General features: G+C 52.3%; 2 protein-coding genes and 1 long non-coding RNA gene across 6 annotated transcripts in view; 2 read left to right on the forward strand and 1 right to left on the reverse strand.

Annotated features, from left to right (window-relative positions):
• Positions 1 to 9,475: 9,475 nt before the first annotated feature.
• LOC120380840 (arf-GAP with SH3 domain, ANK repeat and PH domain-containing protein 2-like) lies at positions 9,476 to 119,414 on the reverse strand. Of its 4 annotated transcripts, XM_039498732.1 has the most exons (28): positions 119,213 to 119,414; positions 102,121 to 102,193; positions 99,988 to 100,133; positions 81,904 to 81,978; positions 76,563 to 76,612; positions 76,327 to 76,456; positions 69,046 to 69,131; positions 68,498 to 68,573; positions 66,916 to 67,002; positions 65,336 to 65,436; positions 58,930 to 58,999; positions 58,076 to 58,163; positions 57,173 to 57,221; positions 56,045 to 56,208; positions 53,355 to 53,488; positions 52,262 to 52,353; positions 47,509 to 47,695; positions 30,732 to 30,817; positions 28,927 to 29,042; positions 23,145 to 23,212; positions 21,855 to 21,962; positions 21,046 to 21,268; positions 20,260 to 20,436; positions 19,486 to 19,549; positions 18,507 to 18,562; positions 16,703 to 16,848; positions 14,820 to 14,942; positions 9,476 to 10,987 (listed from the first exon to the last, which is right to left on the reverse strand). In XM_039498732.1, exons 1-28 carry the CDS (start codon positions 119,348 to 119,350, stop codon positions 10,913 to 10,915), a joined length of 2,988 nt encoding a protein of 995 aa, XP_039354666.1. In that variant the 5' UTR covers positions 119,351 to 119,414; the 3' UTR covers positions 9,476 to 10,912. The 4 variants fall into 4 exon arrangements, with proteins under 4 accessions (XP_039354666.1, XP_039354667.1, XP_039354668.1 ...); XM_039498733.1 differs by lacking the exons at positions 99,988 to 100,133; positions 102,121 to 102,193; positions 119,213 to 119,414 and adding an exon at positions 98,579 to 98,659; XM_039498734.1 differs by lacking the exons at positions 99,988 to 100,133; positions 102,121 to 102,193; positions 119,213 to 119,414 and adding an exon at positions 83,138 to 83,219.
• On the forward strand, positions 51,492 to 58,830 carry LOC120380841. The gene is made up of 2 exons (XR_005587862.1): positions 51,492 to 51,541; positions 57,737 to 58,830. It is a non-coding gene; the product is annotated as an uncharacterized LOC120380841 (long non-coding RNA).
• A 19,969-nt stretch (positions 119,415 to 139,383) lies between the features above and the next one.
• GDF5 (growth differentiation factor 5) overlaps positions 139,384 to 141,737 on the forward strand; it is a 4,651-nt gene continuing 2,297 nt past the window's right edge. Inside the window, exons 1-3 of the mRNA XM_039497653.1 lie at positions 139,384 to 139,487; positions 139,653 to 139,694; positions 141,340 to 141,437. Of these exons, the coding sequence (XP_039353587.1) occupies positions 139,384 to 139,487; positions 139,653 to 139,694; positions 141,340 to 141,437 (244 nt within the window). The remainder of the gene's footprint in view (positions 139,488 to 139,652; positions 139,695 to 141,339; positions 141,438 to 141,737) is intronic.

Below are 141,737 nucleotides of genomic sequence, written 5' to 3' on the forward strand. Positions count from 1 at the left end.
TGCTTTGAGCAGGGGCCTGGACTAGATGACCTCCTGAGGTCTCTTCCAATCCTAATCTTCTATGATTCTATGATCCTGGTACTTCTGATTTGAGCCCCAAGACTTGAACTAGATCAAAGCATTTCAGTCCTCAGGAGGCTAAGCTCTTGCGTGCAAAAGGCAGCGAATGGGAGCAGCCGAGGGGGCGAGAACTCTAAAGGCCTCGCCCTCCCTCCATCTGCCCGGCGCACTGGGAGCCGACCCTTCCCCAGCTGGACTTGGCCACGCCATGGGCCTGGGTGAAGACCAAGCAAACTCTGCTCCTCTGAGGAAAGACGCAGTCAGTGGAGAGCCAACATGGGGTGGCCGCCTCATGCAGCCCTGGTGGCTGGTTTAAAACAACAAAGAGCAGACCCAGGCTGGAGGCGCCGCATCCAGGACCCTGCTCCCCGCCTGAGTGAGTGGGACAGTCTCCCTGCCCCTCCCCTCAGCCTGCCACGATGCTGGGCATGCAGGTAGGGCCCGTGTGCTGGCACATGGCCCTGTGGACTGCGTTACAAAGATGCTGCTGTGCCAGAGCAGAATGTAGCCCCCGTACTTGCGCTGCTGCACACTCACCTGGGGGTGCCTCACCCGGCGGCACTGAGATGTGACGATGACAAGTGAGCGTCCTAGCATGCGCCTTGCAGCCCCCAGCACTCTCCCTGCTCGCTCACTGCGCTGGGCGGGGAGCACACATCCGTTCTCTGAACAGGAACTATCTGTGTAGCGCACAGAGGAAATTTGCAGCCCACAAGCCTGATAACAACTCAGCCCTGTGGAAACAACTCAGCCTGAGGAGCATGCGCATTGAGGGCTGACTGACAGCACCCCAGGGCTACCAGAGCAGGGCTCAGGAGAGCTTGTGCTGGGCTGAGTGACTCACTGGGGGTTTGGGGAGCCATTACTACAGGTGCTTTCCTAGCCACCCCTCAGAGTGGGTTCTGGGACTGCCACACAGCTCCCATGGAGCAACCCTGCACAGGCCTGGCCTCCCCTGGCACCCTCAGGGGGGGAGAAACCAGAAGACCTTGCAAAGCCACATGGCTCTCAGCCCCTTGGCTGCATGGACCCATGCAGCAGGGCTCCCCAGACAGTCCCATAGGGCCCTCTGTGCCAGGAGGCAGACACAAACCTGCTGCCCCTCCCCCACTGGTGATCCAGATCCCACAGGATCCCAGAGAGCAGTGCATGCCAGGGAGGTGCTGTCCCCTCCCCACAACCCTCTGCAGGGGTGCCAGGGTGATGGCCCCCACAGCTCAGTGTCCAGGCCAGCATATGCCTCCTAGGGCACTGCAGGCCTCAGTCCCACAGGGATAAAGGTCAGTATGCTCAAAATCTAATGGCTAGGTTTGGGCTCCAGCCTTCTCCTTGGGATGCGCACACGCGCCCCTCCTCCACCCCCGTCTCTCCTGCTACCTCCCCGACTCCACTTCCAGCAGCTGGTCCAGCATGGAGCTGCTCTGAGTTTTCCCCGCCCCTGCTGCTGTCACAGGCACATGCTCGCTGCTACCCAGCCTGAGGAAGTCAGGGAACGGGGTCCTGCTGGGCAGGTTCCCAGTCCAGGGAGGAGGCCCATGGGGCTGCTGATGGGGGAGGGGGAAGGAATCCCATGCTGAGCAGCCTCCCAGTAAGTGCCTCTCCTCCAGCCCCGTGCAGGCAGCTGCCCCGGCCCTTGGGCATGGGTGGAGAGTGACTCCAGCAGTGGCTTAGGTCTGGCACACCAGACCTGGCACACAGCTCTTCTCCCAGCCATTCTCACTCCCCCAGGCAGGCAGGGCAGGGCCATTGCTGGTTCTGGAGGAAGAGATGGGGAAAGACCCTAGGGACAGCTCTTTCAGGCCACAAAGTAGTTCCCAATGGGTGGCAGAAGGATAATTGTCTCCAGCAGCTCCATTGACCTTTTACTGAGCCAGCGGTTCTCAAACTGGGTTGGGACCCCAAAAGTGGGTCACGACCCTGTTTTAATGGGCTCACCAGCGATGGTGTTAGACTTGCTGGGGCCGAAGCCACCACCTGAGGCTGAAACCTGAGTCCCACCTCTCAGGGCCGAAGCCAAAGCCTGAGCCCCACTGCCTGTGGCCCACGCCCGAGCCCCACCACCTGGGGCTTCAGCCCTTGGCGATGGTGGTGATGGGGGCTCAGGCTTCGGCTTCAGCCCGGGGTGGCGGGGCTCAGGTTACAGGCCCCCCCACCTGGGGCTTAAACCCTTCGGCTTTAGCTTTGGCTCCCCCACTTGGGGTGGCAGGGCTCAGGTGGACTCAGGCTTTGGTCCCCCCTCCTGGGGTTGTGAGTAACTTTTGTTGTCAGAAGGGAGTCATGGTGCAATGAAATTTGAGAACTGCTGATAGGCTGCCCCTCCCACTGGCCAGAGTTCAGTCTTATCACCTGTGCTCACACTGGGGCCTGCATTGCTCTCCTGCCAGAGCCATCACCCCTCTGAGCCACAGCCTGCATTCCGGCACAGTTCTCAGATTCTCCCCCAGCTCCTGGGAGGCTGCCTCTGGCCTGCTGCATCTGCTCACACATAGCCTCTGGCTTGCTCCTTGGGCCTGATCCCAGACTGAGCCCTATCCCACAGGGCATCCTGGGAAGGGCAGGGAGCCACATCAGCTTTCATGCTCTTGGGGACACCAGAAGAACGGCACAGCAGCCTTGGAGGTCTCATCCCCCAGAGAAGTGCAGTGCTCCAGATGCATACACAATGGTGAAGGCACATATTTCCTGTAACTCAGGCTTACTGGTCGCATAAGAAGGTATAGATAGAGGTGGCAGTGTATGGTGTACTGGTATTATGGTGGCACAGTAGTAAACCCATTGTTAGGCATTTCTTTTTAACAGGAGTGAATGTCACAATTTGTTTTTAGAAGTGTTGCAAAAATAGAAATAAACAAAATGTAGTCATTAAAATAGTATATTTGACTTTTCTGTGGTGGACTGGTGCAGGTCAGATTGATACAAACAGAATACTAAGATTTCAAAAGTGGCCACTTGCAAACTACGTGAATGGGGCATCTCACCATTACTCAGATCCTCTTTTGCAAAATCAGTAACATTCTGGGATGCACTTGTGTCTTACACAATAGTTACATGTGCTAGTTGGGACCGTGCCATCAAGAAAGATGTCACATCCTGCCCTTTATGGGTTTTCACAATTTAATTATTTCCTAACAACCCCACGAAGCCAGGGTATTTGTTGCTCTTTCCAGCAGGGCAGCAGAGGTGACACAATGCTGCAGGGACAGGACTTGCTCAAGTAGAAGATAAGCTGCCCTGTTTCCTGTGTGGGCATTATTCTATTCAGGGCTCGTAATACAAATAACCCTGAGCATGCTAATTGGATTTTCCAAGGTGTAGTAAATAAAGGCACAAGGGGCATATGAAGGGCCACTGAGACTGGTGGAAAATGTGCTGACAAAACTGTTTTCTGCGGAAAATTGGATTTTCAACAAAACATTTTTTTGGAAAGTATCTGAATCCTCTGGAAAATTTAGATATTTTCATTAAAAAACACCACCCCACAAACTGAAAATTGAGAGATGCTGTTGCAGTGCCTCTTAGTTGTAGTTTGGTGCCTTGTCCACATTTTCCTCTGTGGTCCAGGCTCACCCAGCTAAACTACATCTCCCATGCTGCACCATGGCCAGGGATTACCATGATTCACTGCCTCCCCTTCCCAAGAGGAAGACCACAGTGCATCATGGGAGACATAGTCAAACCCAAGAGTCCAACCTACAAAGGTGAATGGGAGCACAAGCCACCCGAACCCCAGCTCCTATGAGGCATCGCAACAGCATTCCCAAGTCAAATATTTTGGTTTTCAGCTGAATTCTTTCCATTTTTGACTGGGTTTTTTTGTATTTCCATTTCCACTGAAAAATCAAAATTTTCCAAAGAAAATTTAGAGAAAAATGATTGTTTCCTCCATTTTCATTACATTTTCCACATCAAGACCCATTTTTCATCCGAGTGACAGCTCCAGCCTGAATGCCACCTGTGCAGTCCCTGCTGCCTTCCCTTGTGGGGCTGTTCACGAAGGCTCAGGCAGCACAACTGCACCGTTGCCTTTGGTCACTGTGCAGCAGAGCCAGCAAAACAGGCGGGAAGAACAAGATGCATAGATCCACCCTTCCCAGGCACTGACTGCCAGCAAAGCTCACACCCGGCCTTGTCCCAGCCCTGTGTGCGCTGGGCCCTGAGGCTGTCCACAGCCCTGTACATCCCTGTACTACACCTTGGAAAATCCAATTAGCATGCTCAGGGTTATTTGCATTACGAGCCCTGAATAGAATGATGCCCACACAGGAAACAGGGCAGCTTATCTTCTACTTGAGCAAGTCCTGTCCCTGCAGCATTGTGTCACCTCTACTGCCCTGCTGGAAAGAGCAACAAATACACTGGCTTCGTGTGGTTGTTAGGAAATAATTAAATTGTGAAAACCCATAAAGGGCAGGATGTGACATCTTTCCTGATGGCACGGTCCCAACTAGCACATGTAACTATTGAGTAAGACACAAGTGCATCCCAGAATGTTACTGATGCTGGGCACTTGTCAGGAACAGAGGAGGGCAGAGGAGAAGCAGAACTCAGTGGGAAGGGGGCTGTTATTGGGGATTCATAGTTGGGGGGCACCCATGGAAGCTACTTCCCAAAACCCCATCCTGCAACTGCAGTGCAAGAAAGGGTAGCAGCAGCCAGTGCTGGGTGAAACTGCCAGTTCCTGGCACACACCCCAGCTCAAAGGAGAGAGGCATGGAGGCTGACTGTGGTTATGACCCACCCCCCTCAGACCAACGGCACAGAGGTGTGCACTTGGCTTTGGCCTTCACAGCTTCCCCATCCAGCTCACAGCAGCACGTGTGCACGCCCCCCTCCCCCGCCCCGCAGGGTGGCAGTTGCTAGCGAGTATGTGAATGGCTTTGGGGCTCATTAGGCAGGGGTGGCTACAGGTGCTTGGTGAGTCCCTTGGATGGCGCAAGGTGCTTTGGAGACAGGGTTTCCCCAGCTGAGTACCGGGATTGTGATAGACAGTGGGAAGAGGTGGCATGTGACTCAGGTGTATCCAATGCCAGATACTTAGGGGAGTGGCATGGCCACTTGGCCTCTGTGGCGCCGTTTGCTGTGGGAAAGGATGTAGTGCAGGCTTGCGCCTGCAAACCGGAGCAGGATGGGATGTGTATGTGTGTGGGGGGTCTCTTTTCCTTCTCTCACATGTTTTAGCAGTTGAATGAAGAGTGTGTGAGACTGAGCAGGTTGCAGCTTCTCTTGGAGGGCTAGGAGAGAGGTCCTTTCTGGCAGTGCCTCCTCTACAATCTGTGTGCAGCAGCAGGGCCCCCAGCATCTCTTCTTCACGCATGTGCAGCTGAACTCAGCTGTCTACAGGTCTTTGAGGGGTGTAAACACCAAGCCAGGAGGGGAGCTAGGAGCAGAACTAGGCACAGAGGGGGGATGTTAAGATAGGAAACTCTTAGGTTCAGACTCCGGTAATCTCCCTGGCAATGAGATGTACTCAGCTGGGGAATGGGCTCTCTGGGAAATGGAGGAAGATGGAGCCACTTCTTTCCTGTGGCTCATTGTACTGGGACACTTCAACAGCTGTGCAAATAACTCCTCTGACACAATGGGCAAACCCTTCTCTCCACCCTGGTCCCACACCGCTGGTTTCTGGAACAGTAAACACAGTCATACCCTAGACTGGACCCTGGGCCTAGAATACATGAGGAATGTGCCATTACTTGGCACATTTAAGACTAGACTGGAAAAAGCTGGCAGTGACTATTGTACCCTAACCCTCAATGGCTGGACTAGATGGGATCCTAGGGGCCTTTTCCACACCAGTTCCCAGGAGATGTGGTTTGATGACCAGGTAGGGGTGGGCTTGGAAAGAAGGCTGGAGAAAGAAACTGGAACACTCCTTCCTTCTGTGAGACCAAGTAGTGGACAGTCAGTATTTACTGGTGACTGGGTCACTTCCCAGAAGCTATCAGAGGGGTAGCCGTGTTAGTCTGGATCTGTAAAAGCAGCAAAGAGTCTTGTGGCATCTTATAGACTAACAGACGTTTTGGAGCATGAGCTTTCGTGGGTGAATGTCCACTTCGTCGGATGCATATAGTGGAAATTTCCAGGGGCAGGTATATATAAGCAAGCAAGAAGCAGGTTAGTTCAATCAGGGAGGATGAGGCCCTCTTCTAGCAGCTGAGGTGTGAAAACCAAAAGAGGAGAAACTAGTTCTGTAGTTGGCAAGCCATTCACAGTCTTTGTTTAATCCTGAGCTGATGGTGTCAAATTTGCAGATGAACTGAAGCTCAGCAGTTTCTCTCTGAAATTTGGTCCTGAAGTTTTTTTGCTGCAGGATGGCTACCTTAAGATCTGCTATTGTGTGGCCAGGGAGGTTGAAGTGTTCTCCTACAGGTTTTTGTAGATTGCCATTCCTAATATCTGATTTGTGTCCATTTATCCTTTTCCGTAGAGACTGTCCAGTTTGGCCAATGTACATAGCAGAGGGGCATTGCTGGCATATTATGGCATATATTACATTGGTGGACGTGCATGTGAATGAACCGGTGATGGTGTGGCTGATCTGGTTAGGTCCTGTGATGGTGTCTCTGGTGTAGATATGTGGGCAGAGTTGGCATCGAGGTTTGTTGCATGGATTGGTTCCTGAGTTAGAGATACTATCCCAGAAGCTCACGGCCTCAGCACTGTTCCAGGGCTTCTAGCAAAGGACAGAGCAATTATCTGAATCTTCTCCAGTTCAGAGAGCGCCAGCCCTGCAAGAGAGGCTGGCTAGTGGTGCCGAGTGAGTGCGGGCTATACTCTTGGAGGAGAGGGAGCTGAATCCAGGATGATCCTCAGTTTGGATGCACTTGTTCCCATGGATCCCAGGGCACCCACTTCAACTTCCAAACAGTAGAGTTGGAATACAGGTAGTGAAGGTTGTTGGCAATGGCGTAAAGGTGGTGAAGGTTGTTGTGACTGGAGTACAGGTAGTGAAGGGTACGTGCTGTTTAGGAAAAACAGAACTAAAGGCAAAGGAGGTGGAGTAGCATTGTATGTTAATGGTGAGGTAGACTGTAAAGAAATTAGAAGTGATGGAATGGATGAGTCAGTTTGGGTCAAAATCACTTTGGGGGAAGAAAGATAACAAAGGCTCCACTGGGACAGTGCTTCGGGTCTGCTACAGACCCCAGGATACAATTTGAATATGGATAGAGACCTCTTTAATATTTTTAATGAAATAAATACCACTGGGAATTGTGTGATTATGGGAGACTTTAATTTTCCAGATATACACTAGAGGATGAGTGGTAGGCCTAGATTTTCCTGGATGTGACAGATGAAAGATTTCTTCACCAACTGAATCAACAAGAAGGGATGTCATTTTAAATTGCCTATTGGTGAGTAGTGAGGACCTTGCAGAAGAACAAGCTGTAGAGGACAGTCTTGGTTTGAGTCATGAGCTAATTCAGTTTAAACTGAATGGAAGGATCAACAAATATAGGTCTGCAACTGGGATTCTTGATTTCAAAAGAGCTAAATTTAAAAAGTTAAGGGAAGTAGTTACGGAAGTGGACTGGACTGAAGAACACAAGGATCTGAATGTGGAGGAAGCTTGGAATTAATTTAAATCAAAGTTGCAGAACCTATTTGAAGCCTGAATCCCAAGCAAGGGGAAAAAATTTGTAGGGAAGGTTGCAGACCAAACAGGACGAACAAGCATCTCAAACAGGTTAAAAGAAAGCAGAAAGCCTACAGGGAATGGAAGATGGGATGGATCAGCAAGGAAAGCTACCTCTTGGAGGTCAGAAAGTGTAAGGTAAAAATGAGAACTGCAAAAATCCAAGCAGAGTTGGACCTTGCAAAGGAAATTAACACCAACTATAAAAGGTTCTATAGCCATATAAATGAAAGAAATAAAACAAGGAAAGAAGAAGTGGGACCACTGAGCACTGAGGAAGGAATGGAGATTAAAGATAATCTAGGCATGGCCCAACACCTAAACAAATACTTTGCCTCCGTTTTTAATAAGGGTAATGAAGAGTTAGGGGTAGTGGCACGGTGGCTAATGGGAATGAGGAGACAGAAGTAGAAATCACCACATCCAAGGTGTAAGTCAAATTCAAACAGTTTAATGGGACCAAATTGTAGGGCCTAGACAATCTCCACCCAAGAATATTAAAGGCACCGGTGCATGAATTTGCAAGCCCAATAGTAACAATTGTAAAGGAATCCCTAAACTCAGGAGCTGTACCCTATGACTAGAGAATTGCTAATATAGTACCTATTTTTTTAAAAGGGAAAAACGTGATCCAGGAAACTACAGGCCTGTTAGTTTTACCTAAATTGTATGGAAGGTCTTGGAACAAACTTTGAAAGAGAAAGTAGTTAAGAACATAGAGGTGAACGGTAATTCGGATAAAATACAACATGGTTTTACAAAAGGTAGATCGCGCCAGACCAACCTGATCTCCTTCTTTGAGAAGATAATTGATATTTTAGACAAAATAAATGCATCTAATCTACCTTGATTTCAGTAAGGCATTTGATACAGTTTCACATGGGAAATTATTAGTTAAATTGGAGAAGACAGGATTAATATGAGAATTGAACGGTAAGTGTCTGGTTAAAGGGGAGAGTACAATGGGTCATACTAAAAGGTGAACTGTCAGGCCGGAAGGAGGTTACTAGTGGAGTGATCAGTGGGACCAATCTTATTTAACATTTTCATTAATGACCCTGGCACAAAAAGTGGGAGGGCACTAATACAACTAGCAGCTGACACAAAGTTGGGATGTATTGCCAATATGGAGGAGGACCAGAATATCATATAAGAAGATCTGGATAACCTTGAAAACTGGAGTAATAAAAATGGGATGAAATATAATAGTGCAAACTCATGCATTTAGGGACTAACAAGAAGAATTTTTGCTATAAGCTGAGGACATATCAGTTAGAAGTGACAGAGGAAGAGAAAGAGCTGGGTGTATTGGTTGATCACAGGATGACTATGAGCTGCCAAAGTGATGTGGCTGTAAAAAAGGCCAATGCAGTCCCATAACGCATCAGGTGAGGTATTTCCAGTAGAGACAGGGAAGTGTTAGCACTGTTATACAAGGCACTGGTGAAAATTCCTCTGGAATAGCGTGTGCAATTCTGGTCTCCCATGTTTAAGAAAGATGAATTCAAACTGGAACAGGTGCAAAGAAGTGCTACTAGCAGGATCAGAGGATTGATGCCTTATGAGAGGAGACTCAAAGAGCTTGGCTTGTTTAGCCTAACCAACAGGAGGCTGAGGGGAGATATGTTTGCGCTCTATAAATACATCAGATGGACAAATACCAGGGAGGGAGAGGAATTATTTAAGCTCAGTACCAATGTGGACACAAGAACAAATGACTATAAACTGGCCATCAAGAAGTTTAGGCTTCAAGTTAGACAAAGGTTTCTAACCAACAGAGGAGTGAAGTTCTGGAACAGCCTTCCAAGGGGAGCAGTGCGGGCAAAAAACCTAACTGGTTTTAAAACTGAGCTTGATAAGTTTATGGAAGGGATGGGATGATGGGACTGCCTATAATGGCATGTCACCGAGCTGCGACTGCTAGCAGCAAATAGCTCCAATGGCTGGTGATGGGACACTATATGATGAGGTTTCTGAGTTACTTCAGAGAATTCTTTCCCAGGTGCCTGGCTGGTGGGTCTTGCCCACATGCTCAGGGTCTAACTGATCGCCATATTTAGGGGTTGGGAACTAATTTTTCCCCCAGGTCAGATTGGCAGAGACCCTGGGTTTTTTTGCCTTCCTCTGTAATGTGGGGTATGGGTCACTTGCAGATTTAAACTAGTGTAAATGGTGCATTCTCTGTACCTTTAAGTCTTCAAAACATGATTTGAGGAAGTCAGTAACTCAGCCAGAGAGGTCTATTATTGGAGTGGGTGGGTGAGGGTCTGTGGCCTGCAATGTACAGGAGGTCAGACTAGCTGATCACAATGGTCCCTTCTGGTCTTAAAGTCTATGAGCTCTCTCCTGTCACATGCCCCTGTCCACTGGGTGTTTTTCGGTCCCAGCACAGCTCTGCTGGTGATTCCAGTGGTGGCAGCTTTAGTGGAAAGAGGGCTCTGAACAGGGCTGGTAAAAATGCCTCAGCCTTAGCTATACTCCCAGCTCACACTACTAGTAGCACTGGAGCAGAAAAACACTGTGAAGTGTTGCCAGCACAGACAGGAACTGGTGCAGTTTCTTTGGGTTCAGGTGTCAAAGTGGCTGCTCAGGTGAATGACTGGTTCAAATGGGAGAGTGGAAAGGAGCCTGTTTCGGGCAGCTCCCTGGCTGGGATAGTGGAAGGGTTTGACTGGAATGGGGCTTGGGACCTGTTTGAACCTGAGTTAATTCACGTTAATTGGGAGGAGAGTGGATGTTAATCTGGACACTAGGGCTGAGTGTGGAACAGACATCTGTGGCGTGTCTAGAGTGGCACTGACTATCCAGTTAATTAGCAGTCAGTTATCCCATGTTAAAACAGGCCCCAAACTCTGGTGTCCCTAAACTGGCATTCTCCCAGCTTTGGCCACTCCCAGCCAGCACCATGCAGGAGTGAGTGCTGCACTGCTGTGTGGGAGGCTGCACACTGAACAGCTGGAGCTGAAAGCAGGACACCCGATAGGATACTTGATTGCAACTCAGGGGACAGGCTCTGACCCCTCCAAGCCCCGCTCTGGGCCCCGTGGGCCGAACCACATACTGCAGGCCTGAAGGTGAGAGTGACAAGGTACAAGAGATGAGACAGCACAAGCTCGCCAATGTGTTCTCTGCAGGAAGCCTGCTGAAAACAGGGAGTCGGGGGGATCTGCACTTCGAGCAGCGGAGATGTTCGTTCCTCTGTCAGCCATCCAGGTCCTATTCACTCAGCACATGAACAAATGATGCTGGGAAGACGCCTTTCCTGTGGGGCTGCCCTTCAATCCAGCCGCTCTGTGAAGAGAAAAGCCAGCAAAGGCTTAGTCAGCTATGGCTCGTCCATGGGGTTGGGTAGCCAGTGGAAAGGCACTGACTACAGTAATGACTGCAAGCCATTCCCAAACCAGCCTGGGCAGTGCCCAGCCACTCCAGTCTCCACACTAGCCAGCTGCCCTGAGAACAAGGCCAGGTTCTGGGCAGGTCCCGAGGTTCTCAGCAAGCTTGCATTAGTTCTTCTCTTCTTTCCTGAATCACTGAAGGCACAATGGTATTGTGAGTGGATTTCGAATCTGGGCCCCTGGATCCTCCGTCCACAGCCACTACCCAGCAGCTCACCTGAGCCACTGTAGAAGGGAACCAATGAAGCTCTAGCTCACAAAGGGCTCTGCCTCCGAAGCTCCTGATTGGGGGCAATGTCCAGCACCATGGACCGGCTGGGGAGCTCTGTTTAGACCAGAAAGGGACAGGAAGTTGTCTGAGCAACTAGAGGAATCCCTGGCTGGCTGCTGCTACTACTGCTATGGACCCTGCCTGCTTGCATGACTCCTGGTTCCTGCCTTCCTCTCTGTTGCTGTCATCCTTATCCTAGACCCCCGTCTGTTCCCAGTTCCTGCTTTCCTGCCTTACTCCGCATCCCTGGTCCTACGCTCGACCCCGATGCTGACTCCAGCTTTGACCCGCGGCCTGGTGCCTGAATCTAGCCATGAGACCTGACCACCCAAGCCCCAGTCATTACAGGAACCAGGGCACTGCCATCCAGGGTTCCAGCTAGGGTTTCCAACGGTCTAATAACACAAACCCAAACACCCTTGTCCTGCCCCCTTCCCCGAGGCCCCACCGCTGCCCCGCCCCTTCACCAAGGCCCCGCTCCGCTCACTCCATTCCCCCCTCCCTCCATCGCTTGCTCTCCCCCACCCTCACTCACTTTCACTGGGCTGGGGCAGGGGATTGGAGTGTGGGAGGAGGTGTGGGCTCTGGGCTTGGGCCAAGGGTTTTGGAGTATGGGAGGGGGCTCTGGGCTGAGCCTTGGACAGAGGGTTGGGGTGTAGGAGAGGGTACGGGGTGCAAGCTCTGGGAGGGAGTTTGGGTACTGGAGGGGGCTCAGGGTTGGGGTGCTGGAGGAGGTGTGGGCTGGGGCAGGGAATTGGGGTGCAGGACAGGGTGCGGACTCTAGGAGGGAGTTTGGGTGCAGGAGGGGTCTCAGGGCTGGGGCAGGGGATTGGGGTGTGGGAGGGGGTGAGGGGTGTCAGTTCCAGCTGGGGGGTGCTTACCTTGGGCGACTCCTGGTTGGCAGTGCAGCCAGGCTAAGGCAGGCTCCCTGCCTGCCCTGGCCCCACACTGCTCCCAGAAGCAGCCAGCATGTCCCGGTGGCCCTTGCTGGGGCAGGGGTCAGTGTGTGCTGCATGTGCCCGGAGCCCTGACTCTGCAGCTCCCATTGGCTGGGAACTGCAGCCAATGAGAACTGCGGGGATAGAGCCTGCCTTAGCAGAAGCCACTCGAGGTAAGTGGGGCCAGGGGGCTCCTCACGCTTCCCCATCTGCACACTGCTCCTGGAAGCAGCCAGCATACCCCCAGGGGGACAGGGGGCTCCGTGCACTGCCCCTGCCTGCAGGTACCACACCCACAGCTCCCATTGGCCGCAGTTCCTGGTGGGTGCTGGGGAGGGGGTGCAGGTGCTCGGGTGGGGGGAGTCATGGCCTGGGGGGGGGGCATGGGTACTGGGCAGGGGTTGGTGGGGCTGGACCAGGCTCCCTACCCAGATCCTGGGAAGTGGTGGTCCCAGCTCCCTAGCTCCACATGCTTCCTCTGCTCCACCCCAAGACCCGGTTCTGCAGCTCCCATTGGCTGGGAACCATGGCCAATGGGAGCTGCTGGGGCGGTGCCTGTGGGCAGAGGCAGCATGTGGAGCTAGGATCTCAGGGAGAGGAGCCCCCACCCCAGTAATCACTGGCCTCAATCCCAAGCCCTGAGCCGCCCCACACCCAAACTCCTTCTGCTGGGGGGCAGAGGGGCCCTGAGACTGCCCCAGCAGCAGCCAGTGGTATCTGAAGTTAGGAATGTGTCTATGCATCTATTACAAATGTGTTTACACCTGGGGAATGCAATCACTCTAGATGGCTGGCTGGGAAGGGCCATTAGGGAGAACAAAAGATCTTAGAAGATGCTAATCTTCCACCGGGGAGCCTTCCTGGGAAGCCTTCTTGAGGACGCTGCAAACAGCCTCTGAGTCATGGCTGCGGTGGCCCTACAGGGATATGTGACCAAGTCATCTGGTACTGGACTCCATGATAATACTAGTGTTTTTCCACTGAGCAGGTGTGGGAATCAAACTGGGAGACAAAGGATTCCCACCTTATGCAAAAACTATTTAAGGTAGGGGAGTGACATCATTGTGGTTCGTTCTTCACTGACTCCCTGCCCAAGAAAGAGGACTGAACTAGGGGAGAAGGGCTTAATCCAGGCTAGAGGGTTGTCTAGCCTGTGAAAGGAATAACTGGAGTTTTAAACTTGCCTTCAAGAATCTCTGCAATCTGCCTAAAATAACATTTAGGGTGAGAATTTGCTGCACATATCCAATTTCTTTAGAATATTAAGATTAGATTATGCTTTTGTTTTATTTGCTAGGTAATCTGCTTTGATCTGTTTGCTATCCCTTATAATCACTTAAAATCTATCTTTTGTAGTTAATAAACTTGTTTTATCTAAAGCCAGTGTGTGGAAATCATAACCGTGGGGCAGAAAGCTGTGTATATTCCTCTCCACATTGAGGGTGAATTTCATGACCTTATGTTGCACAGATCTCTGTGTAGCGCAAGACGGCATAATTTTGGATTTACCCTCTAGAGGGCGGTGTGCACTTGAGTACTGGGCTGTACCTTAGCTGAGCCTTCCCATGCAGAGCTGATCTCAGCATCTGTGTGAATCTGTAGCTGGGTACAGATCTGTAGCTGGATCCCTGCCTGTATGTGTGCTGGTAAAGTGCAGTCTGAAGCCTGAGGGAGGGCTTGGCAGGCTGCAGACCAGTACAGTGTTAAGAGAACCCAGGCTGGTGGGTCAGGTGGGCTCAGTGGTACCCCAGGCCCAGGTGGCACCCCGGTGAGGGGGGAGAGGGGACCCGTCATAATAATTATTTTTTAATAAAATGGTGACATCTGTATTGTTTGTCTTGGAAGAGCCAGCCATAAGTTAGATTTCTAGATGTCCAGTAGAGATGGGACAGGCACAACTGGTTCCCAATATTCTAACATTTGCATTTCAAGTCTGTAGCTGGTTAGCACAACAGCAGAACCTGAAGTGCTGAAGGAGAGTAGGGTGTGACAGGAGCAAGCGGATTAACCGGTCTCAGTGCAAGAGGCAGAGGGAAGAGAGAGCCAATGAGGGTTTGGGCGAGCACATCAGAGTGGAGAGTCCCGAGGGCTGGGTGTAGAGCTCTGGAGATCAGCAAGACAGGAGTGGGATGGCTCAGCACTGAACAGGAGACCAGGACAGCGCTCCAGGGGAGGCAAGGGAGGAAGGCAGCTTGGCTAAGATTCTGGGAGCTGTGGCTAGAGAGGGGCTTGGTGTGCAGGTCAAGGGGACATCAGCATGTGTAACCCACACACCTCCTGGGTGTGGTGTTCTGTCCCATCTAGTGGCACTGAGACCACTTAGAGAGAGACGGAAAATGAGTCTGCTCTACAGCCTTAGCTAAGAGTCAGTTGGCTTTTAGCTCATGAAGTAGAGGCTCCTGCACTAAGCTCCAGAGGTCCCCGGTTAGATCCTGTCCGCCGGCAACCGGGGGTCTGTCAGCACTACACACGTACACTGGAGCCTGCAGTGCCGTACTACAGCATAGGCTGATACTTACCCACCAATTGCTGTCCTCCTCTTCAGCCACAATGATGATCTCTCCTACGCGGAAGGTCAGCTCATCCTCCCGGTCAGCCTGACAGTCGTACAGGGCTCGGACCCGGAAGAGACGCGTTTTACTCTGCAAATAAGGAGGGGAGAACACCATCAAGCCTGGATCCCTTTGTCCTGCACCATGCTCTTTGGTAGACACAAACACCTGCAGCCTGAGCGCAGGGGCATTTTGGTCCCCAAGCCCCTGTACACTCAGGGCAGGAGAGAATCCCCTCCAGGCTCATGGGTGGGGGGCACCAACCAGCATGGGAGCAGGTGAGTGAGGGATCAGGCTGGGAGAGTGCTGGGGGGAGAGGGGAGGTGAGTGCTGGGTGGCTGTGGGTGCTTTGGGAGCTCTGGAGGGGGTGGCGAAGGGCTGCAGGGGTCCAGAGGTGGGAGACTGTGTAGTGTGGCTCTGGCAGCTCCCTAACTGCAGTGTTCTTCCAGAGAGCTGCTAACTTTTGAATTTCTGAAAACTGGCCCTCTTGCCCGGCCTCTTCCCCTCCCCCCCCCCAAGGCCCCGGCCCTGCCCGGCCTCTTCCCCCCAAGGCCCCGGCCCTGCCCGACCTCTTCCCCCCCAAGGCCCCGGCCCTGCCCGGCCTCTTCCCCGCCAAGGCCCCGGCCCTGCCCGGCCTCTTCCCCCCCAAGGCCCCGGCCCTCCCAAGGCCCGGCCCTGGCCGGCCTCTTCCCCACAAGGCCCTGGCCCTGGCCGTCCTCTTCCCCGCAAGGCCCCTGCCCGGCCTCTTCCCCAAGGCCCCAGCCCCGCCTCTTCCCCCTCCAAGGCCCCAGCCCTGGCCCTGCCTCTTCCCCCAAGGCCCCGGCCCTGCCCGGCCTCTTCCATTGAAGCCCCACCCCTGCTGGCTCCTCTCCCGCACCTTCACTCACTGCTCTACCCCCCCCCTCCCCTCATTGCTTGATCCTCTCTCCCCCTGCCCCCCACAGCTGGGCTCCCTCTGCTTCTCCCTGGCTGGGGCAGGAGCTGCAGCCTCATGCGGAGCCTCATCCCTGCCTGCCCATGAGATGCAGTAGGAGGCGGCCCCGGCTGAGCAGGGGCTGGTGTGGGTTGATGGCCCAGCGCCTCTCTCCCTCCTGCGGTAACCGGACTTAGCTAGGTCCCCTTTTTGACTGGACTTTACAGTCGAAAACCGGACACCTGGAAACCCTATAATCTTCCTGGAGACAGCAAGTCCTGTGTCCTTGATTATTTGCTGCCCTGTGGGCTTTTGGGAGAGAGGGGGGCTTGTGTGGAGCTCTCCTGGGGGCAGGGAGCCTGGGGGAAGGGTTGGTGGGAGAGTGAGGCAGAGGATCTGGCCTCCACAGGGCCCCAGCGACAGGGCTGAGGGCCTGATCTGCAGCATGCAGCCTTCACCATGCACTGTGTGTACCTCCCCCCCACGCACACGCCTGCGTCTGCCCGGGCAGAGGTGCTGACACGTCCCCAGGGACACACGCTCACCCACTCTGCACGTGCTCTCAGGGGAAGGGAGCAGGCAAGATGTACAGGGACCCCAGTCCCTCCCTTCAGAAATCAGGCCCTGTGGAACTGCTGGCCGCAGGCAGCCTGCTCGGGCTGTGTGGGGATGAGAGGGACTGCGCACCTAGGGACTCGGGCTAGCCCTCTGCTCCCCAGGGTGTTCTGTGAATGCCCCCGCAGGGGGAGGGCTCCATGCCTGCAATCAGCTCCTGCCATTTCCACGTGGCGCTCTGCCGCCCTCCGAGCCCTGTCCATGGCCAGGGTGCCAGCGGGGCAGCACTGGAGTTAGAAGGGGGGCACGTTTGCCAGCATAACAACCAAATATGGAGAGAAAAGGGGGATCTGAGCGCGACATCCCAGACCAGACAACCTACCAGGACGTCCCTCCTTGGGATCGGGGGCGGCACGTCCTGTGCTGGGCCAGGGCCTCCACCTGGGTCTTGTGAGGGCCATGGCAGCCCGCGGCTTCTTCCTTTGCTGGGGCCGGCCTCACAGAGCGTCTCCACTGTCCCCAGGGCAGCTAGGACACCAGCAGAACAGTCACCAACTCCCTCTCTTCACAGGGCGCTCAGCACCACCCGCAGGGCAACACAGGGCGCTCAGCACCACCGCCAGGGCAGCACAGGGTGCTCAGCACCACCCGCAGGGCAGCACAGGGCGCTCAGCACCACCCGCAGGGCAGCACAGGGCGCTCAGCACCACCCGCAGGGCAACACAGGGCGCTCAGCACCACCCCCAGGGCAGCACAGGGCGCTCAGCACCACCCGCAGGGCAGCACAGGGCGCTCAGCACCACCCGCAGGGCAGCACAGGGCGCTCAACACCACCCCCAGGGCAGCACAGGACGCTCAGCACCAACCGCAGGGCAGCACAGGGCGCTCAGCACCACACTGTACCAGCCAGGCCTCCTCTGGCAGCTGGCTGGGCAAAGGAGGGAGACAGGAGAACCGCTCGGCTGGGGCAAGATGGCAGAGGGCAGTGGGGCTGGGATTAGACAGCACAGTGCTGGGTGAGGGGAGGGATGGCAGAGGGGCTGGGGGAGAGGTACGGTCATGGAGGGGCGGAGCAGTGGAGGTGGCAGTGCTGGCGTGGGGAGGGATGGCAGAGGGGCTGGGGGAGAGGTACGGTGGCGGAGGGGGGGGGCAGTGGAGGGTGGCAGTGCTGGGCTCAGCACCAGGTGGGATGACAGAGGGGCTGGGGGAGAGGTACAGTGGCGGAGGGGTGGGGCAGTGGAGGCCTCCTCTGGCAGCTGGCTGGGTGAGGGGAGGGAGGCAGAGAACGCTGGCTGGGGCAAGATGGCAGAGGGCAGTGGGGCTGGGATTAGACAGCACAGTGCTGGGTGAGGGGAGGGATGGCAGAGGGGCTGTGGGAGAGGTACGGTTGCGTAGGGGTGGGGCAGTGGAGGGTGGCAATGCTGGGCGAGAGGAGGGATGGCAGAGGGGCTGGGGGAGAGGTACGGTCATGGAGGGGCGGAGCAGTGGAGGTGGCAGTGCTGGCGTGGGGAGGGATGGCAGAGGGGCTGGGGGAGAGGTACGGTGGCGGAGGAGTGGGGCAGTGGAGGGTGGCAGTGCTGGGCAAGGGGTGGGATGACAGAGGGGCTGGGGGAGAGGTACAGTGGGGGAGGGGTGGGGCAGTGGAGGTGGCAGTGCTGGGTGAAGGGGTGGGATGGCAGAGGGGCTGGGGAGAGGTGCGGTGGCGGAGGGTGGGGCAGTGGAGGTGGCAGTGCTGGGTGAAGGGAGGGATGGCAGAGGGGCTGGGGAGAGGGATGGTCATGGAGGGGTGGGGCAGTGGAGGTGGCAGTGCTGGGTGAGGGGAGGGATGGCAGAGGGGCTGGGGGAGAGGTACGGTGGCGGAGGGGCGGAGCAGGGGAGGTGGCAGTGCTGGGCGAGGGGGGGGCTGACAGAGGGGCTGGGGGAGAGGTACGGTCATGGAGGGTGGGGCATTGGAGGGTGGCAGTGCTGGGCGAGGGGAGGGATGGTGGAGGGGCTGGGGGAGGGTGTTGGGGGAGGGGTGAGATGACAGAGGGTGTTGGAGGGGTTGGAGGGGGGGGATGGTGGCGGGCAGCTGGGCTAGTTGGGCAGTGCCTGCAAAGTGAGGGGCGCTAGGGTTGGGAGCTGGGCCCGATGTGGCAGGCCGCGGGTAGGTACTGGTAGCCAAGCAGGGCTCAGGTCGTCCTTACCAGGCTGTGTCGTGTCCTTGGTGGCAGAGTGGCTGGTGCCCTGGCGGGATCCGGTGCTGAGGGAAGCCGCAGAGAAGGGCTGGTCACTCAGAGAGGACGAGGATGGGTGGGGCCCCCGGTACCCTGCGCTCCTGAAGCGCGTATCGGTGGGCAGCAGATCTCAGGTGGGCCCCATGGGGTTCCCTTGCTGGCTGTTGACTGCCAGCCAGCCCCACTGCCAGCCCCACTGGCAGGCAGAGTCACAGAGGAGTATGACACTAGCTGGGTGATGGGCTTGGCCTGGGGTCTTTCTCCAGTGGTGGAGGCAGCCCCTCCAGGAGCCCTGCCGCATCCAGCAAGCCACAAGGCACTCCAGAGGGCCAGCCATGCTGCAGCCTCCATGGAGGGCAGCCTGGGGCTCCTGCCATGGGGAAGGAGACGGGAGGTGAGAGGGCAAAGTCTCACCCACACCTCGCCATAGTGCCACAGCCACCACCCCTCCCGCGAGAAGGGGCCATCGCACAGGGCAGCTGGCCAGACACACCCATGCCAGGGCGCTGGGACATGGTATTTAGCAACAGCAGCACGTGGCACCCAGAGCCATCACCAAGGCTCCCAGTCTTGGGACAGTGGCACTGGGAGACAATGGCTGCAGACGTCAGCGTCCCCCTGCCCTCCCCCCTCAGCCTGTTTCAGGACCTCCTGTTGGGTGTGAGGCACAATCAGGACACTCATCTTCCCCGAACTCTGACAACCCCCCAGCTGTGCAGGAAGCTCCCTCCAGAGAGCCCCAGGTTACCCTGCCCCACAGAGAAGCCTTCTGCCCAGGGAGCTCTCCCCTGTGATCCCCAGAGGCCCTGCATAGCTCGTCCCAGGTTCATGGGGCTTGTAGCCAAGTGACATGACTAGGCTCCAGCTCTCTCAGCTTCATGTGAACTCAGGCCGAGGCTAAGGGGTGCCAGGGCCTTGCCCCTCAGTGAGCTCAGCCATGGGGAGTTACCTCAGTCTCCTGGGAGGGGCTCCTGCTGCAGAATGGCCTTTGGGAGGTGAGGAGGATCCAGAATCTGACCGGGAGAAGAGAAATGGCCAGAGCAATGGAGAAACAAGTGGTGTGTTGCCCGCGGGTGGTGCCTTCTCGGCAGCTGCTGACCCACTGTGGATGGGCAATGCGCACATCCAAGCCATGCCCCACCCCCACCCAGCACCAGGGACCCCGTCCCGGGCACGGGGCAAACGTTCAGCTACTGCCGTAGCATCTCTAAGAGCTGAGCCAGGCAGGGGAACAGGCCTGGCCCAGAGCTGGGAGCGATGTACTATGCCAGCCAGGACGGCCAGGGATTCCCAGATACAGATGCTTTGCACTCGGATCACATGCGGCTCCGAGGTTCAGTACGTTCCCCCATGCCCCAGAGGCCTGGCCAAGGAGCCCCAGAGCCCCAGGGAAGGGAACAATCCGGGGTGAAGGGCTGGCGCAGGGTTAGTCCCTGGCAGCTGCACGGTTCAGTCCGCTGCCATCTGGGGATCCTCTCCATCCCTGTGCTCTCTGGCCTTCGGGGGGGGGGGGGGAGGTGTGTGTGTGCATCTCCCAGGATTCAACTGGAAGGGTCAGACCCTGCAATCCCAGGGAGCTGGACACGCCCAGCAGGCCAGGACTGACAGGAACGGTGTCTACCTCGGGCAGGGATGGAGCCAAGGGCAACGGAGACAGAGCGAGTGTCCTCAGCTCCCCAAGCGTCTTCCCCACAGAGCCCCATCCTGCTGGCCAGTCCCTTACCTGGAGCCAGGCTGCTGTGGCTGGGCTGCGTGGGGCTGAGCGGCACCCAGGGCACAGGCTCCGATGAGGTTCGTTTGTGCTTGATGCTCAGAGGTAGCGACAGGATTCTCCTGACTCCAGGGTCCACAGCACTGGCCAGTTGGCTGGCAGGAGGAGCGGGCGGGGGCAGGTTGGGAGCTACACAAAACCAACAGCAAGTCTGGCAGTGAGAGGAGAGCAGAGGGAGAGGGAGGGGGACACAGGGCGGGACTACTGACAGCTTTGGTGGACAGGGCCTCAGCTGGTGCACATCAGAGAAGCTACATGGACATTAACATAGCAAGGCTGATTTACACCCGCTGAGAATCTGGCCTGCGGTGGACAAAAACTTAGAGGGGCTGATACTGAATTGCTTGGATAGCTACTAATGCTGCCCCTTGTACCTGGGGGGCTGCCCCGCCTCAGCCCCTGAGAGGTCACCACCCCCTGTACATGGAGAATAACTGAAGACATTTCCTCACAGACATTTGCTGCAGGCGGATTGGTCTGGGCCTGGCTGCTTTGACAACGCTTGCTCTGGGACTTGGCCCAGTGGTGGTCAGGCCCCGGGGCTGGGGCAGGGAGCTGCAGGGATGGGGCATTGTCAGTGGGGCCAACAGGACAATTAACTGCCAATTTTGCCTAGGATAAGAAGGAAGGGCATCACTATTGTTTGAAATCTGTCCAGCCGGACTCCCCTGCTCTGGGGCTGGCCCTACCCCACAAACCCCACTGCTGCAGCAGGGCGACCATGAAGGAAAGTCTCACCTCGGATTACACTGCGTGGTGGAAGAGGTGGCACACATGGAGCAGAGGCAGGGGCCGCTGGTATGTGGGAGTGAGGGTGTGCATAGATGTCATGCAATTTCCCCTGGGGGGCTGGAATTGCACCCTTTGAAAGCCCTGCTGCATTTCCCCATGGCTGGGAGGCAGTGGCAGGTGAATGGTAGCAGCTCTGAGGGCGGAGAATGCGCTCCTTCGGGGAACCCAACTGAAAAGAAGAGACAGGCATGTTGTTTATCTGGAGCTGTGAAGTGATGGAGACTTTTGGTCACTGCAACCTGGGCTGGATTCAATCCAGCAAGCTTCAGCTGAAAAGCTCTTTCACCCTCAACTGCCGAGTTCCCTGAGCACATGATACATGCACGTGTCATGCCAATTTCTAAGCAGGCAGACGGATGGACGAAAGAGTTCCCCGCCCGGTAAATTACTGTAACAATAATAAGGCAGGTGATAAACAGCAAGCAGCATGGCTGCAACAAATCCCATTCCAGCCCAGTTTCAGCTCCTGCGTTGATGGCACAACATGGAAGAGAAAATGGGTGCCGTATTTTTGCTCATCTTCAGTGAAGCATCCAATACAGTTTCACATGATAACCTTGAAGGGAAATGAGGCAGGATCAGAGGCAGCTGCAATAGGGGGACAGGCAAGATCTGCACATGCAGTCCCGGTTAATGGCTCAGTGATGGGAAGAAGTGCTGAGCCAGGTCTGTGCTGCATCCATACCAGTCAATATATATGTGGGCAAGAACCTTGGCTTGTAGCTGGGGACAGCTGTAGTGTGCTGGGACCTCACCTTCTCATCCAGATCATCGTCGCTCTCATACATGTCATCCTGGCCCAGCCGCCACTCATATTCCACGTGAACACGCATGTTGAACTGATTGTTTTGAGCCTGCAGCAGCTGGAACACAAAGGAATCGGGCTCAGGTCAAACTCTCTCCTATACCCACCTATAGTGCTCTGCATCAAGGCTGAAAGTGGAGTGGGCAGCCCAGGGTCACAGAGACAGGTCCTGGGGGAAGACACGCCTCAGTCTGAAGCAGTGGTTTCCAGCTGGTAAGCATGGCACCCAGGCTGCCCCACCTCTACCTGGGGACTTTCCTACAAACTTCCTCCTCTTTCCAGGACACTGCTGTTTGCATTGGAGCCCTAACACATGGCCCTGGGCAGCACAAAAGCAAGATTTCTGGGTGGTTTCTGGGCTCTGGGTGTGGGATCCTCCATATGCCAGCGGGAGATCATCCCACAGCAGACCGCGCTGAGCCCAGCAGCGATAGCCACAGAGACCTCTCAACCTGGCAAATCCAGACCATGTCCCACCAGTTCTGACTCTGATTTTGTTAGCTGGGAGAAGAAACACCTCTCTAACCCCAAAGCCTGCACTACCACTAGAAATGTCTCCAAACTGGCTGTCCCATCCCCCAAGTGGGGTCTGAACGAATCCCATTCTCTGTCAGCAACAGCAGACCAGGCATCTGCCTGAGGTCACTTTATGTCCTGCTCTGCATCCCTCATGGGTACCAGCAGAGCCCTAGCAACTCAGACAAGGCCTTGCATCAGGGCACCAGCTGTCAGCCAGGACCAGCAGAAGCAGCATGCACTGCCTGCAGCACTCCTAGGCCATCCTGGATGAGCTGGGGGAGGGGCAACTCCCATCTCTCCCCCCACCCCTAAGCTCAGAACCCCCTACCAATCAGGCAAAGTTCAGGTCAGATTCCAGACCAAGAAGAGACCAACCTCACAGAATTCAGCCAAGTCATCACATGGAGCCCGGTGCAGCCTGGGCCAGAAGCTTAGGTGTCTTGTTGGCACTGTGCAACTATGGGCAGTAAAGCTGAGTGCTATGGACCTCTACTAAACAAGAGGCACGACCTTAGAAGGGAGCTCTTTGCCCAGCACACTGCTAGATCTATGCTGGAGGGAGTGCGATGTGAGCTCGGGGAAGCACCATGCAGAAGCAGTGTGGTGGGGCTGCCACCTTCCCCTTCTAATGAGGTCCAATCCCTGGCTTGCTACTGAGCGTCCCACCTGCTGCGTGGAGCTCACACCTCAAGGGTGGAGACTGTAAGGTGCCATTTCTTACCAGTTCTTCACACAGGGAATGTCTCATGCGCCTGGCCACATCCAGGGCCGTCTCTTCAGCTTCATTGGCTGTGGGGGAAAAGCAGCTGCCATGAGCCCTGTGAGCGCGAAGGCAGCGACTCTCCATGGGGCTGCCCTGGGAGTTCCATGTTAACCCCCATCTCCTCTAGCTCTTGCTCTGAGTGAGTGAGTTGTTTGGGTGCTTCCATGTGGGATGCAGGATTTCAGAGCTCCTGGTGCGGTGCTGGCACAGGGGAGTTTAACATTTGGCTGCCAAGCCTTGGGAGTTTTGGCTTCCCTCAGGTCAGGACATGCTTTTAGCCCCCTGACTGGCCCCTGCAGAATTTGCTCTGCACATGAGCACAGATGTGTGTACAGCCAGGGACTGTAAAGAGGAGAGAACAACCAAATAGCCCTTACTACTAAATGGTTCCTGGGCAGCCTTTAAAGGTAAATGTGTGACACCACTGACAAATGCGTGACAAAGATACAGACACTAATTAGTTCTCATGATTTGACTGCCACCCTGAACTTTAAAGTGGAATTCTTTATAAATCTCAAAGGTCAAACACAGGTACATTTTTCATACCCTCATGCACAGCAGATTATTAGCTCTTTGGTCAGGGCTCAAAAACAGCCGGCATATGCCCATACACCATACCAGTACTGCTCCACGCCTGCTCTTTTGTTCTCCGGAATCTCAGCCCTCATTCTTTAAGAAAGGAAGTCCCTAGCTGTTCTGTGTGTAGAAAACCTCAAAAGTGTGAGCAAAGTATCACTTGTGCAGACATGTCTGCCTGAATCTGGAATGGCAGCTCTGAAAGGTGTGCCCTGCCTCATTCATCTCAGGGAGGCGATTGCTCAGAGGCCTAGGGATGAACATTCAGGTGTCACCATGGGGAGCTATTCCGCCCCCCGCCCGTACCCCGGAAGAGAGGAAAGGGAGGGCCACACACCTGCCATTTACTGAGTAACGGCTCATGTTGGTGCTGCAGGTGGGTGGCACTGGGCAGATGCCACAATTCATTTCTTCCCCAGTCTAAAAGGTGCTGAGCCCAGCAGAGCCCAAAGGCTTGTTCAGGCCCTGCCAAGGCAGAACCAAGCTCAAGGAGCCCAGCTGGCACACGATCATATTCTGAACATCAACATAATCTACTGTGTCTCGTGTCTTGTGTTGGCAATGCACCAGGGTGGAGCTTATTTTGTGGGCAGATTCCACCACCTCCCTAGGTATCCCATTCCAGTGTTTCACCACCCTCTTAGTGAAATAGTGCTTCCTAATATCCAACCTAGACCTCCCCCACTGCAACCTGAGGCCATTGCTCCTTGTTCTGTCATCTGCCACCACTGAGAACAGCCGAGATCCATCCTCTTTGGAGGTAGTTGAAGGCTGCTATCAAATCCCCCCTCACTCTTCTCTTCTGCAGAATAAATAACCCCAGTTCCCAGAGCCTCTCCTCATAAATCATGTGCCTCAGACCTCTAATCATTTTCATTGCTTTCCGCTGGACTCTCTCCAATTTGTCCACATCCTTTCTGTAGTGGGGGCAAATATTCCACTGGACGCAATACTCCAGATGTGGCCTCACCAGTGCTGAATAGAGGGGAATAATCACCTCCCTCGATCTGCTGGCAATGCTCCTACTAATGCAGCCCAATATGCCGCTAGCTTTCTTGGCAATAAGGGCACACTGGTGACTCATATCCAGCTTCTCATCCACTGTAATCCCCAGGTCCTTTTCTGCAGAACTGCCGCTTAGCCAGTTGGTCCCCAGCCTCTAGTACTGCATGGGATTCTTCTGTCCTAAGTGCAGGACTCTGCACTTGTCCTTGTTGAACCTCATCAGATTTCTTTTGGCCCAATCCTCCAATTTGTCTAGGTCACTCTTAACCCTATCCCTACCCTCCAGCGTATCTACCTCTCTGCCCAGCTTAGTGTCACCCGTGAACTTGCTGAGGGTGCAATTTATCCCATCATCCAGATCATTAATGAAGATGTTGAACAAATGTCCTGGGGCAGATGCTCAGCTGGGGTAAACTCTCATAGCTCTCTCCAAGTCAATGGTCCCCTTCATCGGGAGCACTAGAGCCACCATTGGAGGGAGCAGGCCGAGCTGAGAGGTTGTAGGGAGGGAACTACTGGTGGGGCCCTGGGGGGGGGGGGGCGCTGGAAAGAGACAGAAAGAGGAGGCTCTGATGTGCAGCCCAGTGTCTAATGGAGGGGAGCCCTGCTCTGGCAGACTTTATATAGGTCCAGCTGCATGGGGCTCCCCTTCTACAGACCTCAGTGGAGAGAGGAGAGTGCATGGCGGTACAGCAGGAGCCAAAGGGAGGAGCTGACTGAGGGCTGCAGGACTGGACATGAGGAGCCGGCACTGCCTGAGGTTTGGAGCTTGCAAACAGGGCTGGCTAGAGGACCTGAGGTGTTTCTGGTCCATGGAACAGGCCTGGGGATGGGGCTAGTGAGCACAGCTGCAGCTAGAAAGCAAGGACTGATTGGGAGTTGGAAGAGGACAGTGAGATCTGGCTGAGTGAGGATGACTGGCTGGTGATTGGCTGAGGGGCTGGGAGCTGGCCTAGCGGAAGGGCTGTGAACCATGGAGATGGTTAAACAACCAAAGCTGCTCTGAGGATACCCCTGCACATCTGGCCAAGAAAGCATTAAGTAATATTACACTGATATGCACAGAGCTCTCCAGGGAGAAGTCTGGCCTTGGATTCCAGCTGAGACTTACCAAAACAGGGATTCCAACCCAAAGACTTTGTCAATTTGCAGTTAAAGTAGCACATGATAGTCCAGAGAAGAAGCCACATTGGACACACAAAAGCAACCCCACTCAGCATTAACAGGTATGGATAGAAATTGATACCTAAACAATTTAGACATCAGCAACAACTTTCTCAATGCCCAGCACTCAAACAACTTTAACTGTGCCGCCAAGAGAAAGCGCACTCCATGAACGACATGTTCCATCCATCACAGAGCTTTCTCTCAGAACTGCACCTAAACGCATGGGCACATTACTTTTATATAGAAAGCTTGTGTCACCATTTCAGGGTAACTGCACCTTTGACCCCCTCCATGGTCTGCTCAAGGGCACCCCTTGAGATCTCAGGCCTCCAGCCATCTCCCCTCTCCCTTCAGACTGGGGGTTTAAAGGCTGCAGTCCCTGTGCAACTCACGGTCATTATTCCAGTAGCTCTGACCTCGCTCAGCACCTGCGTTTTACTTTGATCCTCCAAGATCCGTGAGTTACCTGGAACCAGACAGGGGTTACCTGGTACCAGACAGATTTCACAGAGCACAGAACATTGATGTTATGAGAAAAGTATTACAGAGGAAATATATCATACAACAAAGAAAGGTCTAAACACATGTTAGCTTATCAGAGGTCGCCTATCATCCACGTGGGGGATCTGGTAGATCATAGTCCTTCAAGCCTTTGGGTAGGGTTTGCCCCTTTGGTCAAAGGATCATGTCAATTTGTTGGATCAAAAGCAGGACCTCCTCAGCCAATTCAGGCTGGGCCTTTACAAGCTCTTCTTTGTCTCCTGTGCCTCTTGAATGGTCTGAATTAGTCTGTGCAATTTCCCCTGGGGATGGTACTTCTCCGAAGTTGTCTACCTGTCCCAGGTCTGCAGTAATTAATCTCACTGATTGTAGCTCCTGGAGCGATTGGAGCTCTCCACCAGCCAGCACACACTGCCTGGCTTACAGCGATTGAGATAACATTTATAAAATCCCAAGACTAGTCTAAGATATGCCTCTGTTTATCACATCTGGTACCCCTTGTCATCAATCAGGCTTTTTGTAAAGCTAAAATCCAATCCACCAAACTAAAGGCACTTTAGGAATCCCTGAATTCATATGTGTAACAGAGTCCTTGGTGGTTCCTCCCTCGGGGGTGGGGGGAGGGCAGGAACCTGACAATGCCCAGTTATCTGCACTGGGGGGTCTCAGCCCAGGCCCCACTTCCTTACTATTTGAGGGTGGGGGGCTCTGCCCTTTGTGGGCCCTTTTAAGTCTCTCCAGAGGGGGGGGAGGGTATCAAAAATGAAAGTCACAAACCCCAACGCATTCAGGGATACTCCCTCCCACTGGCCCAGCAAAAGGGGAGGGGCACCAAGTCTACAGTGCACCAAGGTACTGGTTTGGGGGAAATTGCTCTGGCCGGGCCTCTGGGTCAGGCTCAGCCTGTCCTTCTTACTCTGGGAGTCTGTTGTTCAAGGTGAAGGTCTCCTGGCTAGGAGTCACTCCTGCAGTCTGCAGCTTAGGGCAATCCTGCTCCTCTCCCACCCTGCAGTGTCCTCCCTTTAAAAGACCTCCTCCCTATCATACATGATTCACAGGGCCCCCCTTTGGTGGGGCTAGCCCTTCCTTGTCTGCATGGGGTCTATACACCCTGTCACAATATGCATCTAAAGCAGTGGGTCTCAAACTTTTTTACTGGCGACCCCTTTCACATCGCAAGCCTCTGAGTGTGACCCCCCCTAATAAATTAAACACATGTTTTAATATATTTAACACCATTTTAAATGCTGGAGGCAAGCGGGGTTTGGGGTGGAGGTTGACAGCTCGGGACCCCTCATGTAATAACCTTGCAACCCCCTGAGGGGTCCCAACCCCCAGTTTGAGAACCCCTGATCTAAAGTTTGTTACAGGGCCCATCGGCACAGCATGCAAACCCATCCAAAAAGTGATTTTTTTCCTACTACTAATACCATGCATCCCTAATTAAAGACATATTGTTAGAGACAACGCTACTATATGAACTAACCAGAATTGCTACACCAGCTGAGAAAGATCCACATTCATTATATTAACACAGGAACTGTGCACATCATCACAAATCAGACACAGAATTACACACTAGAGGAAGGACACATATAAGATTATGTAACAGGAGCACAAGGGACCAAGGGAGCTCCCAATAAAGTAAAAGCAAAGACTGCTGTTGTCTCTAGCAGAGGTCAGGTCAGGGCCTAACATATTAACACAAATACAGGGGCAGAGTTAAGGTTGTTTGAGCGGTGGTCATTGAGCATTTTTCTCTTTAATGGTAAGTGTGTGTGTGTGCACATGCTCAAGTATAGGTAGTTGTCCAAACTGCTAATGTCTGAGGGGTTTAAGATGGGTTTATTGTAAGATGGCTCTTGACTTGCACGTAACCTTAACTGTAACAAGGTTTTTTTTGGGGATTCTCTACATCTGCTTAATAGACATTAGTGACACCTCAAACATGCTCAGAGCTGCTTCAAAACCACTGGTCAATAAGATACAAGTAACTCCAAGCCAATGGGTCAGCAATATCTGCCTTCCTGTGGCCTGGAATAGTCACTCCTGTATAAAACCCATGGTTGTCACATTCCCAGTCACAGCCTCTCCTGTCCAGGTATCTCCTGAAGGAATCAGGATTCTTACAGCCCACTGAGTCATCAAGGATCAGCATCTGACTTCTCTAACCAGCGCTAAGCCATAATCCCTGTTACACACCATGTACTGCCGACCCTGTCAGGGGCACCTCCGCGCTGCTCCTGAGACACATTGCCCTGTGGATTTACAATGCTACACACTCTGTGTATAAAAGCCACTTGGTTCTTCATGCTTCTTCTATTGCATTTGGCCTAGTACCTGGTGCAAAGGGCTCCTATTCTGTTCCCAGTAAGACATGCAAGGTGCAGAGAGCAGACACAGGCCCTGCGAGTGAGACAGTAAAAAATAAGGAACTCAACTCCAACACCTGCTTCCCTGTTTGGAGAACAGAGCCCGTGCAGTCACTTACTGATGGCGATGCTGGCTTTGGCTCTCACAAAGAGCTTGAGGCACTCGGGTTTATTGTGGAGGCAGCAGTAATGAAGCGGTGTGTTTCCCTTCACTGTCTGCTTCACAAGGCTCCCACTGGGGCAAAGGACAGTCAGTATCAGTATGCTTGAGAAAGAGCAGTTCTCATCTATAACAATAACTGTGGGACATTCAACCCCACCCCCTTCTCCCTGGCTCACAGGAATGTAGATCAGAACGGACACTGCCCAGCATTCGGGCTTTTAGCCAAGGCATGTGAACGTAGGGCTGCCAAACGTCTGGCAGATTGTGCAGCTCCGGTGCACTGGTCAGCCCTGCCACCCCCGCTGACAGCTCACCTGGAACCTCACACATTTGACCGAGGTAGCAACTGCAGTTCATCCTATGACCACAAGAGGCTGTTGTGGCACATGGCTTAGGGCAGGAAGAGACAGCTTGTTGTGGGGGTGGGGATGTGACACACGCTGAATGGAAGGGACTGACTGGGGCCCAGATTAAACCAGGGTCTGAAAAGGGTCAGGGAAGGCTGTCTCATCCCAAGCTGCCAGATGCTGCCTCCAGTAATAAATCACACAGCGTTTATTAAAATAATTAGGATTGTATGCAAATTATGTGAGCATATGCAACTCTTCTCATTGAATACTCTACCCATGGAATTTCCCCAATCTTGGCAGCTGTGTGCATGTCCCCCAGCAATGGGCAGTGCTGTGTGGCTGGTACAATACCCGCTCTACCGCAGCAGCAGCCGAACTCAGAACACAGTCCTGCACTTGCGAAGCAGATCACACAGGACAGCACATCCGTGAAGACACAGCTATGCATCACTGAGTGATGCCAGCATGGAATTTTGCATGGAGTGAGCACACAGTTTTATCAGCTTTCAAGTTTTACAACCATATATGGCTGCGGAGGAAGTGGGGGTTAGAGATAAAGAGAAGAGTTCACAGTACAGGAGGTGATGCAGAAGATAAGGGTTTAGAAGGATCATCTAAGAGGAAGGATGGTTTTGTATGGGCTGGAACCCAGGAGAGCTGAATTCCATTCCCAGCTCCAACAGACTTCTTGTGTGACCTTGCATAAGTCACTTCCTCCCTTTAAGTCTCCATTCCCCCTTCTGTAAACCGGAGATGATGATAACGGAGCCTGAGCTCACAAGGGTGCTGGGAAGATAAATCCATAAACACTTGGGAGGTACCCAAACACCATGGGGCAGCCCTTAGGGAGACAGACTTTAACACTGGTTCCACCCCAATCAATGGTGCACTGGGCTTGAATGCAGAAGGAACATAAATGTCCCTCCTCTTGTTCAGGAAGAACCAGACTCACTCAGAAAACCAAGAGCCGGCCCTTGGGAAGCCCATCTTCGAGCCTGGCTGGCCCGGAGTAGTGGCTAATGGGATATGGAGCCTGTCACCAGTGGACTGCAATCAGGGTGGGCGTGCCCACCGGAGAGCTGTTCAGTGGCGGGGTGGGAGGAGGGGCATGGGCTGAACCATCCAGGGGGACATGTGTCCATCTCCATTGGCACTCATTGCTCCCCTCAGCAGAGAGTCCAGGGAAGGGCCATGGCCATGAATTCCCCTCTAACCCTAAAGATAGTTTCTCCAAGTCAAAACTGAGGCACTTCCACAGGGAAATGCCCTGATGCTGCCCCCTGGTAGTACTTCAGGGGATATCCAGAGGCACTTGGTCTCCAAGGCTATCCAGCACTAACTCCGCTGATGACCTTATGTGTCTTATCCTGAGCAGACAGTCCTACCCCTGCAAGTGCTGCAGTCAGCTTACCTGTTCTGCACCAGAAAATCTACAATGTGTAGAGAGGTTCGGTCAGCTAACAACACTGCCAGGTGGAGAACAGTTTCCCCGGGTTCCTGTAAACGGGACACAAACAGCAAGTGAATGGATGCATCTGAGTTTCTCAGTTTCTCCATGCAAAACAAGCATGTTCTACCCCTCCTTAACTTCCAGGACTTGAAGAATTGCCACCATGGATCAGGGATGGGGCCTGTCTAGCCCCATACCCTATCTCGACTGTGGCCCGTACCAGCTGCTTCCGAGAAAGGCACAAGAATCCCCAGAGTGGACAAGTTTGGAATAATCCATCCATAGGGGAAGTGTCTTCCTCACACCCATCAGTTAGAGGCTTGCTCATACCCTGAAGCGGGGCAGGGGAGGGTTCATATCCCGATTCTTTATGTAATATAACTGCAGATGAAGTCATCAGTAATTAAGAGCAGCAGTACTGCTTAGATCAGGGCCCCATTATGCAATCATCAAATGGTAAGAGACAATGGTGACGTAGTTTCCTTACTAGGACACAGACCTGCAAGGGACCTCCTGGGACACTGGGTCCATCCCTACTATCACCGGCAGCCCTTTCAAATTATCATCATTACAATAATAGTAGTGCAGTAACCCACCCCGTGGCACTGGCCCCTGCCCCAGCTGCGATGCAGCAGCACACAATACTGTCCTGGGGAGGGGACGGCCAATGGGAGAGCAGCTCGAACTGGGGAGGTGGCTCTGAATCCACCCAAAGGGGCAGTTGTTAGAGAAGGAGAAGAATCGAGATGCTGAGCTAGCGGGTGAACCGGAGCCCAGGGGAGGTGATAAAATAAACGAAGAACAGGAAAATAAAAGTAGGGGACTGGGATGTGAGAAGGAGGAAAGAAGGAAAATAACAAGGTGTCAGGTCAAGAGAAGCAGAAAAATAAACAGACTTGGCAGGTGTGAGCAGGCACTAATAGAGAAGGGAAGTAGACTGACCCGAGACAGAGCACCAAGGGAAAAACTGGAAGGAAACAGAACTGGTGAAAAAGGGACTTGATCAGAAAGCTGTGTTAGATGAAAGCAGATCCTGAAAATGGTAAACGAGAAGGCCGCCCACAAGGGACCTGAAGCACGTGAGCAGGGAGAGTGACTGTGACCATCTAGTGATGGGATACAGTTCAAAGGGGCCTAATGCACAAATGAGGGCCCACTAGGTGAAGAAACCCCATTTGTAGATAAATTCTGTGAAAAGAGATACAGCCACAGGGACAGCAAATCTAAGGAGCCCTTCAAGCCAAAGAGAAGCAAAGAACAGGCCAGCAAGAGTGGAACTTGGCTTGCAGCCAAGGAGAAGAAAAGTTGACTCTTTTGTGAAGTGACATAGTCTATTGTTAAGGAATCTCTTTATTCTTCTTAATAAGAATCCGTTTGGTACTAACTGCCCAGGGTGTACAAGCCCCAGAGGTTAACAAGTTGGTAACCTATAGTTTAGTACTATGAACAGTAGCTCTTTGGCAATGTTCTACAAGATTTAAGCTCCTGGTACAATTTGGGGGTTTTCCCTTATAAAGTTCTAAAAATTTCAAATGACCCATTTGTCTTGGTTTGCCTTTGCCTCTCCTCCCAGTTTGCCTTGCCTGCCTGGCCGGGTCACCACACTATAATCATACAGTATTAGTGGGGCACCCAGAGGCCACAATTATAATTAGGATCTCATTGTTTCACAGACACCTGAGCTAAACCAACTGGCCCCTCTTCACCCATTTGTACTGACATGTACAAAACATTGCAATGTATCAGCAAGGTGTGATTTTCCTTTGCAGAAGCCATGCTGGTTTCTCCCTTATACCCAGGTCATCGTGGTGGTGTATAATTCTAACGATTACTTTAGTGAATTTTCCTAGTGGTGAAGACTCAGTGATCTGTAATTCCCCACATCACCCCGGGCATTGTTTTTACACTTGATACCCACTGGCTGACCAGTTACTGTAGCTGATTTTAACAAGTGACTACATATTTTATAAGCAGCTCAGCCATTTTATTTCTCAATCCCGCATATTGCACTTTTCAACTGTATATCTCAAGGAGCTTTATAGTAAATACCCCATTTTTCAGATGAAGAAACTGAGGCACAGACTTGTCTAAGGTTACACTTCAGGTCAACAGCAGAACTGCCCTACTCTCCTGAGTTCAGATCCAGTGCCCTATCCAAAGGGACCACAATGCCTCCCATTGGATTCCTTTTAGATGTGTGCCATGTGATCCTGGAGACTCAGTCTTTCAATGATCAGTTTGCTCTAATACTTCCTATATTGACACCACAATTTCTTGCAGTGCCTCGTCTTTATTACAAAAATCACTTCCTTACCCTCCTTAATTGTTCCCTTTATCCTGCAGCAGGCAACAGACTCCTGAGTTCTCTCACAGGACAGGTGTCCTGCTTTCGATATACTTCAAACATGGCTTGTGATTTGTTTTTATGCCGTTAGTTATTTGCTCTTTGGATTCCCTCTTATGCCTCCTGATTTCCTTCAGACATTTTGCCTGACATAGTCTACATGTTCGTTTACAGGCTTCACTAACGTTGGCTTTCCAGTTTTGGAAGGATACCTGTTCAGTTTATAGCCCTTGAACCTGCCATTTAGCCAGGCAGGTTTACTTCCTGTCTTTCTGCTTCCCTTTCCAATTGAGGGTACATATGTTCTGGGGACTGTTAGGGTTGCTTAAACAGTCTCCATGCTGAATTCAAGGATTTTAATTTCCTCATTTCTTAATTTTATGGTTTTTTACTTGTTTCCTTCTTTTCTTGAAGTTTAGTGTCACCGTGCTCATTACTGCAATCTTTCCTCCTCCTGGCAGCCTGCACCTAAGGGTATGTCCACACTGCAATGAGACACCTGTAGCTGGCCTGTGCCAGCTGACTTGGGCTCGCAGGGCTGGTTAATTGCAGTGTAGACTTCTGGGTTCGGGCAGCAGCCCAAGTCTGGGACCCTCCCACCTCGCAGGGTCCCAGTTCTTGGACTCCAGGCCAAGCGCGAACATTTACACTGCAACTGACCAGCTCCTTAGCCCGAGCGAAGTGAGCCCGAGTCAACTGACACAGGCCAGAGGCGGGTTTTTAATTGCAGAGTAGACACATCCATAGTGGCTCAGCTATTCTTACTTCTTGATTTAACTCCTGTGTAAGGGCCTGTCTACACTAAAAGCTTAAGTTGACCTATATTAGCTCGACTTACAGCCACCGCAGTAATTAGTCCACACTACCTCCTTGGGTCAGTGGTGTGCATCCTCATCCGCATCCTCATTGGGAGCACCGACCTAAGGGGGGCAGCCCATCTCTGCTGGCGGCTCCCTGCCGGAAGCCCAGCTGCCCCACAGGCTCCCGGCCTCCCTGCAGGCGGCCCCCTGTCGGCTCCCCATTACCCATCAGGAGTATGGGGCAAGCCGCCCGGGGCTTCTCGCCTCCCCATTCCCTGCCGGGAGTAGGGTCCAGCTGCCCAGGCTTTTTGCCCTAGCTCCCAGCTGGGAGTGGGGTCCAGGCACCCAGCTCTCCAGGGGAGCAGGGAGCAACTGGGTTCCAGCTGCCTGGCTTTCTTGTCAATTTCTCAGCTAAGAGCCATTGTAAGTAAGGCAGTGTCTACACAAACACTGTCGCCCTAACTACACCGACATAAGCCCTGCACCTTTCATGGAAGTAGAGTTATTATTTCAGTGTAGTAGGGCACTTAACGTCGGTGGGACAAGGCTGTCGTGTAGACACTGACATAATTAGGTTGACGTAAGACAGCTAGCTGTGCAGTGCAGACCAGGCCTTACTTAGGAAGTTGAGAACAGCCTCTCGTCTTGTGTGCTCTAGAGCTAGCTGTTCCAAGAAGCAACCAATGAGCTGTTTGCCCCGCTGAAGTCACTCATTTCATCATTTTGTTAGGCTGAGTTCCTTCTCTCATTTCTCTCTACAGGAATCCCTTTCCTGAGGTAACCATACTATTTATAGAGCAGTGGCAGTGACTTCTGACTTAAGGTTGTGTTTTATTATTTCACTTGAAGCACGTATTATCTTTCAGACTTTGGTCTGAAAACCTAATGTATCTGTCCCAATTGTTCAGCCCATAATCTGAGTAATGTGTGAACTTTCTGAGGATTTCAATAAATCTGTTAATTTCTGAGTTTTAATCAGTTAAAAATTGGCCTTAAAAAGTTCTAACTCAAAAAGATTGAGTTTTATGATTGTTCAAGCCTCTCTAGCTTAAAAACTATGGCATACAGAAATGCATGTAGGGAGAGTGTGGCATCTCTCTTCGGATGTGACTAGTTTGCAAGTTAACAAAAAGAAGAGAATGTATTAGTGTTATTTACCATAATTAAATCTGTATGCACTGTGCTTAGCTTATGGAAAGCATGATTTAAATTGGCCACCTCCGTTCTCTGATGCAGTGTGGGGAAGTCTTTCTGAAAAGTGTGAGAAAGGATTACAATACTGCCTTTTGTCAGATAACCCCAGGAACCTTTCTTGTGTCTGAAATTGGGGCTACCATGGTGTAAGGGGAGTGGGCAGTGCTTGTCCAAGGGCATTGGTGTTGGGCTAGAGAAGATCACGGACAAAGGAATGGATGCTTTGCTGAGATCAGGATCTCGTTGAAACTGAGATACCAAGACAGCTGGACAGTTTTACAAAGAGCAAGATCTTCGGCACAGTAGCAGCTGCTTTGACCATGACCTGGATGCAGGGTGGGCTGATATAAATCAAGGTGATTTAAATCACCAAGTGGGAAAACCTCAATTTAAATCATCAATTTTAATCAACTTTTCCATTTGTATTTATTATTTTCTAAAGAAAGGTGCATTCTCATTGGCTAATATAACTATTAAAACATGTTGATTTACAACTAAATAGAGCTTTTACACTAGATTTGCTACATCTTTTTGCTGCCTTGGAGGGTACATTATAACTATATACACTTATTTAATCATTATATAGCTTAATATTTTCACATTCTTATTAACTGTACATTTTAGTACGTTAGAAAATGGTGAATGATATATTGCTTATTTACTAGATAATTAACCTCATGACTTATATCAAGCTACATTAGGATGGTAACAGGAACTTAATTAAACACACCATATATAATTTATTTTTATTAAACAAAACAACCTTAAATATTTTGGATACATAACTTCTCTGAACAAAATGGGTTTCACATTTACCACAAACAATTTATTACAGGAACAAAGGGATTCACTGTAGTCAGTGAATGAAACTGATTATTTCAGGTCAGCCTGGAAAAAATTTCAAATATACCTGAAAGTGACTGGAGCTTAAGTCCCTACTCACCTAAGTCTCCTGAAAATGAGACAACAGTCTCCTAAGAGACTTAGGCTGTCCTTCCCTTCTCGTTTTTATTCATAGATTGGAAGAGAAGCAAGTTTTCCTGCTTTTTCAACTCCCAGTTGATTTCCTAACTTGGAATGAATTAGTCCAAATGAAGAATATACTCTTTCTGTCCCTGCAGAAGATGCTACTGCTGTCAAAAGCTGGTTTAACATTTCAACAAACTCTGGTTCCAGGTGCTTAGTTTGTGACTGCCACCAGTTCAGTGGTATGACTTTCTTTAAAACATCATCAGCAAACATGTCCTGTGTGAATGGTTCACCTCCAGCCCTGAAATTCATTATGGTTGACATGATTAAGGGATGATTATTAAATGCCCACATCATAGCAGCATCTTCTTCAGCAGTTCGACATCTACCCTGGTACTTTGGGTTGAGGATATTAGCAAGAAAGTGAGGTGGAATAAGTGCTTGATCCATCTGTTTATTTACTGCCTACACTTCTTTCTTTAATGTCTCTTGAAGTTCTTTCCAAACGTTAAGAGGATCAGCAATGCAACAGCAATCTTTCTGCGGTTTGTCCAAGGCCATGGAAACTGGTTCCAGTATATCCAGCATATCTTTTATGTTTCTCTTTAGTCCAACGGTGGCTACTTTGGCTGTGATACTTTCATCTGTTTTGTCATGATTTTCTTCACAAATTGTCATCAGTCTAGGCCAGCTCTTAATAAATAGCTCTGTGATGGGATGTATAAACCCCACACTGGGACTGAGATGGTTAAAGAGCAGCTCTGGGCCCAGGTGACCCCGTCCAGCCGCACCTACAGAGCATGCGCCAGCTGGAGGTGGAGCTTGAAAGGGAGCCAGACAGCTCAGAAGGGGCCTGATAGGGCAGGCAGAGAGCACCTGGAGAGAGGTGCAGGAGTATATCCAGCATATCTTTTATGTTTCTGTCCCTGGGAGGCAGAGCCTGTCTGCTGCACTCAGAGGGGCTGCCGGTCAGTTACTTTCCTTTTCTTTACTGCTTTGTGTCACTCTGTGAGACTTGGGCTGGAGCCAGGGATGTAGGAAGTGGCCCAGGGATGCAGTCTTAAGGCACTCCTGGGTGCTGGACATTGTTGCCTCTTACAGGGTCTTGGGCCAGAGCCCAGTGGAGTAGGAAGGTCTGGGCTCTCTTACCAACCACCTTTGTTACAGAGAGCACAAGGCTCCTCACTTCCAAACTCCCCCTTGAGGAAGCCAGGGGAGGGTAAAGACTGAAAATTCAGTGGTTAGGACTGGACACCTGGAGGAGTCCACAGATGGATGAATTCCTACCCCAGTCATGAGGGCATGAGACCCAGTATCTTTCTTGGAACTCTGTTACTCCAGAGAGGGATAAAGCTAACTGGTGACCTGACTAGAGGATCAAGTCAACAACCAGCAAAAGACAGACTGCCATGGAGCAACAGTGCCCTGGTGAAACATTGGAGGTGAAGTGAGTAGAGACACAGTGCCCTAACCATTAGATGACTCCACCAGTGAGCACCATCCATTACAAGCTCAAAATAGTCAACCACTAAATTCCATTGTATATCTTGGGGGAAAATTAGTTTGGTTGTCCCCCAGGGGTCTGTACTGGGACCAGTGCCATTCAACATGTTCATACATGATCTGGAAAAAGGGGTAAACAGTGAGGTGACAAAATTTGCAGATGATACAAAAGTACTCAAGACAGTTAAGTCCAAAGCAGACTGTGAAGAGCTACAAATGGATCTCACAAAACTGGGTGACTGGGCAACAAAAGGGCAGATGAAATTCAATGTTGATAAATGCAAAGTAATGCACATTGGAAAACATAATCCCAACTATACATACAAAATGATGGGGATCTAAATTAGCTGTTACCAGTCAAGGAAGAGATCTTGGAGTCATTGTGGATAGTTCTCTGAAAACATTCCCTCAATGTGCAGCAGCAGTCAAAAAAGTGAACAGAATCATTAAGAAAGGGATAGATAATAAGACAGAAAATATCATATTGCCTCTATATAAATCCATGGTATGTCCACATCTTGAATACTGCATGCAGATGTGGTCACCCCATCTCAAAAAAGACATATTGGAATTGGAAAAGGTTCAGAAAAGGACAACAAAAATGATTAGGACTATGGAACAGCTTCCATGAGAAGAGATTAATAAGATTGGGACTTTTTATTTTGTTAAAGAGATGACTAAGGGGGGATATGATAGAGGTCTATAAAATCATGACTGGTGTGGAGAAAGTAAATAAGGAAGTATTATTTACTCCTTCTCATAAGAACTAGGGGTCACCAAATGAAATTAATAGGCAGCAGGTTTAAAACGAACAAAACAAAATGAACAAAAGGAAGTATTTCTTCACACAACGCACAGACAACCTGTGGAACTCCTTGCCACAGGATGTTGTGAAGGCTAAGACTATAACAGGGTTCAAAAAAGAACTAGATAAATTCATGGAGGATAGGTACATCAACGGCTATTAACAAGGATGGGCAGGGATTGTGTTCCTAGCCACTGTTTGCCAGAAGTTGGGAATGGGTGACAGGGGATGGATCACTTGATGATTACCTATTCTGTTCATTCCCTCTGAACCACCTGGCACTGGTTATTGTGAGAAGAAAAGATAATGGGCTAGATGGACCTTTGGCCTAACCCAGTATGGCCATTCTTATGTTCTGCTTTCTTTAGTGAAGCTGAAGCAAAGTGGTTGCTAAAGAAGTATTTTGAAATTTCAACATTTTCCTTTTTCCTGCAGTTATACTTAAGTCGGTGGCTACAAGATGCATCAAATTAGCACTGCATCCATATGTTGTACGTTTCAAATTCCCTTTTGAAACACTCGGAGGAGAGGAAGGTGATCAGGAACAGTCAACATGGATTCACCAAGGGCAAGTCATGCCTGACCAACCTGATTGCCTTCTATGATGAGATAACTGGCTCTGTGGATATAGGGAAAGCTGTGGACGTGATATACCTTGAATTTAGCAAAGCTTTTGATACGGTGTCCCATAGTGTTCTTGTCAGCAAGTTAAAGAAGTATGGATTGGATGAATGGACTATAAGGTGGACAGAAAGCGGACTAGATCATTAGGCTCAAGGGGTAGTGATCAAAAAGCTCAATGTTTAGTTGGCAGCCGGTATCAAGCAGAGTGCCCCAGGAGTCAGTCCTGGGGCTGGTTTTGTTCAACATCTTCATTAATGATCTGGATGATAGGATGGATTGCACCCTCAGCAAGTTCGCGGATGACACTAAGATGGGGGGAGAGGTAGATATGCTGGAGAGTAGTGATAGGGTCCAGAGTGACCTAGACAAATTGGAGGATTGGGCCAAAAGAAATCTGATGAGGTTCAACAAGGACAAGTGCAGAGTCCTGCACTTAGGACAGAAGAATCCCAGGCATTGCTACAGGCTGGGGACTGACTGGCTAAGTGGCAGTTCTGAGGAAAAGGACCTGGGAATTACAGTGAATGAGAAGCTGGATGTGAGTCCGCAGTGTGCCCTTGTTGCCAAGAAGGCTAATGGCAGATTGGGCTGCATTAGTAGGAGCATTGCCAGCAGGTTGAGGGAAGTGATTATTCCCCTCTATTCGGCACTGGTGAGACCACATCTGGAGTATTGCATCCAGTTTTGGGCCCCCCACTACAGAAAGGATGTGGACAAATTCGAGAGAGTCCAGCAGAGGACAATAAAAATGATTAGGGGGTTGGGGCACATGACTTATGAGGAGAGGCTGAGGGAACGGGCTTGTTTAATCTGCAGAAGAGAAGAGTATGGGGGGGGGGGGTTGATAGCAGCCTTCAACTGCCTGAAGCTCAGCTGTTCTCAGTTGTGGCAGATGACAGAACAAGGAGAAATAGTCTCAAGTTGCAATGGGGGAGGTCTAGGTTGGATATTAGGAAAATCTATTTCACTAGGAGGGTGGTGAAGCACTGGAATGGGTTACCTAGGGAGGTGGTGGAATCTCCTTCCTTAGAGGTTTTTAAGGCCCGGCTTGACAAAGCCCTGGCTGGGATGATTTAGTTGGGTTTGGTCCTGCTTTGAGCAGGGGGCTGGACTAGATGACCTCCTGAGGTCTCTTCCAACCCTAATTTTCTATGATTCTATGATTCATTATCTTCTTTTAGATTTCTTCTCATTTTTGCTATTGTGACGCTGAGCCAGTGAGGGTTAAGCAACCAGCCGGTTGGTTGAAGTAAAAGCAACCTTTAAGGACATATTAGAAGAATATTGAAATGGTAAATAGGGCCATTCTGTATAGATAGTTAGCAAAGCCATGTTAAATAGAATCATAGAACTGGAAGGGACCTCAAGAGGTCATCTAGTTCAGTCCCCTGCACTCATGGCAGGACTAAGTATTATCTAGACCATTCCTGACAGGTGCTTGTCTAATCTGCTCTTAAAAATCTCCCTAGGCAATTTTTTCCAGTGCTTAACCACCCTGACAGGAAGTTTTTCCTACTGTCCAAGCTAAACCTCCCTTGCTACAATTTAAGCCCATTGCTTCTTGTCCTATCCTCAGAAGTTAAGAAGAATAATTTTTCTTCCTTCTCCTTGTAACAACCTTTTACATACTTGAAAAAACTGTTATCATGTCCCCGTCAGTCTTCTCTTTTCCAGACTAAACAAACCCAATTTTTTCAATCTTCCTTCATAGGTCATGTTTTCTAGACCTTTAATAATTTTTGTTGCTCTTCTCTGAACTCTCTCCAATTTGTCCACATCCTTCCTGAAATGTGGCACCCAGAACTGGACACAATACTCCAGTTGAGGCCTAATCAGCGCGGAGTAGAGTGGAAGAATTACTTCTTGTGTCTTGCTTACAACACTCTTGCTAATACATCCCAGAAGGATTTTTGCTTTTTTTGCAGCAGCATTACACTGTTGACTCATATATAGCTTCTGGTCCACTATCACCCCCAGATCCCTTTCCACAGTATAGAAGACTAGAGGTCCTCTATATTAACTATAGACTAGAAGTCTTGAAATGTAGGCCTGTATTGTTAGAGAATCAGAAGTAGATACTAATTCTATTTGTCTATGTTTACCGATATCTTATTAGAAGTTCAACACTGTGATCTAATTAGCTTGTAGATGCTAAACATTGGTTCCTGTCTGTAATGTTTCATTACTATATTCTATTGATTCAGCAATCAAAAGGGGATATTAATATTTAGATGAAACTTGTGGTTTAATAATATAATTGTCTTTATTTCTCTTTGAAGTTTGTAGTAAACTACCTATGAACTGTTTGGATGGTTAATTGCCTTTTGCTAATCAATGCAATTAGATATTGCTGTATGCCTAGGAAATAGAGAATTACTTCAAAGCAACAATGTACATTACCTATTCTTCGCCTAAGGAATGCCTCCTATGACCACTTGTTGCCCACAGTATTCTTGCTGGCAAGTTAAAGAAGTATGGGCTGGATGAATGGACTATAAGGTGGATAGAAAGCAGGCTAGATTGTCGGGCTCAACGGGTAGTGATCAATGGCTCCATGTCTAGTTGGCAGCCGGTTTCAAGCGCAGTGCCCCAAGGGTCGATCCTGGGGCCGGTTTTGTTCAATATCTTCATTAATGATCTGGAGGATGGCATGGACTGCACTCTCAGCAAGTTTGCAGATGACACTAAACTGGGAGGAGTGGTAGATACGCTGGAGGGTAGGGATAGGATACAGAAGGACCTAGACAAATTAGAGGATTGGGCCAAAAGAAACCTGATGAGGTTCAACAAGGACAAGTGCAGAGTCCTGCACTTAGGATGGAAGAATCCCATTCAGTCTTACAGACTAGGAACCGAATGGCTAGGAAGCAGTTCTGCAGAAAAGGACCTAGGAGTTACAGTGGACGAGAAGCTGGATATGAGTCAACAGTGTGCCCTTGTTGCCAAGAAGGCTAATGGCATTTTGGGCTGTATAATTAGGGGCATTGCCAGTAGATCGAGGGACGTGATCATTCCCCTCTATTCGACATTGGTGAGGCCTCATCTGGAGTACTGTGTCCAGTTTTGGGCCCCACACTACAAGAAGGATGTGGAAAAATTGGAAAGAGTCCAGTGGAGGGCAACAAAAATGATTAGGGGGCTGAAGCACATGACTTATGAGGAGAGGCTGAGGGAACTGGGATTGTTTAGTCTGCAGAAGAGAAGAATGAGGGGGGATTTGATAGCTGCTTTCAACTACCTGAAAGGGGGTTCCAAAGAGGATGGATCTGGACTGTTCTCAGTGGTACCTGATGTCAGAACAAGGAGTAATGGTCTCAAGTTGCAGTGGGGGAGGTTTAGGTTGGATATTAGGAAAAACTTTTTCACTAGGAGGGTGGTGAAGCACTGGAATGGGTTACCTAGGGAGGTGGTGGACTGTCCTTCCTTAGAGGTTTTTAAGGTCAGGCTTGACAAAGCCCTGGCTGAGATGATTTAGTTGGGAATTGGTCCTGCTTTGAGCAGGGGGTTGGACTAGATGACCTCCTGAGGTCCTTTCCAACCCTGATATTCTATTCTATGATTCTAAGAGGCTTATCAGCTGCACTTCAGCTATAACGGAATTTTTGAGCCTGATTCTTACCATTTCATTTCTGCTTAAACTTGGTCAGGGGAAGTTCAAGTTGCAAAACTGAGGTCTCCATGTCTATTCTGGGTTAGCCCTGCAATTCTTATGGAAGATTTGAACAAACTCTGCATATGCACTGCCTATTGTACTATATCTTTTAAAATTAATTTCAGAAAGATTTCTACTAGGGCTATCGATTAATCACAGCTAACTCATGCGATTAACTGAAAAAAAAATAATCATGATTAAAAAAGTTAATTGTGATTAAACACAGTTTTATATAAATTGAATATGTATTAACTATTTTTGGATGTTTTTATACATTTCAAATATATTGATTTGAATTACAACACAGAATACAAAGTGTACAATATTTTACAAATATTTGCACTGTAAAAATGATAAACAAAAGAAATAGTATTTTTCAATTAACCTCATACAAATACCATAATGCAATCTCTTTATTGTGAAAGTGCAACTTATTTTACATAACTGCACTCAAAAACAAAACAATGTAAAACTTGAGAGCCTACAAGTCCACTCAGTCCTATTTCTTATTCAGCCAATCGCTAAGAGAAACAAGTGTGTTTATTTACAGGAGATAATGCTGCCAGCTTCTTATTTACAATGTCACCTGAAAGTGAGAACAGGAGTTTGCATGGTACTTTTGTAGCCAGCATTGCAAAGTATTTATGTGACAGATATGCTAAACATTCGTATGCCCCTTCATGCTTCAGCCACCATTCCAGAGGACATGCTTCCATGCTGATGATGCTCATTAAAAAAATTATGCGTTAATGAAATTTTGACTGAACTCCTTGGGGGAGACTAGTATGTCTCCTGCTCTATTTTACCCACATTCTGCCACCTATTTCATATTATAGCAGGCTATAACAGTGCCATGTGAACATCTGTTCTCACTTTCAGGTGACGTAAACAAGAAGCGAGCAGCATTATCGCCTGCAAATGTAAACAAACTTGTTTGTCTGAGTGACTGGCTGAACATGAAGTAGGACTGAGTGGACTTGTTGACTCTAAAGTTTTATATTGTTTTATTTTTGAATGCAGTTATTTTTTGTACATAATTCTACATTTGTAAGTTCAGTTTCATGATAAAGAGATTGCATTATAGTACTTGTATGAGGTGAATTGAAAAATACTATTTCTTTTGTTTTTTTACAGCACAAATATTTGTAATAAAAATAAGTATAAAATGAGCACTGTACACTTTGTATTCTGTGTTGTAATTGAAATCAATATATTTTCTACATTTTCAAACATCCAAATATATTTAAATAAATGGTATTCTATTATTGTTTCACAGTGCGATTAATCGCACAATTAATGTTTTTAATTATGCAATTAATCACAATTTTTTTAAATCGTTTGACAGCCCTAATTTCTACAAATCAGCAGCCTCACCATCTCTTCTATGAAACTGTCCTAAGAACTTTATTCATATCTGTATGTATAATAATCTTTTAACCAAAATAACTCTATTTTCTTTTTAAGTAATAAATATTAGATTAGCTAATAAAAACTCGCTGTAAATATGTATTTGAGTGAGATCTGAAATATTCATTGATCTGATGGGTAATGTGGCTGATCTTTTGTGATTGGTAGAACTTTCTATATGGTGAATAAGGTCTTAAATATCCCTCACTATATAGACTTGGCTGTCTGGTGAGACCCAAGGGCTGGATTGCTTAAAAGGAACCGTATTTTGGCTTCTTAGTAGCCAGTAAGGTATTACAGAAGCTGTTTTGTTGCTTGCTTGGTGAATCTAATTATAAGAATAAACCACAGGTTTGAGGGATCATCTACCTTATTCTTTGCAGTTTGCTCTGGTTGAGTATTGTCAGTATAGCCCCTCCAGTGACCACAGTCACAGCTATATTTGCAGCACCGTTTGTGACAAACCTACACACGACTTTTTCTTCAGTTTGTTACAGCTTGTATTGCTACTTCTTAAGTATTCTGCTGTATATGCATTTCCTGATGTATCAATTGTTTGAGAGACACAACCTTATTGTCTGTTGCCACACAAGCACATATTACTGGATCGTTGTGTACATTGCTCATCAAGACTCAGATTAACGAATTTCCCATCAATGTTTTTGCACACTCTTCCATTTCCTTCTCATATACTGTAACCAGCATCCTTCCTGCAATGTCTGCTCTGCCAGGAGGAGCACAGCCTGGTTGTAATGACTGAATAATGTCAATGCAATGTTTGTTCTGAACAAGACAAAAGGAAAAATGTATTGCATAAATGAACTGAGCAACCATTTCGTCTATGGAGCTTTGCTGGAATGTGCTGGTCCTGATTACAAATGGAGCCATGCTTTTACTGGAGGATGAAGAAAGTCTTTTTTGTTTTTTTGATACTGGTAATTTACTGTCTGACACATGAATAGTTGTAGCACTGCCGATGGTACCAGCCGATGACTCTAAAGTTGTAGACATTGTAAATGATGGACATTTATAACCCCTCCTGTCTAAGCTGGACCCTGAAACAAAAGGATCAAAAACCTTTACCTCTAGTAACATACCAAACAGCTTGGAAAAAATGTAATACCAAAATTCATAAATGCCTAATAAAACTTTACTTTTAAACGGGTAAATTTCACCTAGGATGCTTGATTATACTGAGCAATAAAAGATCACTTCAGAAGTCCAGCAGTAACAGTAAAAATGTATTTGATAAATACTCCCACAACATACCAATTATATTCTGAACACAAATATATTGAAATTCGTAAGCAATTAATCCACTCAAAACATAAATGTATGACAATAATCTAAGTAAGCCTTTACTAGCATAGTAAACCATGGCAGGCAGTCTAAGAATGCAAAAATAAGTTTACTAACCAGCTGATTCAGATTGGTCAGACAAGTCCACATCAGCTTCAAAGTCATTGCCTTCTGAGTGGCCCTTTCTTAATGTTGTTTCCTTTTGACAACCAGGCCTTGCGTTTCCTTGTTGCACTGTTTACATTTGACTCCTGTTCCCTTTTTACCCAGAGGTAAAGGAATTTCCTGAAAATATTCCCAGATAGTTTTTTTTTAAATGAGCTGAAGCCATGGCAGTTTTTTCCCCTCCAGTTTCCAGGTGTTGAAATCAACCCAAGAGGCTGCACTCAGATGAATATTGTCCCTTAGTAAGTTTCCATGGTGGGTGGAGTTGTAAATCTTCATAATCTGAGAACTGAGCCCAGCAGAACTCAGGGAGGGAGAGGCTATAAAACAGGAGTATGAGACCCCCGAGGTGGGTTCAGTGGATGATCCTGGTGAGATATATGATGGTGTCTCCTGGAGTCACAGGCTGGGTCTCAGCACCTGTGATGACTTTGTCTGTCTCTTAAACCCAGTAGCACAGCCCCAGGTCCACCACAAGATCAGGCCCTTACCACAGCACATGACCTACTGTGCCATATTCATAAAGCTTGACCTCCAAAATTCGATGTTTATCCCCCGATTTTTTCTTGATATAGAAAAGCAGTGGCTCATGGAATCAGCATATTTTTTTTTATTTTTAAGAAGAGATTATAATAAGTTTAGGCCTTAACATATTTTGTATTAAATTCAGATTTCATTGGAAAAGAAAAAATATTATAATTTAAACAACAAAATAAAAAAATTCAATTTTAAATTTAAAAAGTCTGATTTTTTTGTAAACCAGTTTTTTATCCACCCTGGCAGGACACCCGCCACACTGCTGAGCGGATTCAGGAGTAGAGTATGAGCCAGTAGAACAGCTTTTCGAAGAGCTTTTTGGTGAATACCAGGATCTTGATGAAAGTGCTGAGAGCGAGCTCTGAGCCCGCTGGATGCTCTGACAAAGGGCCTGCCCATCATGAAAGGCATCGTCACTGGGTTGGAGACCCTATCCAAGTCTCCAGAGACCAGGGAAATCATACTTCAAAACACTATACTGGGGATCAGTTAAAATTGCTCTACAGAAAATCTAAAGATGACAGAAATGCAAAGTGAAGCCATTCAACGGAACTTTCCATCTGCTCAGCCCAGAGCTGTCACCTCCCCACTAGCACAACCACACACCCCAGAGAATCAACCCCAACCCTAGCTCTGCCTCTGCTTTCCAGAGCTCTCACCACCTCAAAGCCAGCAGCCCTCTGCTCTTTCCACCCCTTCTGCACATTTTTGGAGCCAGACTCTCAGGAGGAGACGGGCGTGCCAAGGGATGCTATCTGCAGTGCAATCTTACCTGAAACAAAGCACAGTGCTTTCATGCACTAATAGTACAGCCAGTGTGGCCAACTCTCCCAAATTTATCACAGTCACAGGATTCTAGACCCTGCTGGAGCAAGTCTCACGATGACAGGAGAAGCTGCAGCCTTAACACATTTTAGCCGGCCTGGAGGAAATCCCCCTCTGAATGGCTGCTTCCCACTTCTCCACCTCCTGGGGAAGAACAGCCAATCGTAGCTGCTGCAGGAGGCAGGAAAGGAAGAAAAACAGATGGCAAAGCAACTGCACATCTACCAAGAGCCTGTGATTCCTGACAGGGCCAGATGGGGGCACTGCCTGTGAAAAGCCAACACAGGTGCCAAAAGCAGCAGGAGCAAGAAGAAAGAGCTGAAACCTCTGACCTAAGGTAAGAAAAACTGGGGCAGTGTAGCAGCAGCAGCCACTGGAGACAGAGAACCCAGACCCCTTTTTGACCCTGCCCCCTACCAGAGGGGTGGGGCCCCTTACCCCATGCCTGCGTGTCAGCCCCTTATCGCAGGCCTGGTGCCTCAGCACGGTGCCCCATGCCTGTCCCTGACGGTCAGTGACATGGTCCCACTGCCCCAGTCTGCACTGTCCCTGCCTGGGCTGCTCCTTTCCATCTACACTGTCTCTTGGGGCACCCAGCACAGGGGCATCCTCACCTGCACAGGCTCCAGAACAAGCTCACTTAAATCCACCTTTTCGGCATAGGCCTGGAGCAATGCAAATAAGTCCTTCCACCTGATGGCTTCCTGTAGCTCCTGGCGCTGGGCAGCTGGGCTCCTAGAGCTCCTCTTGGCGTATTTCCTCTCGACATACTTGGAGATGATGAAATCTTTCCGAAGGGCCCTGGGGTGGTGCCAGCATGGGAAGAGAGTTAGAATTCACCTGGGAATGCACAGGCCCTGTGCTCCTGCTCCCGATCGCTCCTGCTCCACTCTGGGCAAGGCAGGCATAGGCTTGAGGCTGCCACAAGGTGGGCAGCCATCAGAGAGGCGGTGATTCCCCTCCTCTCCTGCTGCTGGTTCCTTCTTACCTCTGTCCCTCCTTTCCTCTTGCCTGGCCCCCACCCTCCTGCACCGCTCCCCAGATCATGATCCAGAAGCACTGCCAACTCTTGAGATATTTGGTTCTGTCTTAAACTGCAGCTGCTGCAGTCAGGTGATTATGTGAGAATTGCGGTTTCTATCCTTCAAAAGTCAGTTTCTGGTCACTGGAAGCAATGTCCCACATGTAAGCAAAAGGCCCACAAATCAGAAGGCAAAGGACATCATCATGATTGATATGGAGAAAGTAAATAAGGAAGTGTTATTTACTCCTTATAACACAAGAACCCAATGAAATTAACAGGGAGCAGGTTTAAAACAAACAAAAGGAAGTATTTCTTCACACAACACAGAGTCAGTCTGTGGAACTTTTTGCCAGAGGATGTTGTGAAGGCCAAGATAATAACAGTGTTCAAAAAAAGAACTAGATAAGTTCATGGAGGATAGGTCCATCAATGGCTATTAGCCAGCATGGGCAGGGAGGGTGTCCCTGGCCTCTGTTTGCCAGAAGCTGGGAATGGGCGACAGGGGATGGATCACTTGATGATTCCCTGTTCTGTTCATTCCCTCTGGGGCACCTGGCATTGGCCACTGTCAGAAGCCAGGATACTCGGCTTGATGGACCTTTAGTCCGACCCAGTATGGCCGCTCTTATGATCTTATCAAATGTTATCATCTCATGATATCTGGGCTTGACACATGATTTTGATGTGTCAAGTTAGCAATGCCGCCCTGCCTCAGGGGCACTCCGTAGATTTCTCCATATGGATTGCAATGCGCTACACTAAGGCATGGTGCTGTGAGGTGAAGGATGGGCAGGGCAGGAGTTGAGGGGGGAGCAGAGCACCAGCATGGTGCACAAGAGCACATCAACCCCTGCTGCTGCCCTCTGAATAGGAGGGCTTCAGGGGCTTTCACCAGTGGCAAGCATTGCAGGTCACAGAATGCTGGAAGCTAGCGATGGAGACACCTGCTGGCCCTTCCAGCCTATCCTGGCCAGGGCAGGATTGTTCCCCAGGGCTTATTTTCTAGCATTTTGTCCCATCTAGTTTTAAATATCCAAATCATGGGATTCCTGCCCTGTCCCCTGGGAGGCGCTTGCATCACCTCATATAGCTCAGGGGTCACTTCCTGAGATGCAGCATCTCTTTTCTCTCTCTCAGTCTCCACCCATTTCCCCAGGTTCTAGCCCCACAGATCACACTTAGACCACCCCACGCCTAGTTGTGTGTGCCCCCCAGACAGTCTTGCTTTAGCCACATCCTGCAGATTGAGCTCTCTATTCTTTCCTTATAAAGCAGAGCCTCTCACTTCATGGCTGGTTCCATTGCTCTCAGGCCTTTGTCTATATCTTTCTGACAAGGCAATGCCCAGAGCTGGATGCAGTGTTTAGAGATTCATAGATGTTAAGGCCAGAGGGCCCATTAGCATCACCTAGTCTGACCTCCTGCAAACACAGGCCAGAGAACCCACCCAGGAATTCCCAGATTCAGCCCAGAACTTGTGGTTGAGCTAGAGCAGAACTTAGAAGTAGACCACCAGCCTTGACTTCAATGTGCCAGTGCAGTTGCCTCCCCGGTCTGTGATTGACACTATGACACTCTACACCCCAGGGGAACACCCTGTAACCCCCATATTTGTCATTTGTATATAGTTGTGATATTGCATATAAAGCAGGCCATGTAAGATATCACGGGAAAGGTTATGATCTGCTGAAACCCACTGTTCCATCTAAATGTGTGTATCATTAATGCATATGAAGTTATGAGAACTGTGTTGCATGGTTGTCACTTAAATATGCTGTGGGTTTAGGAAGTGCCCAGATACTAGCTACCCAAAGACAATAACCGGGGGATGACCAACACCCAGGCAGGTGTCAAACAGACAAGGGAGCTACAATACAATGACTCACTTACACAAGGCCACACCAGGGGAATTGCTCAACCTTGCCTGATGACTCAGCAATGCCCACCAGACATGCCTGGACTTGTGTTCTCCAAGCACATGGGACTAAGGGTATAAAACAGAACACAGTGGCCCCATGCTCAGTCTTTTCTCCTCCCCTCACCTATGCTGCAAGCAACAAGGATGCTCAGAAGACAGAAGATTTCAATAGAGGAGTCTGGCCCAGGGTTACGGGACAAACCTGTATATTGAGAACTGTAAGATTCAGTGGGGGTGAGAACATTGCTTGAGCTAAATACTGTCTAGTGTGATAAGAGTTAAGGTTGAGACTGAGTGTTTATATTTTCTTTTCCTTTGATAACCACTCTGGCTTTTTGCCCATCACTTCTAATCACTTACAATCTATCTTTCGTAGTCAATAAATTTGTTTAACTGTTTATCTTTACCAGTGAGTTTGCCTGAAGTGTTTGGTAAATGTGCTCAGGTTTACAAAGGCTGCTGTATATCCACTTTCCATTCATGAAGTGGTGAACCAATTAATAAATTTGCATTGCTCAAGAAAGGGTCTTCAGCAGTGCAAGATGGTATATTCCTGAGGTACTAGGCTGGGAGCTGAGGGAATCTGGCTGGTACCTTTCTCGCTGTGATTCGTGAGTGGCTCTGGGGGCATTCATGCAATCTAGCTGGGTGTGGGGCTCCACATGCAGTTGTACTGAGTGATGATAGCACCTGGAGGGGTTTGCTGCTTGTCACCAGTAAGGCATTGTGAGAGACAACCCAGATTAGTCAGTTAAGGGGGCACAGCAGTCCCACAGTCCTAGGTTGCACCTCGGGGATACTGTCACAGACACCTTTATCCAGGCAGTCCAGATTCCCTTGGAGCACCTCAGTGTGCTGGAAGCACAGTGGAATTTGCTGACTACTCTCCAGCAGCTGTTCCTGTTCCCACCTGCTGTGGGCTTATTTGGTGTTATTTCTCCCTAGAAGTACAGTCTTGTATTTTTCCAAAATGAATCTCGCCTTGTTATTTCTACTGTGTGCTTCCACTTCCTTTGTTGGATTTCTGCCCTCACTCACGCTGGATCTGATCCCCCTTTGGCTACACCTGGCACTGGCATTTACACCTGTGCACAGTGGCTGTAAAATTCTGCCATTTCAACTCAGTAGCATCCACTGCTCACCATGCCCTGGGGCACACGACTACTGTGCCCTGGGGCAATGGGGGGCTGGGCCCACAGTCTTATCTGAAATGTAACTGATATGAAGGTCGTTACTGAAGAGTTGGCACCCAAGGGTATGCCCCTGCCCATGACACCTTCCCACGCTGAGGAGTGTTTTCCAATGCACTCAGCATTGGTCTAACTGCTCTCATTGACACCCAGGGAAATCTGCCAGTAACATTAAAGGGAACTGGGCGCCCACGCTCCAGGCAGCTTTGGAAATCTCAGCCCTGAAGTCACATCCCCCCTGCTTGAACTGCCTCTCTGCTGTGTCTGTCCTTGTGAAATGCCCAGAGCAGTCTGGGGACTTGTAGCAGGGTGGTTTGAAGGGGTTTAAAAGCGGCCTGGCAGGGTTTGAGAGCTGCTGCTCTCAAGCTGGGCTGATTGGGGGAAGTGGCTGCAGCTGGGCCACACCCCAATCAGGCCACGGCTGGCCCTTATAAAGGCTGTAAGCCAGAAGCCCAGACACACTCTCTTTCTGTTTCTAGAGGAAGATGGGCCTGGCTGCAGGGAACTGAGACAAGGTACCTAGGGTGAAGCAGGGCTGGGGAAAGGCTGAGGAGCTGGGGAAGCTCCAGCCTAGAAAGTCCCAGGCTGTAGCCTAGCATAGGGCAAAAGGTACTGAGGGTTGCAGGGGGCAACCTAGTGGTAGGCCAAGGCAGCAGGTCCAAACCCCCTTTGCCGATGATGAGTGCTGGCTACTGCAGTCTGCCCCAGCGAACAGGGGCTAGATAGAGACTGGGCAGTAGCCACTACTGAGGCGAAGTGGGGATAGTAGGGTGGGGGTTCCCCTGGGAAGGGGCAACTCAGTTAAAGGTTAAAGGGGCGCTGGGGTCCTGGGAGGGACATGGGGGTCAGGAGAAGACAGGGGGATCACCGGCCTGCAGAGGGCGCTCCGAATGCTGGAAAGAGCTAATTCCCCAGAGTCACCAGCAGGAGGCACCGCAGGGGTGAGTCCAGCCCGTCTACAGGACTCCTCCAGAAAGAAATGCCATCCGGCTCCCTCATTCCATGACTGAGCATTGCTGAGGAGTGGGGCGTGGGTGGGTGTGTACGCTGACCCTCCTACCCCGGAGGAACCCAGGCATCTGTTCCAAGAAAATTGGGAGGGCGATTGGGAATATACAGTGCATTCCAAATAGGTGCAGGAGATAGGCTAAGCAACCCAATGTTCCTCAGCTAATACCCCAAAGCCCTATCTGGAGATGTTTGTCTTGGCTCCAGGCTCCTGAGAAACTACTTACATATCACTGCCAGCTGTGGGCTTCAGCAAAGGGCTGGGGAGGTTGGCTTCCAGAATGTCATTAAAGCCAGAATTGCCAATGTTCTTAGCCAGCTGCAAAACAAACAAGCACGAAACAAGTTGGCGCAACAGCAATATGCAGCACCATGCTGGGAGGGCATGCCAGCCAGTGTACCGGGCGGGGGGGGGAGGGTGCTAGACAGTAGAGCCTAAGGGCAGGGGCCAGGCAGGAATGTAAGCTTGCTTTGAGGCTCCGGCCCATTTTGTAACTAGCTCCTGTCTGTGCAATGCGCTATCCAAGGTGCAGGCAACAGCAGAGCAAGGGGACGCCCTCAGGGCACGCCCATGGGTGGCAGTGGAGTGGGTGACGCCCTGAGGGAGTGCAGGCGGTGGCAGAACAGGGAGAGGCACCCTGAGGGATCACAGGTGGCAGCAGCAGAGCAGGGACGGGTACCCTGAGGGAGCGCATGTGGGCAGCAGACAGGGCCGGCTCCAGACCCCAGCGCGCTAAGCGCGCGCTTGGGGCGGCGTCCCGTGGGAGGGCGGCAGGCGGCTCCGGTGGACCTCCCGCAGGCGTGCCTGTGGAGGGTCCGCTGGTCCCGCGGCTTTGGCACGTCTGCAAGAGGTCCACCGGCGCCACGGGACCGGCGACCGGCAGAGCGCCCCCCGCGGCGTGCCGCCCTGCTTGGGGTGGCGGAAATCCTAGAGCTGCCCCTGGCAGCAGAGGAGCGGGGGGACACCCTGAGGGAGCATGCGCGTGGGCAGCAGCAGGGCGGGGGAGTGCCCTGAAGGAGCGCAGGGGGCAGTGGCAGAGCGGGGGGACACTCTGAGGGCGCACGTGTGGGCAGTAGCAGAGCGCAGGGGTTGCCCTGAGGTAGCGCAGGAGGCAGCGGGGGGGAACTCTGAGGGAGCACACGTGGGTAGTGGCAGAGTGGGGGGGTTGCCCTGAGGGAGCGCAGGAGGCAGCAGCAGAGTGGGGCGGGCACTCTGAGGGAGCACACGTGGTCAGCAGCAGAGTGGGGGGGTTGCCTTGAGGAGTGCAGGAGGCAGTGGGGGGGGGTGCTCTGAGGGAGCATGCGTGGGCAGTTCCCTACCAAGAGCTCGGAGGTTGCAAGCTTGTCCAGAGACAGCGACTGGATGCGGGAGTGGTGCACGCCCATCTCCCGGTGAATCCCGGAGCACTCGATGCAGATCAGGATGCCCAGGTTAATGGAGAGCCAGGCTGGGTCTGTTGGGGAGACAGTGCATTGCTCTGGTTAGCACCACCATCCTGCCAGAGGTGCTGGGCAGTCACAGGCACAGGGTGGGGTGGGCAAGGCACCTCGTCAACCACTCAGTCTCACCCCCCCATGCCTACAGTGGGGCACCTGAGTAGGTGGTGGAAATGTAGAAGGGAGAGGAGGAGCAGGCGAGATGGACTGGGACAGAGACAGGAAAGGAAGGAGAGTGGAAGAGAAGCTAAACTGGGAATGAAGGTACATGGACAGTGAGAGCCAGATTCCCCTTCCCAGACCAGGTGCGCTTTACTGAGAGAGTCCTTGCTGGGCCTAGAACTGTCAGCTCCTCTGCTTTCCTCCATGCAGCCTCAGGTGCCTCTGAGGGACTGGCTAGAGCACAATGCTCTCTGGCAGGCTCAAGCTGGTGGATGGTCCCTCAGGGAGCACAGCACAGCCTGTCCCTCAGGGTGCAGATCAGAGCAGCCCCCAGGATGCTTTAGTCTGTGCCAGGGGCCAGGCAGAGAATCAGGGAGGCATAACTGGACAGAATAGAGAATCTGGGCTGTAGAAAAAAATGTGAGAACAGGAAGGGGAAGTGCCATGGGGTCCAAGGAGCCACTGGCCACTTGACTTTACATGATCGACTCAGTGGGGGATGGCAAAGGGGGCTGTTTATGGCAAACATAAAAATAATTTGAAAATGTCCCAGCTTTGGATGGGGGTGGGAGGAGAGTGGGGAGCCCCTTTCCCCCACTTGGATGCTGTCATCCCCCTGGAGTTTGTGGATGGGAGCTGACAGGTCTGCTGGCTGCCTTGCCATGCTGTTGCTGTGGGTTGTGCATGCTGCACGCAGTGGCACTCTTAGCAGGTCTACACTTAAAATGGCACATCTGCACTGGTGCAGCTGCGCTGCTGTAGCAATTTGGTGAAGATGCTCTTTCCCTGACGGCCCATGGAAATGCGCTCTCCATCGCTGCTGATAGTGATGGGGCTGCCCATGGGGGACTGGGAAGGGGAGCATAAATTCACTGATTTTAAAGGTATCTCTAGAAGGAGTTTCCAGGCCACTGCTTCTTCCTCCAGCTCCCTCTCTGGAGCGAGAGGTTGGTGTCTTGTCCTCGCAGGTCCACGTCCGAGTGCTAGTGCTCCAGCTTAGGTGCAACTCACACAAATGCTTGGTCTGGACGTTGCTTTGGGCAGGGACCTGCCTTGCTATTTGCTCTGACTGTAAAGGGCCCTGCCCCCTCTGGAGCTAGCTCCCTAGCAACAAAACTCGAAGAAAGAACCTGACTTAGTAAGTCACACACGGACATGCCAGCTGCCAGTGCCTGGACATGTCTGAGCTCCCAGGCCCGGGGGGCAGTGAGCAGTGTGGGCTAGTGACTAGAGCACAGGACTTGACTTTATGCCAGACTCTAACACTAACTGGCTGGATGACCTTGACCAAGTCATTCCCCTCCCTGTGCCTCCATTCCCCCTGGGTAAGAGGCAAATGCTGATGGAGTTTGTAGGCTGCTGCCAGAGCAGAGGTGATCGTGCTGCCAGTGCTCCAGTACAAGGCAGTTCCTGGGGTTTCTTGCCCGACATCCCACCTTTAATACTCACAGATTCCAAGGCCTCATCTAATCTATCCTCTTGCATACACAGGCCAGCGAACTCCAAATAATCCCCGTCTTCATTCAAAACTTGCCAGGGATGGAGAAGTCACCACTGTGTCTAGCTTCAACTTCCAGCCACTGTGTTAGGCCTTCTCTGCTAGACTGAGGAACCCACTGGCAAATATTTGTTCCCCACATAGGTACTTCTAGACTAATCACATCCCCCCTTACCTTAACCTTCTCTTTGTTAAGCTAAATAGAGTGAGCTCCTTGAGTCTATCACTATGAGGCAGGTTTCTAATCCTTTAATCATTTGCGTGGCTCATCTCTGAACCCTCACCAATTTATCAGCATCCTTCTTGGACTGTGGGCACCAGAACCAGACCTAGGATTCCAGCAGCAGAGGGCAGGAGTGACTGAGTGGGAGGAACCAAAGGGCGGGAGGGAGGGGAACTAGAGACACTGATTTGTGAGGTGCAAAGGGCTCAGCTAAGTTGATGGCTGAGGGGACACAGTCTCCTCTCACCGAGCAGTTTCACAGCAGGATCCTTCCATTGATTCTGGGGGGGTCCAAGAACTTGAGGGCAGATCCATGGTCCCCCTCCCTCAAGGCTGTAATTCAGGGAATATGTGAGGCTCCTGCTAAACTGGGTACTTCTGCAGGAGGGAGGAGTGCAGGGCATTTTCCCAGGGAGTTGTGGAAATCCCCTGAACGGTGCTGGCGAGGGGGATGGGAGCAGTGGTGTGCTGGCTGAGGTGGGAGTAAGGTGTCCAGATGCTCCCTACCACCCATGGCTCCAGCAGCCCCATCCTGTGAGTGGAGTACAGGGCTGCAGAGGGGCTAGCGGCTGCGTTTGGGATGGCTGCTGGCTTGGCTGGAGTGTGGTCACTGCATCACTGTGCTGGGTGCTGACTGTGCAGCGGCTCTAGGGTGCCTGTCCCTGTCCCATCCCCCATGACTACGCTCACCTGGTGCTGAGCAGTCACAGCACACACTGTTCCCTGGCATGCACTTGATTTCCTCGATGATGGCCCTGGTCAGCCCCTCCATGCTGCTCTCTTGACTGCCATGCACCCTGCTGAATGCCACGTTCAGAGCCTCCTCCTTACTGTTGCTGAGAACAGAAATCCAGCTGCAAGGAGGAGGAAGTTGCTGTCAGAGGGGCTCCTGTTCCATGTCAGCAAGGGGGTACAGGCTCTGTACTCTGGTGCATGGGGGAGCAGAGGCGAGGGCTAGGCATGAGCCATTGCTTCCATGCTGTGCTGTTGCCCCTGCATGCTCAAGGCTAACATGGGGAGGGTGATGGGGCAGTGGAGACCTCGAGTTCTGCACATGCACGGTGCTCTGAAGAGGGACTCTACCCCATGGCCTCACCCTGGCACTTGGCAGGAGCCCCGGCGTGGCTGCAGAGCAGCATCTCAGGGCTGCGGGGGTGGGCACTGTGCTTCCAGACCTGCCCAGCACCTTTTGCCTTGCACCAACACTTGCCTGGGGCTGGCCAAAGCATTGGCAGGCCTGTGCAGGCTCAGAGAAGGAAGTAGGGTGGGCTCACAGCAGGCGCCTCCCCACACCTCATTACTGGCAGGAACTTGGTAGTGAGGGCCAGTGAACTCACACAGGCCACTGTTGCCTTCTTTCCGCTGCGTCTCCCTGTAGGGCAGACAGAGGCAGCCCAACAGAGAAGGCCACTTTTCAGCCTCCATGTCCACAGCTGGGGATGGGCAAGAGCAGGAGGCTCGAGGCAGTAGAGCTTTGCAGGCAAGTCCCACTGCACCGGCTGGTGCTAGGGCCAGGCAACATGGAGGCTGCTGGCTCTCCTGCTCCACACACAGGCCTGGGAGCCAGGGGCCGTTGAATTCCAGCCATGGCCTTGGGCAAATCAGGCATCAGCAGCCTCTGCCTCAGCCTGGCTATGCTGCTGCCCTCCCTCCTGCAGGGGCGAGGAGGACACAGAGCTCCAGCCTGAGGCAGAGGAGTGAGATGGCCCAACGAGGTGGCTTCCATTCAGCAGCTCTCAGGGCTGGTACTTGTCCCCCTCCCAAGGAGCCATTCTGCTCCCAACTCAGCGCAGTCCGTGCTCCTGCCCCAGTACTTACGCGCTGCATTCCTGCTCGTCCTCTGCCAGGAAGTGGTATGTGCGGTTATCTGAGATACACAGAACCATTTTGTGTTTAGACCTGAAACAAACCAGTACCCAGAGGGCACCAACGCCACCCAGAGCCAGCTGTCTGCACTCCCAGGTGAGGGGTGTGTGGCACAGTCCAGCACACAGAGAGGGCCCTCTCCTACGCCATTCACTTGCTTAGCCTCTGCAGCCAATGTGCATGGGTTAGCACCCGGCCTGCCCCACCCGAAGGTGGTGCCAGTGGGGCCAGGTGCAAGAGCTCTGGACCTCATGCCATAAGCCGCAAGCATCTGAAGCTGTGAAGGTGCTGCATCACTGAGCTGTACCGCTTTTGCTCTGTCAATCTTTCCTCAGCCCCAAGTCCTTTCAGGAAGCCAACCAGGGTGTTGTGTTTCACTGAGTTGCACTTACAGCACCCAGCAGAATGGGGCCCTGACTCGGAGTCGCAATACCAATACCTAGGAACCCCTGTGGTTGGCTAAGCTGCCTGCATTACAATGTGCTTGTTACTGAACCTCTGCTTTCCTCCTGCTAGTGCCACCCACCCAGGCTGACATCCAGCATGGACGTACTCCGGCGAATCCCACCATAGAGATTCCCTTTCATCACAACAGCCCAGCTCGGTGTTTGTCAAGCAGCTTGAAAGCTCAGAACTGCAAACGGCCTCGCAAACATGCTCTGTATCCCCATGCCCTGGGCCTGGCCTATAGCTCCCCATTGGAACCACACAATCAGTGCCCCTGCCCTGCACTTTGCTGCCTGCTTGCATTGGTTCTCTGACATGTCGCCTTCTCGGGGCCCTGAGTCAGAAATCCAGCATGCGGCTGCCCATTGGGCCTTCCCCAGACATTACGAAACAAACAATGGGACTCACGTGAAATGAGGTCGAAGCACTTCCTATCATCCGGGTTCGGCTTCACTTGGCAAGTCAGCAAATTCAGCTTGGCTGGTGGGCGGTTTAGCTAGTGGATGGAAGATGGATCCTTAGTACTTGCAGCATTGCTAGGACAGCAACCCCTGGGGGCAGGTCCCTGCCATGCTCCCAAGCAATTAGGGCCATTGAGGCAGGGAACAGGGAGGAAGAACTTCCCAGCGGTTAGGGACAAACCTGAACTTGGCAGACTCAAGTTCAAGACCCTGCTCTGTAAGAGCCTGCCGATGTGAGCCTGGGGAAGTCACTTAGTCTCTCCAGCCTCAGTTCCCCTCTGTCCACGGGGATAACAGCCCTGCCCTGCCTCCCATGGGAGCTGTGAGGGGAAATCCATTGAAGCCTGTGAGCACTCAGCTAGGCCAGTGACAGGGGCCAGACAGAACGCAGTGGGCCTTTCCAGTAACCCAGGCACATTGTTCTTGCTGGTGCTGTCATCAATAACAATAAAAGAAATCACAGCAATGCTCCCCCTTTCCCCTGCTCCTGGATGCTTGGTGCACTCTCCATGCAGGCTCTCAGGCTGGGCAAGACCCTAGTGCCTTTGCCTGTGGTCCACTGAGGGCACAGGGACTCCAGCCTCAATGGAAAGACTCCAGTGGGCACTGGGTCAGGCCAGCAGCATGGGGCTGGAGAAGATCACACTCCAGGGTTTCTAGTCAGGCTCAGGAAAAGCCACTAGACTCACTGTGGGTAACAATGTTAATCATCTGCACAACCCCCTGGAAGGGACTGAATCCCACAGGTCTTTTCAGCCCACCGCTTCTGAGCATGGGCCATGATGGAGGCACCGGCCCTACCGTGCTGTGAAAGATGGTCAGGTAGCCATTCTGGATCGTGCACTTCCTCTTCTGCCAGACCTTCCTCAGCCTGAAAATGAACCGGGAATTCTCTCATTTCAAAGGAGTTGCTCAAAGCCCTACTGCCCAGGGGGCTGGAGACCCCTTCAGCCAGGGACCAGCCTGTCAAAGGAGCGTGCAGAGCAGCACCACCACAGGCAGCAATGCAGAGAGGAGAGGAGGGCACAGCTAAGGCCACAGCTTCTGCTCCTGACAAACTGCCTGGCTTGTGCAGGCATGGGGATGTAGCAAGAGCAGGGGGGCGGGGGGCAGCCCTTGGCCTGCTGTGAGCTGAGCGAGGTGGCCTGTGGCACGCCGCAAGAGGCGTGATGGACGGGCAGCACAGCCTCTTACTGGAGACGAGGTATACAGCATTTTCCCCAAGCAATGGGCTGCCACTGCTGCCAGTCCCAGCCTGGCAGATCTCACTGCTAGGATGCGCTCCAGGCCTCTCAGTTCATGTGCTCCCTTCCACTTCTAGCTGTAGCCCTTGTCATGTCCTAGATTCCAATCCTGCCTTGATATTTATACCCCACAGGGGTTTGTAAACTGCCTTGTCCTCTCCCCACCTGCAGGCACTGCTCAGCCAAGCTGGACATGTTACGCCCTTCCAGTCTCCTTCGCACATCAATCCCTTTGGCCCCTGATCATTTCCAGGGTTTACCTGGCCTCTTTGCTGCCATATTGTACTGCAAACTCATGACAGATTTGGAAGTGTCTGTAATAATCTATGCGTGAGACAAGGTGGGCAAGGTAACGTCTTTTATTGGCCCAGCTTCTGTTGGTGGAAGGGATAACCTTTCAAGCTTACACAGAGCTCTTCCTCAGGTCTGGAGAAGGTAATCAGTGTCTCCAAGCTGGAGGTTTTTAAGAACAGGTTAGATAAACACCTGTCAGGGATGGAGTACAGCAGGGTTTCTCAACCCGTGGGTCAGGACCCAGCATTGGGTCACCAGAATGTTTCAAAAGGTCGCATGGCAGCTCCTGTGACTCCTGTCCCACGGGACAGGCTGGACTCGCCTGCCTGCTCCAGGCACTGCAACCTCTGACGTCCTGTGCCATTCAGATTTGGCACAGCTGTCATCATGACAGGAGTCCCAGTACGCCAAATGGGAGTGAGTGGCACTGCAGCCTCAGAAGCCAGGTCACAATTCCACTCTCACAAAGTCAAGGGAGCAGTCAGGGAGCAGGGCCAAACCTGAGCAGCGCTGCAGCCCCTGAGATTGCAATGCCTAGAGCGGAGAGCCAAGTCCAGCCAACCCTACAGCACTGGAGCTGCAGGAGCCACCACTCTGGGGTGAGTGCTGAGCACGATCCAGGCCCCCCGGGGGCAGGATCCAATTGAAACCACCCGAGGGCCTCTACCCCCAAACTATTTACTGGGTTGCGACAGGCCATAAACATTTACAAATGGGCCCTGGGTCCACAAAGGTTGAGAACCACTGGTCTAGATAATACTTAGCCCTGCCTCAGTTCAGGGGGCTGAACTAGATGACCTCTTGAGGTCCCTTCCAGTCCTAAATTTCTACAATTCTAAGGTGGAACAGATTGTTAAGCAAAAGGGGTTCACATGTTGTAGGAGACCACTTAAAATGAAGTGAGCAATTAGCACCTTTGCAGTGGATGACAATGGAGGGTTAGTAGGTAGCAGGGTGTGTTACAAATTGTTGTAATAGACCATAAATCCAGAGTCTCTGTTAAGTCCATGATTTTTAATGTCAAGCAGAGAGTTATGAATTTAAGGCCATGTCTACACATATATCGCTGCTGCAGTGCGTGTGGTGAAGACACTCTATGCCAATGGGAGAGAGCTCCCCCATCAGCATAATAAAACCAGCATCTGCCATTTGCAGAGATATGTCAGAGGGAGAAGCTCTCCTGCCGACATAGCGCTTTCCACACCAGTGATTATGTCGGTGTAATTTATGTTGCTCAGGGGGGTGGTTTATTCACACCCCTGAGCGACATATGTTTTGCCAACATAGGCGGTAATGTAGATATAGCCTAAGTTCCCAGGCTCATCTTTTGAAGGTTTTGTCCAGGTTTCCTTTGAGAGCGAGGACTGAGAGGTCAGATGTGGAGTGAGCATTTTGTGAAAAAGTGTTTGCCTGCATGTGATCTGGTGTTTTTGTCTTTTTTCATTTTTTTGTCAGAGTTAATTTGAGAGCATAGTGATTGTCTGGCTTCAGCCACATACTTGGGGGATTTAATGCAGTGGATGAGATACACCTCATGTTGGGATAGGCATGTGTAGGTCCCGTGGAACTTGAAAAGTGTGTTGTGGAGAGTATTAATCATCATAGCAATGGAGACATGTCTGCAGGCTTTGCATCTGTTGTTCTGGCAGGGTCTGGTGCCGCTTTGAGTTGTGTCATGATCCGTGGGGAGCCTGCTTCTGATGATGAGCTTAGTGAGGTTTGAAGGCCAGAAAAGGGGTTCAAGAAAGATTTCTTTCAGGATGTAGTCCCCATCAAATATGGGTTGTATCTGTTTGATGATACCTCATATGGATTCCAATGTGGGGTGATAGGTGACAACTAGGGGTGTGCAGTCAGAGGCTCTTTCTTTTTCTGTATTGAAGCAGGTTGTCCCCAGGTATTTGGGTGGCCAGTTCCAAGATGCAATCTACTTCTCTGGTGGATTGTCCTTGCTTTGTGAAGGCAGTTTTAAATGTGTTAAGGTGTGTATCACTGATTTTCTTCTCGGAGCATAGTCTGTGATATCTGAGTGCCTGGCTGTAGATAACACTCTAGGTTGGATATTAGGAAAAACTTTTTCACTAGTAGGGTGGTGAAGCACTGGAATGGGTTACCTAGGGAGGTAGTGGAATCTCCTTCCTTAGAGGTTTTTAAGGTCAGGCTCGACAAAGCCCTGGCTAGGATGATTTAGTTGGGTTTGGTCCTGCTTTGAGCAGGGGGTTGGACTAGATGACCTCCTGAGGTCCCTTCCAACCCTGAGATTCTATGATTCTATGATAACAGATTTCTTGGTGTGTTTGGGGTGGTTACAGGATCTGTGAAGGTAGGGGTGGTAATCCATGGATTTCTTGTATGTGGTTGTCTGTGGTGTTTCTCTTCATGGACTGTTCTGGAAAAATGCCCCACAAAATCAATGATATACTTGAGATACATCAATGATATTTCCATCCTCTGGACAGATGACTTAGACTCCCTCAAAGATTTCCACCACAACTTTAACAACCACCATCCATCCATTGAACTCTCTCTAGAGCACTCCCACACCAGCATCAACTTCCTGGACACCACAATCAGCTTCAGCAATGGAACCCTACAGACAGTTATGCACAAGAAACACATGGATCACCACATCTACCTTCAGAGATCCAGTAACAGTCCCAGACATGCAAAGAAATGTTATCTACAGCCAAGCATCAGATACCACAGAATATGTTCCCGTGAGAAAGTCCAGGATACACACCTAAACACACTTAAAATCGCCTTCACTAAACAAGGACACTCCATCAGAGAAGCATATTGCATCATTGAATGAGCCACCCAAATACCCCAGAAGAATCTATTTCAGTAGAGGGAAAAAAAACCCTCTGACTGCACACCCCTAGTTGTCATCTGCCATCCCATACTAGATACATCGTATCATCAAACAATAACACCTGATGCAGACTACATCCTGAAAGAAATCGGTTCCAGGCAGCTGAGTGTGTGGGGGACTGTGCATGGCAGACTGGAGGATCCCGGCAGTGCAAGCGGCGGGTGCAGTGACAATGCTGCTGGAGCGGTGACTGCAGTTGGAGGCGGCACAGGTGAATGCAGCAGTGTTTCTCTTTGTTCTCAGTCCTGGACTACTTGGGAGCTGCAGCAGCCAAGTCGACATGTGACTTCTCAACCAACTGGACCTGGCTCAGGGAGGCAATGCTGCATTTAGGGGCAGTCCCAGACTGGGATCTGTCTGTATGCCCATGGCTGTGCTTCTTATGGTCAGAGCAGGGCTTGTCAGGCAGCGGCAGTATCGACAGATACATGGGCACATAGCCTCTTCCACGAGGAGCTTACAGAGACAAAGTTCCCTGGCTTCCTGTGTTCGGGTTGGGAACAAACGGCAGATGGTGCAGTGGGCCGCAGCATGGGCTTTGCCAAGGCAGTAGAGGCACTGTTGGTGCTTGTCGCTCTCAGAGAAGGAGCGCGGGCACAAAGCGCAGTTTTTGAAGCTGACTTGCCAGGGCATAGTCCCCAGGTGGGGAAGTTCCCCCAACGGGAGAAGAAGTCTGAAAGGAAACCTAACTAATTACAATACATTATAAAAACAAGAAAAATACAATCTGTAACTATGTACGCAAAGGCAGAACAGACTATCAACTCTCTTAGCTAGGCTAAGAACGCAGAGGAACAGGGGTTCCGACTCTGCCCATGTGGCGGTAAGAGGGAATTGAAGTGGAGTCGATGCACACAAACTCTTATAACCTTGGCTATGGATACAAGGACAATGCATGATGCACATCTGGGTCAACAGACACTGCTACAGAATTGTTCCCGCTCTGGCACATGATGCACATGTGCACACACCTTTGGAATCCATATAGGGGCCATCACTTGAAGAAGAAAGAGGTCTCTATAGTAGCAGGAGTCATGTGTAGGCCTACTGTTGTTTTGAAATCCTTTTCTCTCATTAAGCTGTTACTGCTGTTCACAATAGACAACAGGAACAGTTTGGGTCACTGTATTCATCACAGCTCCCCAAGGGAAGAAACACAGGTTCCTACTGCAGTCAAATGTGATTGGAAAACAAGCACCCGGTCTGAGTGGGGGAAATCACAGGACTCCACTCACAGAAGTGAAAGCTAGAGGCCTCAGATCTGGCGGGGATGCATTCAGAGAGACCCAAGGTGGGGACAGGTGCAGCCAGCCCTGATCTGGAACACCACTGTCTTACGCGTCTCTTAGCATCCCAGCTGCCCTGTGTTCCCTCCCATTGCGTATAAGGCACAGGAGACTTGGCTTCTATTCCTGGTTCTGCCATCCACCAGCTGTGGCCCCTTCACTGCCCTGTGTCTTCCCTGGCCTCTCTGTCCAGGGCCGGCTCTGGCTTTTTTGCCACCCCAAGCACAAAACAAAACAAACCAACCAACCTGCACGGGGGCCGGAGCAGCAAAGGGGGGGGGAACAAACCTGCCACTCGGCCGGAGCAGCGAAGGTGGGGGGGGGAGGAAACCTGCTGGCCGGTCGGAGCGACAAGGGGGAGGGGGGGAGTGAAAGGGAGGAGGTGTGAAACAAACCTGCCGGCCGGAGCAGCAAAGGGAGGGGTGGGAAACCTGCCGGCCGGTCGGAGCAACGAATGGGCTGGGGCATGAAACAAACCTGCCGGCCGGCTGGAGCAGTGAAAGGAAGAAAAAAACAAAAACCAAAAAGAAAAAAAATACCTGCGGGGCGGGGGGTGCAGGGGACTCCCAGCCCTGCAGACCCCAGGCAGCGGTGTGCACCCCCCAGCTAGCAGGGGGCGGGGGGGGAGAGAAGGGGGCACCAGGGCTCCCTTAAGCGGGGCGCTCACCATGCGGCCCCTCCCGCCGCGCCGCCTGCTGGGAGGGCTCCGCGCCGCTCTGGTGGGCAGGCAGGGAAGGATGCGGGCTGCTGTGCCGGGCTTGCTGCAGACCTGACACCGCTCCCAGCAGCTCCTCTCCTCTGCGCCGCCGCTCCCCCCCCCCACAGGGCAGCAGGAGCAGCAAACCAAAAAGAAAAAACCTGTAGGGGCGGCGGAAGCAGCGAAGCGCAAAAAAAAAAAAAAAGGATTGGGCGGGAAGCCGCCCCTTGGAATCTGCCACCCCAAGCACCAGCTTGCTCGGCTGGTGCCTGGAGCCGGCCCTGTCTCTGTCACAGTGGGATCATGGTACTGAGCTCCTGTGAATGGCTTTGAGATCTGTGCAGGAAGATCACTGTTCCATCATTTAATATCTTCCTTAATGTTGCGGGGGAGCGACATTAGTGAAGTGTGCAGGGGAGGCTAACCCAGGCAGAGTGTCATGCCACTGAGCATGGGGAGGATAGGAAAGGGACCTGGAAAGACTTGGAACTGGTAGAAAAAAACCAAAGGAGGTTCAGCTTGGGAGTCTGCAGTGAATGCTCCTGGGAACACGGTGCTGCCATCCCTAAGCCCAGCCCCCATGCAGATTGTCACTAGAACCCCCCCCCCGCCATGTTATTTCTCATTCTCCTTTGTTTATTCTACTGCCTATAATTTTCATTGCACACAGCATTGTTCCCGTCTGATCCAAAATGAACTCATTGTGAGGGAAACACAGTATCAAGAACAGCCTAGTAACTCAGCTGAGGGGGCTGCGGGGCTGCAGTGGAGATCCTTAATGTCTACGCTACAGACTAGTGAGATCTGCACTTACCCGTCACTTTTCTTAAAGAGGTTCCCCGATTTCTCGGTCCCATACTGCTTGTTCCCCTGCAGCTGGTGCATGTTGTACCGTAGCTGCTTGTTAGCAGAGTCCTAGTAGACAGAAAGAGATAGCTGTTAGCCCACGCCCATCTCTCCCTAGGGTGACTCCTCCTGATGGGATATTCCAGACTGGCATCTTAGAAAGGTCCCATCCAGGGAGGAGATGTGATGTTAATACAGAGTGCAGCGAATGTTGCAAGAACCAAACTCAGAGAGCAGTGCCCTGCCCAGGGAGCAATCACAGACCAAACCGAGTGGTACAAAAAGCCACAAATCGCTCAGTCCGCTCCACAGCACTGCCCCGTTCCCAAGCTGGGCACAGAAAGGAGAGGGAGCCTGGCCCTGGTTCCAAACCACTGCAGGGCAGTAGTGACGGAAGTCGTTTCTGCCTAGCCGCTCTCCGTGGCCGTGGGGTGTGTGGGAGGGGACATGGCCACATCACACAGACACCACCAGAACAGGCCCCTTGCGGCTGCGGCAGCAGAGAGGCCAGTGACAGAGTGAGCCCTGGGGAGGCTGCCAGCGTGCTGGGTACGCGAGTGGTCAGGTTTGGAGCTCCTGTCATTGGGGGGGTGCTTAATGCTAAAGGGAGTAGGTGGGAGTCTTACCAGAGGGGTGTTGGAGGGCTCCTTCCCCAATTCCAGTCTCCCTGGGCCCCCTCATCTCCTTGTCTTCCCACAGCCTCTGGCAGGGGATCCTGCTGCTCCCTCTGGGCTCGTGCCCTCTCTCTGGAGTCCCCACTTCCCACAGCTAGGGCAGTCTGGCATGGCCCAGCCTGGGGATGCTGCATGCCCCAGACTGCGCTGCCCATTGGCATGTGCACAATCCCCAGGGAGCCTGCAAAGGGGGCACTGCCAGGGCTGCAGGAGAGGCCATCAGGATGGGCTGCCCTGGGTGAGGCTGTCAGGACGGGCTGCCTTGGAGAGGGAGGCAGTCAGCAAGCTCAACAGGGAGAAACCACGACAACACCTCAGCCTCAACCTACTCCCCTGGGACAACCAGGCATCTCCAGCTGCTGGGTCTGTGTGGAACAGGAGGAGCGTGTTGCCGGGACAGCAGGAGGGGTGAGGGAGACATGCCCTCCACTTCCCATTCCCCAGCTGCTCTGGGAAGAGTGGGCTCCAGTCCCCAGGGCTGCAACTCCAGCACCTTCCAGGCACATGGAATTCACTCACAACATCCAATCCACGTCCCCAAAGGAGAACTCTGCAGGGCCATGGATAGAGCAGAGGCCTCACCATCCCCCTGGCCCCTCCGGATTTGAGCAAGGAGAGCTGCTTCCCTTTGGCCCCATAGCTTCCTGGAGGGGTGGGGGGGGGGGCAGAGCCCACCTCACAGGGTTTAGCCAGGTCATAGCCAGGAACGAGATGGACTTGCCACCCTGCACATGTATCGTTCCCTGCATGGGCTCCAGGGATGCTGTGCAACGCACAGTATTGGACCGGAGTGACTGCTCTGATTGGTTGCTCCCCATGAATACTCCACCAGGCAGCCATAATGGCAGCGGCTAGGAAGGGGGACACACTTTACCTCTTTCTGCTCCAGTTGTAATGCTGTTTTCAGGTGATCTCGGAGGGAGAACAGCTGCTGCTTCTCCTCGTCCTGCCTGACCTTCATCTGAAAGGCATCACACCACAGTGATTCACTCAAGCAGGGGAGCTGGATTGTACTTTGCTTCTGTTTGTACATCCCACTCATTCTCTTAGGCAAGACAGGCATTTCTCTCCCACACTACATAACAAATGAGTTCCCATTCCTGTGGGAAGCACCATATTGAAAACACAGGCCAGGCTGAGGTCGTCTCACCCCGTGCAGCACCACAGCACAGGGCATGTACTATTGTAATACAAGCTTCTCCAAAATCCCATCTCCTCCAAAGCAGCTTGGACAGAGCTATCTGCAGGTGGAGGGAACAGCAGTGTTTCCTCAGTGCTCCTCAGCCAGGACAAATGGAGCCTGGTGGGTGCATAGTGGCTATGGTTTGGCTGCATTATATAAAGAATGTTTGCTCAGGACAGGTCATCATTACAACAGCAGTTTATGTTTCTGAACCAGGCATTGACTATCCAGAAGTCTGAAGCTCAATATGGTCACCTCTTGAGATGAGTCAGTAATGAAAGCAGTGAACGGGATCAAAAGTTCAGTTTGCCAGAAAATGAGAGTTAATTTTCAATGTGCCTGTAGGACAGACGCATAGCTGAAGTGTTTGTGTGTTTATAGCATTAAGGGACACTGCAAGTGCTGTGTATTATGCCTTGTTCTCCATTCCTCAAGTTACTGATTGTGAATAGATTGTATTGAGACAATGTATTGGAGGTTTTTTTTAAAATGTTGTTTGTATTAATGTGCTACAAAGAGACCAAGAGTGTTAAAAGAACTGGCACTGAGCCGTTTCTGGAGAACCCACCTTGGGCTGGTGAAGTCAGTCTCCGTGCAAAATATTAAAACCAGCCAGCTGTATATCTATTAAACTCAAAACTACTGCGAGGGAAGCATGTAAGGAAGGCTCCAGAATTACCTGCAGTGTTACTGAGGGCTCAGCACTAGAGATCAGTACTGCACCCAAATGAGGATTGCAACCTCATCCTCATAAGAGAGCTATAACAAAAGCAGCGCTTTAAAAAGATGATAGGACCATGGAGTATATAGTAGCATTCTCAAATCTTTTCATGAGCTGTATGTACTTATCCTAGCTATCAAGCCCTGGGAACTTTCCACTTCACCTTTAAACCTTCTCTACTTCCTTAGGGGTAGGACTAACGTATTTCAGGTTCCCGAAAAGAGGATATTGTTGGAGAGGGGAGGAGGGGGTGCTGGGGGGAGAGGGAGGGGGAAAGGGGTTGGGGTATTTGGCAGGGAGGCTGCAGCCCCAGCTGTCAGCCCCCCACGTGGGGGTGAGGGGGAGAAATCTTGGACAATTACTAATATTTTAAAAATCTCCTCGAACAGAGATTGGCAGACCAAAACTGAGGTCATGACCCAGAAAAGCTGGACATACGGGAAGCCTCCTTAGGGGTAAAAAGAGACTTTAGGGGGCAGACATTCTTCCTGCAGGGCCCATGCCCCCTCTTGCCTTGGTCCCTGGTGAGCTGGCGTTATGATGCATACTCACGCTCTGTAGCTCAGGGGTGAGCTTCTCTATAAACTGCTTAAGCGTCTCGGTTGCCCTTAAACATTCCTGAAAAAAACTAACAGGAGAAGTGAATGTGAGAGAATGGTTTGAACTAAAGCTCCTAGCATTGGCAGTGCTGCATGTGAACAACGTGCCGCTGTGCATTGCAGTCCTTAGACCTTTGCTTTGCTGTGTCATTATTAACCCTTTGATCTCACACACCTTATCATTATCAGGACCCCCAGATTCCCATAATAACCAGTGAGAACAAACGGAGGAGTGGGAAGCCAGCACTCTAACTGCCTTGTATTGTACTGTCAAACGCAAGTACCATGTCCTGTAACTTGCAGGACAGACACAACCGTAGAGCCCTACGGCTACACCATCTCCAGAGGGAGAGGAAGCTGAGCATGTTACCACACCGGTGGAGGGTGACTGCAGGATATTTGTTCACTGCAAAATAAATCAATGCCTAGGTCTCCTCAGTTAAACTGGGGACTCGGCAAACACAGGGAGGACAGGGAATAAAGACGACCGATCACTCTTACTTGAACTGAGCATTGCAATGCTTGATGTGGTTCTGCAGCAAGTCCACTCCTTTCTTGGTTTGAATCTCATTCACTTTGATCAGATACTGAGGGGAAAACACACCCAGGAGTTGGTTCTTGTTACCTGCTGAGTTCTGCATTGTTTACTTATCACCCTCCGTGTTGCCATGACTTATGAATAACATGATTTTGGCTCCCACTACTGCAGTCTTGCCATTCTGTGCTAGCTATAGACTTCCGGGGAAGCGAGCCAGAGACCAGCAAAGACTGCCTAACACAGTGTTGTGTAGCCTAGTAGCTGGTGCACTGATCTGTAAGCCTGGAGATTAGCCCCAGCTATTCCACTAGCTCCTATTAACACTTCTGTGCTCTTCACAGCTCTTATTGTGAGTCAAGCTTTCACACAGATTCACTGAACAGGAGTGAGGTCATTTAATGCTAACCCAGGGCTCATACTAGAAGGCCAAGTCTCACTTTGCCACACACCTCAGAATATGCATGTCAAACTAGGCTCTTGTGTATCCCACGCTAACACACTGTGGCTCGGTTACTCTCTAGAAGCTAGACCACATACAGAATGTTATGACTCTGCAACACTTCCGTACTGGACAGGTCTGGTTCTTAAGGTCTGGTGTCAGTGACTCAGGTGTTTATATCCAGAGGTTTTGGGTTCAAACCCCAGAGATGCCCCAAACAGGTGGTGTTACATTTAGCTACCCAGTCTGTAAGCACTACACCACAATCTATTTTCAGAGCCAGAAATAGAAACCAGGAATCCTGATGCCCAGTGTTCCACTGTCTCACAAATATGTGTGTAACCCACTGCCTGTGTGTGTGTTGTGGCTCCCTATCGGACGGTCCAGCATAGAGAACAACAACATACAGGCCCCAGTTACTCCTGTAGTTAATGTGGAAGTGGTCTGTGTTGAAGGCTTAAATATGTATGTATAACAATTAGTGGAAGGACTCAGAAGTAACTACTGGAATGACTTTACATTGCAGAACCTTGTAATTAGAAGTGAATGTGGATGCTGTGCTAGTTTCTTTTACTGTTGCATTTTACTGTTGCATGCATTTGGCTAATGGGAGCTGGCCTTTTAAGAAGAGAGTGTGGCTGACAGTGTGGTTGAGATTAGGAGTGCATGGGAGATTTTGCCTGTGTGCAGAGAAGGGAGACCCAGCCTGTATGGGCTCCAAAGTGGCTGGAACGTGAGTTAATAAACTCATCTTTCCAGAAAGCAGCCTCCCCCTCTCTCTCCCCCTCACTCTTATGAGGGAATGGATGATTGAGGGTGTTGCTACAGACCTGTTTGCCTCTGTCTGGCTGGTTTGAATCCCACCCAGTCCAGCAGGGATACAAGCTTGCTCCTTTCTAATGGTAGCAACTACTGTATGGAAGTTACCTAACACGTCCTGGGTTTAGTTGCTTATAACGATGCCAAACTTGAACAAGTTGGGCTGAATTTATTCATGCCGAATATATGCCTCAGGCTCAATAATTTTGGAAAGTTTCAGCAGAAACGGTGTTTCCAGGGATGAGGTCAATGACAGCAAAATAATTTTAACAATACTGACCAACTTTCCAGCCTTTTGAATGCATTGTATTTCTTATGATGTGCACTGTGGCAGCAGGAGACAGGCCCAGCCATGGGGAGCATCCAGCCCACACCAAAAAAGAGAGTCACTGAGTTTAAGGCCAGAAGGAACCAGCCAGATCATCAAGTCTGACCTCCAGTATTGCACAGGTCACCGCCTCCACCCAGCGCTCACCCCTGAATCCCAACACTTGAAATGAAATCAGGAAGAGAGACAGACCCAGCCCAGGAGGGGCAGGGCTAGAAGACAGGAGCAGAGTGCTGGGCAGCAAACAGCATGGCAGGGCTGGGGTTTCTCTTCCCTTCTGGGTGACGGGTTTTTTTCAGTTCAGTTCTTTTCTTTTTCAATTTTTTTTGTGGGGGAAGGGGAGAAAGGGTTGGCTTAGTTTATTGCTGTTTCTCTTACAAGTATTATAGGGGAGAGGAAGGGAGGGGAGAAAAGAGCAGGGGGCGGGAGAGAAGGAAAGGAGCCTGGGGGCCACTTGGGAGTCAGACTGTGTCATGGGAGTCAGACTGAATGAGGAGGGGGTAGGAGGGAGCTGGGGCAGGCAGCCAAATCAGCACAGGAAAAGAGTGCTCATAGCAATGCTGCAGATAGCCATCTGGGGTCCTGGGCAGGGCTGGTGCAAGGAAGTTTTGCGTTCTAGGCGAAACATCCACCTTGCACCCACCCCCAGCCCTGCAGCAGCTCCCCGCCTGCCCCCACCCTGAGCCCCCCCCCCCAGCAGCTCTCCCCCCCGGGGAGCCATGCAGCACCTCCCCACCCCAACTCACCTCTGCTCCGCGTCCTCCCCGAGCATGTCGCCCCCACTCTAATTCTCCTCCCAGGCTTGCGGCGCCAAACAGCTGATTGGCGCCACAAGCCTAAGAGGTGGGAGAAGTGGAGCAGGGACCACGCGCCCGGGGAGGAACTGCAGTAAAAAAAAATTGGGGGCACCGCTTTTTGGCGCCCCCAAATCTTGGCGCCCTAGGCAACCGCCTAGTTCGCTTTAATGGTAGCACCGGCCCTGGTCCTGGGACATGTACTACCCGCTGGATCGGCGGGTCGTGTTCGATGTATCGGGGATCGATTTATTGCATCTCGTCTAGATGTGATCAATCGATCCCCAAATCGACACCTGTACTCCACCTCGGCAGGAGGAGTAAGCAGAGTCGATGCGGGAGCCGTAGCGGTCGACTCGCCGCCATGAGGACGGCCAGGTAAGCCGAACTAAGAAACTTTGACTTCAGCTATGCGAATAGCGTAGCTGAAGTTGCGTATCTTAGTTTGAACCACCCCACTAGTAGCCCAGGCCTTAGGGCCCCAGTAGGGTTGCCAGATGTCTGTTTTTTGACCAGAACACCAGGTTGAAAAGGGATCCTGGTGGCTCTGGTCAGTACCGCTGACCAGGACATTAAAAGTCCGATTGGCGGCACAGCAGGGCTGGCAGGCTCCTTGCTCTGCTCTGCAGCACAGCTCCCAGGAAGCAGCCTGCATGTCCCACCAGCTTGGGCCCCCGAGCGCCAGCTCCACAGCTCCCATTGGCCGGGAACCACAGCCAATGGGAGCTGTGGGGGTGGTGCCTGCTGGCAGGGGTGGCCTACAGAGCCACTTGGCTGCTCCTGAGCTGGAGGAACATGCCAGTCGCTTCCTGGGAGCCACCTGAGGTAAGTGCCGCCCGGACCCTGCGCCCTGTCTTGCACCCCAACCCGTTGCTCCAGCCCTGAGCCCCCTCCCACACCCAAACACCCTCCCGTGCCCCACACTCCCTGCCCTAGCCCTAAGCTCCCTTCTACACCCAAACACCCTCCTGTGCCCCAAACCCCTGCTCCAGCCCTGAGCCTCCTCCCACACCCAAACACCCTCCTGCACCCCACACCCCCTGCTCCAGCCCTAAGCTCCCTTCCACACCCAAACACCCTCCCGCGCCCCAAACCCCTGCTCCAGCCCTGAGCCTCCTCCCACACCCAAACACCCTCCTGCACCCCACACCCCCTGCCCTAGCCCTAAGCTCCCTTCCACACCCAAACACCCTCCCGTGCCCCACACCCCCTGCTCCAGCCCTAAGCTCCCTTCCACACCCAAACACCCTCCCGTGCCCCACACCCCCTGCTCCAGCCCTAAGCTCCCTTCCACACCCAAACACTCTCCCGTGCCCCACACCCCCTGCTCCAGCCCTAAGGTCCCTTCCACAGCCAAACACCCTCCCGTGCCCCAAACCCCTGCTCCAGCCCTAAGCTCCCTTCCACACCCAAACACCCTCCCGCACCCCACACCCCCTGCTGCAGCCCTAAGCTTCCTTCCACACCCAAACACCCTCCTGCACCCCACACCCCCTGCCCTAGCCCTAAGATCCCTTCCACACCCAAACACCCTCCTGTGCCCCAAACCCCTGCTCCAGCCCTAAGCTCCCTTCCACACCCAAACACCCTCCCGCGCCCCACACCCCCTGCCCTAGCCCTAAGCTCCCTTCCACACCCAAACACCCTCCCGTGCCCCACACCCCCTGCTCCAGCCCTAAGCTCCCTTCCACACCCAAACACCCTCCCGCGCCCCACACCCCCTGCTCCAGCCCTAAGCTCCCTTCCACACCCAAACACCCTCCCGTGCCCCACACCCCCTGCTCCAGCCCTAAGTCCCCTTCCACACCCAAACACCCTCCCTCGCCCCACACCCCCTGCTCCAGCCCTGTGCCTCCTCCCACACCCAAACACCCTCCCGCGCCCCACACCCCCTGCCCTAGCCCTAAGCTCCCTCCCCCATCCAAACTCCCTCCCAGAGTCTGCATCCCACACCCGCTCCCATACCCCAACCTCCTGCCCCAGCCCGTAGCCCCCTCCCACAACCTGAACCCCTCCTTTCTGGCCCCAGCCCAGAGTCCATACCCCCTCCCATACCCCAACCCGTTGACCAGCCTGGAGCCCCCTCCTTCACCCAAATCCCTCATTCCTGGCTCCACCCCAGAGCCCACACACCCAGCCAGAACCCTCACCCCTCCCACTCCCAGAACCCCTCATCCCCAGCCCCATCCCGGAGCCATTGCCCCCTCCCGCACCCCAACCTCCTGCCCCACAAATGAGTGAGGGTGGGGGGAGCGCAAGCGACGGAGGGAGGGGGGATGCAGTGAGCTGGGCGGGGCTCAGAGAAGTGGTGGGGCCTCGGAGAAGGGGTGGGGCAAGGGTATTTGTTTTTCTGAAGTTAGAATATTGGCAACCCTGGGACCCAGAGAGGCCATGCCCTGTGCCTGTTCCTGTTGATGGAGTTTCTCTGACCCCGGGGCTGGGATTTCCTCCCTGGGATTTCTTTCTTTCTCAAGGGAGTGAGGACACCACATGATCCTTGGTACCCTGCCCGGGGGTCCCTGCATAGTTCTGGATCCAGGAGTGCTGGGTGAGCAGTAGTCCCAGCTGTGCACCAGCCAATGGTGCCAGAATGGGGGGGGGCAGGGAGCAGTCTTCAAGGTTTGTGTGTACCATGGATTCATATCGTGGCATATGTTCTGTTTTCTTATCTATCCCTTTCCTCATGGTTTCTAACATCTGGTTAGCTTTTTTGACTGTCATTGAGCAGATGTTTTCAGAGAACTATCCACAGTGACTCCAAGATCTCTTTCTTGAGTGGCAACAGCTAATTTAGACCTCATCATTTTGTGTGAATGGTTGGGATTATGTTTTCCAATGTGCATTACTTTGCATTTATCAATACTGAATTTCATGTGCAATTTTGTTGCCCTGTCACCCAGTTTTGTGAGATCCTTTTGTAACTCTTACACTCTGCTTTGAATTTAACAATCCTGAGTAGTTTTGTATCATCTACAAATTTTGCCACCTCACTGTTTACCCCTCTCCATTCTGAAAACTGACCATTTATTCCCAGCAGAGATCCCTGGGGGACACCACTATTTACCTCTCTCCATTCTGAAAACTGACCATTTATTCCTACCCTTTGTTTCCTATTTTTAACCAGTTACTGATCCATGAGAGGAGCTTCTCTACTTGCTTGTAAATTCACTGAATGTTCCATTGCACCGAGCATGCTCCCTGACCCCTCCACGCTACATTTAGATGGCTAGGACAAAGGCTATACCCAGGGCCCCATGGGGGCTTTCTCTGGATGCTTCCAGTTCCCCATGCAGGGTCAGCCAGACTGGGAACTCCAGGGACTCAGTGGGGAAGGAGGAGAGCATTTAACAAGGAGGGGGTTACATTTATGAGGCAGCAGGGAGCATTAAGGGGAAGGGACAGGCTGTAGCTACAGTGGAACCTGGCTGCTGCTCAGAAAGGACTAGAGGTTTGGGGGTGTTTAATGAGGCGCTGGGCAAAGCTGACAAGGTCTGAGGAGCACACGAGTCAGACAAAGCAGCTGTTTGGAGGTCAGGAATAGCAAGGGCTTTGTACCCAGTGAAGGGCGGGACACAGCACATGGCCTGGGCGTGGGCAGCACACGACTCCCACATTTGGGAGGCTGGGCGTGAGCGCTGGAAGCTCCCAAGAAGTGTGGGGGGAGCCACTGGTGTCCAGACCGCGGCCCTGCCCCCTGCTCTGCCTCGAGGCTTGGCCCCCTCCCCCGAGGCCACTCCACCCCTCTCTGCCCCTTCCACCCCTCACACTTCTTCTCCCCCTCCCCCAAGACTCCCACCAACTGCTCGCACCTCTCCGCCCCCCTACCTGCCCACCACTTGGCGGGTGGAGAGGCATGAGTGGCAGGCGGGGCCACGGGGAAAGAGGACGAGCACAACGGGGCCTTGGGGCAGAACATGGGCCAGACGATGGGACCTTTTTGGTGGCAGGGCTCCAAAGACACGGGCTGGCAGCACCCGCCTGTTTGGGGAGGCTTAGCATCTCCTAGCCTCTTCTACCCACTGCCCACAGGGAAGGGAGAGGGGATGGGCACAGTTGTAATTTCTGTAAATTCAACAAGGTGTCAGACTACAGGAAACAAGGCATCTGGTCAAAAATGAACACGAGAAACATCTCTGTGCCACGCAAGAAGCTGAAAAGCAGCCACCAGGAGCAGGGGCGGCTCTACGTTTTTGGCCGCCCCAAGCAGTCATGCGCGGGAGGCGCCCCGGAGCCGCGGGAGCAGTGGACCTCCCGCGGGCATGACTGCAGAGGGACCGCTGGTCCCGCGTGGCTCGGCTGGACCTCCCGCGGCTGCGGACGGTTCGCGAGTCCGGCGGCTCCGCTTCAGCTGCCGCAGTCATGCCTGCGGGAGGTCCAGCCGAGCCGCGGGACGAGCGCCCCCTCCGCAGTCATGCCTGCGGCAGGTCCAGTCGTCCCGGGGCTCCGGTGGACCTCCCGCAGGCATGACTGCGGCAGGTCCGCCGGCCCAGCCTGCCACCCCCCCCGGCCGCAGGGGACGCCCCCTAGATTTTGCCGCCCTAGGCACCAGCTTGTTTTGCTGGTGCCTAGAGCCGCCCCTGACCAGGAGCCAGGCTGGCTGGCAATGGAAGGGGCCTTGATTCAATCCCCACAAAGACATTCAATTGGAGTTAAAAAACCCCACAACAATGTGAGAATTAGGGGTCTTCCTCTTCAAGAGTTTCCCCTCCCCACCCCCGAGCCACTCTGCACCTTTCCTCCCATGGCTGTGACTTCCAAGTTCACAGCTGGTGGGAGCTGCGGAGAAGAGGCCAGTGCTGCTCAGTGGAAAGGGTCATTGCTCTAGGTGCTTGTGATGCTGGTGCTCCCTCCCACCCCCCCTTACCTCACACATGTTTAACTGGAACATCCTGCGCTCCTTCTCCATCTCTTCTGCGATCTCCCCTCCCACCACCTCGCTCCGCACCAGCCCGTGCTGCTTCGCCAGCTCCCGCTTCTCCTTCTCAATCTTTGTTCTTGAAGAAAGGAAAAAACACCCTGAAAGGCTCCCTCCGGCCAGGCTTTATTAGACTCAGCTCCCGGTGAGCCTGAGTAAACAGGACAGGGGGCAGGTCAACTTACAGTTTATTCTCATAGTCTTTCCAGGCTTTGTCAAAAGGCTTTTTGAAGTCCTGGTAAGAGACGGGTAAGTGCTTAGTGACAATCGCCCTGTGCAATACGCCCCCTGTTCCTTACCCCTGGCATGGCAGAGCTTTCTACGCACACTGCTAGCCTGCCTAGTCAGGGCCCAAATGTGCACTCTAGCCTGTTTGTTAAGGCCACGTCAGCTGCCCAGCTAGTAAGTCAGCTTGGTCTGTGTGTCCCAGGTAGTGGTATCCTATGGACGTGTCATTCTGAACCTGCAGGGGCTGGAAGCTGTGCAGGGGACACCAGAGTGCTCTCTACAGCTACCCACTCTCCGCCATGCTGCTGGAGTGAAACTGTCGCACTCACCAGCTGGAGAATCTGTGTCATCTCACTCTGCACATCGCTGAGAGTGAGTTCCCCTATTGCTCATGCAGCGTGCACGAAAGCTAAAACAGGAACACCCCCCAAACACGCACACACACACAGACCCACACGTGTGTATACACAGACCCAGAGCCACACAGACATATGTTCACACACATGTGCACACAAGGATACACAGGCATGTAGATTTTATAGCCAGACGGGACCATTGGATCATCTAAGCTGACCTCCTGGCTAGCACGGGATATTCAGTTTCACCCCATTACCTCTGCATTGAGCCAAGTAATTCGTGTTTGGTTAAAGAATGTTCCAGAAATGCAGCCAGTCTGGATCTGAAGACACCAAGAGATGGAGAATTCACCTCTTCCCTTCGGAGTTTGTTCCAATGGTTAATCACTCTCATGCTTACAAATTGGGCTCGTTTGGCTTCAGCGTGTAGCTGTTGGTTCTTGTTCTGCCTTTCTTCCCTAGGTTAAAGAGCCCTGTTATACCTGGTATTTTCTCCCCGGGAAGGTGTCACAGATCCTAGCTAGCTCCCCTTCCTGACTGCCCACTAGGATTGCTGTGAGGGAATCCAAGCTGTGCTGTGGGTTTCCAGGGGGTTTCAAGCTCCTGGAGCCTGAATGGAGCCCAGCCACTGCCCGAATCTTCGGGTCCCTAAGCACACTCTCAGGCCACAGACTTTCTAGCTGGCAACCCCCAAACGTTGGAACCTGCTGTCCAGCCATGTAGCTCCTCTGGGTGCAGTGCTGAGCCTTCAGACTCACCTGTACTCGGACACCTCTGCCAGAACTCCACCCAACAGCAGGAAGCTTCTGCTTTACACTTCAGCTCTTTCAGGGGCAGACAGCAGTTGTGAAGCAGTCAACACACGCACATGCACACACACATTTTATTCAATATATCAACTCTACGCTCTTTATACTTAAGCCCAGTCTACACTACAGAGTTAGGTCAACGTAAGGCAGCATCCACACTGCAGTGCAGTGGTGCTCCCACTGATGTAAGTCACCCACTACTTCCACTTAACTCCACCTCCATGAAAGGCACAGTGTTTAGGTTGATGTAGTTAGGGTGACAGTGTCCACACAGACACTGCGTTACTTACATCGCCTGTTGGCACGCAGCTGGGTGCGGGGCTGACATCTGGAACCCCCCTCATACCCTGGCAGGGCTGTCAGCGCCAGGGCAGCACGCCCAAATCATCACTTTTCTCCCCCTTTCAAAAGGGAACAGAGCAGAGGTACATGACAAGTACTCCAAGGATGTTCTGCCCACCCTCCCCCATTTTGACAGCACATCTGCTTTACTACTTATTAATTTAAACTTCATACAGTCAGTCAGTCAATAAACAGATAAACAGTTCCAATCACCACACCAAAACACAGTTTCAAGACAACATTATAGGTCAGTTCCCAATTCCCCCCCACCCCCTTGGGGTGAGGTGAAGAAGTGTGTTTGCTTCCCCCATCCCCCTCAGGTTTAATTCCATCTCCACTGACCAATGTGAAACCACAGATTATGGGGTAACTTTCTCCCTCCTTAACCTCAAGACTCCACCCAGTGGTTGCTTCACACCTGTCTAGGGCTTTTCCCACATTCTGCCAAGCATCATTATTTGGCAGCACTCTTTATTATCCAGAGTCACCCTCATTCCAGGGGAGCTCTGACACATCACCTTCCAGCTATGCCTCAGTTTCCCTGCAGAGTTTTGAAACCTACTACCTATTAGCAGTGCCTAGTTTCCTTGCTCTCAGTGGAGTCCTGGGCCACAATGTTGCTTAGCTGTCCCAGTATCCCACAGCTAGAATCATAGAATATCAGAATTGGAAGGGACCTCAGGAAGCCACCTAGTCCAACCCCCTGCTCAAAGCAGGACCAATCCCCAGACAGATTTTTATCCCAGTTCCCTAAATGACCCCCTTGCGGATTGAACTCACAACCCTGGGTTTAGCAAGCCAATGCTCAAACCACTGAGCTATTCCTCCCCCCAGCTATTAACATTCTGTTCCAGATCCTAGCAAATGCCTCTTCCTGGCCTCCCCCTGGGATTGCTGTGAGGGCAATCTCAGCCTCTGTGCTCAGGATTCCCAGAGGTGTATCAAGATCCGGGAGCCTAAACAAAATTCAGTCACGGCCCCTGTCAGAGAAGGTATTTATATACACAAGACTTATTAAAAATTAACATCAGTGAGCCAGAGAGCTCCTCAGTCAACACTTTTAGGCCTTTTGGGGGCAATATTTATCCCTAGCTGCTGCTGCTAACATCCTCCTCAGTTACTAGTGGACTTGGAAGATATTTCTTCATCCTCATGTGACACAAGCACATCATCCTGCTTCTTTCCAAACCCAGAACAGAAATATTTATTGAACACTTCTACCTCTTCTGCATCGTTAACAATTTTACCATCTTCATCTAATAATGGGCATGTGCAAACACAGATATCAATACAGAGCAGCACACCTGAAAGCAACACACACTTACTCACATGTACCAAGGGTCAAGGTGGATTCTCCACCACTGGCAATTATTCAACCAAAATTGGATGTTTTTCTAAAAGTTCAGTTCTACTTCAAAGAGGAATTGATTCAGGGAGGTTCTCTGGCCTGTGCTATACAGGAGGTCAGACTAGATGATCACAATGGGCCCTTCTGGCCTTGGAATCTATGAAGCTAAGAGAGCCATGCACACCCAGACACACCCATTGCCACCATGTGGACACACAAACACACAGTGGGGTGAGCTCCCTGGGAGAGTACATGTTAGAGACCACAGGGGGTGGGCAGGAAACACCAGAGGAGGGGGGGTGAAGAGGCCAAAGGCCGTACCAAAGAGGCCCCACTGACAGGTCACAGCGGGTGTACATTTGCCTGGGGAAGGCCACATAGGGCATGATTTGACTGGTGACGGTGCAGGGGTTTCCTGGGAGGCCATGGGAGGTGCACACTCACCCCAGGGGAGACCCTGCTGGGAGGTCACAGGAGGTGCATACTCGCCCAGGGATGCCCCACTGAGAGACCATGTGTGCCATGCACTCACAGGGGGGCTCGCTGAGAGACCATGGGTGCCCTGCACTCACCGGGGGGCTCGCTGAGAGACCATGGGTGCCATGCACTCACAGGGGGGCTCGCTGAGAGACCATGGGTGCCATGCACTCACAGGGGGGCTCGCTGAGAGACCATGGGTGCCATGCACTCACAGGGGGGCTCGCTGAGAGACCATGGGTGCCATGCACTCACAGGGGGGCTCGCTGAGAGACCATGGGTGCCATGCACTCACGGGGGGCTCGCTGAGAGACCATGGGTGCCATGCACTCACGGGGGGGGGGGGGGCTTGCTGAGAGACCATGGGCCATGCACGTGCCTGGGAGCTCCCTGGCACATCACAGGGGACACGCACTCGCCTGGGGGTGCTCCTGGCAGGGCACAGGGGACATGCACTCGCCTGGGGGTGCACCAGGAGGCCATGGGGAACACCCACTCACCTGGGGGCTCGATGGGAGATCATGGGGGACACGCACTCACCTGGGAGCTCGATGCACTCACTTGAGGGCTTCCTGGGGGTGGGCATGGGGACACTAAGGTTGCCAACTGTCACAGAAACCCAAACACCGATGCCCCGGCCCTGAACCGCCCCTTCTGCAAGGCCATGCCCTGCTCTTTATCCCCCCCGCCTCTATCGCTCGCTCTCCCCCACCCTCACTCACTGTCAGTGGGCTGGGGCAAGGAGTTGGGGTGAAGGAAGGGGTTTGGGGTGCAGGATCTGGGAGGGACTCAGGGCTGGGGCAGGGGGTGAGGGGTGTGGGAGGAGGTGAGGGGAGTGGGCTCTGGGAGGGAATTTGGGTGCCGGATGGGGCTCAGGGCTGGGGCAGGGGCTTGGGGTGCAGGAGGGGGTGAGGTGTGCAAGTTCTGGCTGGGCAACGCTTATTGCGGGCGGCTCCCGGGCAGCAGTGCAGCAGGGCTAAGGCAGGCTCCCTGCCTGCCCTGGCCCCATGCCACTCCTGAGAGCGGCTGGCATGTCCCTGCGGCCTCTGGTGGGGCAGAGGGCTCCATGCGCTGCCCTTGACTGCAGGCACCACCCCCGCAGTTCCCAGCCAATGGGAGCTGCAGAGTCGGCGCTCGGGACGGGGGCAGTGCACAGAGACTCCCTTCCCCCATCCCAGGGCCTGCAGGGACGTGCTGGCCACTTTGGGGAGCAGCATGGGGCCAGGGCAGGCAGGGAGCCTGCCTTAGCCTCGCTGCGCTGCTGGACTAAAATCTCCCAGGCTTCAGTATCCTCTGGGAGATAGAGCCTGATTCCGGGAGGCTGCCAGCAAAACCAGGAGGGCTGGCAACCCTGGAACACGCACTCAGCAAGGTCTCCCTGGGAGGCCCTGGGGACATGAACTCGCCCGGGGGCTCACTGGGAGGTCATGGGGGGACACAGTCGCCGGGGGAAGGGCTTTCTGGGAGGCCATGCACACTCAGTGCAGGAAGGTGAGGGAACTGATTGGGAGGCCATAGGGGGTGCTCATGCGGTGATGTGATGGGAAGCTATGAAGTATTTGGGGGTAAACAGGTCCTTTTCTTCCCGGGGGACTCCCATGACACCCCTTGGTTCAGCCAAAGAGCTGTAGGCAAATTGGGTCAGAGAAGGGGGAGGAGTGAAGAGGTGGGTGGGGACATTGCCCTGCTGTCAGTCACATCCATGCCTGCATCCTGCTCAGAGGCTGGGGCAGGCTGGAGAGTGGCAGCGGCAGGTGGCCCTGGAGACAGAGATGGAGTTTTCTGGAGGGCTCAGGAGCACTGCTGGGCCCAGCTGCACCCACAGAGCTCAGAACCCAGCTCTTAGCACTGCTACTGCCTGCTGCTAGTGAAACGGGGGGCCGGGGGGAGAGCAGGGAACATCCTTCAGCTGGGGCAGCCCCTCTCCCAGGGCCCATCCTGACAGGCCCGCTCAGCATCTACTCACCCCTTTGAGCTCTTTTAAGTCTCTCTTTACCAGTGAGTCCAGGGAAAAGTTAATGTTGTGAGACAAGCTCTGCAACTGGAAAGAAAGGAGAGAGACCCTGAAGCCTGCGTTGTGAGTGCCCCCAGCACAAAGGCAGGCAGCGGGTCTCACCCACTTGGCAGCCTACAGGAGGATCCCCCTCAGCGCTCTCGTCCTGGACAATGGCTCCCTGGGGAAGCACTTGTCTTACAAATTCTGTTGATTACCATCTTTTCCCTTGGGCTCTGATTCTGCAGCTGGAGGACAAACTCAGCCACTTCCACCCCATCTGGAGCAGGCAGGGTGTGGAGGTGTCAGGAGGAGCCCTGTCTCGTCCCACGCACTCTCAGGCATGTGGAACAGGGGCTGAGACTCCCTTGCTGGTTCCTCACATCGTGTGGGTAGCTCAGAGGTTGTGAGGGATAAGCCCATGTGCATGGGCAAAGGGCAGGGTGGAAAATATTCTCCCACAACCAAATCCAAGGGGATTTTCACCAGCCTTCTGTAACGCATATGTCTGTCCCACCCCAAACACAGAGCTTCCAGAGCAGTTCAGACAGAGAAAGAGAGTTTGATATGGGCAAAAATGTTGGCTACTTTTCATTTTCTTAATTCTCAAAAAAACAATTCTCCTCATATTTGAAAGAGAAAAAAGCCCTCAGACAGAAACCAGAGCTGGAAAATTCCAGCCTGAAAGATGAAACTTGACCAAGTTATAAGCAACTAAACAAGGGCCTCTAAAATGGATACATTTAGCCAATCATAACTAGAGAGGTCACGTGCCAGCTCTAATTCCCAGACAGGAAACCTCATTCGCTTTCAGTTATCACTATGCAGAGGAGTTTTGAAACAAGACAAACACTGCAAGGAAAGGAGATTAAGTCATTTCACCATCTATTCTACTCTCTGAATATATCAGATACCCCAATAACACCAAACCACAACCAAAGTTTAACTCAAAATGCAATTAAAACCTTAAAACTCTGACCCTTACAAGTTTGTTCCCAGCAGGGAGCAGATTCTGAGCAGTGTAATTCAGGAGTTGACAGAGTTACACAGGTGAGGAGGATCAGGCTCTGTATCATTGGTATTTCAGAAGAATCTGGAGTCTACAACCATGATCAGAGCCTGATTGTGCTAGATGCTGTACAAAGACATAATAAGAGCCAGCCCCTGCCCCAAAGGGCTACATTCACAAGGGGATTTCAATGCCTACCTGCCCTTTATGGGCCCACATCCAACATGCAGGCACCACTGGCATTCACAAAACCCCTGCTCAGCTGCTACATATATTCCCTACATTCCCAACAAGCATGCGCAAAACTGCCCATGTCCTGATGACAGTGCTGAGCAACTCGCCACCCTTGCTCATGCCTAGCCCTAGCAGGAGTGTCAAATGAGACATTCTCTATGTAGCTGTCCTTGGGGCCCAATCCAATAGGCATACTCAGAGCCTTCCGCCCCTAATACCCAATTGCCCGGTGGTAGGGCACTCCCTGGGGTGTAGGAGACCCAGGTTCAAATCTGCCTGATCTGGAGCAGGGATTTGAACCCAGAGCTCCCCCATCCCAGATGAGTGGTCTGGGCACAGCACCGCCTCTGTCATTTTTTGTGAGCAAAGGCCTAATTCCTTTTGCCGCTCCTTGGCATTTCCCACTGGCTGGCCCAAGTGGCTCCCCGCTCAGCATGCTGGCACCTGAGCAACCCTTTCTTAGGCTCCCCGCTTCTCCAGGCATGGCATGGGGAGCAGGGTACCTACCTGGGGCTGAGGAATCCACAAGGTGGCCGGGTGCCTAGGAGTTGGCGTTGCAATGCCCAGGTCCCCCTTGTGAATGTAGCCCAAAGCACTTAGCCCCATACAAACCATTACACACACAGCGCTGCAGCTCGTGTCTCTTCCAATCTTTGTTAGTTTTCTTAAAGCCCCAGCTCCTCGAGTCATGTGAATAGGTGAGACCATCAGCTTCCATTAAAAAAGGAAGTTTCTAGTCCTTCTTGTTGTGGAGAAAAGCATGGTAACATGACCCGAGTGCAGCCTACAGGCTCAAAAGCAGAAGGCAAAGTGAAAGAACCTGTTTATGTTTTTAAATCTCACGACTGTTGGAAGGCCTAACTCAGGCTTTTAAATATGTGCGAGAAAGGACACTGGCTTAACTTCGCCAATGGACTTGGAAAAATCAAATCCTGGGAGAGGAGCCTGTCTCAGTTCAGGGCAGGTCAGCTCGATCCCACTGTAAGGGGAGCCACTCTGGGTATTCAGCTCCCTAGTTAATTGCCTTTCCCAACACAGACCAGCTGCCCTAGGACACCTGTTTGCTTTCTCCTCAGAGACAGAGAACAGTGCAATTGCTACAGATACAAGTTACCACCAAAAATGAATAAAAAAGTAAGGATTTGATCAGTTATAGATCAGTATGAGTTTCAGAAGTATTAATTTTAAGTTAAAAAATAGTACAAATGGAAGCAGCAAAAATAAAACTTTGCACACATTTCTGGAAACATGACACCAAACAATGGTGTATTAATCCAGTACAATATCCACCAGTCCTATCTTATCCATGGGAGGAGAATGTTTGTTTCCTCACTATACAAAGTAATGGATTTTGGGGTTGCTGTGTAGGAAGGAAAAGATGTAAGTCATCTTCAACAGAAAGCCAGGAACAATACTTGGAATTGCAGTTAATGCTGACTCGCATAGTTAGGTGGCTGAAAAAGGAACGAGGGCTTTAAGACCCCCCCATGTGCTAACTCACGAAACTCAGATCCCACCGATAACCAAAAGTCTGCATCTGGCATTTGTGAACATTTGTGCTGCAGTTCCTTGTCACTTGACCGGACAATAAGGCTTTCCTCTTCTTTTGAAGACAGCATATCTGTGGGATTCATCTTAAGCTGATGGGTTCCTGGTCCATTGATTAAATTGGTCTTTGCCCACTTCAGGAAAGCATTTGGAAAAACACACACACACACACACATACATACATACAGAGAGCTTGCGCCTCCCTTTACACATTCCCATGCCTCCCTTGGGAGGCGTGGCCCATACTTTAAGAATCGCTGTTCTATACCCATTAACTCAGAGGCCTCATGGACTGTGGTAACCCTCCAACCAGTTCCCCATTGAGCTGACGCCTCTATATAGGTTATGTTCTCTTTCTTTTCAACTGCCTGAAACCTTCTCCAATATGATTCAGGGGTCAGTTTAAACTTCAGCCACAAAGCTTGTTTTCAATTATCATAATCTTTACAGTCTTCCCATAAGGGTAAAGATGTCCAGGGCCTTTGCCCAGAAAGCAGTGGAGCCAGGTCTCTTACCATGTCCCCCTGTCCGAGCTTATTTAATTCATATAGCGAGGAAGTCATTTGGAGTCTATGCCACCCACGGGCATAGGTCCATGGTGTCTGGCTCCACCTACTGTACAATGGTTCTGCTGCCACAGTTTCTCCATCTTGATCTGATATTGATGCTCCCTGTCCTTTTCTCTCTTCTAGTGCTGTTACTGGCACTGGTGTTTGGTCTTACTGGCACTGCTGTGGGTTCCAGACTGCTCTCTCTTGCTCTAGGTCTGCAAGCTTCTGGGTTTCCAGATGCACTCTGTCTCTCTCCAGCTGAAGCTTCTCCTGCTCTAGCTGTTGGGTGTCCAGCACTCCTCTTGCGGTGGTGGCCTTGGTCTGGATGGAACGCAGTAGCTGAAGCCTGGTCTACACTAGGCGTTTAAATCGGTTTTAGGAGCGTAAAACCGATTTAACGCCAAAACCGTCCACACTAGGAGGCACCTTATATCGATTTTAATGGCTCTTTAAACCGGTTTCTGTACTCCTCCCTAACGAGAGGAGTAACGCTAGTATCGGTATTAACATATCGGATTAGGGTTAGTGTGGACGCTGATCGACGGTATTGGCCTCCGGGAGCTATCCCACAGTGCACCAGTGACCGCTCTGGACCGCAATCTGAACTCGGATGCAGTGGTCAGGTAAACAGGAAAAGCCCCGCGAACTTTTGAATATTTCCTGTTTGCCCAGCGTGGAGCTCCGATCAGCACGGGTGGCGATGCAGTCCGAAATCAAAATAAAAAAAGAGCTCCCGCATGGACCATGCGGATGTGATCGCTGTAAGGGCAGGCAAATCCGTTCTATCAGCGCTCCGTTACAGACGATGAAATTCAGAATCCTTTTTTAAAAATCTCCAGACAGACGCCATAGCAGGGACTCAGCGCACTGCAGCGTGACAAGCGTAACGGAAAGCCAAAGAATCAAATGGACGCTCATGGACTGGAGGACTGAAGCTATCCCACAGTTCCTGCAGCCTCCGAAAATTATTTGCATTCTTGGCTGAGCTCCAAATGCTTCTAGGGTCAAACACAGTGTCCGCGGGTCAGGGCATAGCTTGGCAATCTACTCACCCACCCCCCACCCACCCCCAGAAGCGAAAGGTAAAACAATCCTCTGACTCTTTTACATGTCACCCTATCTTTACTGAATGCTGCAGATAGACGCGATAGTGCAGCACTCAACACCCCTGCCATGGGCAGCTGATGGTACAATACGATGGAAATCCATCCTCATCATCATCATCATCAGCTGATCGTACAAAAAGCTGGAAATCCATCCTCATGATCAGCCTCAGCTGATGGTACAAAAGGACTGTTAACCGTCCTCGTCATCAGCCTATTGGCCCTAATTTTTTCTGGTGGATGGATGGTGCAATATGGCTGGTAACCATCCTCATCATAGCAACAGGGGGCTGAGCTCCATCAGCCCCCACCCTTCATGTGTAAAGAAAAGATTCAGTTGCCCCTGGACTAGCAGTGGGATGCTGGGCTTCTCTCCTACACACTGCTTAATGTCCTGTCTGGACTATCATAGCAGCTGGAGGCTGCCTTCCACTCATTTCTCACTAACAAGTCAGTGTGTCTTATTCCTGCATTCTTTATTAATTCATCACACAAGTGGGGGGACAATGCTACGGTAGCCAAGAAAGGCTGGGGGAAGAACGGAATCAACAGGTGGGGTTGTTACAGAAGCACCCCCTGTGAATAGCATACAGATAATAATTTCTGCAGGCTCTGACACAGAGCAGCTGTGCTCTCTGGTTCTATGATACGGTGGTTCTCTAGCACACTTGCCTATATTAGGCAGCACTGATTCTATTTTTAGAAACCAAAAAGGAGGGATTGACTCAGGGAGTCTGTAATAGTCCGCGGTAGGGGCCGGGCCGTCTCAGGGGCCGTTGGGAGCCAGGCCGCCTCACTACACGGCCCTATCAGCCTCCGGGTTCTGAAGGGTTTTTGGGGTTCTGCCCCTCAAGCAGGGGCAGAACAGAAGGCACACAGTTCCTGCTAGGAGTCCCAGCCCGCAGTCAGGGCGGGACAGCAGACACTAGGTCTAGGCTCCGGTCCTGGCAGCCGGAGCTACGCAGTTACAGCATCAGTAAGCCCCAAGTCCTAGGTCAGGGCGGGGCAGCACCAGAATCCAGGGAGCTCAGATCCCACTACAGGGCTGAGCAGCAGTCTACGTCTGTAGTCCCCAAGCCCTAGCTCAGGCGGGGCAGCAACACAGCAGTTCTAGCTCAGCTCCTCACAGCAGGGCTGAGCACACAAAGTCACTAGTTTAAGCCCAAGCCCTCAGTCAGGGCGGGGCAGCAACACAGCAGTTCTAGCTCAGCTCCTCACAGCAGGGCTGAGCACACAAAGTCACTAGTTTAAGCCCAAGCCCTCAGTCATGGCGGGGCAGCAACACAGCAGTTCTAGCTCAGCTCCTCACAGCAGGGCTGAGCACACAAAGTCACTAGTTTAAGCCCAAGCCCTCAGTCAGGGCGGGGCAGCAACACAGCAGTTCTAGCTCAGCTCCTCACAGCAGGGCTGAGCAACAACCAATAGTCCCAGGGGCTCAGGTCCTTGTCTCAGGAACTGAGCAACGATAATAGTCTTAGGAAGCCCAGGCCCTTAATCAGGGCAGGGCAATACAAAGTAGTTCAGGGCTCAGGTCCTTGCATCAGGAGCTAAGCAATAACAATAGTTCAGTAATCCCCAGCCCTAGGTCAGGGTGGGGCAACAAACAATAGTCCCAGGGGCTCAGGTCCTTGTCTCAGGAGCTGAGCCACAAGAGTCCGTAAGCCCCAAGGTGGGGCAATAAACTATAGTTCAAGGCTCAGGTCCTTGTAGCAGGAGCTAAGCAGCGGCATCAGTCTCAGGAGGCCCAGACCCTCAGTCAGGGCAGGGCAACAAACAATAGCTCAAGGCTCAGGGCCTTGTAACGGGAACTGAGCTATGGCAGCAGTTCAAGAAGCCCAGGTAAGTGCAGGCTTCTCTGCCTGAACGCTGGTAGGAGGGGGAGGCTGCCACCCGTGAGTGGGGTGGCAGGGGGGACACAGGCCCACCCACTCCACTGTGTCCCAGCCCGGGGCCCTAACAGCGGCGTGGATCCGCTGCAGTCAGTGGGGATCCTGGCCGCAACACACTGACATGGGCACGTCAGTGCCCTCAGCCGGACAGGGTTCGGCTACCCCCGGGCTGCATTCCATCTCCCCCTCCTCGGGTACCTGCTCGTCGCTGGGCTCGGCAGCGGGGTCCCATACCATGGGCTCCTCGGTGAGCTGAAAGCGGTCTACGTCGGGCTGCTCCTCTGGACTTGGGTCACAGGAACGCTCGGGCAGCTCCTCGGGGTACCGGGCTCGGGGCAGGCTCGGCCAGTCCACCTCGGGGTACCTGGCTCGAGGGAGGCTCGGTCTGTCCGCGTCCGGGTACCTTGCTTGAGGGAGGCTTGGTCCATCCGCGTCCGGGTACCTTGCCCTGGGCAGGCTCGGCCAGTCAGGAGCCTGAACAGGAGCGTCCGTCCTCTCCGGCCGCTGGGCCCTAACTGAGGGTTGAGGCCGGGCTTTTATACTTCCTGTCCCGCCCCTTGACTTCCGGGGGGCGGGAACAGGCGGCGGTGGCTCCGCCCACTGAGGTGGCTCCGCCCACTGAGGTGGCTGTTCTGGTTCCTCTCTCTCAGAGGCCGTCGGGAGCCAGGCCGCCTCACTACACGGCCCCCCCCTCAAGGCTGGTTCCCGAGCAGCGGGACCAGCCCATTCCATACCCCCCAGCCGAGAGAGGAAGTCCGCGTTCGCATGGTCCTTACCGGCTCTATGGTGGACCGTGAAGGCGAATGGCTGGAGGGCCAGGTACCAGCGCTGCACCCGCATGTTGTGGTCCTTCATCCGGGCCAACCACTGAAGGGCGGAATGGTCGGTGACCAAGGTGAAGGGGACTCCCAGGATGTAGTATCGGAGCGCTTCACAAGCCCACTTCACGGCGAGGGCTTCCTTCTCGACCACCGCATAGTTTTTTTCGCGGGGAAACAGCTTCCGGCTAATGTACAGAACCGGATGCTCCTCACCCCCTACGTCTTGGGACAAGACAGCCCCGAGTCCCACTTCCGAGGCGTCGGTCTGTAAGATAAACGGCTGGTTAAAGTCGGGGCTATACAAGACCGGCTCGCTGCAGAGGCAGGTCTTAAGAGTCCGAAAGGCCCTGTCGCACTCAGTAGTCCAGTTCACCTGCCGTGGGCTGTCCTTTGTTAGGAGCCCCGTTAAGGGGGCTGTAATCGTCGCAAATTGGGGAATGAACCGCCTATAATAACCGGCCAAGCCTAGAAACTGCCGCACCTGGCGCTTCGTGGTCGGCGGGGGGCAGTTTGCGATGGCCTGTACCTTGCCGATCAGGGGTTTTACCTGCCCATGCCCGATAGCATACCCCAAGTATTTAGTCTCTTGCCAACCGATGCGACATTTTTTCGGGTTGGCGGTTAAGCCGGCCTTCCTCAGGGACCTCAGGACAGCGGCGACTCTCTCCAGGTGATGCTCCCACTGTGGACTGTAGATTACAACGTCGTCGAGGTAGGCGGCAGCATAGTCCTGATGGGGCTGGAGGAGGCGGTCCATTAGGCGCTGAAAGGTGGCCGGGGCCCCGTGGAGGCCGAAGGGCATCCTGGTGAAGTGGTAGAGACCGGAGGGAGTGGCAAAGGCAGTTTTCTCGCGGGAGGCGGGCTCCAGAGGGATCTGCCAATATCCCTTACTTAGGTCTAGGGTGGTGATGTAGTGGGCACTCCCCAGGCGGGCCAACAGCTCATCTATCCGGGGCATGGGATAGGCGTCGAATTTGGAGATGGCGTTAACGCGTCGGAAGTCGATACAGAAGCGCTGCGAGCCGTCGGGTTTGGGTACCAACACTACCGGGCTGCGCCACTCACTCTGCGACGGCTCTATCACCCCCAAATCCAACATTGCTCGTACCTCCTTCTCTACGACCTGCTTCCTATGGTAGGGCAGGGGTCGGGTCGTCCCCCGGATCACCACCCCTGGCTCTGTCTGGATCCGATGGTATACCAGGGAGGTGTGTCCCGGTTGGTCCGTAAAGGTGCGTGAGAAAGCTCGCAGGAGGCACCTGGTCTGTTGGAGCTGTTCCTCGGTTAAGGTCTCCCCGAGCTGGGGTTCCTCGGCGTCTCCGGGTTGGGGGACCTGGGGCCCCAGTTCCGGTTCTGGCGGGTAGGGGTTAATCAACAGCCCTTCTCGCTCCTTCCAGGGTTTGAGGAGGTTGACGTGGTAGCGTTGGATCTTCTTCTTCCGGTCCGGTTGATTGATTTCATACGTGACCGGGCCCACCTTTCTGACCACCTCATAGGGCCCTTGCCACCGGGCCAGGATTTTTGATTCACTGGACGGGAGGAGGAGTAATACCCGGTCCCCGGGTTGGAAGTCCCGAGTCTGGGCGCCTCGGTTATAGGTCTGGGCTTGCGTGTCCTGGGCGGCTTTCAAGTTTTCCCTCGCCAGATCCCCCGCCTGCTTTAGGCGCTCCTGAAGTTGAAGCACATACTGTAAGAGACCCTGGGCCGGGGAGGGAGCCTGTTCCCAGGTTTCTCTCATGAGATCCAAGAGGCCCCGGGGTCTCCGCCCATACAATAATTCGAAGGGGGAGAACTTGTCGACGCCTGGGGACTTCTCGTATGGCGAGGAGCAGGGGCGGAAGGAGCTGGTCCCACCGGCGAAGGTCCTCTTGGGAAACCGACGCAGCATCCCCTTCAGCGTCCGGTTAAACCTCTCCACTAATCCATCGGTCTGGGGATGATAGACGGAGGTGCGGAGTTGCTTGACCCCCATGATTTCGCAAACTTGCTTGAGCAGCCGGGACGTGAAATTGGTCCCTTGGTCCGTGAGGAGCTCCCGGGGTAGGCCGACGCGGGCGAAGACCTTCACCAGTTCCATGGCAATGGTGCGGGCTGAGATGTTCCGAAGAGGAATGGCTTCGGGGAACCTGGTGGCATAGTCCATCATGACTAAAATATACTGGAACCCCGCGCTGCTCTTCGGGAGGGGCCCCACCAGGTCCACCGCCACGCGTTCAAAGGGGGTTTCGATTATAGGCATCGGCACCAACGGTGCCTTCGGAGTCTGGGCGGGCGCGGCCAACTGGCATCCTGGACACGAATTGCAGTAGTCCTTTACTTCTTGGTACACCCCGGGCCAGAAGAAGCGCCCCAGGATCCGGGCCAGCGTTTTGTCGTGCCCGAGGTGCCCCGCCACTGGGACGTCATGGGCCAGTTTCATGACGGCCCGGCGGTGACATTGCGGCACGAGGAGCTGTGTCCGGACGTCCCCGGTGCGGGGGTCTTTCTCCACGCGGTAAAGGCGCTCTTGCCGCAGCTCAAAGTGTGGCCACTGAGCCGCTCGCTGGGGGTCGAGAATAGTCCCATCCACCGAGGCCAGCTGCTCATAGGTCCGTGCGAGGGTGGGATCAGCCCGTTGGTCCCGGCAAAACTCTGTGGGTGCCGAGGGATCCTCTCGTCCCTCTCGGGGAGGGTCTTCCCGTTCTCTCGTGGGACTGGTAGGGACGGGGGCTTCCCTCTCATCCTCCCCGGTCTCTGGTGCCTCACCTTCCCATGCCGGCGTGGCCTGCGGGCTACCCTCGAGGTGGCGGCGTAAGACGGTGGTGAAATCGGGCCAATCCCGCCCCAGGATCACCGGGTAGGCCAGCCGGGGTGCAAGCCCCACTGTCATCCGTCGGGTGACCCCATCAATAGTCAGTTGGGTCTGGGCGCTGGGGTAGGGTCGTATATCCCCGTGGATACACTGCAGTGGGATCTTCTCAAGGTGGTCGTCCGCTGGCGGGCCCACGGCCTGGCAGACCAGCGTTTGGCCACAGCCGGAGTCGAGGAGGGCCACCGCCTGGCGTCCCTCAATGATGACGGGCACGGTGATCTTGGCCCCTTGCGGGCGTCGGGCACGGCCTTCCCCCGAGTAGACTTGGCCGAATGCACACTCCCGTTCCGGGCAAGCTCGCTGCAAATGGCCGTACTTCCCGCAGGAGAAACAGGGTCCCAGGGTGGCTCGCTCCGTCCGTGACTGAGCTCCGGGGTCACCACCGGGGGGTTTCCGGCTGGGACCTCTGACTGTGGGCATCGGGGTCCGTGGGGGTCTCCCGGAGGGCGCGGCCATCCGGGCCTGGGTCTCTACACTGCGGGAGGGAGCACTTACGGCTGCCCGGGGGGACGGCCCCCTCTTCTCTGGGTTAGGGCGCTCCGGCCGGGCCGGGACCGCCGGGCCCGCCGACCCCGACGGGGCCTCAGCCGCGAGGAAGTCCTCCATTAAGGCAACGGCTGCAGACACCGTCGTCGGCCTGTGGCGTAGGACCCAGGATCTTCCCCTCGGCGGAAGTACTTGGGCAAATTGTTCCAATACAATTTGTTCCATCAGCTCTTCCGATGTCCGGCGTTCGGGCTGTAGCCACTTTTTGCAGGTCTCCCGTAGTTCCTGAGCCACCATCCGCGGCCGGGCCCCCGGGGGATAGGACAGGCTCCTAAACCGTTGTCGGTAGGTCTCGGGGCTCACGTCCAATGCGTCCAGAATAGCAGCCTTCACTGCGTTGTAGTCCTGGGCCGCTTCCACCGACAGACCTCGGTAGACCGTCTGGGCAGTCCCCGTTAAATATGGGGCCAAGATGGTGGCCCACTGTTCCTGGTTCCAGCCCGCGACGACAGCCACCCTCTCAAAGGTGACGAGAAAAGCCTCCGGATCATCCTCGGGCCCCATCTTCGTCAATCGAATTGGGGGGTTGGGTCGCGGGGCTCCTGCGGTGCCCCCGGGTAGGGGTTCCCCCGGTCGGGCTAGAGCCGCTGCAAGCTGCTGAACACATGTCTGCTGGAAGTCCTGGTGTTGGGTAACCAGGTCCGCAATCAGCTGCCGTTGTTGGACCCCCAGCTGCTCTACGAGTTGCTGCTGCTGCAGCTGGTGGGCGGCCTGGTGCTCCTGTTGGTGTCGCGCCTGGGCCGCCTGCTGTCGTTCCTGGCTCTCAGTGATGAGGGTCAGGAGCTGGGATAGATCCATCTCTCTTGCGGGAGATCTCTCTCCCGTCGCCCCCTTTTCACCGGTGTCTAGAGTTCGTGCCCACATTCTGGGCAAAAAGGTCCTCAGAGAAGGCACCACGTGTAATAGTCCGCGGTAGGGGCCGGGCCGTCTCAGGGGCCGTTGGGAGCCAGGCCGCCTCACTACACGGCCCTATCAGCCTCCGGGTTCTGAAGGGTTTTTGGGGTTCTGCCCCTCAAGCAGGGGCAGAACAGAAGGCACACAGTTCCTGCTAGGAGTCCCAGCCCGCAGTCAGGGCGGGACAGCAGACACTAGGTCTAGGCTCCGGTCCTGGCAGCCGGAGCTACGCAGTTACAGCATCAGTAAGCCCCAAGTCCTAGGTCAGGGCGGGGCAGCACCAGAATCCAGGGAGCTCAGATCCCACTACAGGGCTGAGCAGCAGTCTACGTCTGTAGTCCCCAAGCCCTAGCTCAGGCGGGGCAGCAACACAGCAGTTCTAGCTCAGCTCCTCACAGCAGGGCTGAGCACACAAAGTCACTAGTTTAAGCCCAAGCCCTCAGTCAGGGCGGGGCAGCAACACAGCAGTTCTAGCTCAGCTCCTCACAGCAGGGCTGAGCACACAAAGTCACTAGTTTAAGCCCAAGCCCTCAGTCAGGGCGGGGCAGCAACACAGCAGTTCTAGCTCAGCTCCTCACAGCAGGGCTGAGCACACAAAGTCACTAGTTTAAGCCCAAGCCCTCAGTCAGGGCGGGGCAGCAACACAGCAGTTCTAGCTCAGCTCCTCACAGCAGGGCTGAGCAACAACCAATAGTCCCAGGGGCTCAGGTCCTTGTCTCAGGAACTGAGCAACGATAATAGTCTTAGGAAGCCCAGGCCCTTAATCAGGGCAGGGCAATACAAAGTAGTTCAGGGCTCAGGTCCTTGCATCAGGAGCTAAGCAATAACAATAGTTCAGTAATCCCCAGCCCTAGGTCAGGGTGGGGCAACAAACAATAGTCCCAGGGGCTCAGGTCCTTGTCTCAGGAGCTGAGCCACAAGAGTCCGTAAGCCCCAAGGTGGGGCAATAAACTATAGTTCAAGGCTCAGGTCCTTGTAGCAGGAGCTAAGCAGCGGCATCAGTCTCAGGAGGCCCAGACCCTCAGTCAGGGCAGGGCAACAAACAATAGCTCAAGGCTCAGGGCCTTGTAACGGGAACTGAGCTATGGCAGCAGTTCAAGAAGCCCAGGTAAGTGCAGGCTTCTCTGCCTGAACGCTGGTAGGAGGGGGAGGCTGCCACCCGTGAGTGGGGTGGCAGGGGGGACACAGGCCCACCCACTCCACTGTGTCCCAGCCCGGGGCCCTAACAGCGGCGTGGATCCGCTGCAGTCAGTGGGGATCCTGGCCGCAACACACTGACATGGGCACGTCAGTGCCCTCCGCCGGCCCGGGTTCGGCTACCCCCGGGCTGCATTCCATCTCCCCCTCCTCGGGTACCTGCTCGTCGCTGGGCTCGGCAGCGGGGTCCCATACCATGGGCTCCTCGGTGAGCTGAAAGCGGTCTACGTCGGGCTGCTCCTCTGGACTTGGGTCACAGGAACGCTCGGGCAGCTCCTCGGGGTACCGGGCTCGGGGCAGGCTCGGCCAGTCCACCTCGGGGTACCTGGCTCGAGGGAGGCTCGGTCTGTCCGCGTCCGGGTACCTTGCTTGAGGGAGGCTTGGTCCATCCGCGTCCGGGTACCTTGCCCTGGGCAGGCTCGGCCAGTCAGGAGCCTGAACAGGAGCGTCCGTCCTCTCCGGCCGCTGGGCCCTAACTGAGGGTTGAGGCCGGGCTTTTATACTTCCTGTCCCGCCCCTTGACTTCCGGGGGGCGGGAACAGGCGGCGGTGGCTCCGCCCACTGAGGTGGCTCCGCCCACTGAGGTGGCTGTTCTGGTTCCTCTCTCTCAGAGGCCGTCGGGAGCCAGGCCGCCTCACTACAGAGTCATTCCCAATTTTTGCTTTTGCGCCCCTGGCTGATCGGCCAGGGGCACTTATGACAGCAGCTAATGGTACAAAACGATGGAAGGTGCAATATGGCTAGTAACCAATCTTGGCTTTTGTGCCCCTGGCTGATTGGCCAGGGGCACTAGCAGCAAATGGTACAAAAGGACTGGTAGCCATGATCATCCTCAGTTCCAATTTATGGAAGGGTTTGGATGGTGCAATATGGCTAGTAACCATCTCTGCTATCATGCAAAAGCAAAAGCATGCTTCTGTGTAGCGCTGCTGAATCGCCTCTGTGAGCGGCATCTAGTACACATACGGTGAGAGTCACAAACGGCAAAACAAGCTCCATGATTGCCATGCTATGGCATCTGCCAGGGCAATCCAGGGGAAAAAGGCGCGAAATGCTTGTCTGCCGTTGCTTTCCCAGACGAAGGAGTGACTGACGACATTTACCCAGAACCACCCGCGACAATGATTTTTGCCCCATCAGGCACTGGGATCTCAACCCGGAAGTTCCAAGGGGCAGGGGAGGCTGCGGGAACTATGGGATAGCTAGGGAATAGCTACCCACAGTGCAACGCTCCAGAAATCGACGCTAGCCACGGACCATGGACGCACACCACCGATTTAATGTGCTTAGTATGGCCGTGCTCCACCCGATTTTATAAATTCTGTTTTACAAAACCGGTTTATGCAAATTCGGAATAATCCCGTAGTGTAGACGTACCCTGACTGTCAGCCTCTTCCCTGTTTCTCTCCAGGGTGTTGGCTCCAAAATTCTCCCTGTCTGCTGGGCCCTCTGTCAGTCGACTGGAGGTTCTCTGTGAACGTGGACCATCATTCCTTGACTGGTCATTAGAATACAGCAAATCAACTAAGTATGATTTTGTTCTATCTTCAGGGCTAATCTCCCTTTCTCTGCATAGCTCAACAATAGATTTTTCTTCAGTTGTTCGTAATTCATTTTCCCCATCTCCCTTTTCACTGTTCCTTTCCTCAGAAAGGCTACTGAGGCTTTTTTCTCTGTGCCTCTCCTGTCTAAGTAACTTGCTTTTGCTGCTGTTGGCATTTATGCAATTGACACTGTTAAGAGATCCCACCAATGCTGCCACCATAGAGATTGTGGTTCAGGGCGGCTGCACCTGGATTTCCCCTCTGTGGTTCAGCAAGGGCACCCGCTCTCAGGCTGGTAGCTCCCCAGCCATTGCCTCTTTGGGTGGAGACCTGCAGCTCTCTCCCCTCTGACCAGGGTATTTCCAGGCTTCACAGCTCCTTGTCTTCACTGTGTCATTCCCAGCACAGACCAGTTGCCCAAGGGCACCTGTTTGCTTTCTCTTCAGCAGAGCCGGCTCAGGCTTTTTTGCTGCCCCAAGCGACGAAGGAGAGGAAAAAAAAAAGCCACGATTGGTGGCACCTTGATGGCAGCTCTACCGCGCCGCTTCATTCCTCAGCTCTGAGAGGGACTGAGGGACCCGCCGCCGAAGACCTGGATGTGCCGCCCCTTCCCATTAGCCGCCCCAAGCACCTGCTTCCTTCGCTGGTGCCTGGAGTCAGCCCTGCTCTTTAGAGACAGAGAACAGTGCAATTGCTACAGATACAAGTTACCACCAAACTCTTCCTAAGCAGGCCAAGTATATTCCTAAGGTACAAAGCATTACCGAGAAAACAGAACAAAAGAACCTACCCGCATGCTAATAAGCTCACCAGAGTTACCCCAACTCCCTCCTGGGCTCTGGCAAGTGCAGGCTTTTAATACCGCACCCTAGGAGCATCCTTGTGGTTACAAGGTCATCAGAGTTCCGCTCAGAACAAGCACCCAGTCATATGAGGCTTCAGTAGGCCAAGTCCTTCCAACCCTCCCCTAAGGACTGGGGCCCTCCAGGGTCCAGGGGTCCTGCCCATTTGCTGGAGTAGGGAGAAGGCCCTGAGAGAGGTTAAACCCCAAGCTTTTATGCTAGAGTCTTTTCTTTGTCTGATGGGTTCTGGAGAATCCAGTCTGCACAAACATATGCAGCTCTCCCTAGGGGGTAACTGGGGCTGGGAATGGAGGAGGTACATTAGTATCCCCCGTCCCTGCTAGAGAAGGGGCACAAACTGCCACAACAACGCAGCCACAACTGCATTTTTCATACTGTGCCCAAAGGTGTTAAGTTAAACCATATGGAATTGGGGTTAACTCAGTAAAGCTTAGCTTCATTCCATCAGGTTCGTCAGGATATTACAGGATATTGTAAGTCTGTCACAGAGCCTCCTCTGGGACAGAATATATTGAGATGAAAGTTGTCAGTAGGCTCAAACCAGAGCGCTCAACCCGCAAACACTTGCTACTAGGACTGCCACTTACTCCGATCCAAGAACTACTCCCAGTAGGAACTGCAGGCTCAGCGCTTAGCTTTCTTTTTGTAGGTGTTGGTGTGGTTGGGGCCCTGTACTGCACAAGACCATAGTCATCACATTTGCTGCAGAACTCACCACTTGTACAGAGCTGGGCTCCAAAACCTGAGTTTCCACATTTTTTAAATGAACGTAGTTAACCTTGAGTATGACTGATGTAGTGTGGCATGCCTGAGTCTGCAGACAGCCTGAAACAGTAACTATGAAAGGTGTGAACTGCCCCATTTGTCTCAGTCAGGGCCCCGGTGACTCTGATTCTGTGGCCAAGTAATCTGGCCATGGAATTCGCCGTTTTCCTGCAGCCAGGTGCCTGACATTTATTTTTGTTTCCCTGCCCTGCTTGGACCTGCCTGTAGCTGCCACTTTCTCTTTAGCTCCTTGCACAAGGGGTCTTAACTAGACACCCGTGTATGCTCCCTGCATTGCTCCATGGAGACAGGCAGCAGGGACTGGGGAGCCAGAGCAGGAATCCTGCCTGCAGGGAGGAGACAAGGGGAGCAAGAGGTGAGGCTGGGCTGCCTGCAGAATAGTACAGGAGCCACGGTCCAGTGAATGGTGCTGGAGCCCTGGAGAGCAGAGCTAAAAGCCCTTCCTTGAAGGGACTCAGGGCTTGTCAACACTTTACAATACTGCAGCGACATGGCTGCACCACAACAGCATTCAGGAGAGCTTCTCCTGCCGGCGTAGGTACAGCACCTCCCCGAGAGGCGGGAGCCAGGGAGCTATTGTCCCTCCCTACTATTGCAGGGCAGAGCAATGGCACTTGTGGTTCAGTTGCCTAACACTTTCTATTATAAACAGTTCCTGCAGCTGTGGTGAAGAGCTGTAATGCCCCCTGGCTTGCGCTAGCATTTTGGAATTTGGCAAGAGGGTGGGCCCGGGCCCGGGCCCAGGGAGGGACCTAGTGGGGACCTCATGGAATCTGTTCAGATTTGTTGAGTTACACACTGTTAAAAATCACCATTGCCTGCCGACGAGTCACACAGCCAGCTTGGCCTGGGCTTGCTCCCAAGCTCACCCAGCGTTCCCTTCGCATTGCACATGCTCTGCCCCACACCTCGCTTCAGAAGCCCACAGGGCATGGAACCCGCACACGGGGCACAGACAAAATGGATCCGCCTCCTGCTGCTGCCCATCGAAACATCCTCAGTCTCAGCTGAACCCTGACAAATACAGAGCTGAAATCAGGCTGGCTCCCCGGCATTGTTATAACAGGTATTAGAATAATAAGACTCCTAAGAATGTGTTTAATGCTCAGACGTTATTGAATGCTCATGCGTAGCTGCCTGCACCAATCTCACCTTTACCATCGTATCCCAGATTGGATAGTGATATTTGAGCAGTTTGTCTTGTGAGTCTCTATGACTGTGTAAATGACCAAACAGGAGAGAGCCACTGACTAGTATGAAGGGCTGACCTCTATCAAGTGTTTCTCCCTTCCCAAAAGCAAGGGGCCATCCATACCAGATGGCCAGTTGTGGGATACTGCAAAAAGAAGACAAAAGATTTTGTTGTTGTTCTGCTTCTCCCCATGAAGATGAGCCAGGCAAGTGGACTCCTCCCATCAACTGAATTGAGTTTGCAGCCCACAGCACATGGCAGGAAGGAGATAAAAATGCCAGACAAAAGGAACTTGAGATCTCTGCTGCTTGAACTCTAGGGGACAAAGTTTTCAAGGCATAAGCAAAGGATCCCCAGCCTGGGTTAGCCCTAAGGAACATATAGCGCTGATTATAGAAGCTTTTATTACCTTTTGGAACTTAAGATTGGAACTCATTTTTGTATCTATGTTTACCTGCTTTCACCTGGTAAATAACTCGTTTCTTTTTCCTAGTAAATATATCAGTATATAGCTTATTCTAGGACTGGCTACAGGCATTGTCTTTGGTGTGAGATCTAAAGTGCAACTGACCTGGGGTAAGTGACTGGCCCTTTGGGACCGGGAGTAGCCTGAGTATTGCTGTGATTCTTGGTGCAAGGGACCAGCTATCACAAAGGCAGGCTCACCTAGGTGACAAGACAGATGGGAGTAGCCCAGGGGACTGTATCTGACTCCATGGTTAGGCTGTTGTAGTCCCTGAGGATTATACCTGATACTTGGCTGGTGATATCTGAGTATAGATCTCCCCACCAATGTGGGGTTCAGGCCCTGCACCCTAACAGCCTGCCTTGAGGGGGGACTCATGCTCTGAGCACTGCAGGCAGCGTTACAACAACTCAGGCCACAATTACACCATCACAAGCTATTTTGTCCATATGACAGTGGCTTCATTTCTGGGTGAAGAAGCCAGCTGGGCCCCTCTACCCCTGACATATGATCTGTGGCTGGGAGAGCACCCAGGCCTGGGGCACTTGGTCAGCAATTCTTACCAGACCCTTGACTGGGGCCAGCAGCTCCCGGGAGAACTCGGCAAAGGTGAGGAAGGCACCGGCCAGTTGCTCGTCACCATCACTCTGGTAGTTTGCAGAGAATTTTTCCTGGGCTGCAATATGAGCTTCTATGTGGCTAGCAAGATCTAGGCACACAAACACCAAGCCCCAATCAACATGGATAAGGAGAGCAGAGAAGGAAGCTACCATTGGCTGTCCAGTCATCCACACCTCAACCCCCTCCCCAGACAGCTGTCAGCATCTAGACCAGAGTAGGACAGGGCTGGAAGGGGGAGTCAAGTGGGGGAGAGGAGCACTGGGTCTGGGGGGAGTGGACAGGTGAGTGCAGAGGGAAGGTGGGGATTGAGGTGAGGGAAGCAGGGGTGGGGCTAGGGGGCTGGGGCAGAGCAGCAATGGGGGGATGGGACAGGTGAGTGGGGCAAACCAGGGGAAGTATTGGGGGATGTGCAGATGAGTGGGACAGAGCAGGGTTGGGGCTGTGGGGAGGGACAAGGCAGGGCTGAAGGGTGGGGCAGGTGATTGGGGCACAACAGCAGCAGGGCTGGGGGATGGGGCAAGGCAGGGCTGGGGGATGGGGTGAGTGAGTGGGGCAGAGCAGCAGCAGCAGCAGGGCTGGGGGATGGGGCGAGTGAGTGGGGCAGAGCAGCGGCAGGGCTGGGGGATGGGGCGAGTGAGTGGGGCTGAGCCGCCGCTGGGCTGGGGGATGGGGCGAGTGAGTGGGGCAGAGCAGCAGCAGCAGCAGCAGGGCTGGGGGATGGGGCGAGTGAGTGGGGCAGAGCAGCAGCAGCAGCAGGGCTGGGGGATGGGGCGAGTGAGTGGGGCAGAGCAGCAGCAGCAGCAGCAGGGCTGGGGGATGGGGCGAGTGAGTGGGGCAGAGCAGCGGCAGGGCTGGAGGATGGGGCAAGGCAGGGGTGGGCTGGAGTGAGTGAGTGGGGCAGAGCAGGGGTCGGGGAGGGGCAAGGCAGGGGTGGGGGGATGGGCAGGTGAGTGGGGCAGAGCAGCAGCAGCAGCAGGGCTAGGGGATGGGGTGAGTGAGTGGGGCAGAGCAGCAGCAGGGCTGGGGGATGGGGCAAGGCAGGGGTGGGCTGGGGTGAGTGAGTGGGGTAGAGCAGGGGCGGGGGGATGGGCAGGTGAGTAGGGCAGAGCAGGAGGTGATGGTGTGTGTCTCCTCCCCTGTGATGCGGGAGGACCTTGCACCAGGGCAGTTGGAGCTGGTGGGCTCCCACTCTGGGCACACAGACACTGTGGGGCAGGTTTTGCAGGAGGCAGCACAGGCCCCCAGAAGGTGCCCTTGAGAAACAGCCTCTGGCAAGGTTCCACCCCCTGCCTCCTGCTCCTGGCACACTGCAGGGTCCCTGGACTAATGCTCCGGTCAGCACAGGGGTGGCAGGGGTGGAGGACGAAGCTCCAGGCAGAGCTAGCTCCCATCCAGCCCCATCAGTGGAGTGGGGGAGCCGGGCTGGGGCAGGGAACAGCCAATCCTTTCACCTTGCACTCGCTCCCTGTCAGGTCCGTGCTCACCGGGCTGGGCAGGGAGCGCCAGGGCCTGTTGGCTCCAGTGAGCACTAGTGACCCCAGGCCAGTCTGGGCTGGGAGATGCAGAGGGAGCTGAGTGGCACAAGCAGGGACGTGTAAGCCGAGCTGGGTGGCACAGTGGGGTTTGGTGATGCCATGGCTACTAGTTATGCAATGCCATCCTTATTGCTAGGGGTGGTCTCTGCCCCTCAGCTGCTCGCCAAGCAGAGGGCATTGCTGTGGGGCCGTGGGTGGGGTGCATGCTGCTCACAAGGGTGCTGCCTGGCCTGGCCTGCCCTATTTCCCGCTCATGCCCAGCACTCATTGCAGGGTTTCTGTGAGGAGGGCAGAAAGGCAGCTGAGGCCAGCCCTGATGTCCAGTGCAAAGCTGGGAGGAAGGCTCAGGGCTGGATAGCAGATGGCAGAGAGGAGAGAGCGGCAGGACTGGGGGACTCCCCTGCAATTGGAGGGGGTTCCAGCACACCCAGAAACAGGCACAAACGTGAGGGCATGTCTCCAAAACCCCAGCTCCCCCTGCCCACTCTCCAGCCCAACAGACAGGCCTCCCTCCCCCTGGCCCCCTGGCTCTGCTCTCACCTTGTCCAGAAGCATGCTCTGCTTTGGTGGCTTTCCTCATTTTTTGCAATACAGCTCGATCAGAATCCAAGGCCTAGGAACAACAAAAGAGGGTTTGTGGGTTTCTACCTGCCAAACCCTCTAAACATGAGACTAGACCCAGCCACATTGCAGATGGGCTACGCAGCCAGGAGGTGGCTTGGTTTACAGGGCCGCCCAGATGGGGGGGCAAGTGGGGCAATTTGCCCCAGGCCCTGGGCCCCTCAGGGGCCCCCACAAGAGTTTTTCGGGGGCCCTGGAGCAGGGTCCTTCACTCGCTCCAGGGGCCCCAGAAAACTCTCGCGGGGCCCGGGCCCCCGGAGCTTCTTCCGCTCCGGGTCTTTGGCGGCGGGGGGTCCTTCCGCTCTGCTCCGCCGCCGAATTATCACCAAAGCAGGACCCGCCGCCGAAGTGCCAGGTCTTCGGCAGTAATTCGGCAGCGGGGGGCCCCCGCCACGGGTCTTCGGGGCAATTCGGTGGCGGTTCCCGGAGCAGAAGGACCCCCCGCCGCTGAATTACTGCCGAAACGGGGCCCCCCGCCGCCGAAGACCCCAGGCCCCCTGAATCCTCTGGGCGGCCCTGTTGGTTTATACAGCCTCTGGGCACCAGCCAGCACACCCCAGGGCCCAAGGAACACACACTGCCCTGCCCAGCCTCTGCTCATTTGTCCCTCCTGCTTTGTTTGAGGGAAGCTGCTAGAAGGAGCCCTAATAACTAACAGCCCGGTTGTTGCCCATACCCTGCTCTTTCCCCTCTTTACACACAAAATACTGCAGCTGGGGCTTTCAACAGTCATGGCTAGACCCCAAAAGGCCTTATCTGTGGGTATTCTGGGACACACACTAGCTAGCCCGCCCCCAAAACTCCTGACCTGCTAACCCACAGCTGTCTTTTGTGAGGGTTTAGGCATGCTCAGAGCACACCAGCATCAGGACTTGGCAGCTTCCACATGCCCAGCTGCAAACACTTAGGGGCCTAGGTGGCAGCCGAGTGAGGGTTTGGACGATCTCAGCGGTGCCTAAGTGTTGGACTTAGGGCCTACGTCTCTTCGTGGATCAAGCCCTCAGTGCCCAAAGCTCACTGCAGTGGGAGTTGAGCTGGGCACCCAACTCTGCGGGAACTTTTTCCCATCTCAGCCCGTGCTCCAAGTACATTATTAAGATAGCAACATCCTGCACTCCAATGCCAGGATTACAATTGCCTGGGTAACATATGACAAAACCATGGTTAAGACAGCGTCAATAGCCCTAAACCAAGCATTGCAAACCCAAGCAATTCAGAGTTAAGGTTACACTTCCCAGAAATCCCAATCTGTTAAGGTAAGAAAGGGTAGGGCACCCACAGACCCTAACTCTGCCATGCCACAGCCCGGGCATGGGTGGCCAGATCTAGAAATCAGACCCAGAGTCTGCTGCAGGAGACAAACGGGAGATTCAAACCATGAGTTGGGCCAGGTTAGGATGTCAGAGGCAAATTGGACTCAGAAACCACAATTTAGATGCCAGAAGTCAAACCAGGTCGGATGCCAGGAATGAAACTAGGGGAGCAGTGTAGAGCCCAGTTGCTCAGACTGCTCCTTGTTCCTGCTGATAGCTTCAGCCGGGCCGGTGGCTAATCAACCACCTTGGGACTCTACCAATTGGACCTCAGGGGTGGAGCCTCACACTGGGGCTGGGCTTCACAGGTCCCAGGTAAGTGCTAGCCAGCAGGCTGCCAAGTGGAGGGTTGGAGGCTCCCCTACAGACTGGGTTCAAGACATGAGGGTCAGGGTACACCATGAGAGGAAAAATGATGGTGTCTTTAAATCAGTGTAATCTAAACAAGGCTCACAAACCCACCCTGCCTTAATGATAATTGTATGGCTATTGCCAGGCAGCATTAAGGTGCCTTGTTCCACCCGAGCCTTCCTGCGTGACTTGGACAAGTTACCCATCTCTCTGCTCCCTGATGGTACTATGGGGAGTGGGCACTGCCCTGCCTCACAGGGGTGGGTGAGGACACATTAGATTAATGAATTTTAAGGTCATTGAGTCTGACCTCCAGCATCATACATGGCATCCCTGCATTTAATTACTCCTGTTCTAAATCCTATGGCTGAGGTTGAACTACAGCAGATCTTAGAGAAAAACATCCAATCGCTATTTAAAGATTGCCAGTAATGGAGACTACACCACAACCCTTAGGAAGCTGCCCCAGTGGTTAATTACTCTAACAAATTTACACCTCAGTTCCAGCCTGAATGTGTCTAGCCTCAACTTCCAGCCATTGGATTGTGTCAGACCTCTCTCTGCTAGATTGAAGAGCCCATTATCAAATATTTGTTCCCCATGTTGATATTTATAGACTGTATCAAGCCACCCCCTTGAGCTCCTTGAGTCAATCACCGTAAAACCTGTTTTCTAATTTCGGAAGGCTCTGAGGTGCTCAGATATTACACCCATGGGGCCAGAAAAGTACGTAAGAGAGAGATGGCGCATTCGAGGCCACCTTATACATCACTGGAGAAGAAGGGAAAAGTTACAATTTGCTGAATATGATTATCTTATTTGTGTGCATGTATCATTTTTGCATCTAAAGTTATGAATATTGACTATGTAGCTGTATTTCAAATGTAGTTACACCTGAGTGACATCATCTGTAGGTAAGATGCTTCCTGTCTAGACAGCAGGTTGGGAAGGGTTGTTCAAGGTAATGGGCCTTAGGAGAAGCTTATCCCCACCTGGTGAGCCTTCCTGAGAACGTTCCAGACAGCCTGTGGGTAATGGCTGCTATGACTCAGCAAGGTGTTAGCATAGAAGTCTGTTTGTTAGCCTGGGATAGAATTTTGGGTTTGATTTTTTGATACTCTTATATCTTACAATCTTTGTTCTTTGTTCACACATAGTAGTGTGTCTATGGCTTCTACCTAGTCAGATGGGTTTGTTAGTACAAGGGGAACAGATAAAAGCAGTTAAAGTGTTACTCGAACCAACGCTTTAAGATTGCCTCAACCCCAATCTCAAGGCAAAGTCAAGCAACCAGTCGGGAGGGGCAAAGGGCAATTGGGGGGAAGGTATAAAACACTAGAAGACCAAAGAAATGCCTGTCCCTGACCATACGACAACCTCACTCCTTACCCCTCCCATGGGGTACAAAAGAGTTGAGATGAAGACCCCAGACCCAAAATGGAACATGATGCTAAGTTATAAGGGGTATGATTGTGGATGTGCATTTCAGGTATAGTTATGCCTGCTGAGGATGGGGAGAGGGAACACTGGGAAACAAGGCTCTGCGGCATCAGAGTTATGGGACACATGCTTGCTGGAAAATAATCCCAATAAACATTGCATTGCCTGCACTTCGGACTTCTGGTCTTCTGCTTTCTGTCTGCGTGACAAGAACCGGGGAGAGGGTGAAGGGAAAGCCGTCTAACACAAAGTATACAAAGGCATGTGACCAGATGACATGACACTGATCTCCGTTTTGGGTACCTGTATTTTTCCACAAACTGGTCTGGGAGCCAAGTTTGAAACAAAGGGTTCCCGCCATATGGAAAAGCTATATAAGGCCGGGAGTGACATCATCTCTTGTTCTTCACTCCCCACAACTCAACACCTGAGAGAAGCTCTGGAAGAAAAGGACTTGGAATGGGGGTGGGGGGCCCAAGCTGCAAAGCAAGTGCAGCTTGTTCCTTGAGACTCTGCAAGCCTGCTTGTATCTAGGGCCGGCTTTAGCAGGTGCGGGGCCCGATTCGTACTCACCCGGCAGAGCTCCGGGTCTTCGGCGGCACTCAAGGACCTGCCGCCAAAATGCCACCGAAGACCCCCCAGAACACCACCAGGTGAGTAAAAATTAAAAAGGCGCCAGCATGGGGCCCTCTTAGACACGGGGCCCGATTCTGGGGAATTGGGCGAATCGGCCTAAAGCCGGCCCTGCTTGTATCATCAGCCAGGGTGAGAGATTGCTAATTCTTATCTGTTGGGGCTGACCACAAATTATCTTGGGCTGTTGTTACAGAATGGTTTGGGGGGAGCTAGTAGTGAACTGGCTTTGACCAGCTGGGCTGGCTTGCAGCCACTTGACTGGATAAACAAGTAAAGAGATAAGGAAGGCCGGAGAGCGTTGAGTCTGGGAATGGAGAGCAGTTGTGTTACTTGCCAGAGCCTGCTTGTGGGTGAATATGCCACCCTTAGAAAGAGATGATAAAAGATGCTATGAGAATTGTTTTAGATTAACAGTTTCACCTGCGGACCCTTGTGGGTGCCCAGGAATTCCCCGTGCTGGAGCAGCACCTGCTACGAGCCCTCAAAGGACAAGGCTGGAGGGTCCAGGACTGTCCGTAGCAGAAGGGGGAGTAAGCATTGATTCTTGCTTGCTTGATTGCTGGAAAGCATGTATTTAGTAATGCATGAAGGCTGGGCAGCTTATTATACTTTGGCAATAAAACCGATTATACTTATGCACCTGGTGTGGCTTCATTGAGTGTATCCCAGCCCCCCTCTCCCCCTTTGGCTCAACAATATCCAATCTTTCTAGTATTTTAGGCTTAGTTTGCAGTTTGGTTTATTTACTAAGTAATCTGCTTTGATCTGTTTGCTATCACTTATAATAACTTGAAACTATCTTTGTGTAGTTAATAAACTTGTTTTATGTTTTAATCTAAACCAGTGTGCCTTTAAGTGAAATGTCAGGGGAAAATCTCCGCTTGGTTAACACAAGTGTGCATTGTCCTCTCCACATTGAGGGAGGGGTAGGGTGAGCAGATAGCAAATGTAAAAATCGGGATGGGGGTGGGGGGTAATAGGTGCCCATATAAGAAAAAGCCTCCAAAATTGGGACTGTCTTTATAAAATCGGGACATCTGGTCACCCATGGGAGGGGTGAACTATTTATGAGCTTACATTGTACAGACCCCTGTGCAGTGCAAAATGGTATAATTTTGGGTTTATACTCCAGTGGGGGGTGCGAACCTGGGAAACTGGCTGTTTTCTCTTGTCTGTCTGTGAGTGGCTTAGGTGATCACTCAGGTAGCTTGGGTGTGTGGCGCCACCTGCTGTCGTGTTAGGTGGTAACAGGGCCTGGAGAGGCTAAATCATCAACAAAGTAGGGTGAGAAGGCATGACCCAGCTGGCTGGTTAGAGGGGCGCAGCGGTTCTCACAGCTCTCAGACTGTACCCCAGGGGTGACAACCCATCACAATAGTTCTGACCCCTTTCATGCAGTAACAGTCACTCCCTCTAGGAAAAGCACACAAATTTACTCCTCATTTCTTAGGCTCATGCAGATGCCCAAGAGTCCTCCTTAGGGAAGGGGGCAAGTTTACCATTCTTGGGGTGGAACAGCTTGTAGCCAGGCAGCACAGCGATTCCCCATGGACACTTGTGCCATCACCAACTTCCGTGGCAACAAGGAAGGCCCACAAAAAAAAAGTAATTTTCAGAGAATTCTGTTAAGATTATTTGAGTGGGTCAACAAATGTGGACCAGGGTGATCCAGTGGATATAGTGTACGTGGACTGTCAGAAAGCCTTTGACAAGGTCCCTCACCAAAGGCTTTTAAGTTAAGTAAGCTGTCCTGGGATAAGAGGGAAGAGTCTCTCCTGGATCAGTAACTGGTTAAAAGACAGGAAACAAAGGGTAGGGATAAATGGCCTGTTTTCACAGTGTAGAGAGGTAAATAGCAGGGTTCTGCACTGGGACCAGTGCTGTTCAATATATTCATAAATGATCTGGAAAAAGGGGTAAACAGTGAGGTGGCAAAGTTTGCAGACTATACAATATTACTCAATATTACTATACAATATTACATATAATATTAATACTATATAATATTACTATACAATATTACTCAAGAGAGTTAAATCCAAATCTGACTGCGAAGAATTACAAAAGGATCTCACAAAACTGGGTGACTGGGTAACAAAATGGTAGAGGAAATTTGATTTTGATAAGTGCAAAGTAATGCACATTGGAAAACATGATCCCAACTATTCACACAAAATGACGGGATCGAAATTAGCTGTTGCCACTCAAGAAAGAGACCTTGGCGTCATTGTGGATAGTTCTCTGAAAACGTCCGATCAATGTGCAGCGACAGTTAAAAAAGCTAACTGGATGGTAGAAACCATAAGGAAAGGGATAGATAAGAAAACAGAACATATGCCACGATATGACTCTATGGTACACACACACCTTGAAGACTGCATGCAGATGTGGTTGCTCCATCTCAAAAGAGAGATATTAGAATTGAAAAAAGTACAGAGATCATTCTTGTAGCTCTTCTCTTCAACTGTTCCAATTTTTCAATATCCCATTTACAGTGTGGACACCAGAACTGGATACTGTATCCATGAACTGTCTGACCATCGCTCTACAGAGATAACATCACCTCCCAATTCCCACTCAATATTCCTGCATTTATACAGCCAAGGATCACATTTGCTGTCTGATACAAAGCGTCACACAGGGAGCTCATGTTTGGTTGTTTTCTGCCACAACTGCTAAATCCTTTTCAGAATACAGTCTTTAGCTTGTAAGTGCTGCCAGCATTCTTTGTTCCTAGATATACCTACAGCTCAAGTTCGTAACACACATTGTTTTGAGTTCTATACACAGATGCCCAGTGTGACCTTGGGCAAGCCACTTCCCTCTGTCTGCCTCAGTTTCTCTCCACTTGTAAAAGAGGGACTATGATACTGACCTATCTACATAAGGGTTGTGCTTGTAAAGCACTCAGCTGGGTGGTGTTTTTTATACAGCTAAGTGTAAATGTATACATCTGGGAACAAAGAACATAGGCCATACTTATAGGATGGGGGACTCTTTCAGAGTCAGTGCTTCCCAGGATAGAGTTTTGGGGTGTTGTGGTGGATAATCAGCTGAACATGCATTCCCAGTGAGACACTGTGGCCAAAAGGCTAATGAAGTCCTGGGATGTCTAAAGAGGGGAATCTCAAGTAGTGGTGTAGTGAGGTTATTTCACTTATGTATTTGGCACTGCTGCAACTGTTGCTGGAATGTTGGGTCCAGTTCTGGTGCCCACAGTTCAAGAAGGATGTTGAAAAATTGGAGGGGATTCAGAGAAGAGCCATGAGAATTATTAAAGAATTAGAAAACCTGCCATATGGTGCTAGACTAAATAGATTGAGCTCTTTGAGTCTAACAACGAGAAGGTTAAGGAGTGACCTGATTACACTCGATCAGTACCTAGATGGAGAGCAAGTATTTAATAATGGGCTCTTCAATCTAGCAGAGAAAGGTCTAACACGATCCAATGGAAGGAAGTTGAAGCTAGATAAATTCAGACTGGAAATAAGATGTAATTTTTTGACAGTGAGAGTAATTAACCATTGGACTAATTTACCAAGGATTGTGGTAGATTCTCTATCACTGACATTTTAAGATTCAGATTGGACGTTTTTCTACAAGATGTGCTCTAGGAATTATTTTGGGGCTGTTCCCTGACCTGTGTTATACAGGAGGTCAGATTAGATCAGTGGTTCTCAAAGGTTTGTACTGGTGACCCCTTTCACAAAGCAAGCCTCTGAGTGCGACACCCCCCCCCCCCCCCGCATAAATTTAAAACTTTTTTGTATATTTAACACCATTATAAATGCTGGAGGCAAAGCGGGGTTTGGGGTGGAGGTTGACAGCTTGCGACCCCCTGAGGGGTCCTGACCCCTAGTTTTAGAACCCCTGGACTAGATGATCACAGTGGGCCCTTCTGGCCTTGGAATCGATGAATCTGGAGAGTGGATGTTATTTTAATAACTTATGCTCCATGTCAAGCACCATCTCTGCAATTCCCCTCCCCCACACCAGCTCTGACCTTCTCACCATTGTATTTTAATGTTTATATGTGCAAGATGCACATAGAAAAAATGCACATTTCCATTAAGCCCAATGGCCACATTATTGAGCCTTCCCACCCTACCACCGAGGCGCCTCCAGCAAAACCAGGAGAGACCAGATAGTGGTCTCCTTCCTGACCTCTCTAAGGTAAAAACAAGTTGTAAAAACCATGTTAAAGCAAAAACCAACACCTCCAGGACCTCCTTATGTACCATAAAAGCATCACAGAGGGGCACAACCCCACTGGTTTTCTAGTTATCTTTTATTCCTTAAGGTCTGCAGAGACCTAGGCCTGGGCTCAGTAGTAAACAACATTTCCCATAACCACAATTTCCGGATGTAGCAGCTCTGTTTTAAATAAGCGATTCTGGCTTTGGAGAGAGATACAAATAGTGACGGTTGAGAATGAAGCAACACAAGGAAATTGCACCATGTCCCGTGTTAGTCAGCAAGGTCAAGACCACTGGAAAAGGACAAGGAGACTGATGTGAGAATGAACTCAAGGGAGACTGTAGTGGTGCAGGTGGCCCACTCCAGCAGGGGGTGGGGCAGAAGCAGCCAGGGAGGCTGTGGAAACCTCCAGCTAATTACAGCCAGGCTTGTTAGGAGCCAGACAGGAGGCAGCTGCTGGGGCAGCCCAGATATAAGGAGCTGCCCAGCAGCCCAGAGGAGATTCTCTCCCTGACCAGCAAGGGAGGAGGACTGGCTCCCAGGGATAGCACCTGAGATAGAGCAGTGCTGGGCAGGCTCAGGGGAGTGGAGAGTGAGCTCTGGCTTGTTACCTGCTAGGCTGCAGGCCCCTGCCAGAAAGGGCCAAGAAGGTGCAATGGCCAAGGGAAAATAGGCAGACAAGGGGAGAGGAGAACAGAGAGGCTGCTGCTAGAGGGTCCCTGGGTCTGGACCCAGGGGGGGCTGGGTTTCCCCCATCCCCCTAGCAGTGCAGCTGGCTGTGGGGGAGCATGGCCAATACAGACTGCAACTTACCCCTGAAGTGAGGGGCTAGACGTTGGGTTGTGGTTGGCCCCTGTGGTGGGTGCAAGCCCAAGGATGGCTGTGACCCCTGCAAGGGGGGTGAGAAAGAAGCAGTGGGCACTGCTGGAGGGCAGTGTCCTGAAGAGGGCACTGCTGAGTGGGGTGCAATATGGGTCCCAAATCAGTAGAGCAGATAATGGGCAAGACATAGGGTGACCAGACAGCAAAAGTGAAAAATCGGGATGGGGGCGGTAATAGGAGCCTATATAAGAAAAAGACCCAAAAATCGGGGCTGCCCCTATACAATCAGGACATCTGGTCACCCTAGTGAGACACCACGTGCAGAGGGTGCTCCACAGCTGAAAAGAGCTAATTCCCGGAGCAACCAGTGGGTGGTGAGTCCTGCAACCCGTTACACTATTTCACATCCCTATTCACATGCAAAAAACTACCTCTGCCATCTCTGATCCCTGCCCTGCAGAGTCCCTCAGCGAGGTCCCTGTTCCTTATCCCAAACAGGAGCAAGTATTCCTTGAATCAGTGGTGCTGCCCAGAGCACTGTGAGGGGCCACTGGACAGGATAATGAGGAGGTAGATTTGATTAACAGATTCCAAGGCCAGAATGGCAGAGGAGGAACAAATGGGCATGAATGAGGATGGGCTGCTGGAAACAGGATACTCTCCTGGTTTGGGTCTCTGGGTGGGAGCCAGGGCTCTGGGCCTGACCAAGATGTACTTAGCACAGAAACCAGAAAGTTACAGCTAACAAAGAACAGTTCTATGCTGTGTTCCAGATGATTAATAAACCCTTCTGTTTTATGACGCTGGCTGAGAGTCACTGCTGACTGTGGAAGTTGGGGTCCCAGGAGGCACTGAAGCCAAAGAGGCTTACTCTTGCGGGGGGTGGGGGAGGGGCTCACGGGAACTACAACACTTCGATGGTGAAATGGATAAGTATCATTCCTAGGTTTGTCAATGAATTGTTGTAGAAAGCTGCAGTTTGTTTTCTGTGTTTGTTTTTCATGAGAAATAGAAGTGTCAGTTTTGACTGACACTATCCTGGCACAGCATTAGTCTAAGTTGACCTTAGACAGCTGTACTCTAAGGACTGGTGTATTTGGGGTTCATTTCCTGTTGCTCAGCAACACCCCCTTGATCATGCTGACATTGATAAAGTTGCAACTGTTTACTTTTCTTTGGTTACAATCAGGAAATTGTTGGGAAGGATGTGGTGTGATTATATTACCTTAATATTGTTTCATCTTCCTTCTATTTAATTAATGCTATTTTCCTTGATAATTCTAAAGTAACATCTGAATCTGTTCAGAGAATTTTGAAATATCAGCTATTAAACTAGGAAGAGAACAAATCTTCCAAAAGGAATACAGGCAAGAGTAACTAATATGCCCACCACAGACTCTGAAAGCTGCCAAGGCAGGACTCAAACTCACAATACGTTGGCGGGAGGGGACCAGGGTCAACAGGCAGAGCATAGCACCTTGAGCCACCCACTCACTCTAATGTTAGGCTCTCAAACAGTCTGGCTTGCAGCAGAGTCTCTGTCCTGCTGCACATGTGTCAATGGTTTGAGTCACATTGTAGAGCCAGCTTTTACAGTGAATAGCATCTGTTTCCCCAAAGGGCCAGTGGGTACCTCTGAGATCAAACACAAGTGGGTGATGTGAGTCTGAGGAGGATCAGAGCTATCCTCTGAGCGCCAAGTGTGCACAACAAATAATAAAAACAGTAAAATATTGATGACATCATTCTGGGGGAGTATCTTGAGAACCCCTGGCTCAAACAACCTCCAATATAGATTATCCCCTCAGAGGGCACTGTCTTAGTGTAAGCAGAGTCAGAATGAGCTCTGCCCTGACATCTGGTGGTGAGTTGTGGAAAAGGACTTCAGGGGCTGATCTCGTTTGCATGGGCACACCCACCCACCCCTAGCATGAAGGGACTGCTTGCCCAAATGGTCACTGTCTGCTGTGGGACCCCAGTCTCTTTGTTATTGGGGCAGGAGTTGTTATCCTGATTATGGAATCAGGGACAGTAGAACTGTACATGGCATTTTATAATGGAGGGACTCGCCCTCAACTAAGTAGCACTCACTAGGCAAGGGATGTGGGTGCCAAAGGGTAGTGAACTGAGAGAAGCTGGGGATAGGTATGTGTACCTGTAGTGTGGCCTCTAAAGACCATGTCGACCTGTGATCTCTCCACTGTGTAATAACAGAGCTAATTTTGACTCTATTAGGAGTCTTGTTACATGCTGCAGAACTGACATCGCTGTTTGGGGTAGGTGGTTCTAAGTTCACCAGCATTGAGGCCCTTCCTAACAACTGAAATCGCTGAGAGCTGGGTTAAGGTGGGGGCTGAAGACATACTGGTAAGTGGTGAGCTGGATAGCTGGTGGAGAGGAGTGGCTATGGGACAGTGAAGACTGTAACTGAATTCCCCAGAGGTGTGGTATTCAGCCATTGACCTAAGCAGCGGAGCATGTAATCTGCCCCTCATACCTCCCTGCACTTCCACCCAGGTTGGGAGGTAAACTCTGCAGATGAACTTCTGAAGTCTGGGGGCTGAAACTGTGGGTGGGGGTGACTGTTGGGTTGCTGGACGTAAGACCCTGAGGGGAAAAGGACACTGCCAAACTTACTTACTTGGGAGTGGGTCTTTTGCTCATGGTTTGGGTTATGAATCCTGTTTGTGATGTTTCCCCAACATAATGCCGCATTGTTTCCCTCCTTTATTAAAAGGCTTTTGCTACACACAGACTCTGTGCTTGCGAGAGGGGAAGTATTGCCTCTTAGAGGCGCCCAGGGGGGTGGTTTGTAATTGTCCCAGGTCACTGGGTGGGGGCTCGAGCCGGTTTTGCATTGAGTTATTGAAATGGATCCCTTGGATATTGAACCCAGACCTTGTTGCTGCCAACTCTGATGAGCAGAAGGGTTACATAAGCACATGGGTTTCAGAGCACCAAGGCTATGTCTTTACTGTAGAGTTAGCTCCCATAAGTCATTTCCTCTTGAGTTAGCCTAGCTCGAGTGAGAGCAGTCTCACTGCCAAATGCCACGGGAGCTGTACAGAGTGGTTGCATTAGCAGCTGCTGCATTGTGTGTAAACCCTGGTTTACACTGCAAACTACATCGCTCAGGAGGGTGCAAAACACCCATGACTTACACAGTTGTACTGACTGAAGTCCCAATGTGAACAGCACTATGTGTGTGGGAGGGCTTCTCCTGTTGACACATCTACTGCTCCTTGGGGAGATGGAGTACCTGTGCCAATTGGCGAAGCTCTCCCGTACCTGGTGTAGCTGAGTCGCGGCAGTGCTGTAAGCGTAGTCAAAGCTTAACTCAGACTGTAGCCTATGGCCCTGGACAGGCCAGCCAAGTCCAGGCACCAGCACCACCATGCTCAAGCTCCGTGTTTTGCATGTGTGTGACCAGGACTCAAGGCAGGGGCAACACCTGACTTGCAGCAAAAAGAGGAGAAGCAAACAGAGGGCGAGCAGTAGTTACAGCATCTGAAGAGACTCTTGATACAAGATTGGAAATATGGAGATTACTTTTCTGCCTCCCTCTCCTTTCTGTCCTCTGCTCACTCTTTGTTTAGGAGGAAAATGATGGTCATTTAAAGGAATTATAAAGTCTTTAAATCGTGATCTGAGGACATAAGTAATTCAGCTAGAGGTTGGGGTCTATTACAGGAGAGGGGTGGGTGAGGTTCTGTGGCCTGCAGTATGCAGGAGGTCAGACCAGATGATCGTGATGGTCCCTTCTGGCCTTAAAGTCTATAAGTTTATAAGATAGTGAAGTATGAGCTGTTGTGACCTGCATGGGAGATGCCATCTTTGTCCTAGAGCTTAGAAGTGACTTTGTCTGTACAAAGTGCAGGCTGGTCCTCATACTGGAAGAAAAGGTTAAAGGAGTAGAGACCCAAGTAATGACCCTGCGTGCATTGCATCAGAGAAAATGTAGACTTCCTGGATAGAAGTCAGGATTTGGTACTGCGGGCACAGCATGCCGAAGAATCTGAGAGGGCAGTGCAGGGGGGAATGAAGAACAAAGAAGAAAGTTAGCAGCATGTGACCTCCAGAAGAAGGAGAAGGAGGAGAACCAATATACCCCAGCACAGGGAGAGGTAAACGACTGCTTTTAGGCTCTCTGCACAGGTACTACTGATGAGAATGCCTTGGAAGAGTCATCTGAGGAAGGAGTCTGAAGGAGACCCCGTTGCCCTGAAGCCATGGGATGCATTGTCCTAGGCATGGGAGTTCCACGACCACCACTCCCAAAAGGAGGAGAAGGGTGGTGGTGGTCGGGGATTCCCTCCTAAGGGAGACATTCATCTATCTGCCACCCAGACAGGGAATCCCAACAAGTGTGTGCTGCTTGCCTAGAGTTAGAATTCAGGATGTGACAAAGAGTCTTTCAAGATGCATCAAGCCCTTGGACCACTGCTCCTTCCTACTTATCCACATGGGCACCAGCAATACTGCCAAGAATGACCTTGAGCGGATCACTGCAGATTACATGGCTCTAGGGTTGCCAGGCATCCATTTTACGACTGGAATGCCTGGTTAAAAAGGGACCCTGGTGGCTCCAGACAGTACCTCTGACTGGGCTACTAAAAGTCTGGTCAGCACTACAGCGGGGCTAAGGTAGGCTCCCTGCCTGCCCTGGCTCCACATGGGTCCCAGAAGTGGCCGGCATATCCCTGCGGCCCCTAGGTGCAGGGGCCATCAGGGAAGCTTCACACACTGTCCCCGCACTGAGCGCCGGCTCCACAGCTGCCAATGGAAGCTGAAGAGGGGCACCTATGGGTGCAGGTACCGTGCAGAGCCACCTGGCTGCCCCTGTGCCTAGGAGCTGGACATGCCAGACGCTTCTGGGACTCACACGGAGCCAGGGCAGGCAGGGAGCCTGCCTTAGCCTCATTGCACTGCGGACTGGGAGCCTCCTAAGGTAAGCACTACCTGGCTGGAGCCCACACCCTGAACCACCTTCCGCACCCCAACCTCCTGCCCCAGGTCAGAACCCCCTCCTGGACCCCGCACCCCACACTCACTCCTGCACCCCAACCACCTGAACCAGCCCTGAGCCCCCTCCTGCACCCAAACATCCTCCCAGAGCCCACACTCCCTCCTGCACCCCAACCACCTGCCCCAGCCCTGAGCCCCCTCCTGCACCCAAACATCCTCCCAGAGCCCACACTCCCTCCTGCACCCCAACCACCTGCCCCAGCCCTGAGCCCCCTCCTGTACCCCAGAGCCCACACCCCCTCCTGCACCCCAACCACCTGCCCCAGCCCTGAGCCCCCTCCTGTACCCCAGAGCCCACACCCCCTCCTGCACCCCAACCACCTGCCCCAGCCCTGAGCCCCCTCCTGCACCCCAAACCCCTCATCCCCGGCTCCACCTCAGAGCCTGCACCCCCAGCTGGATCCCTCATCCCCTCCCCCTAATCCCTCCCACTCCAGCAAAAGTGTGTGAGGGTGAGTGGGGGGGGGATGGAGTGAGTGGGGGCAGGGCCACAGAGAAGGGGCAGGGTGGGGCCTCAGGAAGGGGCAGGGCAAGAGTGTTTGGTTTTGTGCGATTAGAAAGTTGGCAGCCCTATATGGCTGTGGGAAGAAGGATAAAAGAGCTTGGGGTGCAACTGGTGTTCTCATCCATCCTCCCTTTTGAAGGAAAAGGCCCGGATAAGGAGTGTCAAATCAGGGAAGTAAATACATGGCTACGTAGGTGGTGACAATGAGAGGACTAGAGAGCAAAGTGATCAAATTTGCAGGGAACACAAAGCTGGGGGTGGGTGGGTTGCCAACACTTTGGAGGATAGAGCTAAGATTCAGAGGGATCTTGATAAATTGGAGAACTGGGCTTTAGATAACAAAAGTGAAATTCAGCAAAGACAAATGTAAGGTGCTACACTTAGGGAAGAAAAACCAAATGCACAAATACAGAATGGGGGGAAACTGGCTTGGCAGCAGCACTGCTGAGAAGGCTCTGGGGGTTGTGGTGGCTCACAACCTCAGCATGAGTCAGCAAATGCAATTTTGGGTTCCATTATCAGAGGCACATAGCATGCAAGTCACAGGAGGTGATAGTATCACTCTACTCAGCACTGATTAGGCCTCAGCTGGAACATTGTGTCCAGTTTTGGTCATTAGTGTATAAAAAAGATGAAGAGAAAGTGGAAAGAAAGTGCCTAGGGAGGCTGTGGAATCTCCATCTCTGGAGATATTTAAGAGTAGGTTAGATAAATGTCTAACAGGGATGGTCTAGACAGTATTTGGTCCTGCCATGAGGGCAGGGGACTGGACTCGATGACCTCTCGAGGTCCCTTCCAGTCCTAGAGTCTATGAATCTATGAATCCAGAGGCGAGCAACAAAGATGATCAAAGGGATGGAATGCAGCTATATGAGCAAAGGCTGAAGGCTAATTTGGAAAAGAGGAGATTAAAAGGGAACATGACGGCTGTCTTCAAATACCTGAAAGGCTGCCATAAAAAGATGGAGAAAAGTTGTTCTTTCTTGCCACAGAGGGCAGGACAAGAGGCAATGGGTTCAAACTACAGCACAGCAGATTGAATCTCAGGAAAAACTTCCTAATTGGAAGAGCAGTCGGACAATGGAACAGACGTCTAGGGAGGTCATGGAATCTCTTTCGCTGGAGGTTTTTGAAAAGAGGCTGGAAAGCATCTGGCTTGGATGGTTTAGACACAACAAATCCTGTATCTTTGCAGGAAGTTAGACTAGAATTCAGCATTTCTCAAATGTGGCCACCAGTGACTTTTCTTGTGACCACAGCCTCCTGGGCTGTGATTGGGTGGGGGGAGCAGTGGCCCCTCTCAAGTGTGACCAGATGTCCTGATTTTATAGGCTTGCATCTGACGAAGTGGATATTCACCCATGAAAGCTCATGCTGCAAAACATCTGTTAGTCTATAAGGTGCCACAGGATTCTTTGCTGATTTTATAGGGACAGTCGATTTTGGGGTCTTTTTCTTATACAGGCTCCTATTACCCCCCACCCCTGTCCCGATTTGTCACATTTGCTGTCTGGTCACCCTACCCTCTCCAAGGGCCACCAGTGGGGGTTGGGCCCTGCCCCTCTCCAGTGATACAAATGCTGGCCGTGCAGGCAGCTAGTGAATTTCCCACTTTCCCAGGGTGGAGGGAGGCTTTGGCCACAGGGCTTCGGGCTCCATCTACATAGTAGCAGGATCTGGTCCCAGGCTCACCACCTATGCCATCGTCCCTGGGCCCCGCGGCTTCCCTGCCCACCTCCCCATCAAGGGCTTAATTTGTGCCAGGGCTTGCTGGGGCTGAGTAAATCTGCTGTGAAAAGTGATATTAACAAACATACAAATATCACTTTTCACAGCAGCAGACTTACTATCTAGCAAGTTAAAAAAGAAGCAACAACAAAAAGACAAGAACATGCAAAGCACCTTATTTGTGTTTCTATTCTGTTTAGGTCCAGTAAAGAATAGAGACAAATGTACATAATTTTTATTACTGAGTCTGAAAAAAGTCCTCTATAAATAAATGACAATGATTTGGACATGTATATACACATATTTATTTGTTTTTCCTAAAGTTAATTATGTATTTTAGGAAAAATTGTCAGCGTGGCCACCAGCAAGAGTTGGTGGCCACATTCTGAGGCCACTAAAAAATTTTTTGTGAGAACCCCTGGTCTAGATGACCCTTGCAATACATTTTAACCCTTTTTAGGGTTATAATTCTATGGTTCTACATTTCCGGTGAAGAAAAGCTCTTAGAAAACGTGTCTGTTAAATAGTAAGTTACAGCCTTTACCATAGTGGTGTGAATACCTCGCTGTAATGACTGTGGTCTCATCTTCCTTCAAATTAATGCTTCCCTTTATCCAACTTTAATTGTATCCATTACTCTGGGCAGAGTTGGACCCAGGGCAGGCTCCTAAACCTTATTCCACAGCAACTTTCTCAGTGATTCTGTGGGGCCAGGACATTCAGTTTAGGCTTCACAATGGAAAAACTGAATGGGGAAGCAGCAGGCAGGCGCAAGCAGATTGTAGAAGAGGAAGTCAAGGTCTGAAGGGTGGGGAGGTGAGAGATGGCTGGAGACAGCAGCAGACAAAGTGCAGCAATAAGCTGAGCCCTGGCAGACCCCACCAGCTGTTTGTGCTCCAAGACAGGAGAGGGCAGGGAAGTGGGACTTTGTCCACTGCTGCACCCCCTCCCCGGCTCCAGCCTGCAGGCTGCAGAACCTCCCCAGCCCCCTCACCTCCTCCAGGCTGCAGACGGTGCCTCGGCACTTGCCCATGTGGCTGGTGAAGGAGGAGGTGGTTGGGGAGCTCAGATCCTCCAGAGTCTGAGAGATGAAGTCTTGGACAGAGATGAGCTCCGGCATCCTGAATGGCATATGCAGGGTGCTGCGGGTGGGTGATAAGGTCTGGCCAGCAGGAGCGGAACGTCCGGCTCCAGGAAGGGGAACTGCTGAGAGCACCGCAAGCCTGGGAGGAAGTGGCCAAGGCAGCTGCTTCATGCAGGGAGAGTGACACACAAGAGCAGATATCCTGGCCCAGCCCCACCCAGGAGCTGCCCCCTGCCCATCCTAGCCTCACACCAAAGCTCCTACCCTGCCCTGACACACACTCTCTCTCTCTCGTATAGCCTGGAGCTGTCCCCCAGCCCACCCATCCCATCCCAGGCACACACACACCCCAGAGCTGCCCCCCAACCTCCCCCCCCCCATCAGAGACACACACAACCCAGAGCTTTCCCATCCCAGTACCCACACACCTAGAAGCTGCCCCCTACCAGCCACCCAACTCAGACACACACACACAAAACCCCAGGCTGCCCCGCATCCCATCCCTTCCCAGACACATCCCCTCACACAGAGCTACCCCTGACACCTCCCATCACACTCCAGAGTTGCCCCATTCTGGCACCCCAACCTACCCCCCTGAACTGCCACCCAGTCATCCCGTCCAAGACACCCCCAGAGCTGCCCCCATCCCATCCCAGACACCCCCTACAGAGCTGCCCCCAAGACACACATACAAAAAACTAGGCGGTCTCTATCCCATCCCATCCTAGATACACACACCCCCAGGAGTGACCCCCCATCCCAGACTCACACATGCCCCCCAGCCCAGACATTCCTTCAGAGCTGCCCCCCGATTCTCCATCCCAGACACACATCCCCCCCACAGCAGCCCACCAGCCCCTCTGTCTCATCCTATCCCACACACACTCACCTGATGCACTGCCCCCCCCACCCCATATCCCATCACAGACACAACCCCAGGCTGCCCTCCTATCCCATCACAGACACACCCCACCTAGGGTTGCCAACTCTCTATTTGCAGAAAACTGAACACCCTTGCCCCGTCCCTTCTCTGAGGCCCTGCCCCCTGCTCACTCCATCTCCCCTCCCTTTGTCGCTCGCTCTCCCCCACCCTCGCTCACTCACTCATTTTCACCAGGCTGGGGCAAGGGGTTGGGGTGAGAGGGGGTAAGGGCTCTGGGCTGGGGGTGAGGGCTCTGGGGTGGGGCAACAAATAAGGGGTTCAGAGTGCGTTAAGAGGACCTGGACTGGGCAGGGGGCTGGGGTGCGGGGGAGGGGTGAGTGCTCTGGCTGGGGGTGCGGGCTCTGGGGCGGGGGTTTGGGGTGCAGGAGGGGGCTCCAGGCTGGGGCCAAGGGGTTCAGAGTGCAGGAAGGGTCTCAGGAGGTTGGGGAACTCCAGGGGGTTTGGGGTGTGGGTCCAGGCAGTGCTTACCTCAAGTAGCTCCCGGAAAGCAGTCACATCTCCCTCCAGCTCCTAGGCGGAGGTGTAATCACGTGGCTCAGCATGCTGCCCGTGCCTACAGGTGCCGCCCCCTCAGCTCCCATTGGCTGCAGTTCCTGGCCAATGAGAGCTGCTGAGCTGTCACTGGGGGTGGGGGTAGCACGCAGAGCCCCTGTGGCCATCCATCTGCCTAGGAGCCAGAGGGAGATGCTGGCAGCTTTCTGGGAGCGGCATGGAGCCAAGTAGGGAGCCTGCCTGTGCCACCAACGGGACTTTTAATGGCCCAGTCAGCAGTGCTGACTGGAGTCGCCAGGGTCCCTTTTTGACCAGGCGTTCCTGTCAAAAACCAGACACCTGGCAACTCTAACCCTGCCCTCCATTCCATCCAAGACACAGACACCCTGACCTGCCCACCATCCCAGACACCCTGCCCCCCAGAGCTCCCCCCACATCCCAGACATACTCATCCACACCCACTATGACACTGCCCCCTCCAACCCAGACACCCTGTGATGGGTTGGACTAGGTCCTGAGGCCCCCTTTTGGAGGCTTGATGGCCCTGCCACACCCTGCCCCAGAAAAGGGTAGTAGAGAGGTCCTCCAAGTTGCCTAGACTGGCTGTGTGGGAAGCAGTCAATCAGGGCCCAGCAGGGTAGTATAAGTAGAGCTGCAGTGCCAGAGTAAGTTCAGTTCATTGCCAGCGGTGGAGAAGTGTGGATGGTTCTGGGCTGGCTGCTGGGACTTCACCCTTACCTCAGGGCTTTGTCTGGGTAAAAACTATGCTGGAGCCAGGGGGAAGTAGCCCAGGGAATTGTAACAGCAATGCAGTGTATTTAAAGGGATGGCTGCTATCTATAGGGCCCCTGGGCGTGGACCTGGAGTAGAGGGCAGGCCTGAGTCCCTGCCACGAACCACTGGGAAAGTGCCCTGGACTTTGATACACCCTAGAAGGGGAATTGAACTCTTTTAGAGGTCCAGCTGAAGAGCTGGGGCTAGAAAGGCCCAGAGAGGTGAAGAGTCTTCAAGGAGAGAGCCCTGGGGGACATGGCCCCACACCAGGGCTGGGACTGCTTAAAGAGCAGGGGCAACTTGAGAGAGCCCAGAGGGACTGAGAGACACTTTGGATCAGGGTACTGTGATAGGCCCTCTTGGACTGGTTGAAAAGTGAGCTACAGGACAGGGCTGCAGATCGAAGGACCTTAGAATGTGCTGAAATAGGCCCCCCTGTTGGACTTATACCCTGGAAGGGGTTTGCTTTGCTTTTATCACACTGACAGAATGTGTGAACCTCGGCCGGAGGGCTGAGTTACTGAAGACCCACCACAAACAGGTAGAGAGAGAGGGCAGGCATGTGCACTCGGACAGGGGGTGTTAGTGAGAGATGAGTGTGACTTTCTTACACCCCTGCACCCCCATGGTTGGGGAGTGACCCCCCCCTTTGGGGAGGCTAGTCTGCTGGCCCTCCCCTCCCCCCGCATGACTGGAGGAGTCCCGAGGCCACCAGCATGGAGCTGAGCCCATGTTGGGCTGGCTTCAGGGTAGAGTACTTAGTCCTGCCATGAGTGCAGGGGACTGAACTAGCTGACCTCTCAAGGTCCCTTCCAGTCCTATGATTTTAGAGGATGGAGGAGGGCAGGGCCTCCTGGGGGAACATGGGCGGCGGGGCCACAACCTGTGTCAGGGAAGGCTTAGCCTGCCCTGGCCTTCAGTACCTGCTGCCCATCCCTACCCCCCACAGAGCTGCCCCACTATCACAGACACCATCCCCCGAGCTGCCCCACCATTGTAGACATACCCCCACCCACCCCAGACACCACTCATGCCCCTTGGCGTTACCCCCCGACTCCAGACACACACACACACTACCCCTCCCCAGAGCTGCTCCCCTGTATAACATAAACTCCTGGATATTCTCCACTCTACAGCTCCAGGGAGCTTGGTCACGCTAATCAAGGATAGGCTGCTGAAACCCACCCAATCAGTCTGGCACACACCAGCTTCTGTCTCTGATATCTCCAAAAAAGCAAACAGAAGACAACAGGTCTCCGCAAGGGAGCGGAATATTTTTACCAACATCCTACTCCTCACCCTGATACTCAATAAGAAAACATCAGAGTGCTATCAAGAAAATGCAAAGGCAGTTCTAATAACAGAATCTAAAAGGGAAGAATGAATTAGCGAAGCTACTTGGGCATCAATGGAAAAGTATAAAGCAGTGATACTCAGACCTCAGTGGTTCAGGAACCAAATTAGCAATCAACATTACCCAAAAAAGCCACAGTAGTGTCGAAATGCCCATTGTGATCCTGGGAGATCCTGCCTAGCCATTAATGCCGTGGCTTATGAAGCCATACATGGGCCACCATGACAGCAGCAAGGAGCAGTTCAACAACAGGCTGAGCAAGTGCAGAATGACTGAGTGTGCTTTTGGCCGTTTAAAGGCCCACTGGCACTGCCTATATGGGAGGCTGGACCTGGCTGATAACAATATTCCTATGCTTATAGCCGCATGCTGTACGCTCCATAATATTTGGGAAGGGAAGGGTGAAAGCTTAACTTAGGGCAGGACCGCTGAGGCTCAGCGCCTGGAGGCTGAATTTGAACAGCCAGAGACTAGGGCTATTGATGGGGCACAGCAAGGGGCCATAAGGATCAGGGATGCCTTGAGGCATTTGAAGCTGAAATCCACTAATATTTGTTGCTATGCTCGGGTGTGCAGTGCTTGTAATGCTAGGAGGTGATTGTGACTGGTGCAGACGATGCACTATGAAGGTTTAAGAAAATTGCCTGTTGCTTTGCAGGCCTCTGTTTACTTTCAATTACTGGAATAAAGATTGCTTTCAAACCAAAACAATTCCTTTATTAAAAAACAACAACTGGAGGAGAGAGACAAAAAAACACATCAGCACTGTGGAGGATGGGGGAAGGGAGGTTCCCAGGAGGAGGTACGGTCCTGGGATAGTTAAAGATTTGTGTATATCCAAGTATCATATGCAACCTTGTCCTTTGGAGTACAGTGCAGCGGGTACTGTACTTCAGCAGGGCTAAATGGCAGAGGGATGGGTGTTGAGTGCTGTGGGAACTGGGAGTCCGCAGGGCTGGACTGAGATGGGGCAGGAGTGGAATGCCGTGGGTATACATTGGAGCCAGGAGGTTGATAGAGTGTGTTGGCAGTGTCTAGTGGGCAAATGGGAAAGAGTTTTGTGACAGTGGCTGAGGGGAGGGCAGGCATGGAGCTGCTCAGTTTGTAGTGCTAGAAGTGCCTGGCTCGTGTCTGCTTGACATGCCATAACTTTTAAGAGCTGCTCCATGGCTTTGTTCTGGCATGCTCCGTTCTCCTTTCGGTCCCGCTTCTCACTGTCCCGCCACTCCTTCAGTTCTTGCTTTTGGGCCACAAAGTACATCATGACCTCACATAGACAGTCCTCTTTAGTTCTTTGTGGCTGCTTTCTAACTCTGTGCAGCCGTTCAGCCAGCGATAACAAAGAGAGAGGCAGGGCTCCCAAGCAGGGCCGGCTTTACACCAATTCCCCTGAATCGGGCCCTGCGCCTAAGAGGGCCCCGCACCCAGTGGTGAGCTGGAGCCAGTTTCCAAGCAGCGGCAGCTGTCCGCCCTGCCCCTGGCCCCACTCACCTCCCCCTCCTCCCCTGAACGCTCCGCCCCCTTCTCCTCCCCCTCCCCTGCTTCCCGCGAATCAGAGGTTCATGTGGCAAGCCTGGGAGGGTTCAGAAACAAGCGGGGACTTTGCAAGGTAAGCTGGGTAGGGGGAGGGGGCGCGAGGAGGGCTCCAGGGAGGCGCGGCCTGGCCCGGCCCAGTCTGGCTCCAGCCCCGGCCGAGCAGCTCCCTCTGGCTCTGGCTCTGGCTCTGGCTCTGGCTCTGGCTCTAGCTCTAGCCGGGTGGCGCGGTTCCGGCCTGGCCCCAGCGGGGGTAAGCGGCATGGTAAGAGGAGGTGGGGGGGAGGGTTGGATAAGGTAGGGGCAGGGAGTCCCGGGGACAGGGAGTGGGTGTGGGGGGGTTGATCGGGCAGAGGTTCCGGGGTGGCGGTCAGGGGATGGGGAAGGGGGTAGGCGTGGGAGTTCCAGGGGTCTGTTGGGGTGGTGTATGGGGTTGGGGCAGTCAGGGGACAGGGAGCAGGGTGAGTTGGGTAGGGGGTGGAGTTCTGGGGGACAGTTAAGGTGGGGGGTCTCGGGAGGGGATGGTTAGGGGACAAGGAGTGTGGGGGGGGGTTGATGGGTTGCAGTTTCAGAGGGGGGCAGTCAGAGGCAGGACATGGGTGGGGGTCGGATGGGGTGGGGGGAGATGTACTCACCAGGCGATTCCCTACCGGGTCTTCGACGATGGGTCCTTCATTGCCGCGGAAGACCGGAGCGCCGCCGGGTGAGTCATCCCTGCTAGGGCCCCGCCGAATTGGGCCCCGCACTTCCTAAAGCCGGCCCTGCTCCCAAAATCATATCTATGAAGCCAAAATGCAACATTTTACAGAAGCAGTATTGTTTGTAACACAGACACTGATTCAGTGATTTAAAACACAGCCAGTACTCACACACCTGTCACTAACTGGCTGACCCCAGGCAAGCACACATGAGCCACAAGACCCCCAAAACGGTGAGTAACTGCAGGGACAGGGGAAATCAGTGTGCCAGGATTGTACTGAGCCCATGGTTCTTGGGAAGAGCCAGCACTGTAGGGGGCGGGGGGGGCCTATAATCATTACTGTCTCCACATTCTCCACCGGAGGTGATCATTATGGAAAATCTCTCACTGCTGAGGGTGAGCAGGGAATCAAGGAAAGGTCTTCTCCAAGCCTGTCGCTTCCGCCCTGGCCTTTATGCAGCTCACCTATGTGCAGCAATGGTTCCCCCACCCTCCAGTGATGGCAGAGTGGCATGGGAAAGTTACCCTTAATGGGGCAAGAAACAGAGCAGCTCTGCCAAAGAACCTGTGGCAGCAGATTGCCCAGTATCTCCATGAGAGTTTTGTGGAGATCTCTGAGGGAGATTCCCGTGAAGTGAGGGAGTCAATCAACACCCTGTTCTGCCGCTCAGACTAGGCATGTGGTGGTATGTGCATCATGCAGACATGACCCTGCTTCAACTCGCTTCAGCGATTCCCAAAATCAAAACTACTTACCAGGGGCCTCCTCTCCTGTTTGCACTTCACAGCAGTCAGAGCTTGGCGACTGACTAGCCTCCTCTGGGGTAGAGAAGAGTTCCTGGCTGCATATATCTCTGACCTTCGAGTCATCCTCTGCCTCTGGGTCCCCCTCACCCTCCACATCCTCATCCAAGACTTCCTTCTCTTGGCTTGGTCTACTCTCTATTGGCATGTGAGCCACTGAAGTATCCACAGTGGCCTTCGCAGTATCCACAGTGGCCACCGAGTATCACGTCCAGCTCTTTGTAGAACCATCAGCTCATGGGCGCAGCACCGAAGTGGTGTTTTGCCTCCCGTGCCTGGTGGTAGGTGTTCCGCAGCTCCTTCACTTTGACCCTGCACTGCAGAGGGGCCATGACCAGGGCACATTCTGTCATGCATCATTAAATCTGTCTGTAGGTATCAGAATTCCTATGGCTGGAGCGCAGCTGGGACTGGACAACCTCCTCTCCCCAAATACTGATGAGGTCCAGCAGCTTGGCATTACTCCAAATGGGGGATTGCCTGGTGTGTGGAGTAGGCACGGTCACCTGGAAAGATGCGCTGAGCCCACTGCACGAGTCACCGAGCAAACAGGAATGGGACTTTCAAAATTCCCAAGGAATTTAAGGGGTGGGCTGATGGTTGGTCAGCTGAGGGCAGGGCAGAAGAATTCAAACCGATGACCAGAGAGGTGAGAACAGGCATTGTGGGACACCTCCCGGAGGCCAATTGCAGCGCTGTAATCGACCAGGGTGTCTACACTGGCACCACAGCACCATAGCCCCGGCGCAGAAAGCTGCATGCCTCTTGTTGGGGTGATTTTTTTTTTTACAGCACTGCAACTGTGCAGTTTCTGCACACTGAGTGGCTCGGCAATGTGTATACATCGGGAGTTACACCGCAGAAAGCTGCTTTACCGTGCAGAAACTTGCCAGTGTAGACAAGGCCTTAGATAGAGAGGTAAAAAGGAATGCTGGAAAAGAAAAGGGCATATATTGATAGAAAATGTGAAGAGCTTGAAGCTGCTAGTCAGAGAAGTGACCTGCAGCCTTGGGTAAGACAATCAAACTACTAGAACAGGAAACGTTAGCAGTACTGGAGGCCCTATTAAAAAGCAAATGGAAGCCCCTCAGGTAGACTTGGCAGAATTCAATTTTTATCTTTTAAATAATTTCAACAGATAATATTGATGTTTATTTTTAAGCATTTTTAAAGATTTTGATCAATTTACATTTTTGTAGTTGTGGGACATTATGGGGGGCACTATTTAATGACAACACTCAACTTCAAAAGTTAAAGCTTTTATAAGCTGTTATGACAATTTGTGTTAACACTGGAGACAGTGGCATTGGAACAATTTGTATAGTGGGGGTGCTGAGCCATTGAACCAAACTGTAAATGTTGTATATAATGGAAACCACTTCAACCTAAGGGGTGCGGCAGCCCCCCAGCACCTATGTTTTCTCTGCACCCTGGTTATATTGGGTTTGTGGCTGCTAACTGGGACAGATTAAGGTGAGAGGAAGGGACATTTCCATTGGCTAAAAAACGGTTACTTACCTTTGTAACTGTTGTTCTTCGAGATGCGTTGCTCATATCCATTCCAGTTAGGTGTGTGCGCGCCGCGTGCACTTTCGTCGGAAGACTTTTACCCTAGCAACCCCAGTGGGTCGGCTGAGCGCCCCCTGGAGAGGCGCCATAACGGCACCGCATATATACCTCAGCCAACCCACCCGACCCTCAGTTCCTTCTTGCCGGCTACTCCGACAGTGGGGAAGGAGGGTGGGTGTGGAATGGATATGAGCAACACATCTCGAAGAACAACAGTTACAAAGGTAAGTAACCATTTTTTCTTCTTTGAGTGATTGCTCATATCCATTCCAGTTAGGTGATTCCCAAGCCTTACCTAGGCGGTGGGGTCGGAGTGAGACGTGGCGGTATGCAGGACCGCAGAGCCAAAGGCTGCGTCACCTCTTGACTGTTGGACCAGGGCGTAGTGTGAGGCGAAAGTATGGACGGACGACCAGGTCGCCACTCTGCATATCTCTTGTATAGGTACTTGCGCCAGAAAGGCAGCGGAGGACGCCTGGGCGGTAGAGTGGGTAGAGTGGGCGGTGAGATGGCCCAAAGGGACATTAGCCAAATTATAGCAGGTGCGAATGCACTCTGTGAGCCACGAGGAGATCCGGTCAGCAATTGCCACAAACAGTTGTGGGGATTTGCGGAATGGTCTTGTCCGATCAACATAGAAAGCCAATGCTCTGCGAACATCAAGGGAGTGAAGTCGTTGCTCTCTCGGAGATGCATGAGGCTTCGGAAAGAAAACTGGCAGGAAGATATCCTGGTTATTGTGGAACGTGGACACTACCTTTGGGAGAAACGCCGGATGTGGACGTAGCTGCACCTTGTCCTTATGAAAAACGGTGTACGGTGGGTCCACCATGAGCGCTTTGAGCTCAGAGACCCGCCTGATGGATGTGATAGCCACGAGAAAAACCGTCTTCCATGAGAGGTACAGCAAGGAGCAGGTGGCCAGCGGCTCAAAGGGCGGAGACATGAGCCTGTTGAGGACCAGATTGAGGTCCCAGGTGGGAGTCGGATGACGCACCTGGGGGTAGAGACGATCAAGGCCCTTTCTGAAGCGAGTAGTCAGCGGGTGAGAGAACAGCATATATCCCCCCTCACCGGGGTGGAAAGCGAAGATGGCCGCTAAGTGCACTTTGATGGAGGACAGTGCAAGACCTTGCTGTTTCAGCGACCAGAGATAGTCAAGGACCATCTGAAGCGGGAGTTCCGAAGGAATAGCGTCATGCGCTTGAGCCCAGCAAGCGAAGCGCTTCCACTTGGCCAGGTAGGTAGATCAAGTGGAAGGCTTTCTGCTGCTCAATAAAACGTGCTGCACGGGAGCAGAGCAGCGCAACTCCGTCTGGTCTAGCCACTGAGGAGCCACGCTGTGAGGTGGAGGGCCGGCAGGTCCGGGTGACGGAGAGTGCCGTGATCTTGTGTTATAAGATCTGGGTGAAGTGGCAGAGGAATTGGGCTGGCTACCGATAGACGGAGCAGCGTGGTGAACCAGTGTTGCCTGGGCCACGCTGGTGCAATTAAGATGAGACGTGCCTTGTCCCGTCGGAGCTTCAGCAGGACCTTGTGTATGAGGGGAAACGGAGGAAAGGCGTAGAACAGGTGACGAGTCCATGGAAGGAGAAACCCGTCCGACAGAGAGCCCGGTGCCAGGCCTTGAAAGGAGCAAAACTCCTGGCATTTGTGGTTCAATCGGGACGCAAACAAGTCTACATGGGGAAATCCCCACTGTTGGAAAATGGCATGAGCGATGTCTGCTCTCAGTGACCACTCGTGGCAGAGAAAAGACCTGCTCAGGTGATCCGCGATGGTGTTCTTGACGCCAGGAAGGAACGACGCCACCAGATGTATTGAGTGGGCTATGCAGAATTCCCACAGTAGCATTGCCTTGTCGCAGAGGGGGGATGAACGGGTCCCGCCTTGCTTGTTGATATAGTACATGGCCGTTGTGTTGTCCGTAAAGACCGAGACACAACGGCCATGGAGGCGAGTTTGGAACGCCCGGCATGCCAGGCGTACTGCCCGGAGCTCCCTGACGTTGATGTGCATGTTCAATTCCTGCAGCGACCAAAGGCCTTGAGTCCGAAGATCGCCGAGATGGGCTCCCGATCCAAGGGACGAGGCGACCATTGTCAGGGACAGGGAAGGTTGAGGAGCCTGGAATGGGACCCCCACACATACGTGGGAAGGGGTCAGCCACCAATCCAGGGATTGAAGGACACCCGCTGGGATGGTGAGTAGGGTATCCAGAGGGTCCCTGTGTGGGCGGTATCTGGAGTGGAGCCACAGCTGAAGCGGGCGGAGGCGGAGCCTGGCAAACGGAGTGACGTGTGTGCAAGCCGCCATGTGACCGAGGAGGCGGAGACAAGCACGGGCCGAGGTCATCCGAGAGGCCTGTAGGTCACGGATTAGCTGCGTAAGGGCCTGGAACCGGAGCTGCGGAAGGAAGGCTCTGGCTAGAGAGGAGTCCAGGGTCGCGCCAATAAAATCCAACCTCTGAGTTGGAACTAAGGTAGACTTTTCTATGTTGAGAACTAGGCCCAGGCTCGTGAATAAGTTCCTTTCACGAGCCTCTCTCTGCGACCTGATGCTGGACCGTGGCCTGCGAGTCCCCCCTGATAAGCCAGTCATCCAGGTAGGGAAAAACGGAGATGCCGCGTCGACGGAGGTGGGCGGCGACAACGGCCATGCACTTTGTGAACACCCTTGGGGCCGTGGAGAGGCCGAAGGGGAGAACCGCAAACTGGAAGTGTAGGTGAACGATTGTGAAGCGGAGAAAGCGTCTGTGCGGAGGGAAGATGGCGATATGAAAATAAGCGTCCTTCATATCGAGGGCAGCATACCAGTCTCCCGGATCCAAAGTAGGGATAATGATCCCGAGGGATACCATGCGGAACTTCAACTTCAGCATGTATGCGCTGAGGTCTCGCAGGTCAAGGATGGGTCGAAGGCCTCCTTTGGACTTGGGAATCAAAAAATAATGGGAATAAAACCCCTTGCCCCGTTCCGCGTCCGGAACCCTCTCGACCGCTCCGATGGCTAGGAGCGAGTGCATCTCTTGTAAGAGGAGTTGCTCATGAGAGGGGTCCCTGAAGAGGGACCGGGAAGGAGGGTGGGAAGGTGGAGGTGAAACGAATTGGAGTTGGTAACCACGTTCCACAGTGCGCAGGACCCAGGCATCGGTGGTCAGCCGAGCCCACGCTGGGAGGAAATAGGAGAGGCGGTTGGAAATGGGTAGGGAGGGATCTGGAGAGAGATCCGGTATGTCGCCCCCGGGCGCATCTTCAAAAGGATGGTTTAGGACCCGATGGCTTAGAAGGGGTTCGCCCTTGGGACAGTTGGTTGCCAGGCCATCACCCACGGCCCCCGCGACCCCGCCGCCGACCAGAGTCTTGCCTGTAGCAAGGCATATAGTAAGGGTGGTTAAACTGGGGGCGGAACGGATGCCTCTGGGTAGCCGGGGTATGCATCCCCAAAGTACGGATGATAACCCTGTTGTCCTTCAGATTTTGAAGCTTGGAGTCCGTCTTTTCTAAGAAGAGCTCCTTCGAATCAAAAGGAAGGTCCTGAATGGTGTATTGAACTTCAGGAGGAAGCGTCGAACTCTGGAGCCAAGAGATCCGGCGCATGGTAACACCCGAGGCTACAGTACGTGCTGCCGAGTCAGCCGCGTCTAAGGAGGTCTGTAACGAGGTGCGTGCTACCTTTTTACCTTCCTCTACGAAGGCTGCAAACTCCTGTCGGGAATCCTGAGGCAGGAGCTCTTTGTATTTCTCTACCTCAGCCCAAGTGTCATGGCCGTAACGGCTTAGCAAGGCCTGCTGGTTAGCCACACGGATCTGTAGGGCACAGGCAGAGTAGACCTTGCGACCAAGCAAGTCCATGCGCTTGGCCTCCTTTGACTTAGGAGCCGGGCCTTGCTGGCCGTGCCGCTCTTTGTAGTTGACAGATTGCACCACCAAGGACGAGGGGGCAGGATGCACATACAAATGCTCGTATCCCCTGGAAAGGACCATGTATCTGCGTTCCACCCCTCGGGTTGTGGGCGCAATAGATGAAGGAGTCTGCCATAAGGTATCAGCGTTCGCCTGGATAGTCCTTATGAAGGGGAGAGCTATGCGGGTTGGAGCGTCCGCGGACAAAATGGTCACTATCGGATCACTGACTTCCGATACCTCCTCAGCCTGCAGATCCATTTGCAGTGCCACCCTGCGAAGGAGCTCTTGGTACGCCCGTAAGTCAATTGGTGGGGGACCTGCTGATGACGAGCCTGCCACCGCCTCATCCGGGGGAGAGGAGGAGGAAGAAGTGCCGGGCAGGATGGCATCTTGGTCAGCATCCGGCCCTGTGAAGGTTCCTGCCCCAGAGGTTCCTGGGCAGGCTGATTCCCTGCCTCCGCACCGGATGGTACCTCTGTGTCAACTGGGGGGTGGCTTATAGTAGCCTCTGGGATGCGTGACTCGTGCGGTACGGTACGCATAGGAGGCACAGGAGGACCTTGGCTTTGGTCGTAGGCCCAAGGGGTCCAATAACCCCACTGATTTGGGTCCTGGTCCGCGGGATGGGACTGCCGGAAAACTCCCGAAGGGACCTGAGAGTCATGGTCATCGACATAGTAGCTGTCGGCGTGCGAAGAGGCCGAGGCGTGTCGAGAGGGCCAAGGTGGAGCAGATAAGCCTTGCGCCGAAGTGCCCACGGATCTCATTTCCCGCCTTTGTGGCGAACGGTGCCGGGAGGCATCTCGATATCGAGAGCAGGAGCGAGAATGGGACCTGCGACCGGCGCGGTGCCGGGAGGTCGAACGGGATCTCCATGATCGGTGCCGGGAACGACTCCGCAAGTAGCGGCGGCCATATCGGTACCGAGAGCTTGATCGGTGCCGGGAGTGATGAGTCGGAGAGCGAGAGAATGACCGGTGCCGCGAGTCTGATCGGTGCCGCGTGGTTGAGCGGTGCCGGGACTGCGAGTGGCGGTGCGATCGGCGCCCAGATCGGGATCGGTGCCGGGAGCGGGAGTGGCGTCGACAGCGGGAATGGGTTCGGTGCCGGTCAGAGTTGGTGCCGGCAGGTGGCTTAAACATGGACGGCTTGCCCATGGAGCGGGGCGCCTGCACCGGCGGCGCCGGGGGCGGTGGCACAGCCGGTTCTGTCATCGCGATGAGGTCCCGTGCTGCCTCGAAGGTCTCCGGAGTCGATGGCAGTGGCATCTCTACCGCGGCCGGAGCTGGGGAGGTTACAGGTGCCGGGCTCGATGGCCTCTCAGAGGCCGGAGTCACCGGTGCCGGCAGAAGCATCTGCGGCAGAGGAACCGGTGCCGCGGCAGGTTTCGGTGCCGGGCAGTCCGGACGGGGCGCACTCTGGTGCTTCGGAGCCGGCGGTGCCGTGGAGGCAGCGGCCTTTCCCTTCTTCGCCTTCGGCGAGAGAGAGCGTCTTTGGGCCGGTTTCAGTGCCGATGGCGCTTTCGGTGGCACAGCAGAGTGGCCCGGCACCGTGGCGGTGCTGCGAGAGTCCGTCGGGACAGCGGGCGGTGCCGCGGCCGGAGGGGTTAAGGCTGCCTCCATTAGGAGCTGTTTAAGCCTAATGTCTCTTTCCCTCTTAGTGCGAGGCTTGAAAGCCTTGCAAATTGGGCACTTAGTAGATAAGTGCGACTCTCCTAAACACTTCAAACAGGAGCTATGAGGATCTCCTGTAGGCATAGGCCTGCGGCAGGCCGAGCACGGCTTGAAACCCGGGGAGCCGGGCATACGCTCCGGTCCCGGGTGCGGGTGGGGCTAACCCCTGAACCCGCTAACTATCTAACACTAAACTGATTTTAAACTATCAAAAACAAGAAAACCTAAGCTAAGCTAAGAACTATGTACAAATTTTAACAGAGAAACTATGAGGAAGCTAGGGAAGCGGAGGTCAGACAAGCTGCACTCCGCTGTTCCAACGACCGACACGGGCGGTAAGAAGGAACTGAGGGTCGGGTGGGTCGGCTGAGGTATATATGCGGTGCCGTTATGGCGCCACTCCAGGGGGCGCTCAGCCGACCCACTGGGGTTGCTAGGGTAAAAGTCTTCCGACGAAAGTGCACGCGGCGCGCACACACCTAACTGGAATGGATATGAGCAATCACTCGAAGAACAACAGCTGCTCAGGAGCAGCACTGACCGCGACCAGGTGGACTGCGGCTTCCAGCCCGGGATAACGGTGTCCGCCCTGAGTTGTGTCAGGGTGACTAGTTCTTTCTTTAAAAGGAAGGGGGCGGGACTTGTGGGACTGCTGCAGCCAATGGGTAGGTGGCATCAGGGGCGGGGTGCTTGGGTCTCTGTGTATCTTGGGATGGGAGGTGGGTGTGAGGCTGAATTTCAGCACAAGTGGGTGGCACCATGAAGCCAACAGCCCTTCCGCAGCCCTGGGCCTTCCTCTCACTGGCGGCTGCAGCACTGCTGCTCCTGGGGGTGGTGGGTGAATAGCAGGCCAGGGAGGTGGGTACATGGGTCCCCACCAGCTCTTTTCAACAACATGGTGCAAGGGCCAGTCGGACAGCATTCAGATACTCTCTTTTCTTTGCGGTAGTCAATACAAAACTGAATACTGTAGTCTGGTTTGGGGACCAGCATGATTTGACCAGACCGTTCACTGTGGGATTCCTCAATTACCCCCAGTTGGAGCATGCGCTATAGTTCTTTTTTTACAGTGTCCCTTAGCCACTGTTATCCAGAAGTGGCCCTTCTGGGTTTAAGATGAATGTGGTGGGTGCAGGGTGTTCCCCCGAGATACAGGGTGTCACACCTACGCCCTTAGTTTACTGCAAGAGGGTTAGTCACTGACTATCTTGAAGGCAGTTTGCATTATAGTTCTCTTGGCATCCAGCCATTAAGGCCATGAGGCAGCGTGCCTCAGTTTCCCCCTCACCCAGCAAACCAGGTTTGTTATGGTTTCTCCGCTGTAGTAAGCTTTAAGTCTCTTTACAGGTATTAATTGAAAAGTAGCATTATCATAAGGTTTAACATCCACGTCAAAATTCTTATCCCCAAAAGTTAACATTAATACCAAAAATTTTATCACAGATGTGCATTTACAAGTATCTTTATGATACCATGTCCTCTGTTCAAAGAGCGTAGTTTGAGGTTAGTTTGTTCATTACCCATGGTGTCCTTTGACACTCCACCATGTAATCAGTCACTGGCTTTTCTTTCCCTCCAATGTTCCCCTCTGTGTGGGCTCTTAATCTAATTATGTTTCTGGAATTTTGGTATCTCAGGGTCTGGCAAGATAAGGGTCCAGGGGGATCCTGCACATTGGCACATTGGCTGGCCCTTTGGGGAGTGGTCTCCCAACCCCAGGACTGTACATATGCAGAAAATCCAGCTCCCATTTTGGGGTTACCCGGTGTTTCCCCCTCCCAGCACTGGGTCCTTCCCTGCCCCCCTAGAGGGCTGTGACCTGTGCTTTCAGGGCTAGGTGTGTTTACCCTTTGATCAGATTCACCTTTTCCCAGCAGCTTTTCCATAACTGCTTCCTGTCTCTTGCCAGCCTGGGGGAAACACCCCTTCTCTGTCAGTTGAGTCATTTGTGTTCTCACAAACTACCACCTGGCAATTTCCTGGTCTCAACTCTTCTGCTGTCCCAGATGTTGGAGTTGCATCTTGATGTAAAGAGAGACAGTTACTTTCCAAAAACATATCAGAAATAGCCTCCTGAAAAACTGGGACCTGGATTGGGGTACCGTCAGGGCCCTCCCTAGCCATTTGGATGCCCTATGCAGCCCCCCAGGCCTCCCCCCGAGTGTCTGGGAGGCAGGAGCTGTGGGGCAGGCACTTTTGGGGGGCCCACAGGCCCAGAGTGGCCCGGGGGATTAGCAGGGGACCTGAAGCAGCCTGCTCCGCTTCCCTCGCCCTGGGTCTACTCTGCCAGCTCCCAGCTGCGGCGCTCCACTTCCCGCCGCTGGTGAGTGCGGGGAGGTTGAGGAAAACCACGGGGCTCCGCTTCCCACAGCTGGTGAGTCGGGGGGGGGGGGGAACTTTCCCTAACCTCCCCCCACCCCCCAGCGACACGGCTGGGACCGGGCCAGGGTAAGGGAAGCAGAGTGGGCTGGGGCCGCATCACTCCGCTTCCCGCTGCCGGCGAGTGCAGGGGGCATCCTTTCCCCAACTTTCCTGCTCTCACCAGTGGCAGGAAGTGGAGCGCTGCGGCTGGGAGCTGGTGGAGTAGAGCTGGCTGGGGCCAGGCTGCCTCGCTTCCCGGCGCTCCGGTGAATGCAGGGTCGCTGGGGGAAGAGGTGGAATGGGGGCTGGCTGGGGGCAGAGCGGGGGGAAGGTAAGAGGTGGGGCAGAGGGAGTTGTCCGGGGCCCCACACCCCCTAGGGATGGCCTTGCCCCTTGCAGTGGGCGCAGCCCGTGGGGGGTGGAGGCGGCCAGGGCATAGGGCTGGTCACGGGGCTGGTGCTGCCGTGTCTGCAGCATGCATCTGCCTAGGGCACCATGAAATTTAGGGCAATTTGGTGCCCAAAATTTGATGGTGCCCTACGCAGCTGCATATGCTGAGCATGCCTAAGGATGGCTCTGGGTACCGTCCGCCACCCCTTTCTCTGTCCCTGTTCAGCTGTGTGACTTCTCCCATCCAGCAGGCAGTTACACAGTTCCTTCTCAAAACCTGGGTCACAGGCTGAGTGCCTGGATGCACAGATGCTGACCCAGCCATCCTCCTAGTGTCCTGGGCATCCTGCCCCAAGTGACTGGTGAAGAGACATTCCTGTACCCCCACTATTCCTTCCCCAGTTTCCTCCTCAGGGTCTCCTCTTAATACACATTTCTCTGTGCTCCCTAGGAAGGGTTCTGTCTCTCGTTCATCTGCGAACTCTGCCAGCTAACAACTGGAACAGTTTCCTTAATCACTGACAACACCTCTCCTGCCCCTGTGCCTGAGGGCATGTTGCCTTCTGCTGGAAAGGAGCTAGCTTCAGCCCCTTCCATACTTGGAAGCACCCTGCTTCCCTGTGTTACAGAGTCACCGGAATCCTCACCCACCTCAGTGGTTTCTGAGATCCCTGCCCCTTCTCTGGGCTCTCCTCTGGGAGGCATTGCTCTATGCTCCCTGGAGCCGGGTTTGTCTCTGGTTCAGCTGTGACCTGCTGGCAGCTAACAACCTGGACAGGTCTTTCCTTGGCAGGCACTACACCCCCCATCCCTTCCTGATATGGCGTTGCCTCTAGCTGCAGTGCAGGAGTCGGTCTCAATCACCCTCCCACCTGGGAGCATGTGGCTTCCCCCTGCTGCAGAAGAATCAAGGAGACTCTCTCCCATTCTCTCAGCAGTTGCTGAGACCTTACCCTTTCCCTTGGGGGTCCCCCCATAAAACTCCCTCCTGCTGCAGGCAAATACTTCAACCTGAGCTACACAGAAAAAATCATAACTAGGAGGTGTTCCATTACCCCCACAGTCAAAACGTTTTCCAAACCTTCCCACACCACAGGGATTTTAGTTAATGGTATGAGGAATCTTTTTTCGCCCACCCTCACAATCTCTACCATTTGGCCACGTAGCATACTGGCCTTTGGGACCACACACTGCTTAACCAGAGAGATCTGGGTCCCTGTATCCTTCTGCTCTAAGTACTCCATGCCATTAATTTTGACAACCTTAACATGCTCCATGTCTGGTTCTGCAGTGGCTAATCTCACAAAACCAACATGATAGGTTTTGACTGCCTGGGGGGTTTCTGTGTTGAGGACAGCAGAACTGACATGAGCTATTGGTTGCCTGCTTCCTCCTAGCACAGGGCATTTATTCCTCAGGTGATCAGTGGAATTACACCAATAGCACCTTTTGGGCTCTTCTGCTTTTACAGGAGATTTGGGATGGGAGTTACTAGTAGAGGGATGTTTTTGAGTAAGCGAATGTTTAGGATCCCAATTCCCTTCTCTCTTCCCAGGGTCAAAATGGGATCCTCCCTTCCCACCAGTTTTAAACCCCTCTTTCTGTGGCCTGCCCTTAATAGACACCTGAGTCTGTTCAAAGGCATCAGCTAAAAAAGCCATCTCATCCACAGTCTTTACATCTTTATCCCATAGACACCACTTTACTTCGGCCCCACATATACTTAGGAAATGCTCCTGAGCAACAAGATCAAGCATTCCTTCAAATCTTGCCACCTCTTTACCCCTCACCAATTTTCCCAACAAATTTTTCATTTTGTTTACATATTCCCCATTACTCATGCCAATATCCCTCTTAAAATTCCTAAATTTAACCCTATATGTTTCAGGGGTAATCGGAAAACTTTGCAAAACAGTATCTTTAAATTTACAATAGTCTAAAAAGCATCTTCAATAAGCATTCCACTGAATACATTTTGAGCTTTACCGGTAATTTTGCAATCAGGGTAGGAACTCTCTTATCAGGGATTTCATGTATTACACACAGCTGTTCAAAGGAAGTCAGATATTCAGCAATATCGTCCTCCTCACTGTATGCAGGGCATAACTGTTCCCATTTGTGGGGTTTTGGAGTGATGGGAGTTGTTGGGGTCGAGGGCCTCTGGTTCTGCTTCTCTAGCAAGTCCAGCTGGTGTTTTCTCTCTCTCTCTTTTTCTTTCTTACATAGCCATTCTGTGTGCAGCCTCCTCTTCTTTGAGCCTCATTTCTGCCTACCCCATTTGAAACTCGCGGTCCTTTGCCTTCTCTGCCGTTTCCAGTCTTGCCAGTTCTAGTTTTGTAGCTGCCTCACTGGTAGTCATTTTTCTGCTTTCTTGTGCTTATTTCTCTCACCCAAAATAAACAAACAGAAAATAACAAAACTGTGACCTCATCCCGACTGTCCTTAGCCACTGCACTTAAGACTCACTTAAAATCACAAATATCAGTGCTTAAAGTGTGATCTCCGCTTGGAGTAATAAGCTGTACATACACCCTGCTCGCTGTGCCACTGTGATGTTCCTCTGGTGTTATCTGGACCGGTGATCTGCTAGGTCACTCCAATCCCTGACTCTGGGAGCCAGTCTTACCCTGCTCTGCTGTGAGAACCCCCACTCCTGGGCTGTTCACACACAGCCTCTGGCATGTAAACTGCTTGGATTGTGCAACGGAATGACACTAGCCAATATCTCCAGTCCCAGACACAACTCTAGGAACCTCCATCTTTCAGTGTCCAGTTATGCCCGCTGGATGCTGCAAGCTTATATGAGTTTGCCAATTTAACAAAGAAATTGATATGTACCAAGCTTGTTATCCCAAGGGGAGTCTCTGACATACTTCAAACCAAACGCACTGCTTCAGGTAGAATAAACAAACAAATTTATTAACTACAAAAGCTAGATTTTAAGTGATTATAAGTCAAAGCACAAGAAGTCAGATTTGATCAAATGAAATAAAAGCAAAACACATTCTAAGCTGATCTTAACACTTTCAGTGCCCTTACAAACTTAGATGCTTCTCACTACAGGCTGGCTAGTTGCCCTTCAGCCAGGCTCTCCCCTTCAGTCGCTTGCTGGAGGTGTCTGTAGATGGAGGTGGAAGAGAGAGGAAGAGCCTGGCAAATGTCTCTCCCTTTTATCATGTTCTTTCTTCCCTTTTAGCTTTGCCCCTCCCCGCCCTCAGGGTCAGGTGAGCATTACCTCATCGCAGTCCCAAACTGGCCAAGGGAAGAGGGGGTGACTCACTCGAGAGTCCAACAGCTCCTTTGTTGCTGCCTAGGTCAGTGTCCTTTGTTCCTGTGAGGCTGGGCTGGGTTTGTCCCATGCATGCCCTGATGAGGTGTGAACTGGAGAGTTCCTGGAGAGTTTTGCCTGGGCTTGTTTTAAGCCATGAGGACACATTTTCATCCTCATAACTATATACATGAAATTACAACCTATAACATCACTATAACAACAATGCTCAGTGCATCATGAGCCTTCCGAAGACACCCGACATGACAAACTTTGCATTGGATACAACACAATCATATTATAAGGATGAACATGGGGGTGCAGGGTGTTTACCCCAAGATACAGGGTGTCACAGCTACCTACGCCAACAGAAGGGCTTCTTCCATCGAGATAGCACTGTCTACACTGGAGGTTAGGTCAGTATAACTATGTGGCTCAGGGGTTTTTCCACACCCCTGAGCGATTTAGTTATACCAACATAACTTGCTAGTGTAAACCAAGCCTGTGACTGGGAGTTTTAGAATCCTGTCTCTCTGGCTCCCTCAGTGCCTTAGGTTGACAGAAACTCTATTTTCCTGCAGGGGACACTGCTGCTTAATTCTGGACAGAATCAGAACTGATAGGTAAGTTCTACAGTCAGGGAATATTACCGAAATGGGGAAATCTGGAGAGGCATGAAAATGCTGTCTACAAAACAGGGAAACACTCCCTCTGTATTTCATGAGGCTTCAGTTCATTTCTTCAAGTATTTGCATCAAACTGAAATTAACTTTATTTTCTAAAAGTATAACAGTAAATGGCTTCAAAATATGTTCATTGTGTGAATGGATGTATATGACTTTGTTAGCAAAGTCCTTCAGTTGCCAAATGAAAAAGCGACTTCACTGTTGCAATTATCAGGAAAAGATTCCAAGTTCAGAACTGTCTGAAATATGTCTTATGAATCATAAGATATTTAAATGTATTTATTCTAACAGATTCTGTACAAGATTCATACTGTTAGTTCGTACTTTGTTCTGTTTGAAAGTGAAGTTCATCTAAGGCTAATGTAAAGGTCGTATTGCCACTTTAAAAGGCATCCTCTGGAGTTTTGATCTCACAGAGTTGTTTCACATGAAGCAGAGTATGACTCATGCTAATGGAAAGGGTAAAGAAGATTTTTTTTAAAGAAATATATCGCAGTTAAATTAGTTTAGACAGCATGACATCAGAGAGTAATTAAATAGGTTTTTGTTGGAATTCCGTTTCCAATTCCTGAGTTCAGGTTTGTAAAAAATTTCTAAGCACCTGCAGGTCTCTGTGTGTGAAATATTTTCACTGGAAAGGATTCAAAACTTAAAAAAAAAAAAGAAAGAAAAAGAAACTTGTAACACAGAGGCAGCATTACGCCATTCTTCCTTCTTGGAAAAAAAACCCTTCAGATTTAAACAAGACTCCTTCAAGCTTTCAGTCAGTTTTACAGAAGAAAAAGGGGTGGTAAACCTTCTCTTTTCAAGAACAAGTTCTTTTTAGCTGCTAACTGAGGCCAGGAGAAGATTAGATCTGAATAAATGAGCATTTCCACTATGGGACTGGATACAAATGTTAAACAAACAGATTTAAAGTGTTTTAAGCTTAAAAGAAAACTATTCCTGCTGACTTCAGTTTTTAATTTCTTTCATGTTTTCTTATGCCAAACTGGAGGAACCTTTTCTGATTTTTTCTTTAGTGGCATTCAAAGGAAGAGCAGAGGATGAAAATCTCGCACTTTCTCACTTTATTGCTTTGGCACTTGACTTGGTTTTACCTGGTTCTAGTTTCTGTAGTGTGGAGTGATTCCGAAGCAGGTCAGAGTAATCCAGGATCCAGGTTAGGATTGTTAAAAGCAGAAGGAAAAGAGACAAATCCCTCGCCAAGGGCAGGTACCTTTAGGACTGGAAACCATGGATATAGTGCTGGGACCTTAAAGGCGAGAGCTAAAAGCAATACTGTTCAAGCTGCAGCTCTCTTGGCAAAGAATAATGAATCAAAGAAGAGTCTCTCTAGAGAAGGGACTACAGACACAAAGGCAGGGCAGTCCCCACACAGACAATCTGGAGTAAGGACAGTGACCCCAAAGGTTCAGAACCTTGGCAGCAAAGCCTCACTCAGAAAAACTGGCACAGGCAATATTGATGCCAGTTCTTACAAAACCAAAAAGACTAAAGAGCCTGTAACACAAAGGGAGCCTAAAGAGACTTTCAAACACCCCCCTATAACGCCACATGAATACATGCTCTCCCTCTACAGGACTCTCTCGGATGCAGAAAGAAAAGGCATTAATGGAAGTGTAAAACTGGAGACTGGACTTGCCAATACAATAACAAGCTTTATAGATAAAGGACAAGGTAAGAAAGGAGCTACAGCATTTATGAGTGTGTGTGTGTGAGAGACATTGGTATGTGCGTGATGCATGTCTGCATATATTGTTAATTGAAAAAGAATGCTCATTAAAAATTAGCTTGACTGATTTGAATGTAATCAGAATCATGTAACTTATAGGCAGTTTTTGTCTTTTCAGTTTAAGCTTAGCAGATTCTTCTGGCAGCAGGACAGCAGGAGTATTTGTACGCTAGTTAAGCAAAACATTTAGGGACATATTTTCAAAGGCTTTTTGATGCCTAAAGATGCAGATAGGTGCCTAATGG

This window comes from Mauremys reevesii, linkage group 13, assembly GCF_016161935.1.
Source record: "Mauremys reevesii isolate NIE-2019 linkage group 13, ASM1616193v1, whole genome shotgun sequence".
Classification (NCBI taxonomy): domain Eukaryota; kingdom Metazoa; phylum Chordata; order Testudines; family Geoemydidae; genus Mauremys; species Mauremys reevesii.

Excerpts from the sequence above, each read along its gene's own strand:
- LOC120380840 (XM_039498732.1), bottom strand. The coding sequence starts at position 119,350 with ATGCCATTCAGGATGCCGGAGCTCATCTCTGTCCAAGACTTCATCTCT. Across the intron at positions 76,613-81,903 it reads ACTTAAAAGAGCTCAAAGGG|GACTTCAAAAAGCCTTTTGA; the intron begins GTGAGTAGATGC and ends GTCTCTTACCAG. Across the intron at positions 21,963-23,144 it reads ATTCCCTGTGTGAAGAACTG|CTGCTGCAGGCTCAAAACAA; the intron begins GTAAGAAATGGC and ends TTTGTGTTCCAG.